The 121,896-nt window shown below is 50.7% G+C and overlaps 1 protein-coding gene and 2 long non-coding RNA genes across 7 annotated transcripts; 2 read left to right on the forward strand and 1 right to left on the reverse strand.

Moving 5' to 3' along the window:
• Positions 1–27,443: 27,443 nt before the first annotated feature.
• On the forward strand, positions 27,444–104,208 carry PAX2 (paired box 2). 4 transcript variants are annotated; one of them, XM_077125748.1, is made up of 11 exons: positions 27,444–27,549; positions 31,057–31,225; positions 31,990–32,187; positions 59,220–59,305; positions 60,866–60,985; positions 66,458–66,526; positions 84,854–85,029; positions 87,362–87,488; positions 101,166–101,267; positions 103,525–103,611; positions 104,087–104,208. In XM_077125748.1, exons 1-11 carry the CDS (start codon positions 27,507–27,509, stop codon positions 104,206–104,208), a joined length of 1,299 nt encoding a protein of 432 aa, XP_076981863.1. In that variant the 5' UTR covers positions 27,444–27,506. The 4 variants fall into 4 exon arrangements, with proteins under 4 accessions (XP_076981863.1, XP_076981864.1, XP_076981861.1 ...); XM_077125746.1 differs by having other exon boundaries at positions 27,507–27,549; positions 104,068–104,144; XM_077125749.1 differs by lacking the exon at positions 66,458–66,526 and having other exon boundaries at positions 104,068–104,144.
• On the reverse strand, positions 96,707–104,430 carry LOC143654158 (uncharacterized). Its single transcript, XR_013161692.1, has 3 exons — positions 104,310–104,430; positions 98,649–98,742; positions 96,707–97,725 (listed from the first exon to the last, which is right to left on the reverse strand). It is a non-coding gene; the product is annotated as an uncharacterized LOC143654158 (long non-coding RNA).
• Positions 104,431–106,873: 2,443 nt separating this feature from the next.
• On the forward strand, positions 106,874–119,374 carry LOC143654159 (uncharacterized). Of its 2 annotated transcripts, XR_013161693.1 has the most exons (4): positions 106,874–107,195; positions 108,679–112,506; positions 113,005–113,155; positions 113,358–113,985. It is a non-coding gene; the product is annotated as an uncharacterized LOC143654159 (long non-coding RNA). The 2 variants fall into 2 exon arrangements; XR_013161694.1 differs by lacking the exons at positions 113,005–113,155; positions 113,358–113,985 and adding an exon at positions 117,184–119,374.
• Positions 119,375–121,896: the final 2,522 nt, after the last annotated feature.

The raw sequence follows: 121,896 nt of genomic DNA on the forward strand, positions 1-121,896 counted from the left end.
GAAGGGCAGAGACAGGGACGGATGAAGGAAGCCTAAGAGACAGAGGCAGATACAGGGACAGAAGAGTGATTGGCAAAGGCCAAGGCCAGACACAAAGCAGAAGGGACAGAAGAGAGGGACGGTGCGCTGAAGGCTGAAGTCAGGTCAGGCTCCAGGCCAGGGGCTTGGCGGCCCGGAGACACACGGATTCCTGGAGCCGGGCGTGGGCGAAGGAGACCGCCAAGGGACGTGAGCCTGAGACGCGGGGCGACGCGGGCCGAGACAGGCGGGGAGCCCGGGGCTGCCCACGCGGCAGCCGGCGTCTGTCGAGAGCCTCCCCGGGCCTAGGCCGCAGGGCCCACAGGCGGCCCTGAGAGGCGGCGGTGAAGGGAGCCGAAGTGAGAGGCAGCGGAGCCGCGTGTGTGTTTTTATTATTATTATTTCTGATTAAAGAGGAATTCATCTCGTATCTGCCTCCTGCCAGGGGCCGAGGCGCCGCCATTGGGGTTAACGGTGCGGAAGAATACAAAAAAATTTCATTGAGGAGGATTATAAAAGTTACTAGCTGGAACATTAACAGAAGAGTAACTTGTAAAAAATGCAATATTACAATATTCACAAGGACGGCAGAGCGTGGTAAAGCTATAAAATTCAACATTAAAATCTTCCACAGCCTAGATAACCTAGTTAACAAACATAGTATTGGAACTACTTTTCTGTTGGAGCTGAGGGATACGAGCCGGGGGCTGATCACAGCTCAGCAGCGGCGGGCGGGGTGGAGGGGGGAGGCGGGAGGATAAGGCGACTGTGGGGGGAAGGGGGTACGCGGGGGGGGGGGGGGGGGAGAAGGGGGGCGGGTCTCGCTCCCCAGCCTCAGCGTCCTCCTCAGGAAAATGGGAAGAATTCCCTGCCAGTGTTAGGCAGTGCCCAGGGAATGGCCTCAAAATCTGGGATAGGGCAGTACACTAAAGAGGTTCTTTTCTATGCAAGGCTTTGTTTAAAGCAGAGAATCCAACATAGACTTAGTCCTTCTGATAGGATAGACATATCTGTAACTGCAAGATACACGCATAGAATGTTCTAATAAATGATTGGGTGTATGTGTGCATGAATGTATTCGGGGTGGAATGTGGCTTCTGTGTGCAGATTGTGTGCATCTAGGGTCTCTGTATGTATGTGCACAATACTTAAGGACATATGCATGGGATGTAAAATGGGTATATTGGTAGGGTATACAGGGCACAGCGTTTTTGGGTGCAGGGTGTATGTTCATAATATGTATGAATGCTGAGTAAGTCTGCACAGTTTTTGCATAGGGGATAAGCATGTATGCACAGACTGCATGTGTGGGTAAGCTGTGTCTTAGAGACTATATGTATTTACTCAGTGTATATGTGAGCATGGTATATTCATGTACAGGATATGCCTATCATTGCAGTCACATTATGTGACTTTGTGCAAGATGTGTTTACAGAGAGGACATGTTTGCATGGTTCCTTGTGTGTACAGGGTGTATATATCAAGGCACGTAGGTGGTTGTGAACACAAGATGTTTGTGTGTGCAAACAGTATAGAAAATATATGTGTGCTGTGTATGTGGCAAATGTATATTTATACATAGGGTTTGTATGAAATCGTGCACACAAATGTGTATGGATATGTGCAGAGCAGTGTACATGTGGGCATGAGTGTGTGTGAGCAGAGGGGAAGTTTGTGAATGTGTGTATCCCGGCATTTTGTGTAATTTGTGTCTCTGTCGTGGCATATGCATGTGAGTAGAAGACATATATGAAGGGTGCGTGCTATAGATATATGAAAAATGCATAGGGTGTATGTAAGATGTCTGTGCATGTAGGTTACCTTACCTGGCAAAAGGGACTCTGAAGATGTGATTAAGTTAATAAATTTTTTTTTTTTGTATATGGTCCGGGAATCGAACTCGGGTCTCCCGCATGGAAGGCAGGCATTCTAACCACTGAACTACTTATGTACCCCTAGGTTAAAGATTTTGAGATAAGAAGATTATGCTGGATTATCCAGGTGGGCTCAGTGTAATCACATGTTTCCATATCAGTATCAGACGGAGGTAGGAGAGTCAGATTCAGAGAAGATGTGATGACATCAGCAAAGAATGAATTGCTGTGACCATAAGCCAAGGAATGTGGGTAACCTCTAGAAGCTGGAAAAGGCAAGGAATTCTCCCGTAGAGCCTCCAGGAGGGTCCCAGTCCTGTCAACCCGTTTTAGAACTCCAGAACTGTGAGAAAATAAATTCACGTTGTTTTAAACCACTAATTTTATAGCAATTTGCTATAGCAGCAATAGGGAACTGATACACTTGTAAAGTGTTTAGAACAGTGCCAAATACATAGCAAGTTCCTTATAAGTGTCTGTTAAGTAAATTCCTTGGAGATGATGCCTGAGTTGACTGGTCAATTGCCAAAATGTGTCATCCCCATCTAAGGCTGCCTCTGATTATCCTAGGCCCTCCAAGAGTCTGCATCTCGCCAGAGCCTGAGTTTTACCAAGATAAGCATGGACAAACATTTACTGGGGAGGGAGCGGAAATATTCCCTCGGTATCTGGCCTGTCTGTTCTTCCTTAATCACTAAGAGGGATTGGGGCCAGGACCAGGGATCTAGGCTTGTGGCTGAGGGGCTTGGGGAACAGGGCAGGAATCTTTAGACCTCCTAGTTCCCTGGCTTTTGGCCCAGGCTTGGGAGGAAGACAAGGTTGTTGTGGGGAAGGGAAACCTGGGAACTTCGTTCTTTGAGGGGCAGTGGAGTGAGCACACATCCTTGCACAAAGAGAGCTACCTCAGACCACAGTCACATTCAGCCAAACAAATGTAGCACAGAATTCAGACCTCCAGTGGGGTAGGCGTTTGATCGAAGGCCAAGGATCTCACTTCACCTCTCTGCCTCTTTTACTACCCTCCTCCATCTCCAGCTTGGGGCCTCTGTGTTCTGCTCCCCTCATGGCTCCCAGAGTCCTTAGAGGCACCACTGTGAGCTAATGGAATGAGTGGCTTGGTTTACACCACTATATATATTTCATTCTCACAAGTATTTGCAAATGCGTATGTGTGCTTGGGTGGGTAGGAGTGTGAGTGACAGAAAGAGAGAGATGTGTATGAGGATGTGTGAGCCTTAGGTTCCCCATCCACAAAAGGGTAATAGGAATCTTTGCCTTCCTCTCAAGGTGTTTAAGAGAATCAAAGAATTGGCTCTGCAATTGCTTGGTACTGTTAATGCCTGTGGATCCTGGAGCCAATAACTCACATTTATTTGGAGAAAAGAAAGAACTCTGGTTACTCTCAGGCCTACTGGTTACTCTCAGGCATTTTGGACAGGGCAAGGGTGTAAATTGGAGAGGTGGGCCACAAGGATTCTGAAGGACCGTTGCTGGCAGGTAGATATCCATTTCTCCTCATCACAGAGAAGGACACAGGAAGTTTATCCCCCAAGGGCATCTGCTCTGGGGCTGTGCAGTTGTGGTCGGGCAAATACCCATGTATGCAGGTTCTCAACAGAGGGGTCAACATACACCCTTGGCAGGCCCCAGAGGGAGGTGATAGTGCATTCTTGTGATGAGACCACAGAGGGGCACAAAAAGAGGATACTGAGATTTCTATGTGATTGAAATGGTTAAGCACTGACTTGAATTAAAATATCTAGGTAAGGAGTTCAGCTCCACAGCTTCATGGTCAATGTAGCCCTAGGCCACTTAATTAGACTCTCTGCCTCAGTTTCCTCATCTGTAACATGGGAAAATAATGGTGTCTAGTTCCTCAGATTGCTGTGAGTATTAAATGGGACATGTAAAGTTATCACAGTACTTGATACATAATGAGTTCTCAATAAACATTGTTGTTGATAATGATGATGGTGATGACAACAATAAGGCTATCATCATCATTTATTCCTCCCTTCCTCTGGGGAGAGGCTATGTGCTACTGTGGCCTGTGAGCCACAAGGACCTAGGTTAGAACTGGAGCATTAGAACTGGACGTCTACCATTAACCATTTGTGTAGATATGAGCAGCTGTACAGCTTTGATCCAAATGAACCTCAGCTTCCTCATCTGTAAAAAGGAGTCAGTAATGCCTACCTTAAAAGGGTGCCTCTGTGAGGATCAGAGTTTATAAACCTGTGGCCCAAAAGCCATAGCTGGCATTTAGGCAGCTTTGCTTGGCCTTCACTATAAATGCAAAAATCACGCAGTTAGCCCAAAGGTAGAAACATACCAAAAAGCATGCAAGAAAAAATTATCCTTCTAGCCCCTCCCCCTTTCTTGAGGCAACCATCATTTCATTTCTTATATATCCTTCTAGAACCCATCTTCTTGTATATCTTTCCAGAACCCATCACATAAATGGTACTTCACACATTGTTCTGTGCCTTGCTTTTCTCCCTTAATTTATCTTGGGAGTCTTTCCATATGTACATATGAAGTTGCACTTCATTCTTTGTAAAAGCTGATTAGCTTCTATTGAATAGAAATAACCCAAAATTGTTTAACCAGGCTTCTAATTGCGGACATTAGGATTCTTTTGTTTCTGCAAACAAAGCAGCAGTGACTATCCTTGCCCATCCATCATTTGATCATCTGCTCTGTCATTGTTGTTTTTAATTTTTGAAATAGTTTCTAAGAATTTCACCAAAAAAATCAAGATTTCTGGCTGCTCTCTAAAAGTCAGACAACTTGGCCATCATTAACCCCCACTTTTGCACAACCACAGTTTTCAGAGTTGAAGGCACCACACCCCTTTGAGGGGCTCACCATTTCCATTTGCCCCAGAAACTTTTCCTGTCCCCACAGGCATCTGTGTGAGCCCCTAGTAAGGCCGATGACAGAGCATATGTAAATCATGTCTGATACCCAATAAATATTCATTAAAAGCCACTATCAATTTGTCATGAACACTCACTCTTCTACAGTTTTTAGAATAGGTCTGTTTTAGGGGCAAAGGTTCTTATTTGTCCATGCACAGATGGGTGGGTGGTATTCTTATAGAGTATTGGAAACTGGTGGTTCAAGCACCAAGAGGAGTCAGTGCTTAGAGGGCCCTCCCTTACACTCCCAAGCCTGCCGCAGCTCAGTGGCAAGTCTTTCACATAGATCCTACTCCATTTAACAAAACAAAGACTAACCTGCTGGCTAGACCAATACAGCAGCCATTAGGCACACGTAGTTATTTAACTTAATTAAAATAAAAAATTCAGTTCCTCAATTGCACTAGCCACATTGCAAGTGCTCAGTGGCCAAAAGTGGCTAGTGGTCACGCTATTGAACAGAGCAGATGTAGAACATTTCCATCATCCCAGAAAGTTCTATTGAATATTGCTGCAGTCTCCAAGAAAGCAGGGATTGGGTATCGATTGTCAACCACTGTAATTCCCATGCCGAGCACAGAGCTGGCACAGAGAAGGCATTCAAGTAATGTTTGTTGAATTAATGATTGAGGAATGAATGAATCAACCAACCAACAGTTCACAGAAGATACAGCCACAGGGTCCTCCTCAGCAGCACACTGAGACTGATTTTTTGAGGGAACGGAAGATGGGGTGGGGCAGAGAGCAGTTCAGTATAGTGCTGGAGCCTCACTGTTTTGAGGGAGGCCAGCATGGTCACCCCAGGATTGAGGCCTGGAGAGAAAGCAGTTATCAAACCAGTGGTGGTTTGAGACAGAAACCTGAATGTTATCTGCTGACCCTCTTTGTGAGGTCTTCCCTACTTGAATCTGAATAAAAGCCCCTTCTGAAAAGTCCCATCCATGCCTTTGAGCCTGACCTAGGGGGCCTCATTAACCCCTGGGGTCAGCACAGAGCAAGTGGGGCCAATCTAGTAGCTGGGCGGAACAGCTGAGAACTTGGTGGTTAAAGGGAACACCCATCCATCCAAGCCAAAAGTTGCCCCAGGAGCTGTGGTGTTCCCACCTGCCGTGTGTGATTGTACGTTCCAGCAGACAGAGAGCATGCAGTGAGAAAGGGATGGGGCCAGGGGAATGAGAGCCTGGGTGAGAGGACACGGGGGGGACAGTATACACCTGCTAACACCTGTGTGTTTGGGATGCACCAGGGTGTCTGCATGTGCTGTATGTATTGGGAGACTGTGTGTGATATCTGGGGGACTGCATATCTAGAAGGATGGCTGCCTGAGTATGGTTGGGGGGCTGCGTGTAGCTGCATATGCACTGTGGGCTGTGCTTGTGTGTATGTGGTATGCAGTGGGCTGCTGTCGTGTGATGGGCATGAAGATGTCTCCTGTGTGTCCCTGCTTCTTTTCCTCAGACTCCTGGATGTGGGTCCAATTTGGAAGCCCCTCTGAGGGGCGCCTCCCTGATTCATGACAGGACATTCAAGCTGTTCTTTCTCAAATGACCCTTCTTGCTTCTGGATTCTGGCAAGGGGAGTGAGATAGGGAGAGAGCAAGACCCAAGAGACAGCAGGGAAGGAGGCAGGTAGAAAGACAGGGAAGGAGACCAAGTGGAGCAAGGAAAGTGAATCAAAGGTCAGAGGGAGAGAGGAAAGAAAGAGAGAGGGAGGAAAGTAAAAGTAACAAGGACAGAGATCAAAGGTCAGGAGAGATGAGAGAGAGAGAAGAGAGAGACAGAGAGATGAGAGAGTGATGGGGATGGGGAAGAAGAAAAGAGAGAGGGAAGGGGGAAAGCAGAGGCAGTGGATAAAAGGCCTGAGACTGGGCCTCCGACGGAGCGGGGGTGGAGAGGGGAGAGGGGAGGGAGCCGGCGGGGGAATTGGCGGGCGGGCGCTCTGGCGCTCAGAGCCGCGCGGCTCCCCGGGGAGACGGCAGACACTTTGCGGAGATGTTACTCCGGAGTTGGAGACGATGATAAATATGATAATTTGTATAAAATCTGAATGGGTCTTGTTTTCAGGGAGAATGCCTCGGATGATGAATGGGCCCGGCTCTCAGATAGATGGCTGATAAAAAGTGTATTGGATTGTTGAGAGCGATTTTAATTCTCATTCTGTACCTGCAGATGCCGCGGCCGCCGCGCCCGGCCTCCTCCTCCCTCCTGCCCACCGCGCGCGGCGGCCTGCGGCCCGGCCGGCCTCGGCGGCTCAGGAGGCTTCTGAAATGACTCTAATTACAGAGTTATTAATTTTAAGAGGAGGGTGAGCGGGGGGAGGGTTATGATTATTAATCGAGCACCGGCGCTCGGCGGGCGGGCTGGACGGGGTGGACGGCGGCCGAGCTGCGCTCGCAACTGGGAGGATGCGCCGGATCTTTGGGCACCTCCAAGCCAATTCCGCACCCCTCTCCCGCTCCCGGGGTCTGACCCCCCGCGGTCCCACCGCCAGGCCCACCCGCGCACCGGTGCAGCTGAGCGTCCGGACTCTGCCCCGCGAGGGGGACCAGCACGCCGCCCCTTCAGGCGTGGAGGCGCGACTCTGACGCTGGAAGCTCACCCCCTGGTCTCCCTGCTCCCACAGGTGTCGAGAAGTGCCCGGGCACCCCGAGCCTGTGGCTGACGCAGTGCGCGCTCCTTTGAAGGCCTATGAGAATGACAATTACTTATGGGAGGCCCTACTGGGTGCCGGCGGCGCGCTGGGCGCTTTAATCCTTCGCTTTCCCGATGCAGAGGGAATAAGCGCTCCCACGTCTCAGATAAGGAAACCAAGACTCAGAAGTAACTAATCCTTGGAAGGGAATACATTTACTTCAGAGATGTTGCAGGTAGCACCCTCACCCTACTCACACTTTTCCTTGACTCTCATAGCTGGGGGTGGGAGGTGGGAAGCAGTAAAAGCTCTCTAATTTACATCCATCCAGTCTTTTATTTATTTCAGCCCAGTCACCTTCTATCTGTGCCTGCTCTGTAGGGGTTGACAGGTTTCCTAATTTCCTGCCCCTGTTTCAGGACGATTTTCAAATGACTCCACTGCAAAGCTGGAAGGCAGATCCCATAAGAGTAGTCCATAAATGCTTTTGCTCCACGGTTTTTGCTGCCATTTTGGAATAAGAAGCCATCCCCATACACACACACACACACACACACACACACACACACACACACACACACACACATTCCTGACTCCCTCTACCTGAATGGATTAAATGAATGCAGGGAGGGTCTCCACATTCCTAGATCATTCCAGAACTTCAATTTCTGTCTTTCGGTATTGGCAACTCCTGCCCAAAGTGGAAGGGGGAGATGTCTACAGACCTAGAGAAGAGACTGGCTGCAGGACACTTACCTAAGGTGTTGGAGGGAGGACAGCTCTGCCTTCACACAGCAAGGTGAATTCTGAGGACAGCCAACAGACTCAGCAGAGAGGATGGGTTCCTGAGTGGAGCTGTCCTCTGTAGTCCCCATATCAGGCCTACAAGGGAGACATCAGATCTGTCCAGCAGTTCCTGTCTGTGGCTGAGGATCAGGAGCCACTGAGGTGTGATCAGAGACTAAGCCCAGCTAGGGTGACGTGAGCAAGGAGATTTGCCCCCAGGTTCAAGGCTACTCCACTGGGACCCAGGCCTGGAAGCTGGAAAAGACTTGAGGCACCGTGACAAGGGACGAGGCTCCTCAAAGAACAGTTTTTATGATGTGGACTCTTGGATTTCCTGTGCTAGGTGAGGCCTGGAAAGCACTGCAGCCTCACTTAGTCATTTTCAGAAGCCAGCTCTGAGTTCCGATTCAGAGGGCCTGGGCAGAGAAGAGAGAAGAGCATAGAGGTGGTGCAAGGGAGTTGGCATGAGGACCTGGAAGGGAGAGGGGAGGACTCCTGGGCTTTACCAAATTGATGCCCTTGAGGAGCCCTCTTAGATCCACTCAACCTCTCAGTCAGAGCCAGTATCTCTTCCTCTGACCATCCTCCCAGGAATTTCTAGTATAGCAGGTGCTTAAGAGTGGAGGCCGTGGAGGCAGTATTTGGGTACAGATCCTACCTTTGCCACCCATACTTTGTATGATTGTGGGCAAGTTACTGAAATTCTCTGTGCCTCAATGTCCTCATCTGTAAAATGGGCTTAATAATAGTAGGTGAGGATTAAAGAAATTAATGTGTGTAAGGTCCTCAGAACATGATGGATATTTAGTAAGCCCTCAGACATGTTTATTGTTTTTGTTATTATCAACTCTACTCCTTGGGGTACCTGGCCTTCCCTCTGGGTTGAGAACTTCTCTGGAACATCTCCCTTACTGTTCTTTGTACCCCTGACCCTTGTGCCTGCCAGAGAAGCCAATGCTTCATAAATGCACGCAGAAGTCCAGGGCTGGTCAAAAGTCTTCTATGTGATGAGTATAGAAATGTATTTAACCCACCCAACAATTTCATAAGGTAGATATTCTCGTCCTCATTTTACAGATGTGGACATTTAGGCACAGAAAATTCTGGGGATTTGCCCAAGGTCACACACTGGCATGTTTTAGATCAGAGAAAAGCAGATTACACCGCTGGATTTCCTGACTCCATGCTTTTCACTCTTGGGTGCAGCTTTCATTGTCTTGGGGTTGGCAAGAATTTATCCTCTTCCGCAGCACATTGTTCTGTAAGACTGTCTGGTAAGGGATGCATGAGGTGGGGACAGAAGTATTGCCTTCAATCATGAGGCTAAAGTTACCCAGAAACCTACAGAGGCCTTAATTTATCATCTCACCCCATGACACACACACATACACAGAGTCCATGACAGATTCCTGACCATCTAACTCCACCTCTCACATCCATCCTTTCCTCTCTAGCCCACTTGAACTTTATTGCTCCAAGACCTCACATCTTCTCCTGCTGATACCATTTTCCTAGTCTCTACTGCTCTTTCTACCCCTGGCCCATCATCCACACCTCTGGAGTGGGTCTTCTCTCCCTTGCTCAAAATCCTCCAAAGATACCTCAAGGCCTAGAGGAGAAAATCAAAACTTTTTTGCAAAGATGTTCCCTAGATCTGGCTCCTATCTATCTCCCAGACTTATTTCCCATGCCTCATCCCTAACTTCCATTTGGCCTTACAGAATCTTTTGGGGTTCCCCAACTAGGCAGGCTATTGTCCCCCTCCCCATGTCTGGGAAATCTTTCACCCACCTATCCTCTGCATATAATGTGTATCTAGTTATGTTGTAAGGCCTCATCCCTTTATGAAGCCTTCTTTTAACACCCCCCCCCATTGTGTTTCCCTGTATCCCCATCACTTTTTCATCCCAAGCCTTGACACTTTGGGGAGCTTCTTGGTTCATAGCTTTCTCTTTGCCACGAGGTCATGTGTCAGATTCACCTCTATAGCCCCAACGTCCAGCACAGAGCAGACATAGGGTTATACCAGTGCCTTGCCTTCCCAGCTGGCCCAGCTAAATGGATGCTTCCCTACTTTCCTCAGACCACAGGATTCTGGTCTAAGTAACAGCTGCATCCTCCCTCTGTGCAGAAGTAAGAACTGCCTGAGCTACCCATCTCCTCTCTGGAGATCTTTTTATTTTTCCTTTCCTTTTTTCCCCCCAATCCTCTAGCCCAGCTCTGTGGCTGACAGTGCTAGACAAGGCCGGAGAGGGTGAAAGAGGAGGGAAGTGGGTTAAACCAGATGACTCCAAGTCCCAAAGGTCGGAAAATTTCCTGGCACCTGTCATCCCAGGGAAGATTTCCTCATCCCCGGTACCAAGCGCAGACGTTTCCAGAGACCCTTTTGGGGTCTGTCTCCCGGTCGAGCATCCTGATGGGGGAGGCCCGGAGATGAAGCCCTCCCACCTCTGACTTACTCACCCTCCGTACCACGCGCAGAGGCCTGGCCAGGCCACAGAGGCGCTCCCTACCATTCTTACTTGCTCCTTTCCCTCTGGCCCGCATTCCCAGTTTTCTTTTCTCTCTCCGTCTTTTCTATGCCACGACCTCCCTCCTTACCCCCGCTTCTTTCTCCTCTTCTTTCTCTTTCCGCCTTCCTGTCTCTGGTCAGGGCAGCCCAGGGCCAAGCCGGCCCCGCGCGCGGGAGGAATCTGCGCGGCGCCTCTCGGTCGCCGCGGGGAGGCGGCTCAGGAAATGCGCCCTCCGCTGGCGCCGGGCCGCGGTTCTCGCCGCGTTGCTCCTTCACCGCGGCTGTGCCCGGCGCGCCGGCCTGGGCGCGGGGGATTCGCGAGGGGAGAGTTCTCCGGGCCCCGCTGGAAAGCTGCCGAGACACTGCGGGTCTGAGTTAAGCGGCCGCAGCCCACCCTTCCCCGGTCCCCAGCCTTCCGCGCCGGGCTCTTATTGGTCTCTGGCTACCGAAGCGCGCCGAAGAAAAAGTCTTGCGCCTTTTAACTACCCTTCCCCTCGGCGCCGCGGACCCGGGATGACACCCCCCACACAAATGCCACCCCCTTCCAGGGGCAGAGGCTCTTGGGCGCCCCGCGCCCGACCCCGCCTGGGGCCCCGATTGCCGGCAGGCAGCGCTCCCCGCCAGGGCCTCCGGGTCTGCGGCCGCTGCCCGGAACCCTGGCCGCCACGGGGCGCGCTTTCCCTGCCGCGCCTTGCGGAGGGGAGGGATATGGTTTTGGGAGATAAAAGCATTTACTCTTTTTGGTTTTATTATTTTTCTTTATTTTACCCCCCTCTTAATCTCCCTCCCTCTCTTCTTCCTAATTTTACCCCCTTCTTAATCTCTCTCCCTCTCTTCTTCCTTCTGTAACTCCTCTTTCTTTCCCCCCCTTCTTTTCGTTCTCTTTTTTTTTTCCTCCTTACTCTTTCTGCCTCTTTTCTGTCCGTCTCTGTATTTTTCTCTTCCATTTCCGTCCCTTCTCTGACTCAGGCTTCCTCTATTTCTTTCGGTCTTCCCGCGCCCCTCACTTGCTCTGGGCCGGGGCTGCTCCAGCTCCCGGCATCATTTTTCTTGGCTCCTCGGCCTTTTTCACTTTTTCGTTCTCCCGGCAGCCCCGGTCTGACGGGCTCGGGTCCCGCTCCCCCGCCGCCGCCGCCGCCGCCGCCGCGGTGATTTATTCGGCTCACCCGGCGGAATCAGGTGCTGAACCGAGCCCCGGAACGAGGGAACAGATTTCTCCCAGGAAGGGTTTGGTGAACTAAACGATGCTAATCACGGGGTAGGGGACGCGCCCGCCGGAGGAGGAGAGGCGCGCGGGCCGAGCGCGGCGGGCGAGGGGAGAAGCCCGGGCAGGTTCGGGGCCCTCCCCTGCGCCTCTCGCCGGGGCTTTCGCCTCTCCCTGGGAACTTTCCTGTCTGAGTTAACTATTAACCGCTGGCGAGAGGCAATTTTCTTCGGAATTTCAGCGATTTCCTTTTCGCGGTGGAGGCAGATTAACATGCAAATGGTGAGATGCTCGGCCTGTGTCCGTGCGCGGGCGAGGATGCCCCTGCCCCTCCAAATACTGTCCTTCGCGACGGCGGAAAACTACAGCCCCGCCCCGCCCGCGTGCCCGCGCACGAAGCCGTGACCAAACTGGTGCCCGCAGAGGAGGTGGAAAAAGCCCAGCGCTCGTGCTTGGGGGCGGGGGAGGGAGCCTCACCCCGGCAGGCCCCAGGGGACGTCAGACTCGCGGCCCGGTCAGGCCACCCGAGAAACCCACGACCCGCGCGACTTGGTCCCTATTCGGATGCCGCCACGCGGGACGCTCGCGGAGGCTGGCAAACTTGGGGAAGCCCTTTCCCATCTGCAGAACTCCCAGGCTTTTCCCCATTTCCCGAGGACCCCCGCACCCACACATGCACCCACGCACCCCTGCTCAAACTTAGAACCGCTGCAAACTTTATCAAACTTGGGCCGCTGGACACCAACTCCTCGCCTTTTTCTCCTTTCCTCTTTTACCCGGCCCCCCTCTTCCTGAAGCCGGGCGGGAAGGAGTTCTCGGCCTCCGGGCCTTGGAGGGGAAACTTTCCAAAAGTCGGGGCCTTGTCTTTCTGGGACATTAGCCTCTGGCCGCCTGCCAGGCCGCGGGATGCCCAAAGCGCTCTGCGGCCGCAGGCTGGGGTGGTTGCAGCAGCGAAGTTTAGCAGAGCCGGAGCCAGACCGCGGGCTGCTGCTCGGGCCGGGCCTTGCCCCCCGCCGGCCCCAAGCCCTCATTATTACGTCGGGGGCTGCCCTGGGCTTGGGCCTGGGTTCAGGGTTGCCAGCCTCTCGTTCGAGCTGTCCTCTCCGCGCTCTGTCTTTCCAGTCTGTTTCCCCCAGTCTTCTACCTGGGGTAGCGCTCTCCCCGCCTGCCTCGCGGTCTCCGCCTGTGGCGGGCTGCTTCTGTCTCTGTCTCTCCCTGTCTCTCCGTCTCTGTCTCTCTTGTTTGTTTCAACGTGCGGACACTGATTGCGCCTTATGAAGTTCTAACTGGTTTTGTGTCAGGAAGATCTTTCTCGCTGCTACCCAGCCTGGCGTGACGGATTAAACATCAACTAGTTAAATAAAAATTAATATCAACTGCCTCCTAACTTCTAATGTCATGTTGTTTATAACTAATGAACTGATTAGGGGATAAACACATCACGGAGACATTCCACTCTCCTGCCTCGGCTCTGCCGTCTCCCGATGCCCACTCCCTGGGTGGACTGAGGGCTGCCAGGCAGGGGTAGAGGGAGGCTGGGGGCTGCGGGGGTGGGGGTGGGGGCTGGGAGCTCCCGTAGGCTTGCTGCTCTGAGGGCCATGGTCTCTTTCCCTCCCTTTCTCTCTGTCCTTCCCTCCCTTTTTTTTTTTTTTTTTTTTGTCTTTCCTCTTCCTTCTTCCTTTCCTTCCTTCCTTGTTTCATTCTTCTATGCTCTCCTCTCCTCTTCTGTCCTTTGCTTCTTAGCTCTGTCCATCAGGCCATCTCTGGTTCTCTCTCTCTCTGTCTGTCTCTCCTTTCCTTTTTGTGTCTCTGTGGTTCACTTAGGGCCCTGACCCCTCCCTCTTTGGGTGTCTCCTCTTCCTTTCTTTACCAGAGTCTGCCTCTCTCTTCCATCTTCTTTCTCCTCATTTGGATTCATTCCTCCCTGGCCAGCACAGGGGGTGACTCCCAGGCTCTGTGCCGCTGTGCTTCCGCCCCTGTTTCAAATCAGGGGGCTGTGGCGGCTCCCTCAGCACCCTATGAAAGACTGACAACCCCCTGCCCAGCTATTTGAGGGAGAGGGGGCAGCTAGAATAAGGGGGTTGGTGTTTTCTGTCTCACCCTTATTTGGTCTGGAATGGGAGCAAGGAAATAAAAATGATTTTTAAAATTTTCTCCTTTCCTCTAGCCCCAGAAGCAATTAATACAGATTCAAGTGCTAAGTTTAATTCTCAAGGAAAGGAGATTGTTCTGGTGCTTTTCCTCGAGGGACGTCAGACTCTCCATCCCACCGCCTACCTCATTGCCCCCCTTCCCAGCCCAGACTGACCTGAGTTGCCTCCTGCAGGACCCTTTTCCTAAAGATACTTAAACCAAATCACAATTGTCATCATGACAACAATAAGGCAGGAAGGAAAGTAATCTCAGACGAGGCTCCAGTGATTTTTTTTTCCTAAGAAGCCACAACATTTAAACTTGGTTTGCCCTGGACCACAGGGTCTGACAAGACAATAACAACAGAAAAAGCTTTTAAAACCAATTTAGTACACGTGAAAATGTAATTCTAATGAAGAATCAATAGGCTGGCTGATCATTTTTCCTGGGACTCCTTGGAGAACCTGAGAGGGATTTTCAATCAATGGGATGGGCAATGAGCAAAAGGACCCGAGAGACAGTGCGGGACAGGAGGTGAGGGCTGGGAGACAAAGAGAGGCAGAGCCTGAGGGAAGAGGCTGGAGGGAGTCTGAGGCACAGGGTTGGGCCCTTTGGCATCACTTCATGGGCTTCTGGAGTCCCCAAGCCTCTGAGACTATCAGAGCCAAGAGCTAAGGAGGCTCCTTCCTCCTCATGGCCCCTCTGGTATGCGACAGGCTGCTTAGCACAATGGCCTCGGCTGCCTTCCCTCGAGCCAAGGCCCCAGCCCTGGCACTGCCCCAACCCTGGGCCCTGTGGTCAGGTAACTGTGACGAACTGGCTCAGGAGCAGGCAGGGGGCACTGAGCCGAGTGTGCGCATCCCCCAGTGGGTGCCTCCTTGTGTGTGTGTGTGCCTAGGATGTTCATATCTCTGATGATACAGGAGCAAGGATGACTAATGTGTGTGTGCGTGTGGTCACACTTCACAATTTACAAATCACTTCCACACACTATCGCATGATGAGAAAAGAAATCTGTAAGAAGGTTATTACCACCACTTTAGAGAAGAGGAAACAAAGACACAAAGAACTGTGCAGTGAAGGTGTGACTCAGAGGGTCACAGCTCTTGTGCATGACAGGGCATGGTTCTGAGGAGGTGGCAGGAACAGACTAACTCTATGTGTGAACACCTCACGTGTGTGCAGTGGAGTGACCACATGATAGTGTGTGATCTGTATGTGTGTGACCAGGGTTTCATTTATGCATGCCACGCCCCCAGCTCTGTCCTTGGAATGTCTAACCTTTTTTTTTCTTTTTCTTTTCAAGCTTTTGTGCTCTCGTTTAGGAAAATCCCTGTTGGGTGGACAAAAAAAAAAAAAAAAAAAAAAAAAGATGAGAAAAAGAAAAGAATCATCAGCAAGTTCTGATGTTTTCCATCACAAATATTGCCATGATTTGCCTGAAAGCATAGAATTTCATGTTCCTGTAGGAAGATTTAAAAAATTTAAGTTGGGCAACCATAATATAGATTTGGGCTCTGGGCTCCTGGGCCCCTCCAGCTTCCTGTCTCTTGATGTACAATCTTCCAGAGGAAGTTCAACTTCAGAGAATCCAAATCCTGGGAAACAACTTTTAGAGTCTGACTGAAGTGGGCCCAATGGAAGTGGGCCCCTGCCCCTACCTTGATGCCTTTCAGCCTAGGCATCTGTGTGAGAGATGGGGCCTACCACAGCCCCCCACTCCCACCCCCACCCCTGGCTGCACTCTGGAGCTTACCCACTGCTTTCCTTGATGGTCTCTCAGTGCTACTGGGGGTGTGTGTGAACAAGTGGTCTGTGACAGTGGGGGAGCAAGTAGGTATGGGCAGAAGTAGGGGCAGGTGTGTATGCGTTCATGTGAGAAGTAGGGTGTAAGAGGGTGTATGTGAGAAAAGTGTGGTGTGAGAAGTTTGAGGAAGAATTTGCGAGAAAGGCATCCAGGAGAGGTGTGAACCCCAGGTTGGGGGGCCCAGTAAAAGTGGGTCTTTGATCAGAGGATGTGAGCCTATGTGTGCTCTGAAAGTGTGAGTCTGAGGGTCCGGGGGAACTGGGGTGAGGGGACCAGAATGCTGTGGAAGAGTGTGGCTCACACGTGGCTGTTTGGGGGTGGCAGGAGCTTGAGAGAGGTCCTAAATTCACCCCTATCTCTGGCGCGCTTGCCATCTCCCTCAGGGCAAGGAAGCCAAGATTCTCCGTTTTAATGCGAGTTTAAGAAAAAGAGAAAAGAAAACGATACCGTAATTCTTGGAGCAGGAGAGATTGTGAGAGATTTAGTGAGCAGCTCCACAATGTTTTGGTGACAGGGACTTCCAGGGAGCGTCGTGCGTGGCCCGAGAAAGTTGGGGCTGGAAAGTTGGGGTGTATTGGTGGGGGTCTTGGGGACTGAGGCTGGGACCCCGGAGCCTGATGGCCTGCAGACGGGTAGGGGCGAGCGCTGAGAGTAGCGGTGAAGGGGAAAGGCCTAAAGTTGGGGAGCGCGTGAGAGAGAGGACGCCCCTGCGTGCGACTGGCGGGAGCGTGTGACAGTGAAGAAGAGGGGGTGGGGTTGGAGGGTGTGCCGGCGTCTAGGCTGGGGATTCGGTCTTTGGGTGCCTCCGGCAGCGAGGGTGTCGGCTTGCCTGCGGCTGGCTGAGGGCCTCGGCGCGTGTGCGCGCGTGTGCGCGGGGCGGAGAGCCCGGCGTGGCTGTGCCTCGGCGTGGCCGGGTGTGCGAGCGCGGGCGCACAGCCGCGGTGGCCGCAGCCTGGGTTATCTGAGCCGCTCGGTCTTGGGTGGCTGCGCTCAGATCTCCGGCCGCCGGCGGCCAAGGCGAGACGCGCTGTCGGGCCGCGGAGGAGCGGGGAAGGCAGACTCAGGCCCAGCCGGGGGCGGCGGCGGCGGCGGGGAGCAGAGCATGGAAAGGGGCGCGGGCCGGGCAGGTAAGAGCCAGCAGCGACCCGTCAGCGCAGTAGGCAAGGGGGCGGGGGGTGCACCTTGAGTGGGCTAGGGGGCGGCCAAGCCGAGGGCCGACCCCACTTCTCTTTCTTTCCTGGGCTTGAAAAGCGGTAGGGCTCTATGTAACCTCTGGGGACTCGGACTCGCGCCTCTCCCCACCGCTGGGATCTCCTGGGCCTTTCTTCCCATGTCCTCTAAATCTTCTGCTAAAAACTTTCCACCCACAAAATATGAGTTTTACGCCTTCTGGTCTCTTTGCCGAAGCTGGCTTTTCCTTTCGGTTGTGTGCTTAGGACTTTATCTTTCCACTTTCTCTCCATACATAAATATTTTGTGCAACTTCCTTTGAGTTGGGAGTCCTTCCTTTCTAGTCAGAAGGAAGTGTGTGCATGTGTGCTAGTGGGTGGGAAACATTGTGTGCACATGTTTGTGTGTGTTATAGGGTCTGTGTGCATTTGAGTATGAAGTATGAGCACCGGGGTAGATGTGTCCAGAAAAAGTACAACTCTAGGGAGCCGTGGGGAAGAAAGGGTGCAGGTCCCAGTGGAGGAGAGGATCTGAACTGCTTGCCCACAGGCTAAGGGAATGGAAGGTTGCTCTCTTTTTTTCTTCCTTTCTTCCTCTCTCCATCAAACCTGCCAATTCAGCTCTGACTGCCCACCAGGAGCCCTGGTGCTGTGCAGAAGTGGGAAGCCAAGTGCCCAAGTTTTGGATTGGTGGGGAGGGAGAAGGTTGGATCAGGTTTCCAGAGTTTTCCAAATAATTCCACAGAGGTCAAGGCCTAGGCCCCCCTCCTCCTTTTTTTCTGCCTCACTCCTCACCTTCCTAACTTCTCATTCCTCTTCTCCCCTGCCACCTCCAGCAGCTGAGATTCCAATTCTTTCAGCCTATAACCTAGGACTCACCCCCAGCACTTTCCCTGCCTCTGTACTTAGCCCATTCCCCGGAATGCCTCCATTCCCCTCCCCAAGCTTTGTTCCCACTGGGGACCTGGGCCCCCAGGAGTATTAACTGTGGCCTCCTGAGCTTTTAGGGCTCTGGGCCACCCCTCCGCACCAGAGGTTTAAGTAGGGAGATCAATAGCAAACAGTTGTAATGATCTAATTAATTATGGCAAAATTAAAAGCGAGTACAAAATCAATCTCTGATGGTGTTGAAGATGGAATTCAATTGAGAGCCCATCTGTGCACCCCCTCGACCGTATAAATATGCAGCCCAAGGACAGACCTAATGGCTGGGCCTTCCTGGGAACCTCTCTTGCCAGCCTTCCTCCCCTGCATAGGGCTTCTCTCTCACTCACTCTCTCTGAATCTATTTTGCCTCCTAATGCCGCTGCCCCCGCCCCTCTCTCTCTCCCTGTCCCTTTTGCTCAGGCTCTCATACTCCCACTTTTCTTTTTTCCTTCCTGGCAGGTGGCTCCCCCTGCCTTGCAGGCAGAGGGTGTGTGGACCAGGTTCCCAGTTTCACTAACTCTCCCAGCAGATGCACCCAGGTCCTCTCCCCGCCTCCTTGAGAAGGAGGTGGTAGATCTGGGGGGTGGGGACGGCAATCCTGGAGCACCTGTCAGGGCCCTTACCACCAATCGCCTGGCAATCAGCTATTCCAGAAGGAATTCGAGTGGTCCCCACGTCCCCAGCGGCACCTGCCTACCTGTGCCCGGCCTGGTAGCCTCTCCCCAGAGCGCGCATGACAGAGTGGGGGAAAGCCGGGCTACACACGGATCTTCCTTTCCCTTTTCTCCATTTCCCGCCTTTACCTGTAGGGAACAAGCACTCCTGGCGGCCGGGGCTTGGGGAAGGGTGGGAAGGAACAGCGGAGCTGGACAGAAAGCAGGGTTGGATCTGAGAGAAGGAAATTGCGGTTCCCTTCCACGTGGCCCCACGGGGCCGCAGAGGCTTCCATACCCCAGACACATTCTCTCTCTTTTCACCGCCCCTACGGAGCCTCTGCCCCCATCTCGTCCGTAGCCATGTCTGGTCGGGGCACTGCCTCCCCGGGGCTCGCATACCCCAGACAGCCCCCACCCCTTCTGGCCCCATTCGGCTAGTTCGATGTGACAGTGACATTCGCGCGAGAGCTAGCGCGCCTGACCGACGCCCGGGCGCAATCGCCGCAGCCGGGTTTGCGAAGGATGCGGGTTTTATTTATTCTCGCTGAGCCTGTTCTGGAACAACGAAAACCATCAGGAAAAGGAGAGGGGAAGGCATGGGGAGAAAAGCCGCAGCTGGGGCAGTTATGGTCTTCAACCATCGAGGCCTATCCCCCCAGAACCAAAAAACAAGATGTTTATTTGTTGTCCTTTTTTTCTCCCTTTTTCTCTGCTGACCCCCCAGCTGGCTTTCCAGCCTCTGTCGCTGGCCACTGCCTCTCCCTCCTGGGGCTGTGGGCCCCACTCTCTGGCCCACCCTGGGTCGTCAGGTCTCATGACACCCTCAGAGAATCCTCCCTCTCCCTGGTCTGGCAGCCGGGCGCTCAGAGCCCGGGGGAGACACCGCCTGACGCCTCCTGGCCCTCTGATGCCAGGCCTCCTCACTCGGTTATTAATTGTGGTGTTGACCTGCAGGATTGATTGGCGGCCCCGCTGGAAGAGGCTGGGAGGCCTTGGCCTCGGAGCAGCCCCGGCTGAGGGCAAAGGGAGGAGGGGGAGGCACTGGATGTGGGTCCTGGGCTTCCATCTCAGCCTCTCCTGGAAAACAGCTGTTTGCCTAGATAGTTCTTTGTAAACACCCCCCCCCACACACACACACCCTCACAGCACTTGACTCTCACAGCTCCCCTCACCCAAAGAGGCTCAGCCCCCAAGGAGACACATCAGCGATTCTCCCGAATTGATTTAGAAATTAAGAGAGGTTTCCTCCTCCCCCCATGAGTTAGTTTCTTCAATGTATTTGTTAGCTGCGGGTCTAGAACTCACCGCTGGTCTAGCCATGGCCAACTGAACTCCTGGTACTCAGACCTTTCTCTTTCTTAGATTTACTTTGCACCTTCTCTTTTGTAGGAACAGTTACAGAAAGTTAAGAAATAATCCTGGACGTAGGTGACCCTTAGGTGTCAAACCAAAGAACTTTGACCAGAAGAAGATCTTGCACTGGCTTCTAAGGGATTCTGTTCAGCCCTTTTATTTCAAAGTTCAGGGAATGGACAGCTCTGGACCGCAGAGGGTGGAGGGCAGGAGATCGCAGAGTCTGGGGCAGCGGTCTAACCCTTTAGAGGGGCCCTTCCCTCCCTAGCCCCCATCCCGCTGGCCTGAACCACCACAAGTGTCAGCACACACACACACACACACACACTTGGTGCCCACAGCCATGGCCACTCCCAGCAACACCCCCTGCCCGCTCCAGGGCCACAGCAGACTAGGAACCCAAACGGGAGTGAGCCATCCCGGCTCCAGGCTGAGGAAGGGGGAGGAGGCAGGAGTATACAAATCTCCACGGTTCCCCGAGAAACCCCTTCCCTTTGGTCTCCCCCTGTCTCAGCCAGCCCCACTCCCCCATTTTCCCCTTTCCCCTCCGCTCCGCTCCTTTGTCTCCAGCCACTTCTGGGCGCGGGGCGGCCCGTGCCCTGCTTTGGCGGCCCTGCCGTCTGGCTTCCCTGTCTCTCGCTGGCGGGTCTCCCCCTGTCTTACCCGCTCCCGACTCTGGCGCGATCTCCTCCTGCTCCTCGCATCCACACAGCTGCTGGGAGAGCAGGAAGGGAGGGCGGGCGCGCCGCGGATGGATCCGTGAGAGTCGAGTTGGTATCTGCTCGCAACTCCGGGGAAACTCGGCCCCGCTTCTCCCGCCCCTCCCCAGCTACTCCTCAGCGCCGCCGCGCGCCCCGCACGGGGTCTGGCCTCTTCCTTTCCCCGCACACCGGCTGGGCCTACTTCTCTTCCCCTGCTCTGCCCGGAGTCTGGAGTCGCGCTGCCCCCGTGCACTCTGTTGCCTTTCGGTCGTCCCTTGCCGCCTGCCCCCTCCCTCCGCAGCCCCCTTCGTGGTGGCGTTGGCGGGGGGCGCCGGGGGAGTCTGGGGGGCGCCCGCACTCTCTCCCCGGACCACAGCCGGGCCAGGCCCCGGGCTCAGGGTCCGGCTGAGAGGAGGGTTAATCATTACTTCCCCACCGAGACCCAGCCTCACTGGGACTTTCTCACCCTGGCTCGGGGGTGGGAGGTGGGGGGCGGGGGCGGGGGCGGGCAGCTGGCCGGGTGGGAACCGCGGCTTCGCCCAAACCAGCCTCTTCAGGCCTTCCAGAGATAACTGCCTTTTCTTCTTCCTCAGCACCCCTTTCATGTTCCTCTCTTCTCTCTCTCCTCTTCCACTCTCCCCAAACCCTAACCCCACCCCCACCCCCACCCTGGCAAGAAACTCCCCGTCTGATCTCGGCTCCGGCTTCGGCAGGTTGACTGCAGGTCCTGGGAGGACCAACTTTCTTTGTTTGGAACCCGACCGGACGGGATTTCCTTTCCTAAGTCTCCGCCAACCGGCCGGCTCCTCCCCACGGTTTTGGCGGACTGGCCTGAAGGGGATCGCACCTGAGGCCACAATTAACCCGGCTGTTGGGGAGGGGGACGATGAATTTAAGTGATCCTTTAGCAGCTGCGTTGGTGCTGTGGGAAGGGGGAGCAGTGGGGAGGGGACGCAGGAAGAAGTGGAAATGGAGTGGCAGGAGAGATAGAGAGCAGTGATTGATGAACCTGGACGGATTGGGGTACAGTCAAAGGAAAGAAAAAAAATCTTGAAAGGAGGAACACAGGACGGGGGTGGGGGGGGTGAGAGGGGGGATTCTGCGGTTGCCTTTAAAGGATATAAGTTGGGTGGAAAACACCACAACCCTGCACTGACTAAGCTCTCAGCTTCTTCCCCTCCCTCTGTGTGGAGGGTGAAGGGTTCAGCAAGCTGGGCATTTACTCCTTAATCCACTATGAAAATGTTTGGTTTGCAAAATAGCTCCATGGAGGAGGTAAGACAGGTGGCAATTATTCCCATTTTACAAGTGAGAAAACTGAGGCTTAGAGAGGCAAAGGGACTGTGCCTTGGTGGCTCCCTTTCTTCCCAGGGAGCTATGGGCTGAGTGACCCCTCTAGGGGATGTGGAGACAGGCTCTGACCAGGTCTGACCCGGGAGTACCAGGTCCTCGCTGGGCCCCTTGGCCCCCATTAGCCCAGGTCCTCCTGACTTGACAATTTTTTCAGCCTCCTAGTCGGGTGGGTGGGGGCACCAGGCCGCAGCCACCTGGCAGGCCCGTGCGGCTAAGAGGCCGCTTTGGTGGCAAGTGGCTTGCATTGTCGTCGCCCCTCAAAGGGGCTGCGAAGGGCCCAGCAGGTCGCAGGGACCTCTTGTGAGGAGAAACCGGGTTAAAGGGGGAGGGACGGGAGAGGATAAAGGCCCAGCACGTGCGCGAGACCTCCTCAGGACCAACAGACCGAGCGGGCGGGGCAAGGGGGAGCCAGGCTCCCCCGGGCTTCACGCAGGGATCCCAAATATTAGGAACAAAAGCGGGAAAAGAAGAGTGAGAGTAGGAGCGAGGGAGGGAGCAAGGGAGGGAGCAAGGGAGGGAGTGAGGAAGCAGAAATTAGGGGGTCTTAGATAAAAAAAAAAAAGAAAGTAGCTTTAGGGGGAATGTGCTGTGGAGTGTGAAATTGCAGCCCATGGTGCTCCATATTGTACCAGAAGCTCTTCCAAAAAAAAAAAAAAAAAAAGCCACCATCCTCCAACGTGACCAGAGGGCTAGCAGGGGGGAGGGGCGGGAGAGGGAATAGGGAGGGGGAGAGGAAAGGGCCCGGCGGGAGCCGGTCAGGCCGAGCTGGGGAGGGGGCCGGGGTGCATGCGCCGCTGCCTGGGATCTGAGCGCCGAGGGTGTGCGCTCCGGTCTCCGCGGGGTGGGGAGGTCGAGTGGGCGGCGGGCGTCAGCCGCGGATCTTGATGTCGGACAAACAAACTTTTTTTTTTATGGGGGGGTGATTGAGGCGGGGACTCCCAAACGGGGAAAAATCTAGAAAAGGAACTCGGCTACAGAGTTGCTCCTCTGCTCTAACCCTCCTCTCCTCCCTCCTCTGTTTCTGCTCCTCTTCCCTTCGGACTAGTTTTTTCCCCATTGGTTCTAAACAGCTTCCCCGCCCCCCCCCCCGCCCGAACTTTAATGCATTTAATTTGGTCCGCGCTGTGGGGAGCATTTCCTGGGGAGATACATTTAATTTCGGAATTTCTAATCCCCTCCCTCAGAGCCCCGGCCATGGCTCCTCTTGCTGCTTCCCCGGGAGGTGGAAGGAGGAAGGCAGGCCCAGGCCACGGGGGAGGGGCCCCTCTGGTTTGCTCGGGCAGCGGCCCGACAGCCTTCCCCAATTGCTCGAGGCCAGGCGTATGGGCCTCAGGTCAGAGCCCTGCAGGCGGAGGGGAGGCAGCCACACCTCTGCCTTTCCCTCCGGGCAGAAGGAACTGGGTCGAGAGGGTGGGGTGGGGGTTACCCACAGAGTTAACGAGTGCGAACTGCGGCGAGCAGACGTGGGTCTACACTGGAGATTCACTGGGTGCGCAATCTACCAGGAGACACGTTTGGAAGCTCGGGGTGCGAGACGCCCCTGCTTTGACTTGGGGTGTCTGTGTATGTATACATACGTGGTGCATGGGAGGAGGGGGTGCTCAGCGCCGACATCCACCCGGGCAGAGCCGGCGCGGCCCAGCCACAGACCCAGGCTGGCCACAGCTTGGCCGCGAGGGAGGAGACCAGGGCGCCGGGCGCCGGTCGAGCCTGGGAGGAAAGGGAGTGGAGAAGGCGAAGGAGCATGATCCACAAGGAAGATTTATTGGGCAGATCAGATGCACAGAGGCGGCTAATGAAGCAAATCCCGAGATGGGTATCAGAGCAACTCCCCAAAAGTTTATTTGCCTTTAAATTTCCGCAGGGAGGCGGGCGCCTTGTTTGAAGTGTAAATGCCCCTAGGGTGGGGGGTGGAAGGGCCCGCTTTGAAAACACCAGAGAGAAAAGGTTCATTTAGAGGCAGACGGGAAAAGCAACCAACCCTGACAGGTCGGAGCCCGGGTTGTATTTGGGGTTGGGTTGTTTTCTTTTTTTCTCTTTCTTTTCCTCTTTCCTCTTCTTTCCTTTCTTCTTCTTTTTTTTCTCTCCCTCCACCCCCTTCTGCCTATTTTTCCCTCTACTAAAAGAAAGGGGAAAACAGGAAAGGAGGTTGGTGGCCGCCTAGGGGAAGGCAGAGGCTCAGTTAAAAGAGGCTCCTAATAGGGCCGATTGCTCTGTAACTTTCTAGACCTGGGAACCAGCTGGAGCTTAAGGAAGGAACTACCCGGAGCTGGCCTAGGGGCAGGGTGAATGTTCAGCTACGGGAGTCCTGGGGAGAGGGTTCCAGGAGCAGGGGGATGCCATCTCAGTGGCTATCAGAGGCTGCCTGGGAGTTGGACAATTCCAGAAGGGTCTTCACTCCTGGGTGGGGAAGGGAACATGTGAAGGACAGGTGTGTGAGGAGAACTTCCAGCACACTTGGGCCCTTGAGTCTCCTTTACAAAATATGAAAATTCCAGGTCCAATATGTTACAACCTGTTTCCCGGCCCACACTGCTTCACGGTATATATAACAAAGATATGCCTAGCTGATTCCAAAAAGGTCTGTGATTCTATGTGTGGAGGGGTGTTCTGCCCGGTCTTTTCCTCCAGTAATTCAGCCTCCCCAAGACTTAACTTCCTGGGCACCAACATAGGGAAAACGGAAGGAAGGGCTCCTTCAGCTCTGAACTGGTCTCAGTAAGGACCCTACTTCAATGGCCCTCCACTCTCCCCCAAGCAGGCCGGAGAGTGTACAAGCCAATATTATTTTAAGAGCCCCTTGCTCCCAGGCCGGGCAGCGGCTACCTTTAGGCTCCGCGAACTCTTGTTTTCCTTTTTTCTTCCCCACACGAACTTACTGAGTGTTCGTGGGGTTGTGAGACCAAAGCAAACCCAGGAGCGCCACCTGCAGGCCTGCAGAGGAAGAGACTGACCTTCCGGACGGGACCCTGCGCCTTCAACCTCCCGCCCGAGGGAACCCACTCGGCCACCCAAGGGAAGTGGAGGTGGGGACTGGGAAGGAGGGGGCAGGTAGGGAGGGGCTATTCCTCACAGAAGGTACCTCTCCTGTGGCTGAGTGGGTCGGTCTCTGGAAGATACAAGAGGGAAGGCAAATGCTAGGGCCCCTCGCTCCTTGTGCTCTAGGAGCGAAAGGCTCAGAGCCCAGCCCCAGGAGAAAGGGTGCCCGGCAAACTGAGGTCTGGGAGGTCCGGCAAGAATCTCTTCCCGGTTCAGCCTGGAGGGTGAGGCCTCCGTCGGACCCGAGGTACCACCCCGGGTCTCGGCCAGAGGCACAGCGGCGCTTCCCCGGACGCCTGGGGCTGCAGACAGGGGCCGGAGAAGCGTCGGGTCCAGGCGGCAAGAGCACTGCGCAGCGCAGGCTTCGCCAAGCCGCCCTTTCTCAGACCTAGGAAGCGGGGGGAGGGAGCGAAGGAGGCAGAGAGAGTTAAAACATCAGCTGAAGTGCCAAGATGATTTATGAGACGAGGGAAAATATATCATAAAGATCTCCAGGATATTCTGTACTTAACCAGTTAGGAGACAAAGGGCCTCTCCTGCCTGGTGCGTGCAAGCGGACCCAAGCGAGCGAGCCAGTGCTGGCGAGAACTGCGGAGGCTAGACCAGCGGCTCCTGCAGGAGCGGGGCCGGGCCAGGCTCGCTGCGCCTTCTGCGCTCGTTTCGGATCCACCGAGCTGGCAGCGGGCGGTGCTTAGCCGTGTTAGCAGCCTCCTCTTCTCCTCAGCCGGGGAGAGTGAGCCTTGGTCTTTCGCGTCCTCTACTACCAGCGACCAGCACCGTTTCCCTCCCCAAGGCCCCTTTCCGTCTGCTCGAGGGTCCAGGAGCCAAGTCCCTGTGCTCTCCCACTGTCGGTTGTGTCCCACCGAGGCAGGTGGGTCCTCACCAGAGGTCTCCAGCTCGTTTCCAAACACAGCGTTCTGGGCTGCCCAGATTCCCTTGCTCAAGGGGACGAGGGAGGCCCCGGGCGCCGCCGCGGTGGGACGCAAGAGGACAAACTGCCGGGCACTTTGCTCAGGAATGAGAATTGGGGGTGCGTAGGTGGGGCGGTACCTCAGGAGGGAAAGGGGAGGACCGGAGAGAGAGGAAGAGGGAAAAAGAGCCAAGAAGGACGGAGGAGAACTCTGCTAGGTAGAGGGGTTAGGACTAGGGATGCAGACCGGACCCGGGACCGCGCGGACCATGCAGGCGCTGGCCGGTGGATGGCAGGGCTGGGCGAGTTGGGACTGCAAGCCCGGCTTCAGAGCGCAGGGCGCGCTCCGCGGCCCTCTGTCATTGCCTGAATATTCATTAGACTGGCCGCTCTTTATCCTTATCTAACGTTTATCTTATCGGCGAGTTTCGTTTCTCAGCGTAGTTTTACCCGGGGCTCCCCTTCCCCCTCCCCATGGCCCGCTCCCCTCCCCTCCCCTCCGTTCCCCTTCCCTCCCCTCCCTCCCTCCCTCCCTCTTCCTTTGCTCACTGCTCCCTACCTCCCTCCCAACCGCCCTCCCGCTTCCCCCTCCCCTTCCCTCCCCTACCCACCCCTACCCTCCCCTAACCTCCCCTCCTCGGCACCGGAGTGACAGGCGCCGGGCCCTCCTCGCCGGAGCTCGGGGCTCCGGCGCTGGCGAATCACAGAGTGGTGGAATCTATTGCCTTTGTCTGACAAGTCATCCATCTCCCGGCGCGGGGAGGGGGAGGGGGTCTGGAGGGGGCTTTGCAGCTTTTAGAGAGACACACACCGGGAGCCGAGGCTCCAGTCTCCGGCCGAGCCTCCTCGCAGCCGCAACCCACCTGGGGCCAGCCTAGCGCTGCCGGCGCCGCTCGGCTCCCTCCCTCCCTCCCTGCCTCCCGGCCCTTCGGCCGCGGCAGCGTGCGCCTGCTTTTTCCCCGGGCGGGGGCCCGGCTCGCGCGCTCCCCTCCCGCAGGCGCCCGCTCGGACATCCCGGGGATTGCTACTTCTCTGCCAACTTCGCCAACTCGCCTGCACTTGGAGCGGCCCCGCTCCCCGCCCGGCGCCCTCGGGCCGCCCCCGCCCCGCGCCCTCTCCGACCGCAGCCTCTGGGATGACGGGGTTCCAGGGTAGCTGAGCGAGCCGCCTCCCCCGCCCAGCCTCAACCCTGGCCGCAACAGCCTCGCGCGCCATGCGCCCCCAGTGCCCCCCAGCCCGGCCTCCCGCGCTGGGGCCGTTCTGCTGACTGCCGAGCCCATACCCCGACCGTGGGAAATTGCGGCCGCTGCGGTTACAAGCCCCAGCCAGTCCCGAGGAATCCCCGCGCGGAGCGCAGCGCGGCAGCCCCCGACCTGCGCGCCCCGCCGCAGCCCGGCGCCCGCTCACCAGCCCCCTCCCATCGTCCCTCCCTTTTCTCCTCAAGTCTTGAAGTTGAGTTTGCGAGGCGACACGGCGGCGGCGGCCGCGCTGCTCCCGCTCCTCTGCCTCCCCATGGATATGCACTGCAAAGCAGACCCCTTCTCCGCGATGCACCGTGAGTACCGGCGCCCGGCTCCTGCGGTGGCTCGGGGATCCCTGTCCCAAACCTGTTCCGTCCCGCCCCGGTCCCGGTCCCCTGCGCTCAGCTCCCATCTAGGAGACCAACCTGGCTTCTTCCACCCCCCCCCCCCTTTATTTTCCTTCTTTCCCTCACACCGGTGTTTCTCGTGCCTCCAGCTCCTCTTCCCTCTGCTGTCTGTCATCTATACTTCTCCCTCGGTTTCCTTCCAGCTTCCCCCATTCTTCCTTACTTCCATCCATTCTGCCTTACTTCCGTCCTTTCCACCACCTGCCTTCCCTCCTTCCACCTGCTCCTTTCAGATCCTCATGTCCTCCGGAGGCCGGCAGCCTGGCCCCAGCCACCCCACTCCCTGGCCACCCTCTTGCCCTGAGTTGGGGGACCAATGGGCAGACAGTTTTCAGGGTTTTGTGTTGTGTTTTCTCTGTCTTTTTTGCCTCCCTCTCCAATAGCTCCCTTCCTCGCCTCCCTTCTACCTTTCTCGAACTTAGAGTTATGGGTGTCCAGTAAGACACACCTAGCATGGAAAGCCTCAGTGTCAGGACGATCCTTCCTAGAGTGTGGGGGTGGGGTGCCCCCTTCTGACCCTCAGCTCCCAGCAGCTCCTCGCCTTCCAAGCCCAACCAAGGCCGAGCTTCTAGTGGGCTGGATTGAAATAATTCCTTCGCCTCCCTTTCTTTTCCACCTCCCTTCCCTCTCCTTCCCCTTTCTCCTCTCCTTGAGTAGGGAGTCTGAGGTTGGCAGGACAATCATGGTCATCTTTTCTCTGCCTTTCCCCTGGAGATGCTCTAAAAACAAAGGGGGGTTCTGAGAAATTGAAGTCAGTGAAAAGGAGCCTCCCAGGGACACCCTGGCACAGCTCTACTCCCAGTTCTGGAGGGTCCTTGCGATCCTCTCACTCCTGTTAAGGATGGACAGTGCAGCAGTGACATGGCCAGGGGGTCGGCAAAGAGGGAGAAAGTGGGGGTGGGTGGGGGTGGAGAACAAAAGGAAGGCAAATGCCAAAGCTGGGGAAAAGGGAAAGAGAACTCAAAAGAAGAGGAAGGAAAACAAAGAAATAAAATTGAAAGGATGTTGTAGAAAAAGAAGAGGAGAAGGGGAGACAAGAAATCGAAAAATAGGAAAGAGGGAATTATGTTCATAAAATTCCAATTTATCTAATTCATATAATTTGTCTTTAGCTTGGAAAAAATTCTGAAATTTTGTAAACAGGCATTTTTAGATAAATAAGATTGTAAATAGAAAACTACTCCTCTGTCTGTAGATTAATAAAGATAATTTATAACTCTTCACAGGGAAACTTTTTAGACCTGGCTTGGGTGTGAGCTTCCGACAAGAAAGCCGAGGAGAGAGAGCTGTTTTTCTCTAAGCATATATTTAGCGTTACAGGGGAACTTTTAAAAACATCCTTCGTATGAAATCTATTTCCTAAGTAATTTCCAAGCGCAGGGTACCGGAGTGGGGCCTCGGGCTGCCGCGGCATTCGGCGAGCAAGCGGGAAAGCCTCGCTCCTCTTCGCAGGGAGTGGACCTGGGTCCGCACGCCGTCTTCGCCCAGCCAGTCTGCCTCCTGGCCGGGCCACCCCGCTCGCGTTCTCCTCTCCTTCCGATTCCGGGGGGAATCTACCGAGCCAGGGCCACCCACAGGGTGCCACATTGAAACCCAAAGGGGAGCAAGCAAGCTGAAGGTGGCAGGGGGAAGAATGGAGAGCGCTGTGGCGCGGGGTGGTGGACCCGCGGGCTGCCTGGCGAGCAGCCGCCGCTGGAGTGGGCCCTGCGGCAGTGGCGCATTCCAGGCAGGCCTCAGCGCCCACTCCCGGCCCCCAGCCCTGGACTCTCGCGGTGCCCCCTTTCCATCCTCAGCCCTTAGATTGGGGCGAGGGGCCAGGCCCGCAGCCCGGGGAGGCTGAATTATTCATCTTTAATCTGCCCGCAGCTGCAGCCTTTTCATACCGGTAACGCGAGTTCTCCCGGGGCCTAAATTATTGATGGTCGGGATTTGGAGGGCGGGGAGGGGGGCGAGAGGTAGGGAGACAAGCCTGGGAGGGCATAAAATAAAAGGTTCAGCCGACTCCTGGCCTCCCCATCAGAGGCCGTCTCCTCAACGGTGTCACCCACCCTTGTTCTTGGTCCTCCAGAGGGGACGGGAGGGAGATGAGGAGGCCGCAGATGTCCCCGCTTTCTCCGAAAGTCGTCTGCGACTGACAGGGCAGAGGCTGCAGGTTGTCGGCTGGGTCTGGCCAGACTCCGCCGCTAGAAGTCTCTGGGCTTGGATTGCGCAGTAACTGCGGCTGCGGGTTGATCGCTCTGGGTGCAGGATTTCTAGAGAAGCTGAAGGCCAGGGAGAACAGGGCACGGGGCAGCGCCCGCGGGCCTGGCACCCGGTGGCTGCCTCTGGCACCCGGTGGCTGCCTCGGCTCCGAGATCGGAAGCTCGCGCTGGAATCTGGTTGGGAACCCGGCGCTCTCCTCTTGGGCAGGGGAGCAGATGCCCTTGCTGCTGGGTTTTCCGCGCGGCTACCAAGCCTGAAAGGTCAGAAGGATTCGAGATGGTTCGTGCCGGCTGCACAGGTGCTCCGCGAGCCCTCAGCGCGCCGGGGCGGCCTGGACCTTGCGCCCAGGGAGGCGGTAGGCCCGCAGCTCCGCGCAGCGCGGCGGGCGAATGAGCTGTCCCGAGGCTGCCGGGCGCCGCTGCGCTCTCCGCCGCCTCCCTCTTTTTGAATGCAGGAGACCCTGGGCCTCATCCGTCTTCTCCCTCCATCTAATTTTCTTAGAACTTTAGACATCTGTAAAACGAGCGGGAAATATAGTCCCCTAAAATAAAGATGGAAAAAAAAAAGACTCCCGATTAAAAAAAGAAAAAGAAAAAAGCCCAACACAGAGAGAGGTAGGAAAACTGCCATTAAAAATAAATAGAATGAAATAGGTAGGGGATGGGAAGGCGCTTGGGGCTTAGCCCCTCTCTGTTCCGGCCCCTTAGGGACAGAGTCAATGGGTCCTCGATCCCCCAAATTCACCCGCCTCCAAGGCCTCCGACACGGAGGAACTCCCCACTGCCTGCGGCGCAGGCGGGCTTCCATCCAGCGCTGTCCCTGTTCTGCCCTTCCTCTCCTCGCTTTCCTACCTTCCTTGCTGCTGGCACTAATTTTCCCTTTAATGTTTTCCTCTCCCTACACTCTTCCCTTCTTTTCTTTCGCTTGGCTTCTCTATTCCTTCCCTCACTTTCTCCTTTGCGCGCGGTGGTCTGAGCGTCCTTCCTTCCCAGCTCTCCGCGCAGCGTCTGCGCTCCCGCGTCTTTCCGGCCCCTGGAGTCCCAGTGCCCAGCCCTCCGCGTTGTGGGGGGTCCGCCACCTCTCTCCGCGAGTCCGGAAACGTGCCCCTCCGCCCTGCCTGCTCCCTTCGCACGTCCCGGGCTCGTGGATCCTGACTAATGGCCGGTCCCTGCTGTGTGTGGGGTGTTGTGTTTTTTTCTTGTCTCTCCCCAGCAGGGCACGGGGGTGTGAACCAGCTCGGGGGGGTGTTTGTGAACGGCCGGCCCCTGCCCGACGTGGTGAGGCAGCGCATCGTGGAGCTCGCCCACCAGGGTGTGCGGCCCTGCGACATCTCCCGGCAGCTGCGGGTCAGCCACGGCTGTGTCAGCAAAATCCTGGGCAGGTGAGGACCTCGGAGTTGCTCTGGTTGACGCTCTACCGCCTTTTCCTGCCCGCCCTTGGTCTCCGACCCAAGACTCGGCTAAAAGCTGAGGACGCCAAGAGAGAGAAAGAAAGCCCCGCTACCAGGGGATCCGGAGAGCTCCTCCTGGAGAGGACGCTCAGGTGGTGGCCGCGGCCCCCGGAGCGAGGGTGGAGCAGGGTCACCCAGCGCCTGCCCTGTTCCAGGGCCTTCGCGTGGAGGCGGCCTAAGTCCTGGCCTCTGAAAGGGAAGGATGTCTCTTCTAACCCAGTTAATGCGGACCGAAGGGGTAGAGGAATGGGGTGGGGAGGGAAACAGGGTCCCCGGGGTCCCCAAGGGGAGAAAAAAAGCAGCATTCGAGAGGCGGAAGGTGGGTCTCGGTTCCCGTAGGCGCTTCGCGCTGGTTGCAAAAGGCGCTTCAGCCCGGGAGGTCCCCGAGGCCGCGCAGCGCTGTTGCTCGCGAATGAAAGGCCGGGCTTTCAGTCTCCGGGTCGCCTCTGCCCGCTGGCGTGCCGGCATCCCACGGCATTATGGCCTCTTCGGGCAGAGCGTCGCTGTCGTACTCCACCGCGTCCCTTGCCCTAGACAAGCGCCCTCTGCAAGCCCGCTCCGCCGATCCGGGCCTTCTCACTCGCCGCCGCTGGCTCAGGCGGGACAGCAGCTCGGCCGCCCCGGAGCCTGCAGCCCCTCCCCACGCCGCGGCTGCCGCCCGCCTCTCGCTGACCCCGCCGGCCTTTCCGGCGCAGGTACTACGAGACCGGCAGTATCAAGCCTGGCGTGATCGGCGGCTCCAAGCCTAAGGTGGCGACGCCCAAAGTGGTGGACAAGATAGCTGAATACAAGCGACAGAACCCGACAATGTTCGCCTGGGAGATCCGCGACCGGCTCTTGGCTGAGGGCATCTGCGACAACGACACGGTGCCCAGCGTCTCTTCCATCAACAGGTGAGTAAGCTGCCGGGGCTTGCAGGGCGGGGCTCTAGCTCCCACTCCTGCCGCAGGGGCGTCTCCGGGCACCGGGCCTCCCCTCTTCCTCCAGCCTCTGCCCTTCCGCTGCGCCCCAGGCCCAAAGTCCCTTGGGCAGAGACAGGGGACCAGGCAGAGAGAGAGAAGGAAAGAGATACACAGGGCTGTCTCGGGCTCAGGACTAGGTATTCCCTGCCAGGCTTCTCCTGCCGGTGTCCTGGAAATGAATCCAAGTGTTTGTGGTAATTAAGACTCCAAGATTACCTGCCTCCGTATCTAGAGACAATCACAGCCCACAGCCCAAGCCTTTAAAATGACCAGTGTCTATTCATCACCTCCAAACAGAGTTCCCTTTCTAAAGGTGTGCTCCCTTCCCCAGGGGCAGCTGCCTGTCCCGGCTCCCCAGCCCCCCAGCCCTCCTGCCAACTCCCACAAAGCCGACCTCCTGGGAGCCCAGGCCTTGCTACCCAACTCCCGCACAAGTTTCCAGCCTACAGGCACTGGCCTCCAAGCCTGCGGAACAAACACCAACCACCAATGAGGGATTGTCAGGGAGCTGAGGAGCTGGGCAGGGAGTGGGACAGCAGGCAGGGAGGGAGAACTCTGGATCCTGAGGCTCAACCTTGGGAGGTGTCTCCAACCACCCAGGGTGCACATCTCCAGGCTGAACTCTCTGTGCTGATGATAGGCATGTGGGGACAACACAGGTCAGAATCAGCTGGGTACATAGTTATAGGGGATGGTTAGGGCTCCCAGTCCCCAACCCACTCCAGTGTGCTTTTTGGGAGAACACATGCACACTCTATGCATGTTCACCTCCAGCCAGTGTGCAAATATATTTGTCTGTTGTGGGTACGGAACACACAGTTGGGACTAGGAATCCAGGCAGCCTTCATGGTGGCAGAACTGACATCTGACATCCGTAGAGATTTTGCACGAGTCACACACCAGCCAGAAGCAAGTACCAGGCAACCTTTCAACCCCTGTCCCCCTTCTAAGACAAACTGCCACATCGGCGAAGGGCTTCGTATCATTGTTATTCTTTGCACTCTTCATAGGCTCATTAACAGAGCAACTAATAATTCAGATGGTCCCTTTTTCTGAAACTGGCATCACGTATCAAGGGTTTTTAATATTTTGCAAATGGTATGGAATTATCCCAAATCATCCTGAAAACAGCAGGTAAAATTAGCTGGTAGAATGTACCTTGGCTAAAGAAGATTCCCTCTGCCACACGCGTGCTGTAACGTACTGCGAGGCGACCCCAGAAATTATCCCGGTGTGTGCCATCTGTATTAAAATGGTTATTCAGTTATGAACAGGGTAACATAATACTGATCAGCTAATTATACACCCTCCGCAAACCCTCCAGCTCCCTGGACCTGGCTCAGCTAGGTATTGAAAGCATAGTGGTTGGATATTCAAACACTTTTGGAGGGAACTGGAGAAAGATGCTGTGTGGTTTGGGAAAGGAATGAGCCTTTTAAAAGCCAGAGAGGAGGCTGGGGGAAGCTTTGGGGCTGAGGCAGGAGTGGCAATTAGGGAGGCGAAGAAGAATTGTTTTCTGAGCCATCGGACACCAGCCATTCAGTTGGCTGCTTGTCTTGGAAGTGAGTTGGAACTGAGATTTTGGGAGGAGCGCATCAGGGACCAATGGCCCTGTTGAGGAGCAATGTGGCTGTGTTTCTGGAGAATATTTGAGAGAAATGCTTGTAAGCGATAGGATTTGCAAGTCTTTGAAGGAACCAACGGCATTTGTGGTTCTCCCTGTTCTCTTGCTGGAGCAGAGGAGCCGAGCAACCAAGGCAGGTGTGGTGCCAGCCCTGCCTAGCACCCCTCCGCCTCCCCTCCCCCCAGCATACACCGTCACTGGTTGAGAGGCTTTTTGGAAGCTGGGTTAGGATGCCCTCACCCTGAAAAGCCCTGGAGAGCAGAGCCCAGGGGACCCCAGAATCCAGCTCGAGAGGTCTTAAGGCGCTCCCACCAGAACTGGGAGAAAGTAGAGGAGTAAGCCACAAGTGAGGTGAAAGTGGGAGAAAGAACTATTTCCCCTGGACAATTCAGGTGGCTGCAGTATCTCTGGCTTCCTTTGGGCCAGAGAAATCCCCATCTGTGGGCAGATGTGGCTGGAGATGGAGAGGGAGTGGGAGAGGTGGAACAGGAATGCCACAGGGCGTGGGCTGCTGCCTGGGTCCCTCAGTGGGGCTGGCCAGCTTGCGTGGTCAACGAGGAGCAGTCGGGCTATTCTTGTTTTCACTTTGGGACAGACTCCTCCCATGTTCCATATTTTGGAAAGAATTTGGGGGGCTTCCCAGTATGCTGCTGAATCGAGGCTGGTTGGATGCATGTGTATTTGGCGCCCTTAATTTCATTCCTGTAGGTGCTTTGCTCTGATGTGGGTGGGGGTGGGGGGAGAGGCTTTTCTAAAATATGTTGTTTCACCCTAATGCCTGATATAGATAGGGTATTTCTGCTGGTGCTGGTGATGTCAGGAGTTTGTCCTTTCTCGGTTTTGAGAATTCTTGCTCATTGTAGGAAGAGCCTGGTGATTTTTCTCTGTGCAGAAAGCACACATTGGGGAAACGGGTGGTTCTTGAGTTTAGAGGTTTACTATCAGAGAGATGCCTGCTTGTGTTGGGAATTTTGTAAACCATGAGGAGCAAGGATGTGCGTGTACCGGTGGTTGGCCAAAAAGGAAGTTCCACACATGCTCCCCCACCTAAACCAAATCGTCAAACTTTCATCTTCCCCTTCCCCAAAACAGATGCCGTCACTGCATTTGAAATATGCTGTTATGGTTAGAAATGAAATTGCTTTTCTTGCTTTAAAAATGGTTTTGGCATTCTTTGATCCTGTCACGATAAAGGCTCAGCCATCCAACCTGCCTTCTCCATTAGCAAATCCTCATAGACATGCCTCCGGCGAGAGACCGCTGTCAGGAATCCAGGGGGTGGCCTGGGTTGCATAGCATGTGGAATTGATCTGAATCATTCTAAATATTAGATCATGTACTCGTTGCTGAGCGTGGAGTTGTTGGCTCCTCGGCTCATACCCCAGCGCTGTGGAGGGGAGGGGGTTTGTAAACAGGTGACTTTACACTGAAACCTGGTGTGGGAAATGGCCTGGAGGGGAGAGAGATGGAGGGAGAGCCAGGCTACTGAAAGGGGAGAAAAAGTCACCTGCATGCGTCAGGAGCATTCGACTAGGTGGGGAGGATTTTCCTGATTGTATGCCAAAGTCCTCTGGTTTGGCTGTTGTTTCAGGCAGGGAATACACCTCCCTTGAAAGGACAGAAACAAATTCCTGATATAATCTAGGGTTACTGACTAGCCCCTGAGAGTGCCTCTTGGAATGAGCTGACAGTAAGGCCGTGGCTATTTAACTTTTTCAGTCTGCCCTACCCTCTTTGGGGACAGGGTACTCTCTGCCCTTAGATCTTTGGAGTGAACTCTTCCAGTTCATGGGCTGCCCACATACTCCCTTAGCCTATTTGGCTCTAGGTGAGCACATCCGTTCTCCCAGCAGTGACAATACTTGGCTTTAAAAAGGCTGGGCCCAGGCACTATGTTAGAGAATTCCATCCTGTGTCATTCAGGTGCCCCAGCGTCATCCTCTGGTCTTATTCAGAGACCTGGCAGTGGGGTGACAGTGGTCTACCAGCTGTTTAATCAAAGACCTTTCCAAATAAGCTGGGAGCCACTCATCCTAGCTAAGGGAATGTTGAAAGCCAGGCCAGAGCTGATTTTGAGTCTCCTTCTCTGAAATTCTAGTTCCAGACCATCACATATTTGACTCTTGGACCTGGTTCAGGGTGAAGGTAAGCCAGAGGGTGGCATTGCCCACCACATATCTATACCCTGAAAGCTTTTAATGACTAACGTTATTGGTCTCATGGAAGAGTCAAGACAGGTTGGTGGGTTAAGAAGATTTCTCCCTACAGAGGAATGGGAGAAACAAGAGCAGAGAACTTACTTTACCTGGGCCTAACAGACAGGGCCACAGAGAGCAAACATGCCAGTTTCTGTCTGAGCAACTTGCTCACCTGTCCTCCCTCAGGAAGGGTCTCCTGCTGTTGAGGTCTCCCATCGTTAAAATAAGATGTAAAATAGCCAGGGCTGTTGGTTTCTTTGCCCATAAAATAAGCTGGTAGTATCCTTCTGGAAAGTCCATTGGCCCACTTTGCAGTTGTTTTAGATGGGGCTTCTTGGTAAGCAGCCATTTGGCCTGACCATCTCCTGTTGGATGGCCCAGGACAGGCTTTCAGGCAACACAATGGCTTTTGGGTAAGAGCAAGGCTGGTCACTCTGAGTTCTTACCTCAGCTGGTCACTCCTGCAAAGGGAAAGCCCCTAATGAAAGTACCAGGTAGACTCTAGAGGGTGATGCCAAGAAGAAAAAAGAAAGGAAGCTCTAAATAAATAAATAAGTAAATTGCACCCCAACTGTTCTGAGAACTCAATAAAACAATCCCATCAAATATGAAGAGGTATAAATCTTGTGTCTGCCCAGGTAACCTACTCAATTGCTTTCATTATTGCTCAGACTGCCTCCATTTATTACCGTCCATAGCTCAGGCAAAGGAGGCTGCATGGAGGGTGGTCTCCAGTGCAATCCTACACCCCTGAGAGGCAACAATCCACCCACACAGCCAGGGATTTCCATGGGAGCCCGGGAAGGGCCCATCTGTCTGCATGAAAACCAATCAATAACTGTGTAACCAGAGCCCTTGTCACAGGGAAATGGACAACACAACAGTTCAATACAGGGGCCACAGGGGGAATTAGCCAAGTGGAGATGGAACCAGGAAGGAGCAGCTCCAGAAAAGGGAAAAAGGGGTTCCTGGAGAAGGAAACAATGGGGAGGGAGAGGGGAGAAGGCAGAGGCAAGCAAGAACATATTGGCACAAGGGAAGATTCTGGTGCAAGGCAAATCCAGGGACTGAGAGGTAGCATTGAAAGTTGGGGTGGTATTCTTGAGGGCATTTGGGGAATGGGCTTGCTCTAGTACACATGGCATAGTGTGACTGTGTATGTGGTAGTTTGTGCTTATTGAGTAGGATAGTATAGCTGCTAGTAAAAGAGTGGCAATAATAGTAACTGGTGAACAAGAGTCCCCTACCCTAAGCCTGCACTCTGAAGAGGGGGCTCTCTATGAGCCCACATGGGATGGAGTTCTGCTTCCCAACTTCTTAGCAGAACTGACAAAAGACACCTTAGACTGTCGGCTCCCAGCTTCTTAAATCTGCAGCTCTAGCTACTCTGCAACTTTGCCTCTTAATGTTCAGGTCTGTCCGCGGCCTCTCTTTGTTTGCTGCTTGTGGTTGGAGGTCTTACATTGAGGAAAATGTGTGTGCTAGAAAGAATTCCTTCTTCACTTCCTGCTCCTTGAAAGAATGCGGCAACCCTGCCTGCCAATTCTTGAAATACCTGCTATTGCTTCTCACATCTCTTCCTCCCTCCAAGCCAGGAGGATTGGATTCTTACAGGAGAAACAGCTACAACTGCCGGGTGCCCAGGGCGGCTTAGCCGGCCATGAGGGTGAGTCTAGGGAAGGAGGGAGGGCTCCTGACAGATCTGAGGTGCAAGAAACAGCGTCTCACATCCGGCGTTCCAGTAACAAGTGAACTATTAAACAGGGGAAAAATCACCATAGGTTCATCTGTCTGCCACTAAACTGCTAGGTTGAGATGCTTTTTTCTTGTTGAACAGATTATTTATTTTGGTGCAAAAAGGTGCAACTTGAATATATTCATGATGGTTTATAGGCCTGTGGGTTGCAATCTTCTGTGTAAATGGATTTATGTGTGCATGTGCATAAAGCTCTTGGGTGAAAAGGCTTTCTGAGGCCAGAGGGAATGGAAGAAAGGCCCATAGGACAGGGCTAACCATCACAGATAGGTGCTGGATATCTCACTTGGGTCCATCAGGTCAAGCAGTGAGGCAGGCCATGGGCCACTGGGCAAGGCGAGATCAGTAAATAGGGCTGGGTGGGGGATTCCCTATTTCATAATTTAGGCAAAAGGAGGTCAAATTTCATTCAATTATTATCTGTACTGTAACACTGCAGAGTCCAGTGAACCCCCACTGAGAGAAGCTCTGCTACAGTGATGCCCCCGTGTGACAGAGCTGTGTAATAAGCTGTCCATCCTTGCTTTGTCGCTTGAGTCCCAGTCCAGTTGGCAGGATGAATTAGGGACCAACTGCACAATCAGCACAGAAGACACTCTGCCAGGTTTGTCCTCTTCCTTTCAGAGTTGTAGTGCAGTGACCCACCAAGCCGGGGGCCCCTGCAGGAAACACAGCAGCAGCACGGGACACAGTTAGCAGAGCTCTCCCAAGGCCAGGCCCCAGGCCCGGCCTCCAAATCCTTCCCCCAAATCATCCAGGTGCCAGGGAAGTAAGGAAGAAGCTACGTGGAGAGACACACAGTGAACTGGAGTTCAGGCAGGGCACGAGGGAGAAGGCAGGTGCCCTGGGATTGCCTGAGGAGGGTTGTTGAGGGTTGTGGGAAACAGGAAGAACTGTCTGGCACTGGAGGAGAAGGGGCCAGTCCCTGTGTGGGTCCAGGACTCCCAGGGAAAAGAGGAAGGAGTCTGGGGCAATGATAGGCTCTATCTAGAGTTCCCTTTGACAGCTCATCCTCATCAACCACAGAAAAACTAGCCCCCTTCTTTTGAGAGATAATATGGGGAGAAGCTGTTTTGCACTTTCTGAAGGAGGCTGAGAGACAGACACTGAGAGTTTGATGACATTATGGAGAAGCTCAGGGTGGTAGGGATGTGGGAGGATGGAAAATAGTTTCCAAAAGTCCAGACTGGTGAGAAATGTGTGTGCAAAGGGCAGTGGTGGGGCTGCTACATGGCTGCAGGGTCACCAGGGCAAATGCCTTCGGGGCCACGGCAAGGAAGGTAGATGGGGGAGGCTGTGGGAGGCTGAGCCACAGGACCTGGTGAGAACTGGGCAGATGGAGCTGCAGCACATAGGCCCTGCTTAGAGACACAAAGATGCAATTTAGAAAACTCTGCTGACCACATAAAACACATCTCTGCACCTGATTCAGCTCATGGGCCAGCATTGTGCAGCCCCTGGTAAGTGTAGTTGGACACAACTTCTCTCTTAGCTTTAGACCAGATCTGCAAGTACAGGGGGACATGGCATTTCCTGAGCCCTTTTGTCCAGAAGCTACTGGGAAAGGGAGGTGGAGATGAGTGGATCATCCCTTATAGGAGGAGAGGGTGATATGAGGATGGAAAGGGAGGCGACAAAAGTGAGAAAGAGGGTTAGAAGAGTGAGGAAGAAGATGACGAAGCTAAGAGGTGCAGGGGAGAGTGCTGGAGTGGGCATAGCCTGGACAGGTTTGTTTGGGAACAGAGCATATGACGGGAGTGCCATGCAGGGAATTGCAGAGTGGGTGGAAGTTTGAAAAGGGGAGATTGGAGCCTGCTTATCTGAGGAAAGGGGCTTTGATAGCCCTACAAGATCTTGGAGGTGGTTGGAGGGAGCCAGAGCTCCAGAATGGCCAGTAGTCCAGGCTGATGGGGGCCTGAGGAAAGAATCTGGAGGTGGTAAAGGAAAAAGGCAGAGGGCCAGCCAGAGAGGAGAAAGGTGGGCAAGTTTCTGAGAAGAGGCCTGAGCACAGGCAGTGGCATGAGAAGGTAAAATCCCAGGGCCAGGAGATGTGCTTTGCTTTTTGAGGGTGGAGCTGCAGAAGCAGGTGGCACGGGCAATGACTGCCTGCACCGGTCAGCTCGCCGCAAGACAGGCCAGCAGAGGCTGTGGGGCTGCTGCAGTGCAGTTGCTCCAGCCTGGTCCTTGGAGAGTGGGAGAGAAGCCAAGAGAAAGGCAGGAAGGCTCCTGCTTCCTGGGGTTCCAGATTAGAGCTCCCTCCATTCGGGAGCCTTTAGCCACTTTTCTATGGACTTCCTCCTCTGCCTGCCTTCAGCCCTGCCTGAACTTGTCTGCAATGCTCTTCTGCAGCGACTCAGGACCAGAGAAAGCTGAGGACATGATGGGAAGCTCTTGGCAGGAAGAAGAGGAAGGGCTGGGTGACAGGGCAGCAGACTGGAAGGGAAACTGGATCCACCTGGTAGGCAGAAATCAGAGAGAGAAAAGATTGGAGAGGAATTGGAGAGAGGAGAGAAGGGTGGAAAGGGAAAAAAAAGTGGCCCCTGGACTTGGTCAAAAGGGAGTGAGTGCTGGGAGCACGGTCTTCCTTGGTCCTGATGCTCCTCTCTCTGGAGCCCTTTGAACTTTGCCAGGTGAAGGAAGTTCAAGGAGAACAGGGACCTTGTAGGCAGCATCCAGCCTGATCAGCACAGAGGAGGCCAGGGAGCAAGCCCTCATTCTGTCCCTTACCCTGGTACCTCCTTCTTCCCAATTCTGGAGACAAAGACGCACACGCACGTGCCCGCCTTAGCGCGGTGTACCAAGAGAAGTTGGTAACTGTGTTGAGAGCCTCTGTGTGGAAAGGGTGTGTGTGTGTGTGCTGATGGCATCCAGCAAAGCCTGGCATTTGTGCCCCAGGCAGCTGTCTAAATGGCCCTGACATTCCAGGAAGCTCTCAAAAGGAGCCAATCTTGTTGAACTGGGAGCTGGTGGTTTGCTATTCAAAGGGTTTCCAGCCTCAGAGATTGTTCGGTGCCAGAATGAGAGTTCCTGCCATCACTTGGAAAGCCTGCCTGTTTGGGTGTTAGAGAATGTTATTAGGAGAGCACAGTGCTGAGTGGACAGTAGATTTCCTGGTGGGTCAATGAGTGCAGGTCGTGTTAGGTAGACACAGGGTAGTGATGCATTCAGCCTGTGCACGTGCACATATCTGGGGGTGGGAGCACTTGTGGGCAGTGTGCATTGGCTCTGTTGGTGGGGCTAGGGAGAGCTGGGTGTGATGGCTGAGGTGCTGGATGTACAATATGGTCCTATAAGAACCAGGAGCAACTGCTCGGTTTGCGTCTGCCGAGATCCTCAGATGGAGTGCGTGTTAGGTCTGGACAAAGGTCAAGATATTTATATCCTTTCATCATCTGCAGAGTGGATACCTCCCCTCCTTACCTTTCTTCCTCTTTCTCTTCCTCCTCATTACTCAGACAGGTTAGCTGGTTTGGGTTAGGAGGCCAATCTCAGTGGACTCTAATTGAAGAGTGAAGAGAATTTGATAAGATAAGGGAGGCCATCCTTCCTCTAGGGACCGATAGAGGTTTCATGTTCCCCTACTCCCCTCCGCTTCCCTGCGGAGCTGCCACCAGAGCAGGCGGCCTTCACACTGCCTGTGACAGCCAGGACTCTGGGAGGGCCAGAGGAAGAGACAGAACTGGAGGTGGGACTTGGGTTCTTTTCTCTAGTCGCCGGGGGCCCAGGAGGGAACACCTGAGAGAGGACAGACGGGCAGAAGAAGAGAGATGGCAGAAGCCAGGAGGAGAGAAGTGGGAGCCAGCTGTGGGTGACACTGATCAGCCTCAGCCAAACCTGGTTTTTTAAAAATTTTTTTTGGTTTTAGCTACAGAAATGGACTGGACTGGGTGGGAAAACTTTTTATTAGGGAAGAGGCTCTGGGGTCCTTTTCGGCAGCTTGCTGGGTAGAGCCCTCAGCTCTTTGCAGAGGGTATGGCCCTGGCTAAGGTCCAGCTCCTCCTAGAAACAAACATTCTCACCCTCACTCTCAACCCCTTGTCCCCACACCCTAGCAATATACATCAGCCTCTTCTCACCTCACCCCGCTCACTTCCCCTGAACTTGGCTCTGAGGACCAGATAACTCCTGGCCCCAGGGAGGCAGCCTTGCAGACTCCTTAGGAGATGACCTCCCAGCGCGGGTACAAAAAAAAGTTGAGAGAAATTCATTTCATGGCCAGTGGCTGCTGAGAAAAGGCGATTCCAGCATACGAATGTGATAAATGTTAACTGAGCATTAATCGCATTAAAGAGGGCCCTATAAACTTTTCATTTCTAATTAAATTCATCCAGTGATGCTGCCCAAGCGAGCACTCTGGGCCTTTGTTTATGTGGAAGATTAAAATGCAAATACAATGGGATTTATCTCCAGGAGTGGAGTGATGGGCTGGCCCCTTTGGTTACCGGTCTCCAGGCCTCTCAGGCCAACTAGCTGCCTCTTGGGAGGTGCTGTCTCCCTTGGGACAGGTTCTGGTATGAAGGGAGAGGCCAGAGTTCAAGGTCAAATAGAGTTAGAAAAGGGGAGAAGATGTGGAAAGAGTTGAACGGGGAGAAAAAGGCAACAGATGGTCCAGGAACCCAGGGAGGCATCGTCCCAGTTTCCCACCACCCCCTCCTTGCACCCTCCGGGAGAATAGACCCCCAAATCCTTGCTTGGGAATACTATCACCCCAAGCTTTCTCTGCCACTTTGGGTTGAAGGCTTTGCGTGGGAAGGCAGATTTGGCGGCAGCAGCCCTGGCAGGCCTATGTGGGCCTGCTCGTGAATGGACTGTGTGATCAGCAGGAGGGAGGGCCCAGGGCCTGGATCTCTCTCCAGCATTGTGAGGGTCAGCTGCTGCCCACATCACAGTTTCTCTAGGCTGTTCCTGCCAGTGCCAAGCGGCATTGACACGGGGCAGTGGAGCACAGAGGCACAAGCCGAGGAGGACGTCGTGCATGGCCGCACGCACGCACACAGCCTTCCTGCATGGAGGGAGAGCCGGGTGCTCATAAGAATAAACACATGTACCTTGCAAGGAGCCCTTTAGTGCCATGATCTTTTTGATAAACGTTGTCACCCTAAATGCTATTGAATGGAACGATCTGAAGTTCCTATTTACTAAAACATAAATAAAGTCGAGGGCAGAGAAAACCTGGGCAAGAAAAATCATTTGGGTATATCAGGTAGAGACACTGAAAGATGGCCATGCTGTTCTATGGATAAGGAAGTTGTAAATAGCATTAAAAAGTAGAGAGAAAAAAGAAAATGGAGTTAGGAGAGACGATAAAAGGCAGAGTACTAAATCACAAATAGAGGTACGTATACAAAGTCACAAACCAGATTTATACCAAGCTTTGAAAAATCTACAGCTTGGACTGAAAAACACATAGAGATACTAAGTGCACAGGCTTGCAGGCATCCGAAGAGTGGATGAGGTCACGTCAGTATGAAGAGGTTGGATTGGCCACGACGTGGGCAAGCTGTTTTCTATACTGGACACTGGGATTGATCCATCAGCGACAGCGAGCAGGGATCTGATTGGGCAGGGTTCTGCAGACAGTCAGGGATATAGCCTTATGAGGTGTTTAAAGGTCTTTAAGCACACGAGTCTCTTGTGAGCTGGATCCATATCCTAATGGATCTCCAAGGTAGCAACACAATCCCAGCACGGAATCTGCTTGACTGGTTTTGTCAAATGGCTGCTACTTCTGTCCTCTTTTGTCTGTTTTATTCTGGGCTATTATTTTCCTCTTTAGTGCTCACTTACGTCTCTCGTCTCTCGTCTCTCGGAAAGGCATGAGCACTTGCTGACAAACAGGTTAATGACTGTGACCACTCCCAAACATCTGGATGAAAAACCAAAAAGGTGGTTGTATCCATATCCGTATCTGGTGATTTAGAAGCATCCATGTGATTGATTGGATTTCTTGTTGTTGTTGTTTTATCCAGGCACAGAATTGACCCATTGGGAAACACCTATTTTCAGAAAAAAATATTTAAGGAAACAGAGTGTTGTGGTTAGCAAGCATCTTTGATGCATTAGGATCTGACCTCTGGCCTGAAGGAAGGCCGGGCCTGGCCCTGGTGTCAGGTGGAGAAGCAGTGGTCAGAGCATTTGATGTGAGCACTCATCAGGAGGGCGAATCACTTAGTCCAACTAAGCTGAAGCCATCTGTTAGGCCTGGCTTTGATAAGGGAATCCACTCTGCCAACTTAAGTTAAAAGTATCAGTGTTCTTAATAGATGTGGTCTTTCATTCATTTGTTCTTTCATTCATTCATCAAAAAAACCTTTGCTAAACCCTGCTACGTGTTAGGCAAGTTGCATAAAGCCCTGTGGCCTGGTGTAAGAAAGCAGACTCTGGGGAGAGATTGCCAGAGCTTGAATCCTGGCTTTGCTACTGACTGGCTACGTGGGGCTGGGTAAATTTCTTATGCTCTCTGAACCTCAGTTTCCCTACCTATAACACAGGGATCATCATGTCACTACCACATAGATCCTTATGAGGGTTGAAGGAACGATTCCACATAGACTTGCCCAGAATTGTGCCTGGCAGTTATCAAGTGCCCTTTGAATGTTATTTATTATTATTGAAGCAATAAGTGTCGAGTGTATGGTTTTTGTTATATACTCGTGTCGGTGTGTAAGTTCTGGTTTGCATGTGCAAAAGTATTGAAGTCTTTTCTATAAAAATGCTGGAGGAGCCAAAAGAATATTCTGTGAACAGGATGGTCTGTCATGAATGCCAATGAGAGTTGTGGTCCTCTGTGAGCCCAGGTGGTTTTAGGAAGGGGCCTGCTCTGTATACTTCCAGAAGAAAATGGCAAGGACTTAGTTATTTGACCATTGCACAGCATTAGTCAGATTACTGCCCCCTTTGTCTACTTGTGTTAGAGAGCACAGCCTCTGTGGACACGTGCATGTTTATGTGTGTGTGTGTGTGTTTGAACTTTGTATAACCATACCTTCCTTCTCTGAGATGATCCTGCTACTGCTTGAGGAGTGGAAGGTTGGCATTTTCAGGGCATCATGGCATTTTCATGGGTTGTGGTACTTTGCATTTTGTAGTTTCTGTTTTTTTTTTTTTTAAGATAAAATGAAATGGTAGTGGGAAAAATCCTTATTTGATGGGTTTGAAGGGTTCCTCTGATTCTTAAATGTCATAGAGAGAAGAGGAAAGGGAGGTAAACAGAAAGAGGATGGGAAAAGTGGAGAACAAAAGAGAGTAAGAGAGGATGAAGAAAGAGGAGAAGCAGAGATGAGCAAATACTTAATAAATTCATATCAAATCTGTCTGCCATTGTCCCAAATACGTGGATATTCCAGGAAAAGGTGGTAGTTTGATAATTACTTCAGTTATTCCCATTGCTGAGTGATGAAAGACTTTAAAAAAATAATTCAGAAGAAAAGATTTCTTTGGGGCTTCATGTGTTAATGGTTCAAAAATAACCAGAAAACTGTTTCCTTTGTGCCCAGTAAGAGCAAAAGTGAAAACCAAAGTTTCCCAAACCCACAATGATGCATTTCTGGTTTGCCATCTTTATGGGAAATCCCAGGAAATGAGGCTGAGGTCCAATTCCATTCTTGCCTTGTGTTCTCCCTGGCCCTTTGGCCTAGTAGAGACCCAAGTTCAACTCAGTGGGCTTACGTAAGAGCCACCCCCAAATGCCTTCTTTATCTGATACTTTTCCTACCATCTTCCTTAGCTCCTAAATTTGATATCTAGATTCCATTTTTCCTCACACACACTTATTAGCCAGTAAGGATCTTGACTTTTAAAATAAAAGAGAACATTTTGAGGGGCTTTAAAAAATTTTTAAAAATTTTTGTTAATGTATATATATATATACAACATGAAATTGTGAAATTTCTCATTTTAACCACTTTCAGGTGTACAACTCAGTGGTATTAATTGAATGCACAATGTTGTTTTCCCATCAACCCATACATCACCAAGATTTTTCCATCCTCCCCAATAGAAAGTCTGGACCCATTAACCATTACCTCCCCATTCCTTACCTCACCCACCCCATCCCTGATAACCTGTAATCTACTTTCTGTCTTTATGAATTTGCATATTCTAGTTTTCTTGTGCAAGTGAAGTCATATTATATTTATCTTCTTGTTGGTGTGGCTTATTTCATTCAAAATGATGTCTTTAGGGTTCATCCCTGTTGTAGCAAATATCAGAACTTTATTCCTTTTTACTCCCAACAAACATCCATTGGATGTATATACTACATTTTGTTTATTCATTTATCCATTGATGGACACTTCAGTTTCTTGCACTTTTTGGCTATTGTGAATAATGCTGCCGTGACTATAGGTGTACAAATATCTTTTTGAGTCCCTGCTTTCAATTCTTTGTATATACCTAGAAGTGGGAGTGCTAGGGCCTACGGTAATTCTATAAATAGCTTTCTGAAGAAAGAAAATACATCTTTTAAATGAGTTGCATTTTAGTCTTGAGAGCTCCATCATGGTTTTAAATTTTTTTGTAAGTATAAAGCACATATGAGAGCCACCGTCTTTGTTTTCTGCCTATTCCTCGTGGCAGGGCTGGATGCAGCCCTCCGTATGGACATGAGCAGTGAGGAGCTCCACCAACCCCCAGCTCCTGCAGCTGTCAGAATGCACCAGGAGGCCAGGGAGAGAACAGACCCTGCCCCTGTGCTGCCCAGCTGCAACTTTTTTATTCTCTACTTAAAACACACACACACAGATGCCTACCCCCTTGATTTGTCTTAGGGTTTGATGAGTGTTAGTCACACAATCACATGTTTTTACATATGCATGGGCCAATCTTATGGTGGTTTTACTCAGCAAGTCCTTTACTAATATTATTATTAATAATAACATCCAGCAAATGCTTACTGAACTAGAAACTGTCCTAGGCATATTATGTCTATTAACAGATTTAAGCCTCATAAACAAGCCCATAGGGTTTTATAGGATTGCTTATAGGTGAGATAACTGGAGTACAGAAAGGTTAAATGACTTGCCCAGGGTCACAGGCTAAGTAACAGAACGAGGAATTGGACTCATGCAGTGTTGACTCTAAAATCCACATTATCTACTAAGCCACACTCCATAGTAAGTTCGTGTCAAAGGAAGTGCAGTTATGTATAGTATCTTGAAGAGTTTTGAATGTTTTGCAATTGCATGTCTGGCTATGTATTCACACATATATATACTTACAAGTCCAGAGCAAGAACCCTGACCCCAAGCAGAAAGTCCAGCCCAGTCCATATGTTCCTGCACTCTTCCATGTCCTGTGGCCTTGTGAGTACAGGCTACTGCTAGGCTACATTCTGGGGTTACTGGAAAGGAAGAAGATGCCAATAGGCAAAGCAGTGGAGAAGACTGGAGATCCTTGAAACTAGAGTTCATGTTGTTTTTCCCATTGAGACTGGGGAGCTCATTCCCATCTCCCCTCTTCTAGCCCCAGCAGGGATTCAGACTCTCAACAGGTATAGGGTTTGACCTAGGAGCTTAACTTTCCAGGACCACCCTAAGGTGGTGAGATCAGAGCTATTAGGTGCAGCAGGGGCAACCTCCGTGTCCAAAGCAGGCTCTAGATTTTCTTCCAGGAATAGAACTGTGCATTTGGGCATCAAGAAGATATTTGTCCTTTCTTGAGTCTTACTTCTGAAAAGAAGCAATGCAAATGACCAGACCAGAGTAAAATAGACAGCTGAAGGATGGGCCCTTGCCTCCACAACCACACTGAGAAGGCAATTCAAGCAATTGCTGAATCATATATCACCATTCAAATCCAACACCATTACTCAACCCACATCACCAAGGAGACACCTATTAACCTAATCTCTGAGACATACACTATGGAAAAAAAAAAGATGCTGATATGATCAACGAACACAATAATTCAAAGCAAAAACACAGACACTGCCACTGAACAATACTCAAATTCTTCCAACTCAGTGTTACACAAAGTGCAGGCACCTCAGTACAATACCACAAAACATCAAGTAACAAACCTCAGGCAGGTGGCTGGAATGCGCCGGCACAATGCAGTACGTGGGAACTCACAGCACAATTCAGACTTGCCATCCCACACACACAGAGGCTGAGCTCATGTGGCCACCTGAGCGACAGATAGCGCTTTGGTCAAACATGTACAAAGATAGAGCCAGCCATCTAGCCCCCAGCGGCGCATACACTTCTGCCTGCCCAGCAGAAAATGGTTGCAGTCGCAGCTGCAGCCTCTGGATCCCCAAGCCCAGCGCAGCCTGCCAGAAAGCAGCAGCGCCTCCCGTTTCTTCAGCAGGTAGATGTGTCCAGACGGTCACCTCCAATATGGCCTCTGGGCTCACGTTGCTAGTCAGAGAATAAACTGTCCCCTGAGCCTGCTTCCGAGACAGGACAAATCAACTCTATCCTGGTTGGGGCTTTAATAAGACTTTGCTGTTACTGAAAATGACAGAGCTCCAGGGAGCCAGGGAAAGGTTGGGGGGCGGGAGGGAGCCCTTGCCAAGCTGGGTGCAGGAAATCCCTGTCCTCCACCGAGCTCTGCCTTCTGTGGCCATTCCAGAGCCGAAGCCCTCTTGCTGGGTGTTCACTGAGTATCGATTCAGTCTGCAAGCAATTTTAATATTTCTTCAGGGACTTTCCAGCAACAGCACAAGTCATTAATTCACCCTCCCAAATTGCTTATTCAATAGCAGGAACATGGCTCCTGAATAAAGTCCCAGAATTTATGTGACTCGCACGAGTCAGGAGGTCAAACAACTGTTATGGAGCGAAGTTAAAAATCCAAATAAAATATTGACACTTTTTTGGAGGGGGTGGGGTGGGGAGGCAAAGGTATTTAAAACAGGTTTTTGTTGCATTGCCCCCAGGATAAAGAATGGAAGGAGACTGAAGACAAGTTGGAGTTTATAAAATCAATGGAATTTATCGCACATCTACTTGGCATTTAATAATTCTCTCATTTCCACATTCCCCCACCCCCACCCCATCCTGGCCGCAGACAGAGGGATAACACAGGTGTACAAATGCGCATTTCTGCACATCAATACTGGTGTGTGAGCCAACGTAAAAACACGGTTGTGAGGTGTCCCAAATACCCTGAGAGGGGAACAGTGAATGGTGGGGAGTCAGCTATGATAGTGGCTCACATATTTGACAGAAATAGGCATAGCCAGGGAGCTGTTCATGAAGTAGGTTTTGATAAATATACCCAGTATTATAAATCCTGGATCAATGCACTCGGACAGACATGAGTCTAAAGAAACACTAATCATAGAAACAGTCTCTAGCAACATAGAAAACTGAGAAACACATCTGTCTGCAGTAGCCCCATGCAATCACATACATGCACAACTACATAATTTGGAAAACCTACTCCCCAGACCTACTAGTGCCTATGAAAGACACCAAATTCTATAGCTGTTTAACTGAAAACTGAGGCTTGTTAGTGACACAGACATGATGCTTATCAAACGCAACCACAGCACATGCCTGAGAGAGGGCAAGGATGTTTAAATCACAGCTACGTGCATCTCTGTTAATTGTCTGCATATACATTTGCTCAGTGGTCCAGATCATGGACATGAAAAGATGGAAGGGAAAATGTGTTTATGCCCAAATAGTTAAAAAACACAAAGAAATATTAATATAGAACTTTCCGGAAGAAGCGATATGACTCAGTGTACATTGGAGTCTCGGGCCTGGATCCAAAGTGTGACTCAGTGCTATTAAGCACATTACCTTGGGCAAGTTGCTTAGCCTCTCTGTTGTCTCTTTGGTAAAATAGAGAATATGCCGGTTTATTTTATAGAGTTGTGTTCAGGATTTGAATGAGAAAATACATTTATTACCATGCCTGTCAATATAGTGAATATGAAATAAATGACAGTAATAACCATCTATCCTATGCAGCTCTTCTATTCAAATGTAAAGAGGCCCACCCTATCACAGATTCTGCCATCTGTTCCCGATCTCACTGACTTATTCTGTACAGTGGTTGGCACCATGAGTTCTTCTGGAGTCAGGCACCTGGGTTTAAAACTTGGCATCACTCTCACAGCTGTGTGACCTTGGGCAAGTTCCTTAACCTCTCTGAACTTCTGCTTCCACATCTGTAGAATATAAAGTAATAAGAGTACCTACTTCATAAGTGGTTGTGAGAACTAAATTAAGTGATCGATGTAAAGTGCTTAGCACAGTGTCTGGCACATGGTGAGCAAATGTTAGCTCAATACGTCCCTTAGGATTTCATTATTTCTATTGTTTTTATTAATAATAATTAATCTCATAATACTAATAATATTTATAATATTCATTCAGCTCTCTGTTATTTGACAGATAGTTATTAAGTACTTATATCACGCCAGTCACTGTTTCTAGGTACAGGATATACAACGGCGAGGAAAATAGATGTGACATCTACCCCTTGCAGAGCTCAGAGTCCAGGGGAAGAGTCAGCATGAATTGAATAAGCAGGAAAACAAGGTTTCAGCTCTGTGCTAGACCCTGAAGGAAAGAGGGGAACAGAGAGAAATAGACTGGAAAGCCAGGTTGGAGCCAGATAGGGAAAGACTGTGAAGGTCAGGCTAAGGGATTTTGAGTCCATCCTGTAGGTAACAGGAAGCAATTGTAGGATTTAGCAATAGCACATTCTTTCAGGACGAAGCAGAGAGATTGATGGGTTGCTTTTGAATCCTGGCGTAAGGAAGCGAGAGGTGGGATTGGCGGAGGCCTGACGGCTTCAGAGGTGCACTTTCCCTCAGGCTACCCCCTGCTCGAGACTTCGAGAGAACCCGAAGGAAGGACGGGAGCAGGAGGGAGACTTTGGCCCAGCAGAGTCCACAGCAGCAACCCTTTCCCCACCCTCTCGGACAGTCTCACGGCCTAGCCTCCCAAGCAGGGCTGAGGGGTGGACAGCTGGTGTACCCCAGCTCTAGCCCTGAAGCCCTGACAGATGAGGGCAGGGTCGGTGGTGAGAGGAGCTAGTCTGGTCACGCTTTGGCCTTGGCATCCATTGCAGACTGGTTTCCAAATGGTTAGTTAAACACATTGCCACTTAATTTTTAAACCTATGCATATCTTAAAGTTAAATCAATCCGTACGCTTACTATCCGTCATAGAACCGTCACTATTGCCCCCTTGGGCCAGCCCCAGGGCCCATTTAGCTGAGTAAATTTTCTCTGGCCTGGGCTCCCAGGGACACACGTCAGGGGGTGATGGCCCTCGTTGCCAGTCTTGGGCCACTAAGTTGATGCAGGAAATGTGCCTGGTAATGAAGGAATCCTGGGAATTAGTTATCAGGTGGAATGTACCAGAAATTATTTTGAAATCATTTTTTTTTTAACCTCTAGTTTAATTTCCACAGAGGAACTCATTAGCTTCTTAACTTTGGTGGCTGTGTCACTTGGAGTCAAGAACAGCAGATAAAGAGAAATGTGGAGTGATAGAGTATATCTAAGGAATTTTATGAACCCACTGGAACTTTCTTCCAACTCTCTCAGGGCTTCCCTGTGTAACCAGAGGGAGGTTTCTTCTCCCCCTGGCTTAAGCCAGTCATTCCCAAACATTAGCGAGTTTAAGAACAATCTAGAGAGTTTGCTTAGGAACAGGTCCCTGGGCCCCACCACCATCAGAAACTCTAATTCAGGAGGTCTGAGGTGGGACGCCGGGTTTCCATTTTACCAAACACCCCAGGAGATTCTTATGCAGGTAATTCAAAAACAATACTGGGCTTCTATTACTTGAAGTTTGGTTATTAACTTCTGAAATGCAGTAAAAGATGTCTTGACATCTTTGGAGAGACCCAGGTAAGCTGAGAATCTGTGTTCTGGCTATGTCCCACTACAGCCAGAATGGAAGGTCCTGGCCAAAGTTTGAGAAATGGCCTCCTCCTCATCTGTCTGTTCTCATGCACAGGATCCTGCCTGGCTTGTATATGGTCAGTTGTCCAAACTGAAACCGGCAGAGCATTGTATGGGTGTGGGAAAAACAGCTCTGAACTCTGCACATCGTACAAACTGGAGCTCTAGAGACAAGGTTAAGAGCTTCAGGACTGTCTGGCTGTGGGGAAGGCAATTTCCAGGGGCAGGGGTGTGTGGATGTGTTTTTCCTTTGAGTTCCTGTGGAGAAGAGGAAGTAAATTTCAGTTTTCAGATCCTGGCACGTGTAGAGGGAGATTCTAGTTCCTTCGAGTTCCCAAGAGTAGGGAGAGGTACGAACCATTTTCTGGAGGGGTAAAATTTTCCTAAATGATTTATGATAGCTCACTTGAGGTTCTGCAATGAAAAGTCTCCAGCTGTTTTGTTGCTCCGACTTCCCTTGGGGCTGAGTCAGGGACACGTGCCTGGTGCAGGCAGCTCTCAAAGGCCCAAGTTGCAGCAATTACCTGCATTAGTTGGTCAAAATACCCTTTGCTAAATACAGTTTTGTTCTCTGGAATGATCCAGCTTATAGTGCCCAGGCAGCCTGGAGTCACTGGCAAAAGCCCCACCTAGCACCTGCCTGGTTCCAGTGGTGGACAGCGGGGCCAGCTTATCTGAAACATTGATTTCTAAATCAGAAAAGACTTTCCCAAGATCAGGGATTAAATAATTTCTGCAGAGATTCTAAACTGGGCAATCTACCCTTTGAGTATTTAAACTGATTTACATGTATATAGCACACACAGGTAGACACTTGACATTTTGCCTCCAAGACCCTTTGAGCAAACCCGTGATATCATCAGGCCTGAGGCCAGCCTTTCCTCTAGGATATAATTCCAAAGCAGAGTAGGCAGTGTGTTCTGGGCAGCTGGATAGGATGGGACATGTTTGACCCATGTGTCTACCACACTGCCACCAGCTCATTCCAGCAGGTGCTATTACTCCCATTTTCCAGTAGGCAACACTGAGGGTCAGGGGAAACCCCCCCCCCCCCCCCCGCCCCATGCCCTTTAAGAGACTGAGATTGAGTTTGGATCCCAAGCTTTTGGGTGTCTCACCACTGGAGGCAGTATAGCCTAGCCATTTAAGGACCTTGGGGTCAGTCCCTGAATTCAATCTCTGGCTTTGCCATTTATTAAATGGGTGACCTTGGGCAAGTTAAAACTCTGCCTTAACTGTAAAATGGGTTGTTGTAAGGAATAAGTGAGCTATTTGTTCGGAACACTTAGAATACTGCCACGCACGTGGTACGTACTCAATAGACAGTTGTTTTATTACTGGAGGCTCTGCTAGGGAAGCAATGCTCCCAGATATCCTAACCTGCCTGGAAATGCTGCTGCCTGACTCTCTCCAAGGTGAGCTGTCTGAGGTCACCTCGGCGCTAATAGGACCTCTTCTCGTCTCCACCTCAGGGGGAGTTTTTGCACATCATTTATTATCATATAATATAATGCAGTATAATATCATACATAACATAATATGATGGGTAGGTTAACTTGGAAACCCTGAGGCGGACCGTGGATGGATGGATAGATGAATAGATACATTTGTACTAAGTATACATACATTATATCATTCTATTGATTTGTAAAAAGTTCCCGGTCTGCCTGGCTGTAATGAGATTTTTGAACTTTGCGTGGCGATCAATGAGAGGAATATTATTGGCCTGGAGAATTGATATACCTGCTCTCGGTGGCTTGTTCTGCTCCCAGGCTGCCCCGGCCCCCCAGGTGTACGATTCCAGCAGACACTTAACCTTTTTTACAGTGTCATCAGGCTAAAAGGAATCTAATAGTGACACAGGACTTGTGCTCAGCACTCTGCCACTATTGCTTTCCTGTCACAAATAATTTATAGCCTTCTATTTCCATCTCTGAGCCTGTACCCCAGCCCTGCCTCCTGCTTTCCCCCAGCTCTTAGGAATCAATAAACTCACACAGCCACAGTGGGACTTCAGGGTGCAAAGAGACAGACAGACAGACAGACAAAGAGGGGGCGATAGAGAGAGGGGCAGAGTAGGGCAGAGAGGGGAGAGAGACAGAGGATGAAACCCAGAGGAAGGAAAGAGATGAGGAAGAGGAAGAGAGGAAGAAGAGGAAATGAACTAGTGCTTTCTTAGGCAGTAGCGGGCTTTTCTGTTTCTTCGTGAGTTTAGCAGACTGTTAACAGGAGACCGATTACATGGCTTTCGTTCAAACTCAACAGAGACTGTTTTGATCTCCAATTTGGTGGGAGGTGACATCCTCCTGAGAATTTAACCAAAGCCGGGGTGACCTCACCAGCTGCCTCATCATCCTTTACTCTAAAGTTCTGCTGGAAGCCCCTGGCATCTCTTGGGTCATGAATATGCTTCAGTTTGTCCCCTCTGTGGACAGGGTTGTCCCCAGGCAGGGTTGGTCTGGTCCCTAGTCTGTCTTCCTGAGAGTCTTTCTGATGCATTGAGGGCTGTGACATGTGCTGTGGCTGTCTCCTGACTCCTCAGTGTTCTTCTCAGGGTCTCTGTAGCCTCAGCATTGGCCAGGCTGGGGCCTATTGGCTGTGAGCCCTCCTGCTTGCACCTGGCTCAGTCTGTAACTAGAAAGTAGCCAGGCCTAGGGGTCACCCATGGGAATCATAATACTCCTAGCACTTATTACTATAGCTGGCATTTACCGAGCCAACATGAACCTAATCACTTTCATGAATTATCCTATTTGCTCCTCACAATAGTACTATGCAGTGGATAGTAGTATTATCTTACTTTAGAGATAGCCACCAAGGGTTTCACAGGCAATAAGTAGCAGAGCTGGGATTCAGATTCCAGCAGACTGAACCCAAAGCCCATACCTCTACTCTCTTTGCTATATTCACGCTCTTGTGAGTATGGGAGACTGAATGCTTGAAAGTTCCGATCCTGGGCCCAGGCCATAGACCTGGAGGTTCTCACAGAAGGCAAAATGGTGGAGGAGAAAGAGCTTCCCTGGGAAGGAAAAGAGAAGTGGGGAGCAGAGACTCAGGCAGGGCAGAGCCTCTGTGCAAACAGGAAATGGCACCTCCCAGCTCCTGAGTGGAGATGTGCCCTTCAGTGCTTCTGATTGCACCCTTCAAGGAACCATATCTGAGGACTTGAGCTCCCAGGCCAAACCCAACTGAGGCCATGGAGGACATGATGGGTATGACTATCCTATGGCCAAGAATGGAAAAGAATTGGAGAAGAAGGAGAAGGAAATAGTATAGGCAGTTGTCCAGAGCAGTTTCTTTACTTCATCCTTTTAACCCTTTGAATTTCCCATGAGTTGTTGGGTTGAGGCTCAGAATGCAAGATACAAGGATGATTATTGGATGTTCATGATCCTAGTTCTTAAGGTGCCTGAGATCAGCTTTGGACACTGGCAAATGCCCACTGCCTGAGGGGCAGGGAGGGACAGCAAGAGCACTACAGACTCACAGCAGGCACCCTTACCCTGCCCAGCTCCTTTCCCATGCACCACCAAACTGCTGTCAGGAAACAGTGATTTTCTATCACTTGTTGCTTCAGCTCAATCTACACCAGTGCCCCAGAGGTGAGAGGTGCTGGGTAACAAAGACAGAAACTCTGCAGGGCTATCCAGTTCTCTGTCTCCCCCCAGCCCCAGCCCTGGGGGTCCATCAGCCCAGGGCTCATGAGCCTTCGTGCCAGGGCTACCCACAGTGACCAGTGAGACTCCAGAAGCTTTGCTGCAATGTATTAGGCAGAGCTGCACTCAGCTGCTCCCCCTCATTCTAGACTTCTTGTAGACCAGTCTACTACCCTTAGCTATTGGTCTGCTCTTTCCAATTGTGAGCATGTGAGCCAAACCTTCCTCCCAGCTCTTGGGCGGTGATCACACCTCCTGGGCTCTGCTGAGAGATAAAAGTTGTAAAGGCTCACTTTCAAACTTTTGGGCCACCTCAAAATATACCGTCTCTGGCCTAGTCCTCCCTCTGTGCCCTCCACTCTACTCCCACCTCACTCTCTCAGTCATCCATATTCTCTTGGGCAATGTGTGTAAGCTGCTCTTCACTGATTCCTTCTCTCCAGCCAGGTCTTTCCCACCCTAAAAATAACTTTTCCTCTACCCAGATGCCTGCTCCATCCTCTAGGTTTACTACACTGTTCTCTCCTTTCCTCCCCTGACAGACTTCTGAAGGTGACAGCCTACTTTTACTGCCTCCCTTTTCTCATCCCCACCCATTCCCTAAACTCTCTCTGTCTGGTTCCTGCTCTAGTCGCTGTGCTGAGACTGACCCCTCCTAGACCACTGAAGGTCACCAACATTCCCAGTTCTGTGACTCTTCTCACTCTCCCCTCTCTTCAGTCTTTATGTCATCATTGACATAGTGGATTGTGTTTTTCTCCTTGAAACACTTTTCTCTATGGTCCTATGTGAAGCAGTCCTGTCCTGGTTTTCCCATTTCCGGTGTGAACGATTTCTCTGACTCTATTGCAAAGACAGGCTCTACCCCTCCACCCTGTACAGCCCTCTCTCTGGTATCCACTCCTGGGGCCTCTCATCCGTGTCAACACTCCTTTCCTTGACAATCTCCTAAATCTGCATCTGCTGTGCCAGCTGGCACCTGGGCACATCCGCCTGGATGTGCCTCTGCCACCACAAACACTACACCTCTAAGACTCATCAGCCCTTCCCTGCAAAATGAGCCACCTCCCTGCACCACCGTTCCACCAGTGCTACATATTACCTTCCAGTTACACAGAATCGGGTCCTTAGAGCCATGTGAGTTTCAGTTAGTTCCCAAATCCTAGCCGTTCTGCCTTCACAGTCTTCCAAAGTCTTCCCTTTCTTTCTTGAAGTCAGCTCTTTACTGCCTCATGCCTGCATATTGCTTTACTGGGGTCGGTTTGTATGTGTTGCCTCTAGTTTAGCACTTGCTCATGCCTTGTGAACCTCTAAACCTGGTTTCTCTATGTTGGGAGAAATATGACTAAGGAAAAGAAAAAAAAAAGGAGCATAGATTTAGGAGATTGAATTCTAACTCTGCCTTAACTAGTAATGTGATGTTAAGTAAGCTATTTAATCTGAGTCAGCTTTGGTTTTCAATTTGCAAAATGGTGATAATAGTATCTACTTTGGAGGTGGTTGTGAGAATTAGCAATAGTGTATGTAATTTGCATATAATATCAGCACATAGTAGGTGCTCACTAAATGGAAAATGGCTATTATCATCCTCATCATCCAACTTTTCAGTCTTATTTCCTCTTTCTCCACTTTTCCCGGCTGGGTAGTCTAAGCATTAACCCCTGAAAACATTGTTCCATTCCAGTTTCCATGTCTTTGCTTCTACCTTCCTCTAGCATCTGTTTATAATGCCCTCCCCTCTGCTTCTTTGTTCATTTTGGAGTCATATTATTTTTTACTGAAGAAAGAGATTGTTCTAGTTTGCTAGCTGCTGGAATGCAATATACCAGAAATAGAATGGCTTTTAAAAAGAGGAATTTAATAAGTTGCTAGTTTACAGTTCTAAGGCCGAGAAAATGTCCCAATTAAAACAAGTCTATAGAAATGTCCAATCAAAGGCATCCAGGAAAAGATACTTTGGTTCAAGAAGGCCGATGAAGTTCAGGATTTCTCTCTCAAGTGGAATGGCACATGGCGAACACAGTCGGGGTTCCTCTCTCATCTGGAAGGGCACATGGTGAACACGGCCTCATCTGCTAGCTTTCTCTCTTGGCTTCCTGTTTCATGAAGCTCCCCGGGAGGCGTTTTCCTTCTTCATCTCCAAATGTCGCTGGCTGGTGGACTCTGCTTCTCGTGGCTATGTCATTCTGCTCTCTCTGAATCTCTCATTCTCCAAAATATTTCCTCTTTTATAGGACTCCAATAAACCAATCAAGACCCACCCAAATGGGTGGAGACATGTCGTCCCCTAATCCAGTTTAACAACCACTCCTGACTAAATCACATTATCCAGGGAAATGATCTGATTACAGTTTCAAACATACAGTATGGAATAGAGATTATTCTACCTTTATGAAATGATATTTTGATTAAAACATGACTTTTCTAGGGGACATACTTCCTTTCAAACCAGCACAGAGACCTCAGAGATCCTGTAATCCAACCCCTTTTTAGAAATAGCAGAAGAACCTGAGGCCCAGAAAAGCTGAGTGACAAGTCCATGGATAATGGCAGTCAAAACTGTGACTCAAGGTCCTGGACGTGCAGCCCAGTGCTCTTTGCACTCTCCTGCAGCCTCTAATTTCAGACCTACTCTGCTTTGAAGATCTACATTAAGTTCCAACTCTCAGTAACTTCTTCCCAATTCGCCTGCCTGCAAGGACTTTGTCTTCTTCTGAATTCTTTTGGCACTTCCTGTCTGCCCCACTGCCCCCACGCCATAGTTCCTTAGCTTTTGGGAGGGTGTGTGTTTGCTTTCCTCAACTTTTTTTGTTTCCAGCAATGACGTAGGGACCTCATTGCTGTTGCCTGCATATGCGTAGTAAAAGCTGCTTAGAGCCAAGGAATCTAGGACTGTGACACACCTGGCTGGCTGCGGTGACCATGGTTCATGCCTCCCTGGGGGAGGAGCAACACCATTAGAAAAGTTGCTTCCAAGGTCTGATTTGACCAGTGGGGAGAGGGGAGAGTTCCTCAGTCCTGGTGCCAGTGTAGGCCTTTTGGTTCACTGAAAAGCAGGTTCCTCCGCAGACCTGAGGTGTTTGAGTCCACCCCTCAATCCCAGGGTCTGCAGAGAGGGCACCAGGGACCACAAGAGAGAAGCTGTGGGATCCGAGTAAGAACCTCAAACAGGAAAGGAAGCCACTGATCCAGCCATCAGGTTAGGGACGGGTTTTGGCTAGTTTGAGAGCAATAAGTGGGCTCAAGAAGACGTTGCTTGAGCCACACAGCTGTCGAAGGAACCATGTGCTGTGCTGGAATCCTGGCAGCAAAAGGGTCGCCTGTGACACAGCCCTTCCCTGGTTACTTCTCCATAGCTCAGGGAATGGGGATATCCCACCCCACCCGTCCCCGACTCTGGAGGACTATGATTCAGTTCCAATAGGAAATGCGGCTCCAAAATGATCTCCAGACCCAGGAAGTTCAATTGCCAGGAGGAGACATGCACATGGTTGAGGAGAGAAAGGTGGACAGCAAGCCACCAGGCGGTGCCTCCCCACCACAACACACACACACGGTGTGTGTGCTCTGCTCAGTCTGCTGCCCTGATCCAGGCTACCAAGCCCCACGCTGCAATTCGGACGATGCGCACAACAGAACAGAAAGCAGATTGCCTCCACCCCCAGCCGCTGGCTGGGGTCTGCAGCACCAGCGGGAGATAAACCTTGTGCCTTGTAGCCGTCAGCCAGGGCAGGGGCACAGGGAGCAGATGGATGAGGAGGGTGTGAGGATCGTGGGGAGCTCCTTGGCAGGGCTGGGCTGGAGTGGGCCGGGCTGGAGAGGGCATGTCGTGTGTGATGCTGTTGTGATGCTGTGGCAGGATCATCCGGACCAAAGTCCAGCAGCCTTTCCACCCAACGCCGGACGGGGCTGGGACAGGAGTGACTGCCCCTGGCCACACCATCGGTAAGAGGGCTCAGGGAAGGGGGAAGGCTGGGCCCTGCTCGGGGAAAGCTAGGAAGCACTGCTCCACCCCGGGAACTGCCCAGCCAGGCTGAGGCCCACAGCCCAGCCTGCGTCCCGATCCCGGCTCTCCCTGAGTGCAGGAGAGCAGCGCCTGCAGCCGTGCATCCCTGCACCCACCTGCAACACTTCGCCTCTGCCTTGCCTCGGTCAGTCTGTGTCTTCTCTGCTCCCTCTGTCTCCCTTTAAATCAATCAGGATTTTTACTTTAGAATTTATTCTCTTTTTTTCCTTCCCCCTCTCCATCCTCCTTCTTTATCTTTTATTTTTATCCTATTCTGTCTCTTTATCTGTCCCTCTTTTTTTTCATACTTTCACTCCAGCTCTCTGCTTTTTACATTTTTTTTAAGTTATCCTTCTCTCCTCTCCCTTCTCTTCCCTTTCTTCCTTCTTCTTCCCTCTCTCTGCCTTTCCCTCTATGCTCTCTTCCCACCCTATTTGTGGCTTTGGGTTGGTTCCTCTTCCTATCTCCTTCCGTCCCTGTGACCTGTCTCCTCTTGGCCTACCCCTCTTGACCTCTCTTTCTATCATTGTGTGGCCTCTGCCTCTCACCGTCCTCCGTGGTCACCACCTCACTCAGGGCCTCTATAGAGCGACCAGGTCCAGCAAAATGCCTGCTCACGGCCCTCCCCTGCCCCACGTTCTAGCTTTTCTTGGGCCCAAGGGCACGTGGTGCCGCTGCAGCCATGGAGAAAGTCTAAGGTTTGAGGGGCTGGGTTGTGGGTAAACTCTTCCTGCTGCCTCTCCTGGCAGCAGTCTCCTTCTCTCTTGACCAACAGGAGGTAGAAATGGCTGGTCCCAATCCTCCTGGATTTGGCAGGAGCTGTTGTTGTGCTGGGAAGGGGGGCTGGGCCAGGCCGTGCCCCAGTCGATCACCAGCTGAGTGGATGGGTTCGCTAGTCTGTGCCCTGAGGGGGGAATTAGGAACTTCTCAAGTGAATTCAAGACCAGAGCAACTGGGGGAGAGGAGCAGCGCACTCCTGGTGGTATTTCAGGACCATCCTTGTGTTTCTTGGAGAATCAAAGACAGCCTTAGAAAGGCACAGACGCTAACTCAGGACTGGGGAATTCTCAGCCCAGAAGCCTGAGAGCCTGTGAGCTGGGGCTTGTTTGGAGGGATTGGCCCAGGCCCAGGGACTGGGCAGGCTGTGCAAGGAGGTGCCCTAGGAGCTCTGCTCTCTTCGAGGCCCACCAAAGCCCTTTCTAGATGGAGTCAGTTTTGTGTTTCCTGGACCTGCACTTTATTCATCTTCAATTGTATGAGTTCTGGGCCCGAGTGGAATCTGTGGGTCTACAGGGGTCACCACTTACCTTAGGGCTGGGCAGAACTGAATAGCCTGAACCGTTGGTAGCAGCACACCCCCCCTTAAGCCTCAGAGGAGGAAAGGGAGAATAGGGCCCCTCGTCACCCCTTATTGTCTCTGTTCTCTCTGCTCCGGGCCCTGGGCTCTGCTGTAAGCACAACTGCGGTCCTGACGGCGTTTCCTCCTTACTCTCTTCCAGTTCCCAGCACCGCCTCCCCTCCTGTTTCCAGCGCCTCCAATGATCCAGTGGGATCCTACTCCATCAATGGGATCCTGGGGATTCCTCGCTCCAATGGTGAGAAGAGGAAACGTGATGAAGGTAGGGAGGAGGGAAGAGGTTTGGCTTCCCCTTTGCATGCTTTGTCCTTGGACTGAGAGCTCCGGTTTCGGCCTGGCCTCGCAGCTGCTCTGCTGTGGGATCAGTTTTAGTAGCAAAGCCCAGGCACCCCCACTGCCCTGCTGGCTCATGGAGCGAGGGAGAGAGGCTGCTGGTGGGGCCATCAGCTTCGCCATCTGCTCAGCAGCCTCGGCAGCCTCACCTTCCACTGGGACTCACCCCACCTATTCCTGCGGGAGGCCAGGAGGAGAAGCATGAGACATTTACCTTGGGAAGGTGTTGGAGGATGGGGGACAGCTGGTCTGTGACCGAAGGATGAAAAGCCAACTGCCTTGTCCTTACCTGATCCCAACCTATCAGGAGGTAGGGGAGCAATGTCATTTGCAGTTGATCCAGGTGTCCTTTCTCTGTAATACATGGACAGTCGCCCCCATTAAAACCATCCAGGGAACTGGACATGGGGCCCCTCTCTACTCTTCTCCTCCTTTGGAGGAGACACCACTCAGGCTTCTTTCCCATTCCCCTGGAAACCTCAAGATGCAGCCAGGGCGTTGGGCAGGGTGTTAAAGGGAGTGGAGAATGAAGAAGAGGGGAGGGTAAAGGAAATAAGGGTAGCATCGAGATGAAGAAAGACAACGGATTGAGATACTGGGTCTTTCCTCCGTTGAGAGTGGTGGGGATAAGTTTGGAGGAAAGTGTTTTACAAATGTCGTGTCATTAGGGGCCTCTTGGCGGAGGCAGATCTGGTTCTCTTCCGAGACATGAGGTAGGCACCGGGCTAGCAGGCAGCAGAGATCCCAGTGTCTGGGGTCTGCTTCCTGTCCCAGCTCTCTCCTGGTCCCCACAGGAAAGCTGTAACTGATTTAGGCTGGTTATGTGATTTTAGGGTCTCTCTCCTGAAATGGGTAGGGTCAGAATCCTCTAAGGATGAGCATAAAGAGGGTTTTCTTTTGTCCCATTAGCCCGGGACCGTCCCAGTTTATGCCTGTTGTCTCTGTATCTTGGCCAGTCAACATCTCCTTTTACTCTCAAAAATGTCCTGTTTGAACAATAAATTATATGGTCATCCCAACATAGAGAAGCCCTTGATGCCCTCTAAAGGCAGCTTTAGAGGGTAAGGAATAGAGAAAAGGAGCACGGCTGTGGTTTCCCGGGCCTGGCAGAGGGATGGGACATGGGAGAGGCCTAGGTCTGGCAAGACAGTGGCGACCTGGTGCTGGCCTCCTTCCAGAAGCCCTAATGGGCTTGTTTCACAGGGAAACAGCTTGTCTGGCTCGATTTCTCCTTCTTCCAAAATATCCAAACCCATTTGGCTGCCACGGCCTTTGCCACTCACTAAATTTCATTGTGGTTGTTTTTGGCGGCAGCCCCTGATGGGCAGGGGGAGGCTGAGTGAAAGGCCTTAAGTCCCAATTCTCCCTGGGGGCTTCCCACACTTGGGCCTTAGCCAAGCTCTCTGGCACCCTGAGTGGTTTAGAAGGGTTTCTCCTTTAGCCACCAGCCACTGCCTTTTTAAAAAAAACATAGTGTGAGGTGTGAGATGCCCGGGGAGCTGGGGAAGGCCACAGAAGCCCCTCTGTAATGGCCTTTACTCTCCCCGTTGGCCTGGGGTTAGGGTCCAAGCATACCCTGTGCTCCTTGGGCTCCTATGGACCATGAAGGAAGGCCCGGGGTAGGGAGGCACTGGCGTGAGGCCGTGGCCACCCTGACTCCAAACAGAGCCCTGTCTGAGCAGTTGATTGCGTACATTGTTTCTTGAACATCAGTTGTAAGAAAGGCCTGGTCTTATAGAATACCAAAGCAGATCCAGATATGATCCTCGTCCGTAAGGAGCTTACAGTCTAGTGGGGCGTGTAAAGCACGTGAGACCAGAGAGCAGAAAGGCCCATGAGGTCTCTGTGCTGTGATGTTCTCTGGGCTGCGGGCCATGGCAGCTGGGGGGGTGGGGAGGGGCACGCCACCAGGGAGAGCTGCTGCTTGAGGAGAGGCTGGACTGTACCCATGGGTGGGGAGGACATCCAAAGACAATGGTAGCGTGAAATTCTGATAAATGGAGCCTCCCTCGTGACCAGAAGGTACTGTGGTGAGAAAATGCAGGGAGCTTTGGCTGGGATGAAAGAGCGGGAGGTGAGGCCGAGTAGGTGGGTTAAGGTCACAGGACAGCAGGACAAGACGGGACCATATAAGGGATTCTGTCTGAAGGCAGGAGTAGTCACTGAAGGTGTGATGACAGGAGCAGGGCTGGGTTTGGTGAAGATCACCCTCCAGGGCTGTGATGGTGATACAAGCAGGGACACAGCTCAGGAAGCGGTTGAAATCTTCTAGGTGAGAGATTATGGGGGCCTCTAAGTTTCCTCTTACTGCTTAATAGTTGTACCTGGAAGGAAGGATCAAATGCCCTGCTTCTTTTTGGTGGGGGACGGGAGGAATTTCTCTGGCCCTGATCCCCTCCTCCTCTTGACCAACCCTAGGCCAGACCAAGCTGCCTTTCCCTGGTGAAGACCAGAGCCCATGAGGAAGACTAACTCTCCCTGATCTTCCTTCAACCTGATCCATTGGGCCCAGGTGGGAGGGAGAGGAGGGGAAAGGAGAGAGCAAATGTAGATTTTTCACAGCCCTTTCTCCCCCTTCCCCTACCCTGGGTGCCTCCAAGCAGCCAGGCCCCAGTTTGCATTAGGGAGCAGCTCAGATGATTAAGAATAGGGGAGATAATTATGTGTCAAGATGATGTAGCCCAACTCTGCAGTCAGGCCAAGGTAGCAAAGCCACTGGCAGGCCCCTGCAGGAAGCAGCCTCGGGTAGGAGCTGCCCAGACACCCAGGTGTCCTTCAGTGATTGGGCCAGGACTGCAGGCAAAAGGGGAACTGACTTGGGGGACTGAGGGGTGTTGGAGTGGGCATGAGATTATACATCAAGGGGACCAGACAGTAGAGGGAGGGGAGGGGTACCTCTCCCTCCAGGAGGACCCCTGATGCTCCTGCCAGGCTGACCCTCCAAGCACTGCGACATCCCCCTAGAAATGCCATGCCCCGAGGGCACGCTGTGAGCCTCTCTGTCCCCAAGGAAGCCACTCCTGCCCCTGCCGCTGGGTACAGCTTGGCCTATTCTTCAGCTCTAACAATGTCCCAGTGGTGGGCATTAGCGAGGACAATCACTGCAGCGTGTGCCGGCGTTACTGGAGCTGATCTCAGCAGCAGTGATTGGTGCTCACAGTGATAATACCCAGAGCGCTGTCCGCACTCAACTATGGACAGTGTTATCAGAATCAGCGACAGTCATATTTGTGGGATATTAGTAAAGGGCCGATCCACTGAGGCTCTGGGGCAAAAGGAGACTTACAGCAACTGTGAGCCTGCTTGGGATTCCTTCTCATTCCTTGGCCTTTGAAAGTTTGGAGAAATCTCCCAGATTTTCCTTTGAAATATGTGCTGGTCAAGAAGCATCAACTCTTCTCCCAAAAGTCCAGGAGCTCCCAGAATGAGATAGAAAAGGAAGTGATGTCATGAAGCACTCAAAAGGCAGGCTGTCCTGCAGTCTGAGAGGGCTGAACCCCCACTCAGCTCCACGGTAAAATGCTCCCCTCTTCTTAGCTATTGTTGTGAGCGGGTAAACACGGCCTCCCTGAACCGCGATGCTTGGTTTCTGTGGCTAGAGGGTAGAGACTCTTGTGCTTCTTTATCTACACTCAGGCTGAAAACCCAAAGTCCTCTGTCTACACCCAGTTGCCCTGGGCTGGGGCCCAGAGCAGCGCTGTTCTCTAGTGTTGTTGCCGAAGCCCAGAGCAGTCACATAACTTGTCCAAAAATCCAAACGGAGTCACATGGTGTGCATCTGTTGATCTGTGTGAGGGGAGGCGTGTTGTTATCATCCTTCAATGTGTGGGATTGCAGGGGGCTGTGATTCTGCATTCCATTAATTAGGTGCACAATGAATTGTGCAGTTGAGTGGTGCCAAGTTGGTGCAGTTGTGCGTTTGCTGGGAAGGCATGTTGCACGGCTGGAAACAGCCAAGTCCTGCCACTGCCTTCATTGGCTCCCTTCTACTTTGGATGGAGCCATAACTGGAAGAAGCAGTTTATTTCCTCAGTTTCCCTCTGAGAAGGCCCTGAGGGTATTGCTCAGATTAGACAAGGAGCAAATGAGGGGATTAGGTGGTAGAAATGAGCAGCACCTGCCCTGTCTAAGAGCCCTGGACTCGAGTAAGAGAAGGCTTGCAAAGGCTCCCACCAGGAAGGCGGGTAGGGGGTCGAGGCCAGCTGTGCAATTCCTGGAGCCCATGGGCCATGTGCTCCATGGGGAAGAGAATCGGCTCTGGAACAAAGCACCACTGGCTTTGAATCTTTGTGTGACTCATTAGCCACATGGCCTTGAACAAGTAAGTCACTTATCCTCCTTTAGCTCAGTTTTCTCCTCTGTGAAATGGAGCTGGACAGAGCACTTACTTCACGGAGATCCCATGAGATGATGGACTGAAAGTGTTGGGCCAACCTCCTCTTGGAAGATGGGGAGGAAAGCCTTATTGGCAGGTTTATGTTTTTAGGGGAAATGAAATTGTGTCAGAAAGAAACTTATTTGGGCACAGGCTCCCTAATCTTGATGCAGCGCCTCATAAATGGAGCAGCCTGGGGAAGCTGAGGCTGGAACAAGATACCTGGATGGGGTCAGTAAGGTGGGAAGCAGACATCAGCCTCCCTGGGTGATTTGGAGGACCTTTGTCTGACTGTACCTACTCATTTGCATTGTGGTCTTCGCATGGGGCCACCTGTGCTGTCTTAGCCTCCAGGGGCATTTTGGATGTGTGTAAATAAATACGTTTCCCCTTGCTTTTTAAACAAGGGGACATCCTGCACATTTCTGCTCCCACATGCGAGGCTACTTATTTTCTTTGGAAAATTAATGTTTGTCTTATGGACCCATATGTCACTTTTTAGTCTATTTACGCAAGTGTAAGTGTGTGTGTGTTTTCCACCATTCTGAGATCTTTGGCTGAAAGGGGGTGTGGACTGCCATGTGTTGGGAAGGACTGCCGTTTTCTGAGTGGTGTATGTGCTTGAAGAGATTATCAGGTGTGCGCAGGGGCCTGTCCCCCAGGGCCAGTGAGCATGGAGGGCTGGAAGCCAGGTCTGAGTGTGCTTAGAGTCCCTGATCCTGAAGCACACACAGGTGTGTGCGTGTGTAGATTTGCCCAAAGGACCCCATAGGCATTACCCTGCATTCTATTGGCAAATGAATGGGGCTGTCCCAAGCCTAACTCCAGGGGTGACTGGGGCCCATGGCTAGGGAGACTGAGGCTGGGAACCCTTACCCCCTCAGGATGCATGGCACTTGCTGCTCTGAACTCTTGCAATCCTTTGAAGAAGTGCCTGGTCTCCCAGTCTTGGGTCTTACCCCCTACTCTTCTACCTGCCTGTCCTTCCAGATCTCTCAGTGTCTGTCTGTCTCTTATTTGCTCTAGTTGAGGTATACACTGATCCTGCCCACATTAGAGGAGGTGGAGGTTTGCATCTGGTCTGGACTTTAAGAGGTATGGGGGCCAGGGGGAACATGGTGTGGGGGTCAGGGGAAATAGCCTGGGGGTGGCCATTAGAGAGCATTCAGAGAGTGGTTTCCTAAGGTCCAGAGATCAGAAAAGGAAGAGGTGGCTCAGGCTTCCACTGGGAAACTAAGAAGCTAATGGAGCCTGGAGGCCTAGATCCCTTCCGCCATGGGCCACTGGTGGGGTTTGCGGGGCTGAGGCCCCCGTGGCCTGGAGGGTCAGGTGCTCCGTGGATGGGGGCACTTTTTCCAGCCTTTGGAAAAACAAAGCAGATCGGGTAGTAAAACAAAAGCAAAGGAGACCTGGAAGCACCTGACAGCCCTAATTCATCACGGCCCAAGTTTTTTCCTGTGTTCCCATTATATTTGTTTGTAAAAGTGGAAATCAATTTTGAAGGTAATTTTCTGGAAAGAATGGAAGGGAGGTGGGAGGGCCGGATAAGGCAGAGATGGTAAAAGGAAAAATTTAGGCCAGGCACAGCCCAGGGGCAGCTCTTGGCAAGGTGAAAGAAAATTGCATATTCAATCTCCATCCATGAATCTCCCTCACTGCTGCCCGCCTCCTGCTTGAAAACAATGAAGGCTTTTTCCCAGCGCTGGGCTGGGCCTCCGTATCAGCCTCACTTTAACTTCAGGGTCATTAATTCCCTGATTATTGAAGGAGAAGCGAGGGTTGCAGCATCGTCAATTCCAAAGACACCCCCCCCCCATGTGATCAGGAACTGGCTGGGGTAGGGTGGGGGGCCGCCGGGGTGAGGTGAGATGTTGTTGCAGAAGATCAAGGGGTTAGGGAGGGAGGAAATGGGGGAGCCAACTGGACTGGGGGGGAAGGAAGCCAGGAGGAGGGTGGAAGGAGGCAGTCATTACTGCATACCTCTGTTGTGTTGTTATTGCAAATTAAAAGTAGCATGTTCCACTCCACAGCTATCTTTGGGGAGGGAGGGGCACTGAGGGAGGTGGGGGATCTTATCACTGCTTCTTCAGCAGACCAGCCGTGGTGTCACCGTGTGAGGTGACATTTGAATTTACAATTCCGCTGAGAAAAGCCATTAATTCACAAATTAACATTTCTCCCTCTCCCTCTCTCTTTAACACTCTCTCCCTCTCTCACATGGATGTGCAAGCAATTGAAAAGACAAAGGAAATAGCCTTAAGGAAGAGACTTTACTGCTAGTCTGTCTGTGCTGAGATTGCTCCCCCTGCTTCCAGATAGATAAACCAATTACCTGAGCAGCTCAGCTCCTGGCCGCCTGCGATCGCCTCCTTTTGTGGCTGCCTCCGTGGCGGGATCACACTCCGAGTAGCTCATTAATGTAAACCAGGCACGCCCTGGTCACCGGCCTCTCCTACTCATTCTCTATCTGGCGAGGCAGCGGCGGGGGTGGGGGGGGGGAGTGCTGGGGTCAGAAGAGGGGTCAAGAAGGACGCGCCCCCCGGGGAAGAGGAGAGGGGGCCATGGCAGAGCTGCCCAGGCCCTGGGTCTTTGGGGTGCACTTGCTCTCTGGGGGGAAGTGAGTGGGTAAGTGCTGCGTGGTAGGCTCACTCTGAACTGTGTACGGGGCTGGGCATTGACAGACATACAGGGGCCGGGGCCTGCCTCCCTCAGGCCCAGGGGGGACTGTTCCCTGTGGCCCTTTGGTCCAGAAGCAGGGAGCTGGCCAAAGCACAGGGGAAGCTGAGCTCCCCCTGCGTGGGAGGAGCGTGGGGAAGTCTTGCTGAGCACACGCCACTTTAGTGGGACAGGATTCTGCCTGAAGGAGCTAGAAGAGGTGGTGAGGGGAGCCCAGAGGGCCTGTTGAGGTTACACCATATAGGGGAAACAAAACGAGGCTGCACCGACCCTTCAACCTGAATGCAGCCCTTGGGCACGGCTGTGTTTGTTTACCAAGGAATCCTCACACACAATCACTTCCAGCAGCCATCCCATGCCTATCCCTGAAAATACCCTCCTAGGTTATTTAACTCAAGTTGAACTCATGGGCAGGGAATTGCAGATCCCTTTGCTAGGCACTGCGGGAAGGCATCAGATGGGTAGAGGGAAGCCAAGGCAAGTAAGGAGAAGCACTCTGGGGATTACTGCTGCTAGGTCTTCATCTCAGGCACACCTGGCACATTCCACAGACCCTGCCCAGAAGCCAAATCTACATGAACACCATCATCTGTCTACACAGTGCTGGGGTTTCACTGCCTTAGCAAAGTTCAACCCATGTTTATTTTCCAACTAATATTCAAAACCTGGCTAAAGTCCACTCTGGTCCAAGAAAAGGCCGAGTTTCAAAGGTCAGCATTCGCTAAGACACACACACAAATCTGCTCAGCAACACACATTCATTGGTATGATTATATCTTTCTAGTAGCCCGGGAATTTAGACCGTTCATACCTGAGGGGGAAATTTTTCTATCTTAGTTTGATCACATATTTTCACCAGACTCTCTGGGTGATGTTGGCCATGAGCCTGTTGAACACTGACATTGTCTCTTATACAGAGGCAGGTGTAGGTTATGTTGATGCTTCCATTAGAACTTGTGCACGTTTGGACTTGCGATTTCTGGGGGAAGGGCCGGGGTTTAGCCATGGTGGTGTGTTGCTGACACAGGCACTTGAATTCATACACAAGACTCTACAGCTGAGTCATTAACCACCTTAGTTTCCCCACCAGCTCATGCTGTTGTGGATAAAGAGCCATATCTGATTGTTTGGGGACTTATTTTGAGATTTAGCACAAGAGAGTATTTTTTCAGTTAGTCCTCAGAAGTCAGAGTAGATGGGTCCCCTATCTCCCAGGAGGGAATGAACAGACTTGATGTAGAGGTCAAGGAAATCGGGGTTGGTGTAGCTCAGGTGTTATAACTTTTCACCAAAGGTCATCAGGCACTCCCCACTCCCCATCCATGTTTGCACACTTGGGTGCACTTGTATGCACACCCATCTTGTCAGGATATGTCTGTGACTCCTGGTCCCCCACTTGGCAGCCACCTTCCAGCCCCGCAGGTAGGCACCGCTCCTTCCCCTACTGGCAAGGGCACCAAGCAAGAAATCCGCTGCCTCAGCTCTGCCCTTCTCCCCCAAGCGCAGGCTGTGGATGCAGAGGGCGGAGCCAGCGCCCAGGCTGTCCCCCAGGCCCTGCTGCTCGCAGCTCCCTGGGCGCCCTGTCCTCTGCAGGCCAGCGGACAGCTGAGAAGGGCAGGCAGCTGGCACGGGGGACCCCTTGGAAAGAGGATTTGGAGAGAAGGAAGCTGGGCAGACCCAGGATTGCTGTCTGCCAGAGGAAGGGGTCCTGGCAACCTCCCCCCACCATCACTGCCTGTACAAAAGTGGGGTCCTGAGACCAGAGAAGGACCCTCCCCAGCCTGCCTTCCTCAGGGCTTTGAAGCTTAGGGTTCTCGGGGACCCTCGTGCTCTGTTCTGCCCCGTGGGGGTGGAAAGGCAGGGAAGGAAAGGGGAGGGCTGGGCCTGGCTCAGGGGCTGGGAGACAGATCACCAGCCTCAGAGCCGAGATGCAGCAGAGCCAGTAATTCAAACCATCCTGACCCTTCGGTGAACCCGAACCTGCTGACCTTGACAGCACCAGACAAGGGAGGCCTCACAAACCTCAACCTGCTGGCAAGCCCCACCTCCTCTCCCTCCCCTCCTGGGAGCCCTGTGGCCCCAGCCTCCAGGTGACTCCTAATTTTGCCATCCTCATGAAATGTCAGCAACCCCTCCCTCACAGAGGCAGCCGCCTGCCTGCGTGCCTCAAAGCACCCTGTGTGCTCATCTCCCCTGGAGACGGTGCTTGGGCCTCTCATGGGGGGGATGGGTCCTTTCAGGTCTGGGGCCAGGGGTCCTGGGGCCCTGCGTTGGCTTTCTGTGCGAAGGAGAGCTTTTACACCTTTCACTTTTCCCTCCTGCCCCAGCCTTCATCTTTTTCAGAAGTACTGCCTGTAATGTGTGTGTGTGTGTGTGTGTGTGTGTGTGTGTGTGTGTGCGCGCATGCATGTGTGATCTGAGTACACACAGGGGCGGGGATAAGATGGGATCGAGACTGAGCAGGCAAGAGGAGGGAAGAAAAGCCTGAGGAAAGCAGTCCCAGGAACCTGCATTAAAGGAAATGCAGTTTATGAAGTTTAGGCTTTCCTCCTAGGGAGAGCTGGATGCCATCCAACAGCCTCTCAGAGCCTGCCAAATAGTTCCTGAAGCAGAAAGTGTAGGCAGGAGAGTGAGCAAGCCAGTGACAGGGAAAGATACACACACTTACCCCCCCCCCCCCCCCACACACACACACACACACGGGAGCGTGCACTCAGCTCACTCCCCTAGGCCCTGGCAGACTGCAAAGTCAGGGATGGAGGAATGCAAATGGGTATGTTTGGTAGGCATGACTCATTCCTCCCCTCTCCTCTCCCAGACCCCCACCTCCATCTGCATTGGCAGTGTGGCCCACACAGACACGGGCAAAGTGGGTGCCTGGGTGGGCCGCTGGGGCAGCCAGCTGGGCTGGGTCAGTAGGGACTTCCTGTGCCAGTGAGCATGTGGAAGCCGACTTAGGTGCAGGGCACTGTGGGTGGTCTTGGGGCAGTGGGTCTGAGGCCAGCTAGGTGGTAAAAGGGGCCAAAATGTGGTAGCATTGGATGTCCTAGGAACCCACCTTTTCTTTTGGTGCTTGGGATCTATTTTTATCTGACACCTTGGCCTACTGAAGACTGCTACTGAGGTCCCTTAAGGAGAAACCATTAGAGACTGAACTTTTTTTTCTTGGAATTCATAGGAAATAAATGGGTCACAAGGTGAACTGGGAGCTATCAGAGGGACCTATAAGCTGCTGGCAGTATCTGCCTTTCTAGACTCTTCTTCATGTGCACAAGCCCATGGGTTCACATGGAGGAGGGGTGTGCATGGGCACTACTAATATGTAAGAGGGCCAGGGTCCTTGACCTTACAGGAAAGTGTGTTTTGGAGGAGGAAATGGAAAGAGAAGCATGTAGCAAAGGCCTCACTCCAGCCTGCAGGCTGGGCAGCACCCACTCCCTGTCCCCTGGGACTCTTGGAGTGAGTCTCAGCTGGGCTCGTGCAGTGGGGAGAAGCCTACCTCCCACTTCTTCCTGGGAACTCCATGTCCCTATTCAAGTTCTGCCAGGAACTAGGACCAATGGGGATGAAGGAGCCTGAGTCATCCAAAGACAGTGAATCGAAGGGAGAAGATGGTAGAAGGAAAACGGAAGGATGATTGCGGAGGGTACTCTGGGAAGCCAGGAGAGGCTGGGCGCAGAGGAAAGCAGAAACTGGCCTAGGATGGTTTCGCCCTTTCTCTCCCCTTCTCTCTCCTTTCCCCTCCCCCCTTCACCCCTCCCCTTTTCCCTCCACACATCTTTATTGGTTCCGGTAATAGCGTTGATTTGCATGTCAGGCAAAGCCTTGCTACACACACAAAAAGAAAACCCCAGCCGTGGCGGTGTGGCAGTGTCAGCTCTCGCTGTTGTTCGACAGTGTAAAATTAAATTAATAAAGCCCCCAACACAGGAAAACATAACAGGAAATTAATGGCCTTTACTGTCGCTCTGATGCAGTCATTTGCAACCCTGCTTTCCGCACCAAAGACTTCATAAATGCAAGCAGTTTCTCTAAACAAGCATACTTAGGGAGGCCTGGTATGTAATTTTTCGCCTTGCTTGTGTCCTTTGAGCTAACAAAGTCCCCTCCCCTTGCGGCTCCAGTGAGGTTTCTAACTGGTTCTGGCTCTGGATTGAGCCCGAGGAGGCAGCCCCAGGGCGGAAGACCCCACTCCCTCCCTATAGCCCAGAGACGGCTGAGGAGGAGGGCCCAGCTCCCAGTAGACAGACACTCAGCCAGCCCTACTTCCCCACCAGCCCAGGAGCTGGGAGCCTCCGCCCCTGCCGGCAGACCAGCAGGGAGGCGCAGTGAACGTTCCGCGGTGAGAAAACTGATCACTCCCGGGAATTCCCCCAAACCCACTGGCCCCTCCCCTTTCTCTCGGGCTGGCCCCTCCCCTTCCTCCCTGGGTCTGTCTTCCCTTTCCCTCCTCCCCCACCTGTACCACTTACTGTCCTTCCACTTCTTCCTCACACTCTTGGTCAAACGGCTCAGGCTAACCAGGCTACCCTTTCCCAAAGGTAACCTGGGAGCCCTTGTTTTGCAGGGGCTAATTTATTCATTAAATGAGGAAAGTAACTGTGCTGGTACAATTCCTGCAGACTCCCTCTTCCCTACACGTTGGTTAGGAAATATGAGAGCCCTAAATGATTGCTCAGGCCATCCTCTGTCCCCAGGCTGGTTTCCCCTAAAGCATTTCAGAGAGCTAGAGTCTGTGACTTCAACTTTGCTTTGGTATGTAAATGGTTGAGATATTCAAAAGATGTACTTTGTCTTGGAAAGTGTTGTGTCAGTGTGAGCCAAGTGCCAGCTGCGTTTAGGATGTACAAGGGTAACCAATGGCCATGACTGGATCTCAACGAGCTTACAATCTATAAGGGGAAGCAAGACTGTTATGCATCCAACAATTATTAATTAATTAAATGGTGACATAGCTATATGTTCAATCAGAATTGAGGGAAGTGGGCTAGAAGATCAGACAAGAAAGACTTGGCTGAGGGTGGTAACCAGGCCGAGTCTCACCTTCTTAAGGGTTAATGGTCTTCTATGCTACTCATAGCAGAACTCTCCTCTCGAGCAGTTCTGCCTGAGAGGCCACAGACCCACCTGGACATAGGACATAGATGGGCAGCCACATTCCTTTAGCCTGAGTCAATATGGTATTGAGGAAAGAGCACAGGATTTAGAGTCTGAATATTTGGGTGAGAGGTTGACGTCCATCCCTCACTTGGTCTGAGACCTTTGACTAATTACATAATCTGTCTGAATCTTAGTTTCCTTATCTGTAAAAATGAGATAGACGCTTACCACAAAGTGGGGTAGTTCAGATCTCCATTTGATGCTCTCATTTTTCTCCCTACCACCTTCCTTCCCTTCCATTCATTCCACCCTATTTGTTGAGCACCTGGCAAGACTCTGAGCGGAGCACTGGGTAAATTTAAGAATTGATGTCCCTGCCCTTGATGGAGGTTCCTCCCCATCCTGGTTGTCCATTTCTGGTTTCATTCTTGAATGTTAAAGTCCCTCTTAAATGAACACTGAAGTCTAGAGATAGTCTAGCCAATGTTAAGTACAGTAGAACCATTGCCCGTCTCCACCTGGAGACTCTACATCTATAAAAAATGTAGCCTAAGATTACATTCAATTTTTTAGCAGCCGTGTCAGACTCAAGCTCATATTGAGTTAGTGGTCAACTAAAACCTCGAAATCTTTTTCACATCAATCGCTATCCAGCCAGGTCTACCCATTCTGCACTTGTGTAATTGATTTTTTTTAACCTAAACGTAGGGCATTCCATTTATCCCTGTTGAATTTCATCTTGTTGGGTTGGGCTCAAAATTCTACCTGATTAAGAGCATAAGAATGTCTTCTGTGCCTTCATCCAAGGAGTTTTGTTCTATTTTTTGTTTTTTTGTTTGTTTGTTTTAAGAGTTAAGTAGAGAAAATAAAGGCAAGCCACACGGTCAACCACTGGAAACCTCCCTCCAGGTTTCAGTAAATGAATGCTTTAGGTACCACTGAACCCAAAAGCTACCAATCATTTCACTTTTCTTCGTCTTGTTCATAAAACAAGGAAGCAGATTCTTTGTCAAATGTTAACATTCACTATATCCATAATCAATAAATCAACCTATAAAAATCCAATTTAAGTTGATGAGCTAGTTGAATGCCTGCTATGTATAAAGCACAGCAGGGACTAATTTACACAATCCTTGACCTCAAGAAACTTATAATCTAGTCCAGAAATGGACGTGCACGCTATTTACCGTTATACAAGCAGAATGCAATCGCGGCAGTGATCCGCGTAGTAAGTTCTGTGATGTACGTTAGAACAGGGAGCAGTTGCTTCCAACCAAGACAACTGGGGAGGTCTTCGTGGGGGTGGAATTTAATATGAGCATTGATACTGAGTTCGTGTGCCACAGTTTATTCTTGGGGAGTCCGTAAAGGCTCGGGGTATCACTATTTTCTTTTTAAGCGCCCAGAAATTAACTGTATAATCAGTTCTTTTAAAAGACATCCAGAGTTTTGCTATTAAATTTCCTAGAGTGTTGTTTGTAAAAGTCTTCCTTCCCTTTCTTTCACAAGCCATGATGGCATCGGGCTTGCAATTGCTTCCCCCCCCCGCCCCGCCCTTTTTTGGTGATCTCTCAAGGATTATCTATAGCAATTTTGGGATCCTATCTACTTTGTTCTCCAGGGCCCTAATAAATGAGGTATCTGGGCTTGAAAAAGTTAATGCAATTGAAATGATGAGGGGTTACCTGCCCGGCTCCCTGACCTAGGCCCAGTACCCCTATAGGAGCCTGTTATGCAGCTTCCAGTTTGAAGACCCTTTTCTCTGGTGGAGAAACTCTTGCTCTCTTTCAATATTATCTCCTTTTTCCAAATCCTTAGCCTACACCTGCCTTCTTTTGTTTTTTCTCCAAACATAGCAACCCGGCCCTTTTTCCTTGTCTCAGTTTGTTTAGAGTTTTTGTCTTCCTGATAGACTCACGCTACTCTCATATCCATCCTTGGTTATGGTTCCCTCCATCCATCTGTTGTGTGTCCTATATAAGAGCAAAAAGAGGGTGCCTGGGTAGCTCAGTGGTGGAATTCTCACCTGCCATGTGGGAGATCCGGGTTGGAGTCCCAGCCCAAGTAGCATACCCCTCAGCCCTTCCCCTCAAATGTGACCAACATTTCCTATGCCTGTGTGTGTGTCTGTATATATAGATGCATATGTGTGTAGGAAGACACATATTTAAACAAAGAGGAAAAAGATAACTTTTGTCTGATAATAAGTGCACTACCTGCTCAGTGCAAAATATCTGAAAGATATTACTTCATTTTGAGCAAATTAAAAAAAAAAAACCCACCCATAATCTCATCACTAAGACAAAAACCACTGCTGCTGTTTGGCACATTCTTTCCCGTCTTTTTTTTCTGTGCATGTATAATTTATATATATAATTGTTCATCAAAATCGGAGTGATAATGTATAAACAGCTTGGTATCTGTCTATTTTCACTTAACGTTATATCAGAACCATTTTAACATATCATTAATATTCTTTGAAAACATGACTTTTTAAATGGCTGCATAAACTTCCACTGTATTTGGTGTTCATGTCCTTTTAAAATCTTGGCTCATCATATTTTAAAGCTCACCCTTGTGTAACGACAATACTCCTTAAATGTCCTTGTCTTTCTACCCCTCCCCCAATTCCATTCCCTGTATTTTGTCAGGCTGAGTTTTTGAGCTTCATTTTGAGCTTTATTGAGAGTCAGAATTTCATTTCTCGAGCATCCTACTTGATGAAAGTGTGTTCCCTTCCAGTATCTCTTGCCACAATCACATGCCCACCCTTTTACTTCAACACGTAGCGGTTTGCTTTCCTCCAGTCGGATTCTGTCCAATGCCCCTCCTTTGCTAGTCAACTATCAGACATGGTTGCTTTCTCCCCAGATCCTCTAACACTTACCTTTTATCAGTTTTTCTTTTGGTCAGAATTAAGCAGCCTAGAATAGTGGAAAGAGCTGGGAACCTCAGTTCCAATTCCAGCATTGACTGGCTGTGTGACATGGGAAAATTACCTAGCCCTTCTGAGCCTGTTTTTTTTTTAATCTCTAACAATCAGATTAAATTATCTCCATGAGCCTTTCCAGCTATAAACTGTGACAACTGTGACAAGCCTTTGTTGCTTCTTTTTCCTTCTAAAAGGTAAAATGTTGTGTGAGACAAGTAAAGAATTTATCAACATTTGCTTGTAGAATTCTGTTCAACAAATTAACCAACTTTTTATTCACCTACATATTCCAGGCCCTGGTAGCTTTACAAAGATGAAAAGGGTGGAGGCCCTGCCTTCAAAATATTCGTAGTTTAATGGAGAACATTAGAAACAAACAAAAAATAACTCTGATGCAAACAGATTCTAAATTTGACTCTGCCGCTCACTGGCCTTAAGTAATTTGGGAAAAGTTACCAAACCCACTAGCCCTCGGTTTCCCAAGGTTGGGAGCTGAGCTGCCAGAGGCATATTGCCCGGCTTGGGTCTGGCTCCTCCATTGCTTGTTAGCTGTGTAACCTTAGGAAAGTTCCTTACCCTCTGCACTTTCATTTCCTCATCAACAAAATCAGGATAATAAAAAAAGCTTCCTGCTTAAGTTCTTGTGAAAATTAAATGGATCAGTATATGTAAAAATCTTAAATGAGTGCTGAATATATACTAAGCACTTAGTAAATGTTTGTTGCTGTTATTATTTATTTATTTATTTTTGCATGGGCAGGCACCGGGAATCGAACCCGGGCCTCCGGCTTGGCAAGCGAGAATTCTGCCACTACGCCACCTTCACACCACCCTGTTGCTATTATTTTAAGGATTAAATCAGTGTCTGTATGTTAAACGCAATGTCTGCTACTATAGTAGGAACTCAATCGATTTTAGCTATTATTATGATTATTTTATTACTATTTCTACTGTAAAGATCTGAAATAAATGGCTCCTGGAACACAGGGAAAGGAGAGACTGCTACAGGAGGAGGTTGGCAACCCTCTTGGGTACATTCAAGGAAACTCAGTCCAGAAAAGCTCAAGAGACTTTTCCAAGGTCACGTAACTAGTGAGCAGCTAAGCTAGGATTTTAACCCAGGAGACGTAACTCCTCATAATTGTTGATGTTAAAATCATTGATGCAGTTAGTGTCCCTAGAGGCAAGTGGGTATAAATGGGTACAGCATGACTGAGGCCAGGCTGGCCCAGCGGCTACCGCCAGCCTCTCGCTCTACCATGAATTCACTGGGTGTTGGTGTTGAGAAGCTGTGCTTGGTCAAAGATAGCAGGTGGTTTACCTGGGCTGGAAGGCTGGGCAGAGCCTGCTTTTGCCCAGAGCCAAGCTTTGGGCAGATTTTCAAGGGCTTCTTCATGGCTTCCCCTTGAGCTTTCCCTTGGACAGAGAGAAGACTGCCTGGGAAGTTTGCTGTCCCCAGCCTTGCCTCTGAAGCCCCTTCCTGGCACATTGCAGGAACCCCTCCCCTCCTCTCTCCTCCTTTTCCTTTTTTTTTTCTCCCTTACTCTGCATCCTCCCTCACCCTCTCTTCCTCCTTTCTTTCCTCCTCTCCCTTTTCCTGCCCTCCCTCCCTTCTCTCCTCATTCTTTCACACTCTTCCCCTTTCCTTTCTCCTCCCCCTTCTCTCTGCCCGTCCTCCTCCCCACTCCATGATCCTCACTCTTCTTACCTCGGGGGAGCAGCCCCCTTCCTCAGCATCCCAACGTCGCCCCCAGTTCCCAGTCAGATGGGAGGGCCCCACGGCAGCCCAGACCTCCTCGCGCGCCATGGGGGTGGGGCTGGGGCTGCCTAGACGGGCTGCCCTGAATGACAAGCGGGGATATTGATCGCCTTCTGAACTCAGCCCAGCCGATAGAAGGTAATTAATGACTCCATTTGCCTCAGTACCGAGGAGAACAATTGAGTTTGAAACAGCAACAACTGGCAGCTGGGGGAGACGGTGGTGTTGGGGGAGGAAAAAGGCCTGGGGGTTGAACCCCTCAGAGGGGAAAAATGGTATGTGGAGGAGGGAAGGCAGAAAGAGAGAGGGGATCCAGAGGACCAGTCAGGAGGGTATGGAACAAATGTTTGCATGGAGCCCCCACCCCCAACTAGAGCCCATCCTGCCCCCAGCCCCAACCCTCTGAGGCCCGAGGCCCATCAGACACTTCTCCTACTTCCTCCATGCTTCTCTCTTTTCTTCCCACTCCACTTTTTCAGGTCATTTCCTCTGACAGATAAACTAAGGCTGACTTTCTCCAAGATTGCTTTTTGCCAGCTGTGTGATCTTGCACATGTTTTTAACTCTCCCTGAGCTTGTTTACTCATTGTAATATTGAAATAATGGCACCTTTTTGGCAAGTACTTTGTGAGACAGAGAAAATGTATACAAAGCACTTTAAGCATGTCTAGTGCATAGTAAGTGCTCAAAAATGACAGTTGTTATAACGGCGATGGCCTTGGACATGGTAAGCTTGATAGAGTGGAGAGAGCTTTAGAGGCAGAGATGCCTGAATTCAAATCCAGTCTTTGTTACTTACTAAATGGAACGTGTTGAACAAGTAACTTTGTCTCTTAAGACTATTTCCTTAGGTGAAAAGGGAGAATAATAATAATGATAATCAGTACATCATAAAGTTGAACGGATTTAATGAGTGTGAAAACCCTAATATTGTTAGTTTCCCCATGACAGGTACATATTTGTATTTGGGCTTAGAAAACTGAAGTTAGTATAGTTCTTTACTATACTTTAAAAAATTCCTCTGAAATGCCTAATTCCTAGGATTTGTGGGCAACCCCCATTTAGTCCATCCCGGTTAGTAGACTTTGATGAGCCTGGACATTTTCTGACCAAGGAAATGGCATTACTTTATTCTGTCTATTACTACTACTCCCACTCAACTATTGGAAAGGGGGGTAGTCATGACCTTGTCATGATCACCTGGGAATCCAGGAAGATTGTATGCACACGAGATGAGGACAGAGTACTTCGGTTTTGTCCCTTGTCCCCAGCCTCAAGACATAGTTTGCAGTGACAGCCTCCCTCCCCAAGATACTGAGACCTTATTGGACAATGCATTCCTGATTGGCCAAGGAGTTGAATCTGGCCTGGTGTTAGAGAGGTGGGAAGTCCAACGCTGCTCCTGGATAGCCCAGGAATAGATGGAGAGTGACAGGGCTAAGTGAATGAGATCAGATCCTTTCAGTGAGGATTAAAAGACATTAAATGACAAGTTGTTATAGAAGTAGTATATGCATGCTGCACAGAGCCTAAACAATATAGAAAACCTTGGACAAGAAGAAAATAAAAATTTCTCATGATCAGGAAGTAACCCCTGTTACCATGACACTGAGTCTCCTTCCAGTTGAGCTGATCTTTGGTTTTGCGTGGGGTCAGGAGCCCTCCTGCTAGGACACCTATAACCTGGACCTTTTTTGGGCAAGTGGTCACCACTGTTCATTGCTGCAGTCCCCAAATGTGCATGGAGCATCTTCCCTGTGCCAGGCTCCCTAGAGCATATGCCCTTGAGCTAGTCACTCTCCAGCATCTCATTTACTCTCAGTCTCAGCTTCCTCACCGGTGAAGAGGAGATAATAGTCCCTACCTACCTAGGAGAGTGGTTGGGAAACCCAAGCAACATAATGTCTGTGAAAGCTTTTCGTTAACTGCTAAGCAAATATGCAGTGGTCAGAGGAGAAGACAATGTGAGCCTTTGTTCCCCTTGAAAGAATAATGTACGTCACTGTTTTAACCCAGCAGTTTGTTTAATTAACTTATTTATAAGGTCCTGTCTCATTCCAAAAAGGATTGGTGGTGGCGCACACTCCCTGAGAGAGCTCGTGTGTGACAGACAGAGCAGCTAGAATGGGTTCTAGACCTCAGAGTCCTCCTTCTCAGCAGTGTGACCTTGGATAAGTCACCCCACCTTGCTGCCCACCCTGCTAGTTTTTCTTATGATACAATGAGGAATTTTTACCAGGTGTCCCCTATAATCATTCTGGGCACAGTCTGGGTCCCCTGGGTTTGGCATCCTGGTAGCAGAGCGAAAGGATTTAGGGCACAGGCTCTGGAATCAGACAGACCAGAATTCAAATCCTGACTGTCATTCACTAGCTGCACGGCCTTGGGCAAGCTTCTTAGCCTCTCTTTGCCTCAGTTTCCTTATCTTTAGCCTCATAGTGTTATTGAGGGATTAAGTGAGATGTGTAAAGTACCACAATGGCGCATAATAAATTCTCGGTACTTGTGAGCTGCTAATGAATGGTAATCAGACAGGGGACTATTTGACTAGCTCATGGTACCTTCTTTGCTTCCCAATCTAAAATCGTGGTTGGAGAGTGGGAAGGAATATTTGAAATCAGAATTGGTTCAGGAAGCCCAGGATATATGGCCTCCATACCCTCCTGGAACCCTAACAATGGGTCAGTTTACTCTTCAGAGGAGAGAGGGCTAAGGGCCTCCTGTCATTTGGGAAAGTCTCTCCCTAGGAATGTCTCCCCACTACAAGGCAGGCAGGCCCATTTTATCCTGACCCAGCTCTCTGGGACCAGGGCCGTGATACAGGAGTCCCAGTGTAGAAGCTGACCCTAGGCCCTGTTCCCAAGTACCCTCTGCTTTGGGTAGAAGTTCTTCATCCCCAAGGGTCAACTTCTGCACTTAACTGGGAACATGGTGTTCTCTGTCCTTTGTACCGTAGGTAGGGAGGATGGCGTTGCTGAGAGAGGCAAGGACCTCCTGTGGAGCAGAACTGATGCTGTCAGAAGCTAGCTAGCAGTGAGGGTGAGGGAAGAAAGGGTATAAGTCTACCAAAGGTCTGCTGCAGGTCCTTCCCACATCTTCTGTAGCCAGGCATGCATGCCTGGGACTTTCCTTAAAAGTGACTGGATATCCTGGAGTGCCAAGCCAGTCAGGTGACCAGGTTAGAGAGCTGCTGCCAGGGAGCTGGCTTTGAATGCCACCCGGGAGAACCTATTCATTCATTCCTTCATTCATTTGCTCGTTTATTCCTTAATATTCATTTATTACAGGCCTAGCTCCATATCTGGCTCTGGAGCCACAGAAATGCATCAGCCATGGTCCCTGCCCACAAGAAGTTCATAGCCTGGCTCCTTGGCGCAAGGGGACTGTAAGGTGGGGAGTCTTAATTGTGATGGGTGGTATCTCATTACTCACACACTTTTCTTTCATGCTTACTCTGAAATCTGGATCAAGACTTGCTTCTGCTCCTTCCTGTATTTCAGATCAGCTCTGCCAGAGAGCCTTTCAATACCAGGTCCTAGCAGTCATCTCACAGTCCAGTTCGAATCCTCTTCCTTCTTTCACTCTGGGGCTCTGCCTTCTACCCTTGGGAAGTCCCACCTGGGGATAGCCTTCCAGATGGTCAGCACTGACAACCATTTCATTTTCTCTTCCTTTTCTTTTCTCCTCTTCCTTGTTCTCTTTTCTTTTCTCCTCTTCCTTGTTCTCTTTTCTTTTCTACTCTTCCTCCTCTACTCTCTTTTCTTTCTCCTCCTCTCCTGTCCCCTCCAAATCCACCCCCATCCAGGCCCTGTGCTGCCCTTCTTAGCTGGAAGTCCAGGCTTCAGGGAAAACAGAACCAGCAGATTTCATTCCTGTAGCAAGTGTCCTCACTCCAGCCAGCACTTCCCCGGTGCTGTGTGGCTCCTTCCCTTGTTCCCTCTCCTGCATTCTTCCCTTCCTCTACCTCAGGACTTCCTTCTTCTCTGAGCTTCTCCTCCTTGGACTGAGCTTCTGACCTCAGGGCTTCTCCTAACTCCTTTCCCCACTTTCCTCTTTCCTGCCCTTTCTCCTTGCTTAGTTTTCCCCTTCCTTCCCTGGCCGACCTCCTCTGGGCGCTACCCCACCACCTCTGAAGAGAGCCTGTGAGAGCCTTGGGACCCTTTAACGGTTTGGGAGGCTGTCTCCCTGTCCCCCCACTGCCGGTAATGCCATGGCCCTCTCCCTGCCCCTGGAGCTCACCTCCCTGTCCCGCCCCCCCACCCCCCCACCCCCACCCCCCGCCTCCTCACTGCCTTCCTTCTCCTGCGGGGAGTTTCCTCAAGCCTCCTGCAGCCCCTCTCTGGACCCTCTGCATGCTTCCAGCACACCCCTTGTTTCCCTGCTTCTCCAGCACATTCCTTCTCCTCCTCTCCCTTACCCCCTTCCTTCTTCTCTTCCTTCTCCCCGCCGCCCTCCCATGGCCACCTCTTCCATGATCAGACTTCCTTTCGCCCTCCCTCCCCCCTCCTTCCCTCCCCCCCACTCCATTGCTGCTCTGTAACCTGTCTACCACCAGGGCCTGAGTACACACAAAAATAAATAAATAAAAAGGTCAGTGAGTGGAGGGAGCAGCAATAACCCCTAAAACAGTACTATCAGTGGAACATGATTGATCAATTGAATTCCATAGCGGCTGAAAAATGTGGGATTAAGTAGTGTATTATACGCACAATGAGTTGAGGCATGATGTTCATTTCAAGTTCATTTCGCCGGCCTCTGCCACCAGATCAGGCAATCAATAGGGGCAGCAGATATCATATATCACCTCTCTGCGGGCTGGGGAGAGAGCACCATAATCTCTCACAAATTTAGAGTGACAGATTTGTCAAGATCTGAAGGGCCCCTGAATAAATGAAGGAAAAGAGACTCCTCCAGCCAGTGACCTGAGGACAAAGCTTCAGTGCAGCCCCTACGTATGCACACACACACACACACACACACACGTGCATGCACACATACACAGGCACAGGGTGAGTCAAGCCAAATACAGGCATATGCACAAATATACACAGAGGCATGGCGTGAGTCTTACTTAGCACACATCCACACACCCGTATAATATGTGAGCACGCGCTCTCAGACAAATGTGTACTTTACTCACCAGAACCCATCTGGTGACACTGCGGTGCCCACACACAAAGACACTCACTGCCTCCTGTGACCCTGATAGCAGGGCTTTGCAGAAAGGTAGCAGGCTCCAGGAAGGGAGAATTAGACACAATGGAACATGCAAATAGCTACAAGGAGTGAAATGAGGATGCTGGCACATCCTTGGAAAAGAAGCAGGTGCAGGAGAAACACAGGAGACGTGGGTGCACCCCACCCTGAGTGATCACACACACATGCACACACGTTCTTTCAGTAAAGGTTCTCACTGTCACTTATACACAGACTTATTTATCTGGATATTCATGTATGCACAAATGCATGCACATGGAGAGTATGGGAAAAACATTTATGCCACACCCCAACTCCCATGCAGGACACAGCCCTCTCTAAGGCTGAAAATCAATTCAGAGGCTTACACAGAAAAAAAAAATACAGCCACCAAGTTTTGTGTCCACAGGACAACCATCGTGGCTGCCCCTTTGCCTGTCTGTCTGCCTCAGACTTGATCCTAGTCTTTGGTTTCTGTCTGTGTCTCCGCATGTGTGTGTCTCTTTCCTTGATGCGCACATGCACACACTTTGCTTTCCCACCCCCTCCAAAGGAAAGAGGGGAGGCCCCATTAGGAAAGCAAGCCCCGGGCTTCATCTGGAAGGCCAGCGAGGGAGGGTGGCTTGACTGCAGGTTGAGGTTAGTCAATATGTAATATTTTCTATGGTCTCCCGAATGATACTGTACGGTGTTACTGTATATAATGCAATATTGATTATATCATATCGTATAATCACCTATAAACTGATATATATAACAGTCCCAGAGGAGCACCCCGGGGCCTGCAGCATGGGCTGGCCCCAGGCCCACGCCTCCCCAGCTGGTCTTGGGCTGAGGGAAGCCAAGAAGGGGCTGAGCTGGGGCTGGGGAGGACCCGGCTTTGGGCCAGGATAGTTGCATGGTGAGGTCCAGGGAGGGACAGCAGAGCCGGCACTTTGCCCATGGCATGCAGGAGGCAGGGACGGGGGTGACAGAGCATGACACAGGAGAGGGCACTATTGTGGCTCATATGTGGCCCTTCCTTAGTAGAGCAAGTCTCAGCTTCCTCTGGAGGCCTGGAGAGGGAACTGGGCAGCGCCTACGAAGAGGCCAGAGCCAGAGGCCAGGTCAGGAATGATGGCCAGAACACAAGCTGCCTTCACAAAATCCTTGTCTCCAGTCTGGCCGAGAAGGTGTTTTAATGCTCCCACAACACCAGCTTTCCTCCTGCCTCAGGCTCAATTCTGGGCCAATCCGAGCGAATGCCCAAGTTTTGCTCTCAGAGGCCCTCCTCCCTCCATGGCGAAGTTAATTACTTCACCCCGTCCCCATGTTACACTCAGCTTCACAGATTTGATGATTTTCAACCCTCTGAATCAGTGGAACTGAAGTGCATCTTGGGAGCCAAGTTCAATTCTTCACAGGTTCCATAGCGCCGGTCCGAGACCCCCAGCTCTTCCCCCCAGCTGCCCACCCCCTGGGAGATGGCCCCTGGGAACCCGCTCTGGCTCCACCTCTGCTGAGTCCTTCCCTAAATCCCATGCTTTGACAACTTCCCTTTGCTTTCTCTTCCCAGGCCCTTCAGAGGTCTGGCTTCTGCAGCTGGCTCTCTGGGGCAGTTCTCTGAGCCTCCTGGGCCAGCTCTTCCAGCCGCGGAACTGGGAGCCGGGGACCTGAGCAAGGGTGCAAAGCCCTGGGGTCAGAGCCAGGTGTCCAGCCCCTCGGCCCACTGCCTCTGCTGGCCCGTCACTGATGCCCTAAGTATCTATGTATTCTCCAGATGTGTCCGAGGGCTCAGTCCCCAACGGAGACTCCCAGAGTGGCGTGGACAGTTTGCGGAAGCACTTGCGAGCTGACACCTTCACCCAGCAGCAGCTGGAAGCTTTGGATCGTGTCTTTGAGCGTCCTTCCTATCCTGACGTTTTCCAGGCATCGGAGCACATTAAATCGGAACAGGTGAGGAAGGGGCTTTCTGATCGCAGAGGTGAAGAAGATGGGAAGCTAAGTGGACGTGGGCAGAACGAGGCCGCTCGAGAACTTGCACACGAGTCACCCAGGTGCAGACCCAGCTTCGTATGCGTTGCATATGGGTGTGCCGTGTGTGTGCTGTGTGGACACCCTCTCACAAGGACATCCTGGTATAGTCAAGAAAAATCACTGTGGCATATATAGTTAGGAATGATGAGATTTAAATGTGTGAGAGAATATGTGAGTAAACCTTCTCCTCTTTCGGGGCTTCCATTTCCCCATCCGCAGAGTGAGGGGCTTGGGTATAGTGGTCTCTAAGTCCCTTCCATCTCTGCCATGCTATGAATCTGGCATGGATCAGTACTCAGGAATGCCGCCTTGCTGTGTCTCTTCTCCACGCCCTCCCAGGATCCCATGCGAGTCTGTGCAGGCTTGTGGAACATTTCTTGCCCAGCATAGGAAGAGACCCCACCTGTGGCTACCTCCTGCCCCCCCAATCCAGTCATCCTGTGTGACCCTGGGCAGGCTGACAGTCCCCCCTGTAGGGCCCACAGCTCCTGCAGACACAGAACAGCCCAGGACACAACACCAGCATAATACACAATGTACCGAAGCACGTCTCCTGACTCCTCACATAAACCTGTGTAATCCCCCACCAGGTGCTTGCTGCTCCAATGCCCCCAGCACACACTCTACCTACAGAACTCCCAAGGAGAACCTGGCAGGTGGAGCCAGGAGGGGTGTGTCTCTCCAGATCACCAGCTCAACGCATAGCCCAGCACACACCTCACACACACAGCACAACCCCCAGTCCCCGCTGTCCAACACAAGGCCACACACCCATTCCTCTCCTATACAAGGCCCAGGCCAGGTCCACAACCACAGCACTACACGGTCTGCTGTGCTCGCTCATGCACTCACATGAACACACACACGCGCATGCGCACGCACACGCACACACACACACACACACACACACCAGCACAGTTTCACAGGCTCCTCACAGCACAGCCCCACTCTAAGACGCCTACAGCTCCCAGCCACTCGCCTTTCTCCCCGCCCGTCCTTTTATCCCATAAGCTGTTTGTCTTCATAAAACAAAAATCAAAAGTCTTTTTAAGGTGCCCTGAGCCATAAACCAACAAAGGAGGAGCCGGCCGAGGCGGGCGGCTCGGTGCACCCTCCCTGAGTCCCCGGCTGTATTACAATGAATAACCTTTATTTACTTTCATTAGACTATTAAACACCAGCACAGTCATTTTTCCCCCTGAAACTCGGAGCAGGGCCCATAAAGCAAATCCGAAGCCTAATTGAGTTCATTTTAATTTCTCTCCGATCACAGCGAATTACTCTGGTGATAAATCAGGGGGCAGCTTCACCCCCAGTAGAAGGCCTAATTTGCAGCTAATTACAAAACTGATTTCTACAGGAAGATCAATATGAGAAGGAATTGGAAATGACGAGGCAATCCCGTCCAGCTAAAGAGGGGAGGGGGCTTTCTGGGGGGAGGGGGCCAGGAAGTGGAAGGGGGAAAAAAATCGGACCCGAAAGAGCAGAAAATCAGTTTTAATTTAACGTAATATTAATCAGAGCAACTTTTCCTGCTTTGTGTAAGGCTCCTGGTCTGCCCAGCTCTGGGGTCTGGCTTGGTGCTGGCTGCAATAAAAAGGCAATTACCCGAGTGTTTCGGGCAGGACATCCTTTCAGAGTCAATGACTGGCCCCCTCCCACCCTTCTGTTAGCCATGTGGACTCTCCCCCTCCCCGATTTCATACCCCAGTGCACAGGCAGAGAGCAAGGGGCCCATGGGACTGTCTTTGTTTGTTTTCAAAAAAAAAAGGGGGCACCCCCACACCCGATCAGCCAGCTCAGCAGTGTCAGGCTGGAGGTCCTGCTAGCCCCTTCCTCCAGCTACTACCTCTGCCATCGAGTCACGGTTTGCTCTCCTCCCCAAGACGCGCTGGCCCAGGAGACCCTTAAAACACCCTTCACCTCTCAACAGGGGGATCCCCACTGCTACACTTTGCCCTGGAGGCCGCTTAGGCAGGAGATGCTACAGAAATTTAAAGGTGCTGGTCTAACCACAAATGATATAAAGGCAACACCTCTAGCTCCACAAAGTCAGGTCTCCCTCTACCCCCACAAGACAGACTGTCCAGCACATGCTAAGCCCGCCCCTCTTGTGCTCCCCTCCCTCTGCCTGGCCATCTCCTCCACCCCATCTGGGAGGGCTCCCCTGTTCCTCCTTCCCATCTGTATACCGAGCCCTTTCTCTGTGTATGCATCAATAGAGAGCTGTCGCTTTCCTCTCTCTTCCCAGGGGAATGAGTACTCCCTCCCAGCCCTGACCCCTGGGCTTGATGAAGTCAAGTCAAGTCTATCTGCATCCACCAACCCCGAACTGGGCAGCAACGTGTCGGGCACCCAGACATACCCCGTTGTGACTGGTAAGGGGGCTTCCAGGAGGGTGGAGGCATTGTTTTCAGTGGGGGCCACCTCATCCCAGTGATAAGTGCGCATCCCCACCATAATGTCTGAAGGGAGAGCAAGACTTGGAAAACCAGGGTGCTTTGCAAAGAGATGTGTGCAGATGTGTGTGGGGGGGTGTCCATGGGGAAAGGTGTCTCAGGGCCAGGAGAAGCTGTTGTTGGTTCTTTCTTTCTGTCCTCTTGCTTATTTCTTTACCCTTTTCCTTGCCTCCCCTGAGGTGCCCAGAATTTTGAGCCTCTTGCTAGGACTTGTATAGAAGAAGGCAGAGGGCAAAGGGGCCAGGCTGGCAAAAGTGGAGCATGGGGTGCCTGCGCAGCCTACAGGCTCCCACATCCCCGAGACTCCTCTGGGATCTGTTTTCCTCTCCCTCTGGGCAGATGGGTGGACTTGACTTGATGAAGCATTGGGTTTCAGGATAGGGCACCCAGTTCTGTGGAACTGTCAATAAGCACAATTGTTCGGGCCCTTCTCTTGCTTCCCACAGAAATCATGGAGACCAAGGCTTGCTTTCCAAGCCAGGCAGGGTCAGGTGGTGGGTATAGGAGGGACATGGCCTGAGACCCCAGGGGCTCTGAGCGGCAGAGGCAGATAGAGTGAAAGGAAGAGCCGTGGGGTGGCTCAGAGAAAGGCCCTGTTGATGGAGCTTCAGGCCACCAAGCTGCAGGCTGCAGAAGGCACCTGGCACTGCAGAAGGGTTTCCGGGCCAGGGAAGTACCCAAGTGGGAGAGACACACATTGAGGTGTTATTAAAATTCACCTAATTATTCTGGAGACACTAAAGCCAATGTGCCGTTTGTTCCTTGGGAGACAGGATGATTGAGAAGGGTCTCGGTGGGGATTGGGAGACACTGAGGCGTTACCTGCCTGAGTGGGGAGAGCGGAGGCGGCCTGGGGACCTGGGCTGCAGCAGCCCGCAGCACAGCCAGTGGCAGACAGGGAGCAGGCACAGCCCGGGCTGTCCGACAGGGCCCCGGCTCTGACTTTGGACCTGAGCTGGGCTGTGAGTGGCCACCCAGACTCCACCGAAGTGGTGTGGGCAAGTCCTGTGATTCGCTTCCCGACATTGTCCTTAAGAGGATGGACAACTGTTTCCTGCCTAGAGGGAGTTGAGCTCTTTGACTGGGCATTAGAGGCTGAGTCCTGGCATTGCTGGAGAGCTAGACTGGGCTTTGGGCAGTAATCACCTTGGCAGGGGTTAACGACCAGGACACAGCCTATTATCAAATGGCTCTTGTCATGGGCCCTCCTTAGTACAAATAAGAAGCTCTCTATCCTGCTGGGTACTCTGGCCCCAGGCCAGGCACCTTCCTCTGTCCTGCTATGAGGTAGAGTGGTCATTTCCCAAAGGTGGCCCACTCCAGGCAGCTGGCTGGAGAGAACCCGGCAGGCTTTTCTCTAACCTTGAGCTTCCCAGTGCTCAAGACCTCAGTCCAGGGGGCAAGGGCTTTCCCAGGCGGGGCTTCAGATCTGCTGAGCAGGGCTCCTGCCGCAGGAGAGAAACTCGGGCTGGTACAGAAAAGTGGCTCCACCTTCGGCCTCCCCCACCCGCCTCCCTCCCCCACCATGGCCCTGGAATGGTCCCAGCTCAGCCTGGGAACATCTCCGGCTGATCCATCTGGATCTAAGTGTGAGAAAAGTTCATTTCAGACCCAGCTTGACATTCCCAGGTGGCAAGTTAGCACTAACATCTCAATCTGTATGCGACATTTCAATCAAGCGAGGAGTAACAAAAGCAGAACCATTAACATTCGGAGCTGTTCACCAGTGGTAATGACGGGGAAACTCGCTCAGAAACTGGAAATTACCAAAAAGAGAGAAGTGTGTGGAGAAGTGGGGGAGGGGAGGTGGGAGGGGGCGGGGGTGGGGGTAGGGAATGATTTTTCTACACTTAGGCCAAGATCCAATGTTTGGATTAATGGCGCCATTACCCGAGAAAGGGCTGCAGATTATGCTCATTCTTAAAATGTTTTTGCTGGCAATTAAACGGATGCAGTTATTGATCTTTGTTGATTTTATGTCCTCCTAATTTGCATAATCTATTAAAGATGAATGATTCATGATGTGTTTATTATGGGGACAAACAGAATTCTCTGGAGCTACTGTCAAGGTGAGAAACGGGGCATTGCCCAGAGACTTCATGGGCCGCCTCAGGCCCCAGTCCAGTGCGTTGGACTCTGTGGGTGGCAGAGAGCAGTGCTGCAAAGAGAGCGCACACAGGAGAGGTGGACTTTAGGTAGGTTCTAGAAAGATATTGGCCTCTGTGAGTCTTGGGCTCCAAGGAGGGCCGGAGTATGGTTGAAGCTCTTGATATATCTGTAGACATTCCACCCAAGGATTCGTAAACAGCTCATTTTGTTGGAGAATAGTACAGGCTGTAGTGGAGGAAGAAGGGAGGTCCTTTTTGGGGGTAGGTGATTCTGACCAGGGGTGTGCTCAAGGTGAATGAACAGGGAGGTTATCCCTGTGCTCACAGCCTGGCATGGGGGTACCAAGGCATTCAGGATCCCTTTTCACTCCCCAAGTCCCTGGTACCCAGCTCATCTTCTTCCCCGAGGGCAGGCAGCTTAGGCTGCAAACCTAAAGGGATGCATCCGGACGAAATGAGCCTGGGAAGGGCGCGAGCCCAACCTGAGGAGCCAGACCTTATTGATATTCCTGCTGCCTCCTGGTATTGGAGGCTGATTTCAAACTTCACCAGCTACTTGATGCAGCTGTTCCACAAGGTCAGGACTGAGCGGAGAGAGGAGCCTGGACTATTGTGTGGAGGGGAGACTGGGGCCCAGTGGGCCAGGACACAGCTAATCATATTGCAAGCAAGGGTGGCTGCCAGAGGCTGGGGGCTCAGCCCACGAGCCTCCCCTCCCCACTTCCCATCGTGAAACCAAAGAGAGAGCCTGATTTTTCTGGGTGGAGTCTGCAAGTTCGGCCGAGATTTTAATTTCACTGCATCACAACTCAGCAAGCTGCCAAGTCAAGCTGGTTATTTAAATTTATCACCCACTTTCCCTTCCGCCGCTGGGCTGCTCTAGCTCAGCGGCGTCTCTTCTCTCCAGCCCACTGCTCTAGGCTGCTGGTCTGGAACGGAGCCGAGTCTCCTAAGCGATAAGGAAAAGGGGATCAGCTAGATGAGAGAGTAGGTCAGGGACACTCTGGCCCCAGGCTACTTCAGGTTGGCCAGCTGTGGCTGGTACTGTCCACCACCTTCTTACCTACCCCTCCGAAGGACCCCGCAGGGAGCCATCATCAGCCATCATCAACACCACTGAAGAGGTCAGGGCCTCTTCAGTGAGGTCTCTGGCCCCAACTGTGTGCTGGGGCCTTCATCCCTTAAAGGCCATCATAACTGGTAGAAAAGACAGCACCTCTTCACCATGACCTCCTTACTTCGATGCTCCTTTCCTGTGCCTAGCCAGCTCTGCAGTGGTAGAGGAGCCTGCGGAGACACTGGCAGTGCTGTTGATTAGGGAAGAGGTGATGAGAACTAGTTGCAGGCTTCCCAAAGTCACTTGGGGTTGCTTCTGATCATTCTGAAGGTGAAAGCAGGATCCCTACCCTGGAGCCCAAATGCAGCTGGAGGAAGTCAATGATTGCTCAGGGGTTCTCCGTGCTCACGCAGGAAGCTGAGGCCAGCGCCAGTCCCCGGAGCTGCTGCACCAGGCGGGCTTCACTGGCCTCTAGTGGGCATCACTGCCAAGCACTGGGCTAGCCTGGTGCAAGAATAGTTCCTGGCACCCTTGCTTTTGTTCCAGAGAAATTATGGAGGAATGAGGTTGGTGTCCAGAAACATGGCAGGCTAAACTTACTCAAAGAGGTATCCTTGTCACTAAAACACAGCTGGATAAAATATAACAGAAAGTGTTAATACACAGCCAAGCTTCATTCTTCAGGTGCCAGAAATAGAAGGAACTCAAAATCAGAGCAGTAAGCAGGAGGCTATGAGAGTACTGCGCTGGTGGGGGTCAACCCCAGTGGGTGGGGATTGAGGTTGTTACACAGCAGACAGGAGACATGGCTGTGGGCTGGAGAGAATCAGGAAGCTAAAACTGAGTATTACCCGGACTAAAGCCAGGAGCCAGAACAGGGCAACATGAAAAAATGGACAAACTTATCCCAGTGGCCCAGGGGAGCACGTGAGGAAAACAAAATGCCACCATGAGAAATGGAACCCTAAGTCTGAGTTCAGAGTCCAAATTTATACCATGAGTATGTTGCAGGAACCCCAAGCCAAGAACTTACATACAAATTTGTCCAGGATACTAACCCTTTCAGAAATTCTAGCAGGAACAAAGGCAAACCTTGGTGGAGACATTCTACAAACTGAGGCACATGGGATTCCCACAGAAAAAAACATCCACCGCTAAAGATGCCCTCACTATCAAAAATTACATATCTCATGTGAATACAAACAACCATGAAGGAGAGTCGGCAGAAGCAATAAATGGGACAATTGACACCCCCCAAGAACTGAAGATAATAGAACAGTCCAGAAACAACTATAAAATAAGCATGCTTAGTAGTATTAAAAAGATAAAAGGGAGCTCTCTGTTTTGTCTTTATCATAGATCCAGTTCCTAAATTCCCTTCCCCACCACTGTGCAGCAAATTGTCAAACAATGGAGATCAAAGTAACAGACAAGAAGTTTTAAACCTGCCTCTGAAAACCACACCTATGGCATACTGTTTTAGGGTCAGGAGCCATGGACAGCCTGAGGCAGTTCTAGTAGCAGAGCCTGGCCCCTGATTATCCAAGTCCCCGGACTGCTAGGTCTCAGTACGGAATCTTATCTTTCCGTGGAAAATTGTCTGAACATTGGAAAAGGTAGGAACAAGGACAATGCTTTCCTCGCTAGTGTAAACAAGCCCTGTTAGCTGCCCCCCACCTCCACCGAGAGGGAGGGAAAGTGGTTTTATTCAAGAACTTGGGAGAAGCATCTCTTAATGAGAAGAGCCTGCTGCTCTCTAACCAAGATCCAGCAGGACATGGGGAAGCTGCCCAAGAGGAAGGTCCCCACAGCAGGGAGAGGGAGCAGAAGATACTGGTCTGCAGGTGATGCTGGTCTTCTGGAAGCTGGCCAGGCTGAGCAGAGGTGGGAGAGGCCAATGAGCCAAAGGTCAAAGCTGAGAAGTAAAGGCTGACCCCAGAGTCCTGGAGGCTGGTGAGACCAGTGTGGGCTTAGCTTCTGAGAAAAGACTGTGGAACTCTCAGAAGCTCTGATTCCCCACCTGGGGTGGTCAGTCAGCAAGGTAGCCTTTTAGCTGTTAGAGGTGTAGACTCTGGGAAACCTAGGGTCTCCCCCCTCCATTCAGAGAATCCTGAGGACCTTCAGGAACTGCCTCTTCCTGTAGTTAACAGCCCCCTTCCAATGCAACTACATTTCCCTCCATAAAACAAACAGCTTAGACCTTGCTCCCCCCCCCCCCCCCCCCCCCCCGCCACGCATTCCCCCAATCCTCCTGGAGAGGAGAGGGCAATAAAGGCCGAGAAATGTTTCTGAAAGAGGCTGGGAGTCTCCTAGTTCTGTCTGTTGGCTCAAAGCCTCTGATTAGCCAGAGGAATTTAGGGTGCAGACACTAGAGTTCCTCTCCAGCCCTGAAAGGAGAGAGCTGGGGCAACTTCAGAGATCCCATCCATTACTGTGGAGGCAAATTGGAGCCAGGGGCTCCACAGCACCCTAGGGCCCTAGACCCTTCATTTGGATCAAGAAGGCCCAAAGAAAAGAGGCTAGCCTCCTCTCAACATCCCTGAGGACCTCCAGTCCCCAGACCTCAGCTCTGATTTAATTATGGGGGCATTTCCATAGCAATGAGACATTGACAAATAATGCGGGCGCCCTGGGTCTGCAGCCTGGGGAGTCAATGGATCAGGGCTCTTTCTCTTCCTCTTTTATCTAGTCCACCTCTAGAGAAAAAGAATATTGAGAAGAATAGGCACTAATCCCGAGGGCTTAGAGAGCAGGGCTAAAACGGAGCAGAATAAAAGTGGTAGCACCCCAACCTCCAGTCCCAGCCCCAAGTCCTTGTCCAGACTCATCAGCCATCCCAGCAGTGACGGGCTACCTTCCTTACGAGAGTGCCCTGGAGATTATCGGGTGGCTGATAATGGAGCTGCAGGAGCAAGGAGAGTGGTGGGGAGGATGAGGAAGGTTTGAGGGTTTTCAGGCATACACTTCTGTGCTTATCCAAGCTGAGCTCAGGTTTGGCCAGTTACTTCGGTCCGGGGCCTCCTTTCTTCTAACCTCTTCCCTTCAACTCTTGCCTCCATCAAGGAAACCCCAAGACTGAGCCCTGCCAGAGGGACAACGCCTGGTTCCTCCATAGCATGTTCTCACTAATTCAATCAGTAGGGAGAGAGGCCAGTCTGGATTTGAAGCAAAAATATTTTCAAGAAATCAATGATCTTTATTTTGAGTGCATATAGGAGCCAATTCAGGCTCACAAAGCATTGCCTAGTAGGGAACACTGGGGAACTGCTTTCAGGATTAGCTAGGTTATAGGTAGCCTTTCAGCTGTGCGGATAGTGTTTGTGATGTCTGGGGACCCCAAGAGGGGGTTCTTCAAAAGGGGGACTCCCCAAGCACTACACCTATTTACTTTATTATTTAGCACTTTCTAAGAAGAAAAGGTTGTCTAAGTAAAAGTTGTGTCAGTCAACTCAACCTTTTCTGAATGACCAGAAATCCTAAAAAGAGGGGTCCTAAGTATGTACTGGGACCAAGTGTTCAGAAATGACTCAATGGCCTCAAAGCTGCCTAGGCAAGACCTGAAAAGCCTCCTTCCCCCAGAGAACCAGCCCTCCCCAAGGTGACAGGAAGAGGTGATCAGGACCCACCACCACCACCACCCATTAGCTGTACCCTCAGGGCAAACAAGCCAGCACTTTTTCTTGTCTTTTAACCCTGAGCTTTGAGAGGCAGGCTCTGCCACTATTGTCACTTGAGAGGGCTTTGCACGCCTTCAGCCTGGAATCCTCCCCAGTGGTGGCTGGGCTGGCCGGCAGGGAGGGAGGAAATCCTGCAGCAGGCTTGGAGAGCGGTCTAAGGCTCCAGCAGCTTAAGTGGCCGTTTTCCTTGGGATTAGGGTTTCACTTACACAGAGCGCCTGAGAAACGCTGCACTTTCGGAAGGATTAGAGCTGACAATTCAGTGCTCTCAGGGAACAAAATAAAGCCAGAGAGGAACTGAGAGACCTGCAGTATCAGGAGACTGTGCAAACAGGCTTAACCTTGCCCACCCAGCTCGAGGGTCTCTTGCTGAGCCCATCATCCAGCCTGCACAGCGTGCACACCTGACTGACTCAGCGCTTCATTGGAGACTTGCCAGTGGAGCCACAGAAGGCAGCATGGGGAAGTGAAAAGAGAGGGCTGGCGATGTTCCCTCTTTCTGAGACTCAGTTTCCTCCTCTGGGGCACTGGACTAGTAGATAGCCAAGTTCCCTTTGAACTCATTGAAAATGCGATTCTCCCCAACAGTCCCTAGCCTCATCCCAAGACCCTGAGCCTGCAGCTCCTTCCATAGTCTAGCAGAGTAGAAGGAAACAGTCCCCCAAGAGGTCCTGAGCCAGCTGGCTATACAGTCCAGTGCTTAGAAGGGGCAGGGGTGAGGTCAGTGTGATTGGTCGTGTCCAACTGGTTGGCCATCAAGGTGCAAAGCTCACCAAGCACACGCAGGTGTGGGCAGCATCCCTGCCCAGGACACATCAGGATTTAAATAAGTGGGAAGTAAGACAGGCTATGGACAGCAGGCACCCTGAGCTGCGGGCACAGCCCCCCCTGCTGGAACCAGAGCAGGCGAGCTTCAGGTTGAGCTATGGGGCCAAGACAGTGCCCCAGGCTCAGGGTCCTCGCACAGACACCTCTGCCCCAGAGGAAAACTTTTGGAAGGATTTGGAAACCTGGGAAATAAGAATGAAAAAAAGAAATATGTAGAAAATGCCTTCCCTCTCCTTTTAAAGCATCTACAGATTGAAAGTTTGTTATTTAGTGTATTATGTATAACTTGGATTGGCTATAAAGCAATCATAATTGGTACAGTAAATGTAAATGTGTAATATATTTAGGTAGTTATTAAAAAATTAGTAACTGAGTATTCTTGTATTATAAATTTCTGTCTCAAGTGGAGGCACAGACTGCCAACCTTGAAGGAATCTAATGTCTTCATTTTCAGTGCCTTATGAGAAGCAGGCAAAACTTGAGGATAGGGTAGTAAAACAAGAGTTATGTTTTCTGGCCTTAGGGTCCTCCACAATGTCAAGTAGATGGCAAAAGTGCTCATTTTCAGAGAAAGATGCTGAGGGAAAGCATCTCTAAACTCATTGAATATAACTTTTGCCATATAAATCTATGTCTAATAAGTCTCATTGTCTGAGCCATCACTATCAGCAATTCCTGCTTCTTTGGGGGCTTCCTTTTCCATTATTTCCTTGGTCTTCTGAATGCTGTTATGTTTTCCTTGACTTGAGATAAGCCTCCCTATTCCTTTCCATGTTATTATTGTTGTTCTTTGTATGGTCTTGTTTATTTGTATGATCCAAGCAGTTATAAACAAATCAATGTCTTATACCGAAGAACAGAGGTTCTTTTTTTATACAAACAATGCTCATTAATCTCTTTTACTTACAAACATTTAGAGTCTGATAAAAGCCATATACTTCTTCCTCTGAAAGATGCACATATATAATATTCATAACATTTTACGGATAATTTTATATGGACCCCTTGTCATGCATCTGTGATGTCCTAACGAACCAGCAAACCCTGTATTTAAAACCCATGCTATAGAAAGTGGAAGAATCTGAAGCCGGCAAGAAACAAGAAACAACAAGGTGTTCTGTAATTGGAAAGATTAGCTTAGCATGATCCCAGTTACTTTCCTGAACCAAATACTTATCTATTTTCTATGTGCACAATATTTGAGAATCTCATTCTAGAATCAACTGCCAAGAGTGCTGCTTGTTCTAGACTCTAGGTTCTGTCATATACCAGCTGTGAAATGCTGGATGTAATATCTAGTCTTAATTTCCTCATCTAAAAGATGGGTACTAAAAACAGAACTCATCATAGAGTTGATGTATGATTAAATGTGACAATGGATACAAAATATTTAGAACAGTGCCTGGCACATAGTAGATCCTCAGTGACTGCTGGCTGGCTATTGCAAGTGCATTTAGAAAAACAGTTCTTAAACCTGACAGTTAAAGTAGTATGAATTATCTGATGACTGAAAATTACCAATTTCTTAATAAAGTCTTTCGCTTTGCTTTTCTCTGTACTTGTAAGAGGAACTGCACTTAGATTCTCCAAAACAGTTTATTTGATCTGGCCCATTTGGTAAGGAATGTCTGACAAAAGTGCACTGTCTCTGAATCAGATGTAGTGATTGCTGCAGAAATTGGCTTTCGAATCTTCGGGGATTTCTGCAGTTGAACTGCGAAGACATCCTCATCAAGTACAGTCTTCCAACACTTCTGGGTATTTTAAGATTCTCAACTACTACTGTTTCTTGAAGAGCCTCTTTGTTTTTAGAAAAACTCTCAAAGGAGATTAATACTCCACCCCATGGAGTTTTATTACGGAGTTTCAGTGTCCATATTTTACTCTTTGTGTCCTTTTTCTCCTGCCTTATCTTAATGACAGCAGTGATAATATGAGATTTTGCTTGTTGGGTGACTTCTTTTCATTTCTTTTGGATCTTCTGGGGAGTGTCTAGCTTTATATTATCATTAAAACAAGTTTGGCTTTATCATTTACTAGCTATGTAGTCTCAGAAAAGCCATTACACCTGGCTGTGTCTACATTTTCTTACTTTTAAAACAAAGGAAGTTGTCTCATGATTGCGAATGCTCGTCCTTCTATAAAACTTTGTAACTTTAGGAACCAAGGATCCAATATGAAATACCCATCTTCTTCTCAAAATATGTGAGCAAAGACAATAGTTTAGTGCTTCCTGTCTTCTGTTAGATGGCACACATTTTATAACTGATGTATTCTGCGGTATAGCTGTTTTCACTTGTTTCCTTGCTTTTGCTTGTTGTTTTAACAAAGTGGCTGTGCTATCTTACAGTTTTAGGGTCCATCTCCGTTCCCGTTTGTCCATCCATCTGTAGCCCTGCACGGCCCAGCACTTTGTCGATTTTTCCTTGCACAGAGTCCATTACCCATTCATATTCTGCCTCTAAAAGAAGCTTGCTCAAAGAATGCTGCTGGGCAAATGGTACGATGGTCTTAGTAATTTGAAAACTTCCTGCAGTATGTGTTTTCCATTATTGACAATGGTGTTCCAGAAGAATATATGGCTCTGGCAAGAGTTTGGTCAATTTTTCCTGCTATTTAGGTGTCACCTGTGTACTAATGAAGCCATTGAGAGTGCTTTGTATGCGGTGGCTTGCACCTTTGTTGGCTCAGGGGTCCTGACCAGGCACCTCTTTGTGGTGATGCTGATTATACGGAAACTACAGCATGCTAGGAGCCTTACAGAAAATATTAGGAAGCTTGTTTTTTCCTTATCATGGACCTCTTTCTCCATATTTTAAAAATGCTTGCATGACACTTTACAAATTCAGTTTTTAAAACAGAATTTCAAAATGTACCTTTCAACCAACAGCTCTGTGGGTGACTTGCAGTGTGCAAAAGTTTCTAAAATTGTACTTAGCATTTTCCAAGCAGAAAGCCAGTGGAAACAAACATTGTAATAGGTATGACTCCAAGTTAGCTGGAAAAACCTTTCCCTTAATACTCTCTCCTGAAGCTAGGTAAGGGACTTTGTCACTAAAAGTTAAATTACAAGGAATCCATGTGTGAGAGATTGTGGAAACTATGCAACTAAAAATCAGAATTCAGATGCTTTTAAATTCCCATTTATTAAGAAAGAAGCATACCACTTTTTCTGGTTTCTTTGTAGATATTAAGATCACAGGGCCAGGAGGAATTGAGCTTCTACATCTTTCTTCACTCTCTTCAGTCCTGGGCCTTTTTTGACCAATAAATGCCTTACTATTAAACTGTCTAGGAATTCATAGATATTGCTGTCATTAACCATTTCAGGTCTACTCTACTGAGAGACGATCAAGAAGAGTATATCTTTTATTGACACTAGAATTCAATTAAAAAAAAAAAAACTCACCCCAAAGCAAACACAGATTCTTTCTTCTCTTTGGGAGTTGGAAGTGATCTCTTATCTGACAGTTGCACTGTGTTGTTTGTTCTAGTTTTAGGAACTGTAATACATTGGGTAAATATAGAGGAAAATCATTCTATTGCATAGTAAAGTCAAGTCACGATATGAATCCCTCACTGCAAATCTTCTGTCATTTTATAAGAATTAATAATCCATGGCTTAAACAGTTTTTAGAAAAAAAGCAAATTAAAATATTTATATTTTATCCCAGTTTTTACCTTTTTAGAAGAGATCAACACGTATGAAATAATTAGAAAACAATTATGAGCTAACTCATTTGGAATTGGCTGTAAGTACAATAGGGTGACAGAGAATTAATTAATCACTGATTATTCATTGAACATCAACTGTGTTCTGAACTATGCAAGACAGAGCAGAGACAGGGCTCTGTCCTCAGGTTGCTTATAATGTGCTTGAGGAAGCAAGCCATGACATGAAACAGCAGGGCTGGTGCACTATGAATATAATATAATGGGGCACAGATGCTACAGAAGTTTATGAGAGAAACTTCCCTGATGGGTAGAACGGGTGGGCTTGGGGGCCTGAGCTAAAAGAAGAAAACTGTGAGTAAGGGAAAAAGAAAACAGCAGGTGCAAAAGTACAGAGGGAACCAGTAAAAACAACTAAAGTAGGGAGAGTTGGGTGGGGAGAATGCCTGGAAGACTTTGAAAGCCTGGCAGAGTTTAAATTCAAACTGCAGGCTACAGAATCGATGATAGTGGGATGAAAACAATGTTACTCGAGAACTGGCAAAGCAGCCACATTCTGGATAGACTAGATAGGCAAGAATCAGAAGGCAGAGAATACAAATCATAATAGTCAACAACGGTTGTGGCTATGGAGCTGGTGGAGATGGGACAGATAGAACAGACATTGCGAAGGGGAACTGACAACACTTGGTGACTGATTTCATGTTAGAGGCAAGGAGAAAGGCTATGTCAAGGACTCCACAGTTTTTGTTCTGATGGTCTACAAGAGGGTCAGGAGAACTGATGGGGGTGGGATGAATCAACTTTTATTCTTACTTGATTTGCGGGGACAATGGGACAGCTGGTAAAAAGATTCAGCAAGCAGCTGGAAAAGCGAAAGCCTGAGCTGTGGCTCCCAATACTTAGGGAAGGATGAATCACTCTGATGGGTTAAGGTAGGAGTGAGGAAACTCATACATCTCAGGAAAGTAGGTGGTGAGGTCATTTTCAAGGGGAGAATGGCAAGGGGAGAGGGGGTGCTTTGGAATAGCCATTGGGAGGATGAAGACAAGGGGCCAGTTGAACAGAAAATGAACTGGGCCAGATATGCATAGTTTTGTGACTTCCTCTAGCCATTCTTTGCCTTCCTGGGGACTGAACTATGGGGGGGGGAGGGCAGCCCAGGGTTGTACACAGAAGCACTAGAGTGTTAGAGTGGCACTGGCTGGAGAGGAAGCTAAGGGGAACCTGGAGAGGATAAATGGACCCAGGAGAGGCAGGAGAGGACAAAAAATTAGTCTCTAGGATGTGGAAGTGTGAGAGGGGAGAAGGCACATCATTGTCATTAGAATTTGGAGCCTGCTAAATTGCAAAAGGAGGTGGTGACTTTCATAGCTGAGGAAGGCGCAGGCAAAGAAGGTAGGCCAGTCAGGTGCAGCTGTATTCCAGAATTGTCTATGGATTATGAGTGTCTCTGGTCAGCATCCCTGATACTGACTCACTTTGCTTCCACTCCAGGACACTGCTAAGGGAAGCCCTGCCACCCACCCTCCAGGTTTTAGCTAAAAGAGGCCTCCAGAGACAGTAGCCCAGCAGCTGGTGGGGAGACTTGGAACTTGATCTGATCCACTTGCACTGTTGGCTCAAAGCTCCTGATTAGCTTCAGGGATAGTTTGCTATCATTTAAATGCCATAAACACCAACAGCAAAATAGCACACTGGTTGGCCCCCTGCTCTCCACCCCTGCCAGGCCCAGCACCTGCAGCTCCACTTGGAGAGGACAAGGAATACCCATCAGCCCCTGCAGGGTTGGTGGTGGGGTGTTCTCAAAGCCTGAAGAAAAGATGGGATGTTAGGGAGGGGTGAGGTAAGCAAAATGATAATGGTCCATTTGGCTACTGGAGAGACCACAGCCGACTGTCTTGCTGGGAAGGAGGAATAAAACCAGGTCGTCTCTCTCCCATCTCCATCTGGGTTTGGGATGTAAAGAAATACAGGCAAAGGCAGACACATACAAAAATGTACACAAAGAGACACAAAAAGCTACACAGCACAGAGGTGCATACAACCAGCTGACCACAGGGACAGGCATTTAGGTAACAAGCTTAGACACATGCAAAGGCACATCTGGACCTGCTGGTTCAGATGCAGGGCTGCACATGCACCCCACATGTCTGCATACCGCCAAGTTTCCTTTCCATGGAGTAGCCCTGGTGTGAGCAGAGGCAGGCCCCTTGCTTCCAGGCCTCATCCCTTCCCCTTTGTGTTTTTCCAGGTCGTGACATGGCGAGCACCACTCTGCCTGGTTACCCCCCTCACGTGCCCCCCACTGGCCAGGGAAGCTATCCCACCTCCACCCTGGCAGGAATGGTGCCTGGTAGGTGACAATGCTGCAGCTGCCTAATCTAGGTGGGGGTAACTAAATCGTGAATGAGCTGCTGAGTGGTCTGTAGTCTGAGGCTGGGGGTGGGGGGACAGCAAACATCCCCTCTCCCCTAGCCACTGCTATTCTGTCCCTTTCTCCCTAAAGGCTGTAGTTGGTCCCTCATACACCCTCATGAGCAATTAGGGAGGGAGCCTATGGAAGTGCACACCTTTATGTGTATTTTCCCCCCACTGTATGTAATGGCCCCTCCACAGTGACCACCCACCCAAGCCTGTGCCCCGGGTCCACTCAGCCTCAGCTCTGTCCTCAGTGCCCCAGGCCACCCTAGCCAGCTGACACTGCTTGGAAGAGCCTGTCCTGGTTTCCATGGAAACTTGGAGCCAGGAACCATTTCCAAGGGCATGTCAGTCACTCAGATAAAGAGACCCTGGACCACACCAACCTACAAGGGAAGACCTGTGTTGAAAAATGACTGTACCCTGGAGAGAGGAAGGAAAGAGGAACAGAGGATAGATAGGCTATGGCAGGAGCCAGAGAGACTGGGGCTTCCGAGAGACAAGCTATGGCACCCACACCTCCTCTGAGGGACCCTGGTCCTCACTGCCCTTCTGGGCTCCAGCCCATGAGGAGATGGAGATGCCTTGTGGAGCAGAGAGGCAGAGGTGGTATTTAAGGTCTGGTGGCTGCAGCTGGAGCTTCTGCTAGCTCTGACCCCTCATCCTGGATTGAGAGCTGAGCTTGAAGCTAAAAAGAGTTGAAGCTCTTATTTGCATAGACACCAAAAAAACTCTTGTCTTAAAGAGAGTGAGATTTGCTGGGCCTGTGACCCACTCCCTTTAGCCATGCTCCAAGTACCCTTTCCCTGAAGCTCAACTCTCCTGGGGGGAGAGAGGAAAGGACACTAGAGACATAGCCAAGGTTGACTGGCCCCCTCCCTGACCCATTCATCCAGGGTCAGCCCCGGGGTAAGCAAAGCTTAGGTGCAGGGTGTGGGGTATGACAAAGAGCGAGTTTGGGTGTGGTGTGGTAGAAGAGGGACTGAATCAGAAGAACTGGGCAAGGAGAGCTGGGAGGTTTGGGTGAGGAGATTCCTGTCCAGATTTGGAGGAAGGGGAGTAGAAGTGGAGGGGAGGGGGAGGGTAGAAGCAGGGAGATTCTTCCAGGAAGGTCCCAGCAGTGAGTGCCCAGAGCAAGCAGAGGCTGGAGAACGTCTTGGAGAAATGGGGGTGAGGGAAATGTGGGGAGGTGGGGGTGGGGAGTCTGCAGGGAGGTGGGTCTGAGGGGAGCCGCAGAGAGCTCATGGTGGCAAGGGGGGAGTCGTTAAACAGAATCTAGTGCTGATGAGGAAATTACACTTGTTTCATTAGCGATGGGGAAGGAGATAGCTCAGTTCCTCTTGGTCACAGTTGAGCTCAGAAGCTCATTATCCTGCTGCACGCATGCTTTCCCTCCTCGTCAATAAACAGGCTTTCCAGTGGCTGCATCCCCCACCCCCACCTCAGCTCCCTCTCAGAGAGGGGCCCCTTCTCCTCTACTTAACCCGCGGTTAGGGATCACTGTAAACAGTCTGGGGTCATCACACAGGAGAAAGGGCGAGGGGGAAACCCGGAGGTCTGGCCTTTCTCCCGCGGTGGGAGGGAGGCGGCTTACGACGTCTCCCAGCCCACGGGGCGCTGCGCTCACCGCTCGCGGATCCGCGGGCAGTCCGCCGGCTTCCCGCCGCCTCCTTCCCCTGCCGCGTGGCCCACGTATCCGGCCTCTCGAGGAAAAGGCGGGAGGGAGGTGTTTCCCAACAGAGCTCCCACCCCCTGCCTTGGCACTAAGCTGAGATGCCACTTTGAGGACTTCCTAGGACAAAGTGGCCCGAGGGCTTTTCTTCGCTATCGTCCCCCGCTTCTGTCCCGTCGGGCAGTGGCTCCTAGCCGGAGTTTCTAGGCTAAACAGGCTCTTGCCCCCCACTCGGCGGGGTGAGCGCGCCCCGCCTCGGAACGAACCCTCCCTGGGAGTCCCCGAGCGCCTTCGCGGGGAAGCAGCGGGCGCATCCTGGCGCTCGGACGGCCCAGACCCGCAGGTCGACGTCACGCGGGTATGCGAGGCGCCTGGGGGCTTCTGGCTTCCTTCAGGGTCTCCCGCCTCCGCCCAGCCCGCACGTCCGCAGCACCTGCGCCTTAGGCCGGGGGAGGTCGCTCGCCGGCTCGTCCTGTGGGTCCCGGCTTGCGTGTCTGATCCCCACCCCTGTCCCCTGCAGGGAGCGAATTCTCCGGCAACCCGTACAGCCACCCCCAGTACACGGCCTACAACGAGGCTTGGAGATTCAGCAACCCCGCCTTACTAAGTGAGTACGCCACCTGGCTGGCCGGCGGCCCAGCGATTCGCCCGCGCGCTCTGCCCTGCGGCTTCCGGATGCGGGTCCGCCGTGCCACGATCCGACCTCCCGGGAGCCGGCGGGGCAGGCTCGGTAGTGCAGCACTGAGGCCCCGGGATCCCACGAGGACGCCCGCGCCTCCTGCCCCCTCCTCCCCCTCCGGGCCGCTGGAAAGCCCTGTGTCTTCCTCGCCCTCGGCCCCCCTGGGGTGTCCGTGACTGGGCGACGGAGCGCACGGCGCAGGTTCCTCCCCAGCCGGGTGGACGCAGCTATCCTTGGGGACAAACCCGCTCCGCAGCCAAGGTCTCCCCGCCCAGATCCCGCTAGACCCCAGCCCGGGGAGGTCTTTTCGTTGCTTTTCTTTCCTTTTTTGTTCTCCTGTTTGTCCTCTCACCCAGCCCATTCTTCTCCTGTGTTAACTTCCAGGTTCCCCTTATTATTATAGTGCCGCCCCCCGGGGCTCCGCCCCTGCCGCTGCTGCCGCTGCCTATGACCGCCACTAGTTACCGCGGGGACCACATCAAGCTTCAGGCCGACAGCTTCGGCCTCCACATCGTCCCCGTCTGACCACCCACCCCGGAGGGAGGGAGGACCGACGCGACGCGATGCCTCCCGGCCACCGCCCCAGCCCCACCCCCATCCAAGGACCCCGCAGCCCTTCACGTCACCCCGTCGAAAGCCGGACAGGACGACAGAACGCGCAGAGCCGCCGGCGGGACCCTCAGGCTCAGGCCCGCAGGCCCCACCCCCATCTGCCGCCCCTCCCCGCCTGCCGGGACTGCGCGGCGCTGCGAGGGGGGCCCCGGTCTCTCTCGAGTCGACCCCAGAGCGGGCCCACCGCTGCGCGCACCGAACACGTTTCTGTGACACACAATCAGCGCGGCTTGCAGCGCGGCCCAGCCCGGGCGGAGCCCGGCTCGGACGCTCGGGCGCCGGGAGGCTTCGCTGCAGGGACTGGGCAAAGAAAAGTAAGGACAAAACGACTTTCTGCAGAAGGAAGAACAGCCCCCTGCCGAACCCTCGGGAAAAAAGTCCTCTCCCCGTGAGCCGACCAGACTGTCTTGGCCTTCAGGGTGTGCCTGCCCTGGAAGGTGGAATGAGGGCGTAGGGGTCGGGCTCTAGGGAAGGGGCCTGGGGACGTCAGGTTTTTCCAAGGTTGGGAAGCAAGGAACGCAGGCCCCAGCAGCCCGCACGGACCGAGCCCGACTCTTGACTCTTCCCACTTCGCCTGGCCTGCCTAGTTCCCCTGGGCGCGGGTCCCTCCTGCAAGGGGGATCCGATTCTCAGCCCCGCCTTGCCCCTACCTCAGCGTCTCTTTAATCTGCTGGCCTCTCAGCTTCCCCTCCGGCCCGTGCATTTCCCACCCCTCGACGACCTGCATTCCTCCTTCCTAACCCGCCGCCTCACTGGAGGCGGTACGGGGCCAGCCGCGGGGCCAGTCCGTAGGCCGTGAGCACGGGTCTTCCGAGCAGTTACTTGATGCCCGCCCCACCCCCACGGACTCTCAGTCTGCGGGTGGTAGGAGCCACTTCTGAACTGCCGCGGGGTGGAAGTGGGAAGGGAGGGGCGCCCACCCCCACTACCAGCCTCCTCCTCCAGCAGGAACTGAACAGAACCGCAAAAAGTCTGTTTATTTAATATGATGGTCTTTGCAAAAAGGAAAAAAACAAACAAACGAAAACCCAACCGGCTGCTGCTTTGTAGAAAGACGGTGTGTGTCGCGTGAAGGCGAACCCTCGTGTATATAGCCCCGCCCCCGCCCCGCCCCGCCCCGCCCGGTAGAGTCCCTGCCGCCCTGCCTGTAGATTCGCCCCGCTGTCTGTGCTGTGAGAGTCGCCGCTCGCTGGGGGGGGGAGGGGGGGACATAGCTACACGCCCACTAAAGCACAGCACGTCCTGGGGGAGGGGGGCATTTTTTATGTTACAAAAAAAAAATTACGAAAGAAAAGAATTCTCTATGCAAAATAACGAACATGGTCCTGTGGACTCCTCTCGCCTCTGCTTTGTTGGCTATTTCTCTGGAATTCCGTGTTTTCGCTCTCTCCTCTGCATCTCTCTTCTCCCTGCATCTCCCCTTTCTTCATCTCTCCTATGCATCTCTCCCCCCTCCATCTCCGTGTTTCTCCGTCCGTCTCTCTTGTCTCTCTGTCTCTGTCCCTCCCTTGGCTCGCTTTCCCGGCCCTGCCCCGGCCGCCCTGCCCTGGCAGACTAGATAGAGGTGGCGGCCCCCGCCCCCGGGCTCGCCCCCTTCGCGGCCGGGCGGGGACGCTCTGGGCGGCCGGCGGCCGGGACGCCCCGCCCCGTAGTTGCTCTCTCGGTAGCGGCGATGCGCCTTGCATGTCTCCTCACCCGTGGATCGTGACGACTCGAAATAACAGAAACAAAGTCAATAAAAGTGAAAATAAATAAATAAATAAATAAATAAATAAAAATCCTTGAACAAATCCGAAAAGGCTTGGAGTCCTCGCCCAGATCTCTCTCCCCTTCGAGCCTTTTTATTTGAAAAGAATCGAGAGTAGTTTAAGGGAACTGCCCGCGCCCAGCGCGGGTCCCGGGGCCAGAACAGGGCTGAACCCTAGAAAGGTCCCCCGTCGGTTCCGGTCTCCTCGACCACTTTCAGCGTGTTAGTTCGTTTTGATTCTTCTTCTTTCTTTCCTTCTTTCTTTTTCTTTCCTCCCTTCCTTCTTTCTTTTTTGTGCACACGAGAAATAAATGATAACTAATAATAATAATAATAATAATAATAAAATTTTGTATGGCACTCCCCGTGGTTCCACGTTTGTCTATCCCTGTCTTTGGGACGAGCCTCCCGCCCCGTCCTTCCCCCCACCCGCACTAACCCCTAATAACTCCCTCAATGATCCTCTCAGTTGCACCCCCCCCCCCCACCGTGACCCTCCTGAACCGCTCTGCCAAGACACCCTCAGCAGCAGCTGAGCTCATGCAGGAGCCCGAGGAGCCTGTCCCCGCAGTAGCCACCCTTCCCAACCCCATCCTTGGGGCAACGAGTTTTCGCTTTCCGAATGCTCAGAATATCTTGGAGGTATGCATCCATACCAGGCTAACTGTGCAGTGCGTGCCACTCCACCCACACCCGGACTTAGGGTGCAAGCTCTCAGAGCGCGAGGCCTTCCGCTCGCGAGGGCGTGTGCTGTGAGCTGTCCTGACCCCTCCCGCCACGCCCCCACGGGCGCACTTGCGCGTCGGCGCAGCCGCAACTTCATCCCGCGAGACTGCATCCAGTGGAGACGGCCGACGGCGCCCGCGGCGTACCTCGCCGCGCGTTTGCTTCCCGGCGCAGTTACTTCCCCTACCGGGTGGAGACCATAATTGCTCACGAGTCGTCGCTGCCGTGTCTGCTGTGCCCTGAGAATTCCCGGGCCCAGCGAGCAGTAGCTGGGACTGGTGAGTCCCGTGGTGTGGTTCAAGTGTAGCCCCGAGAGGGCGCGCGGGCTGTCAACGTCGGTCAGTCGGTCGGTCCGTCTGTGGTTTCTTGTATATGTATCGACTGTTGTACATCTGTGTGGGCCTATATGTCCCTGGCTGGGTCTCAGGTAGGATGGTAGGAGAACTGTTTGTCTTTTCGGTCGTACTTAATCTTCCTGTGCCCCAGTGTCCAGTGTGAATGAGAGGATCTGTGAGTATAGTCCTGTGTCTCTGTCCCTATTTGGGGAGATGGGGTTACTGTCCAGGATTGTCCCCTCTGAACTGGAGCTATCTGGAAGGGGTCCCCTCTCCTTCTCTTCAGCCACTTTCCAGCCCTAGCCCTTCCACACTGTTGCCAACACGGAGGCCACAGCCTCCGCCTGGTTTCTACACCCAGAAACCTCCACCGGCGGGAAGCCTTCCCAGCTTTGCTTCCATCCCGGCTCCTCCCATTTGAAAGGTTCTTGAAGCTTTGAACCTCCAAGGTTGTTTGGAAGGCTGCAAGCAGAATCTGGAGACAGAATGAAGAGTGATTTCCTCCCCTGACTGGGGGCAGTGTCCCTCCAACACTTTTCCACCAGGATCCGAGAGGCCTTTCTTTCCCCAAGCCTCACCCACATCGTGACACCTCAAGGGATTTGCAGGGCCCCTAACAAATGAGCATGACCCCAATCAGGCTCAGCCCTTCTCTCTCCTATCCCCACCTGTGCCTCCTTGTTGCTCCTCAGCTCTGTAAATGGCAGCACTGTGGGTCAATGGGTCTTTCTTCACCCTGGCCTCTGTGGCTCCTCCTGACCAACAGTGTCCTAGAAGAGTAGTCTTCAAATTTCTTTGCTTGTACACCCTATCAAAAGTAAAAAGACTTTTGAACTATTCCTAATAGTTCAAAAGTATTCCTAATGTATGTATATTTACCTTCTTACAAATTCTTTAAACCTACTAGTGGACCAAGATATTGTGAACCTGATGAAACATAAAATAGAAAAAAGTATCATATTGGAATATATAGAAAAAGTTCTAAGTCTTTTCCCACACCCAAATGGGTTACCTTGCGCTCCCTGGAAAATATGCATTCCAATCTAGAGATCCCATAAAAATCCAGCATGACAGAACTCCTGACTATTGCCTCATGCCCTGTAGGTACATTCCTGGAAGTTGCCAGGGCATTGGGTTGGGGCAGGGCAGCCCAGTGAATGTCCCCCCTTCCATATATAGCAGGCTGCCTTGCCCCCAGTGCCCACCTTTACCTTCAGGTCACCCCACTCTGAGAAGCCCACCCTGCCCAGTCCATCAAATTGGGAACCAGGGCCTTTTTTAATTGAGTCCCACCAGGAACTCACTTTCTATTCTATTTCTGGTCTCCTTTATATGGAACTGAACTGCTTATATGCTGTAAGTTTACATGCTTCATGCTGTGTCCCTCCTGGGATGCTGTTTTCTGCTTGGAATCATCCTGAGGGCCCAAGAATGTCCCTAAAGTCCTCAGTCAGTTATCTGTCATAAGCACCCTCACCAGTTCGCCCAAGCACAAGTAGGACCTACCCCTTGCTTCAGTTGCTTCTCCCAGACCTTACCTATTCTGACTTTCCTAGTCCTGTTTCCACCCCACAGAGTTCCCAGCTGAGGTACAGCACGAATGGCGGAACAGATGAAGGAAGGTGGCCTGGGTTGAGTGAACAATGGCAGCAAAGACATGAAAGCACAGAAATATACCAGATAAAATGGGGCTGGATTTTCAGGGCTGGAGGGGTGGGCGAGGTAGCAAGAGATGAAGCTGAAAAAGAGTTGGTAGCCAAGATACTGTGCTGGGGATTGTACCTTTTACTCAACTCCTTTATGGAAGCTGCCTCACCCCCAACCCCTCTTGTTCACCTAGACGTAGACAGCCATATTTGTACCAATGACTTTATTCCTGGTACAGAGTTGGACTGTTGCACAAATCCTAGCCGAGCCAACAAATTCCTCTCTTTCAGGAAAAGGAACTAGGAAGCATGGAGAGACTGAGCTATAAACCATCACCTCCATTCTACCCATTGCTCAAGTTAAAAACCTGGAGTTTTCCTGACTTCTGTTTTTCTCTCACATCCCGCATCTGATCTGTCACCAAAAGCTGATAGCTTTACCTTTAAAATAGAGCCAGAGTATGACTACTTCTGATTACCTACTTGTATATACCCATCCAAGCAACCCCGATCTTTCTTCTATACTGGCAAATGAAGTTCTAGTTGGTCTCTCTGCTTCCATCTTTGCCCCAGCCCAGTCTCTTCTTCTGCAGCAGCCAGAGTGACCATCCAAAATGAAAAGCAGATCACTCCCGTTCTCTACTCAGAACCCTCCAGTGGCTTCCCATCTCCCTCATAGTCAAAGTCAAAAGTCATAAAACTGACCCCCAAGATCCTGCATGTTCTAACTTGTCATCTCTCCCCTGTGACCATCTCTGTTAGCTCATTCTCATTATCCTCCCCAGCTCACTGTGCCCCCAGCCCGAAGGCCTCTGTGCTGTGCTTCAGCGACACCTTTGTGTTTGCTGCACCTTTTGCATGGAAAACCCTTTCCCCAGGCATCCCAATGGCTGGCCCCCTCATATCCTTGCTATCTCTGCTCCAGAGTTGACCTTATCATAGAGGCCTTCCCTAACGAACTTAAATAACAGCACACAGCCCACCATCGCTCTCTGTTCCTTTCCCCTGCTACCACCACCTGACAGATTTTATTTTCTCTGCTGATGTCCTTTCTCCTCCCATAAGAACGTGAGTGCCATGAGGGCAGGTTTTACTGCTATGTCCCTAGTGCCAGGGGCAGGTGTTCAATAATATATATTATGGACAAATAAATGAATAGAGTGATGAGGAATAAGAAACCACAAGTAAGCAGAAGCCTTGAGGCAAGAAAAGAGACTGAGAAATGGTAGAGTCCTAGTCACGTGGAGAGGGAGGCTGACCCGTAGAGAGTACTGAGTTGCTGATGAGGAGCTCAGAGGTTTGGCTCCTCCTGAACTCACAAGCACTCAACTCATATAACTCCCATCATTGCCAGTAGTACTGGGGTGACTCTTGTTCTTTACAACCCTAAAGCACCTACCACTGTCTCCATGGCGGGCGGGGGCATTAAGGAAGCAGTCTCCCTTCCATTGGGAAAATGTCCTCCACCATTCTGTGCAGTTCTTATGTGACTGTCAGAGTACCCTATCATCTCCTGACCACAAATGTGGGTCCGTGACCCGATCTGGATCCCAGGCATCTGGCCACAATGCATAGAACTCAAGTTAGAGATGGTTGGAGTCTTCGCAGAGGATTATATTGGGTCCTGAAAGAGAAAGGGTTTCTTTTTCTTTTGGACTGTGAGCTACAATGATGAGGCTTAGAACTCCCAAATACTTCCCTACTACATGGAGAGTGCTTGCCTGAGAGTGAAACCAAGCAGAGTCCAGCAGAGCTGACAGGTAGAGAGAAAAAGAGCTCTGGTGTATCATTTGAGCCCCTGGAGCCAGCTAAAGGAAGTTCTGAAGGAAGACCCACGTTTGGACTTCCAGGGTCATAAACCAACACTCTTGTGCTCTGTCTCTTTTTTTTTTCCTGAGCTAATTTGCTGGGGCCAAAAAAGTTATGATTGCAACAGATCTGGAGGGCGTGAGTGCTTTGCTAAAGACTAGTTTTTTTTCTATAGGCAATGAGAACCATGGGAAAGTTTTTGAGCAAGAGAATATGGCTTGATAGATCTGCAATTTTGCAAGAGTTCTGTTTTACTTTCCCAGCTGCTAAAACAAATGCCATATGATGGGTTGACATAACAACAGGAATTTATTGACTCACAGTTTCAGAGGCTAGAGGCTTGCTTTCTCTTAGGGGCAGTATCTTCTGTCTGGTTGGCAGTCTTTGGGGTTTCATGGCTTTTCTGTCACATGGCAATATACATGGCGGTGTCTTCTCTTCCATGTTCCACTGGCTTCCAGTTTCTTGCTATTCCTGTGGTTTCTCTCTCTTTGTGCATTTTCCTTTGCTTCTAAGGACTTCAGTAATATTGAATTAAGGTTCACCCTCATTCCACTAGCACACACCTTAACTAATAACATCTTCAAAGATGTTATTTATAAATAGGTTCACATCCATGGGACTAGATGGGACATGAACATGCCTTTTGTGGGGAACATGATTCAATCCCCCAATAGACTCTTTGTCCATAATGTGTGGTGTGGGATACGGGAGAGACTGTGTTACTTTGCTAAGATGCCAGAATGCAGTATACCAGAAATGGAACAGCTTTTAAAAAGGGAATTTAATAAGTAACAAGTTTACAGTTCTACTGCTGAGAAATTGTCCAAACTAAGGTATCCAGAGAAAGATACCTCGGCTCAAGGAAGGGTAATCTGGGAAGGCACGTGACTGGCATCTGCTGGTCCTTGTTCCTGGTTCTGTTTCTTCCAACTTCTGTTGCTAGTGATTTCCTCTCTAAGTGTCTGTGGGCCTTCACTTAGCTGCTCCGGGACAAAACTGGATTTTGTCTCTTAGCTTAGTATCTGCTGGGTCCAGAGATTTCTTCTCTTCAGGTTCTGACTATTTCTGCGAGTCCTTGCTTAGCACCCAGGCTATTTCTGTCTCCATCTCCAAACGTCTACATCCCCTCTTTTCTCCAGGCGTCAGCATCTGTGTCAGCTCTGACCTCTCTCCAAAATGTATTCTCTTTTAAAGGACTCCATTAAAATAATTAAGACCTGGGTGGGCCACGGTGGCTCAGCAGGCAGAGTTCTCACCTGCCATGCCAGAGAGCCGGGTGCTGGGTTCGCTTCCCAGTGCCTCCCCATGCAAACAAAAAAACAAACAAACAAAAAATCACCCCCCCCCCAAATGGGTAGAGTCACACCTCCATCTAATCAAAAGGTCACAGCCATGATGGGCATGCCACATCTCCTTGGAGATAATCTATAATCAAAAGTTTCTGCCCTACAATATTGAATTAGGATTAAAAGAAATGGCTGTCCCCACAAGATGGGATCAGAATTAACGTATGGCTTTTCTGGAGTATATAATAATTTCAAACCGGCACAGAGATAATGGATACAGAGAGACCTATGTGAGACCACAACAATGGCCCAGGCAAGAGATGAGGGGGCCTATAGTAAGGATTAGATCAGGGAAGAGGTTGACATTTTTTGAGCACAGTTTAATTTTGTCATCTAATTCAGTCTTCGCAGCAACCTATGAGATGGGTAGTATTTTTTCACAGTTTATAAATGAGAGAACACGTTCAAAGAGGTTAAGCCCCTTGCCCTTGACCACACTGCCTGCAGGTAGCAAGGCTGAGAGGTGTCCTTGGAGCTTTCTGACATCAAAGCTTGTGCCTTACAGGAGGAAAAGTCAGCTAGTTCATCTTCCCCAAGATGGCAGGGATGGAGTCTGTGCTGTGGAAGCTCTGTGCCAGATACAGAGACGCAAAGAAGAGGTATCCACTAAAGGTTCACAAGTTAATACATGAATAAAAGAAAAGGAGAGAGTGAAAGAGAAATTATGACAATTTGGGGAGAAGACTGGAAACATCCCAAGTGCCATCAACAGAGTAGTGGTTAAATAAACCATGGAATTGCCTCATAATGGAGTATTAGTCAAAGGTGATGAAGAGTGAGGAAGTGCAGAATAGGGGCCACATTGTGTAAAAAAGAGGGAAAATAAGAATTTATCCACATTACTTGTATATACATAAATGTTGGAAAGAGAAATCCAACCTAAAAAAAGAGGGGGGGTTATCTTTGAGAGGGGAGAAGTATTGGCAGGACAAGGATAAGAGTGAGATTTCTGTGGACCTATTTTAAATACAATTTTGACTTTGAAACATAAAATGTAAATAAGACTAAAGAGCCATCCAGATCCTTAACACATATAAGGACAATTATTTGATCAATAAGTCAACATTTTGCCTTTTTTTTTTTGTCTGTGACCAAAGGAAAGGCCATTGGAATTGGTGAATAAGGGGTACCTGGTGCCCTCCCAGCTGGTGCTTTCTGAAGGTGGAAGAAGGGCCTTTGGGAGTCAGCTGGGCTTGGCCAAGGCTTGGAGAGAGGGAAAAGGCAGAGTGAGAACAATTCATTTAAAAGGTTTGGAAGGGGGGCGGGCCGCGGTGGCTCAGCGGGCAAAGTGTTTGCCTGCTATGCCGGAGGACCTCCGTTCGATTCCCGGCCCCAGCCCATGTAACAAAAACGGAGAAACAGAATACAATAAAACAAGAAAATGTTTAAAAATGTTTCCCTTTCTTCCTTCCTTCCTTCCTTCTCTCTGTCTTTCCTTTAAAAAAAAAAGGTTTGGAAGGGGAAGATGAGAAGAGCCAGGATGTAGTCAGGAAGCTCAAGGGAGCTCAAACGAGTTTCAGGCTAAGGGCTATATTGACATGCCTGCTGGCTGGGAGGGGTGGAGGAGTGAAGGGAAGCTGTTCAGCAATGGACATGAGGGCCTTGTGGAAGGAGGCCTGAAAGGATGGGGAGGCCCAGGTGAAGGGTGAGGAGGAAGGGGAGTCAGAAGCAGGAGGCCTCAGCTCTGCTGGGGAGACGAATGGTGTGGTGGGATGGGGGTGGATCCTTAGGGATGCTAAGAAAGATGGCAAGGGATGCAGTTACTGTTTGCTGAGAGTAGGGGAGCAGGGCAGGACCCAGCCTTGAGGAGGGTAGAGAATTTCAGAAGACTCTTTCTCGGGCGCTCAGAAGGAAGTCTGTGAGAGCCAAAGGAGCGTGTTGCCAGTCAGCGGCACAGGAAGGCTGTCCCTTGCCCTGATCCTTCCCAAAATGGCCCACCCCCCACTCCCCACCCTCACACACCATATCCACCTGCCCCTCCATGTGGCCTTCCTAGTTGACTGAGCCCATTCTCTCAGTCTGACCTCTGTGACAGTAAACTCAAATGCCACAACTGCCTTGTGGGAGAAGCATACGGGACAGCCTCACTGCTCCAGGGAATTCCCAGCCCCCACAGACAACCCAGAGGCAGAAAAGAAAAAGGAAAAAAGAAAAAGCATGTGTATACTGGAGGCATCTCCAAGCCAGGAGTGGAAGGGATCCAGGAATTGGCTCACAGGTCACTGTGTGCCCTTCAATAAGCCCGTCCTTCTCTTTCCTCAGTTTCTTCATGTGCAAATCCTGGTGGTCTCTAGGGTCCCTTTCCACTTTGACATTCTAGGCGTCTGTAGCTGCTCAGGTGATCTCTGTGGCCAAGAGAAGTTGAAAAAAGCTCTGTGGAGATAAGGTGGGGTGCATTCAGGTGGGAAAGGGAATGGGGCTTTTTAAACTAGAGAAGGAGGGACCGTAGCTTTATTTATTTGTTGTCCTCTCTCCCATCTGGGAGTCAGTCCTACTTTTTTCTATCTCTCCTCCCAATGTTTGCCCAAATGTCTCTGGGAACCAGGGCTGCAAGACTGAGGCAGCTGACTGGTGGTCTGAGGGGACTACTGTGGGAGCAGGGTAGGGTAATAGGGGAGGGAGACAAAGGAAGCAGCTACTTGGGGCCAACTACATTTCCTGCCTCCCCTCACACTACTGCCTTTCCAAACTCTCCCAATATCCTAATTAGTCAGTCCCTTAGGCTCCTGTTAGTTGGGCCGGCTGAGCGCCCAACTCCCTTGGGACCGGCCCCCGTACCCCCCCAGACTAATCAGTCCTTCACTCCTTGAGTGCATGAGTGTACACACACACACACACACACACAATCTCTCTCTCTCTCTCTCTCTCTCTCTCTCTCTCTCTCTCTCTCTCTCTTTCCCTGCCAGAGCCCCAGGCCCCATTCCAGCCTTCAGAGGGTAATTCCCCCAATGAAGACACTCCCATTGGGTTGACTGAAGAGTTGGGAAGAGGCCAGGCAAAGTTTGAGGGGGGGGCTCCAATTTGGGGTTTTCCTCAAACTTGTGGAATCAGGGATGTGTAACAAAGGGTAAGGTTATGATTAGGGTGCACTATGGCACCCCAAGCCCTCAGGCTGGTTCCTCTCAGGCCCCCATCTATGGTCAATATTCACCCGAACCCAGGCCCCTCCTTTCCCTCATCTCGGCCCACCCCAGCCCTGGTCATGTCTCCACCCCCTCCCCACATCCCCCCCCAGCCCACACCCGCACTGTCAGCCCAAACACATGATAAATTGCCCTGTCAACAGAATTCATTCAGGGACCAATTAATTCCACAGAAATGAACCAGGAGCCATCAGTTGCTGAAAAACTCAGAGTGCAGGGAGCGGAAGGAGGGGGTGCAGGCAGGGGGTAGGCAGCAAGGGAGGGGATGGGGAGGCTGGGGAAGTTAGTCTGACAGAAATTGGTCATTTAATGCTTAAGTGCACGCTAGACAGCCCTGTCATCGCCCGCGGCCCCCGTGCGGGATTAATTATCAGAGGAGGAGAGGGCAGCCCAGTCCAGCCCAGCTGTCTGTCACCAACCAAGCCTGAAGTCACCCAGGCTTTGGGCCACCCTGGGTCCACTTTCAAGTCTCCAGGCCTCCTGCTCCCTCATCATCCAGGTCCCCAGATCCCAGCCCAAGCCCAACCCCATATCTTGGAATCTCTACCCCATTTAGTCATGGTGTTGCCATCAGATAGACCAATATGGAAGCCTTCCTTGACCACTTAACTGGGTTAGATCCCATAACTCCCTGTACTCCTCTGTACTCCTCTATTATTACCATCAACCATTTGGGGGTGACTATTTGTGTGTTTTTGTGTCTACCACTCTGATCCTATCTGAAGAAATGAGCCATCATCCACTCAACTGCTCAAATTAGAATCCTGCCAGTCATCTTCCCTATTCTTCCCTCTCATCCAATCACTATCCAATTCCTGTCAGTTCTACCTCCTATAAATATGTCAATCCTGGTCCACTTGCTTCTAAGATACTCACCATCACCCAAAGAGCCATCATCAGCTCCTCCAGCTCTTCTGATTTAGGCTTTGCCTAATGTTGACAAGTGCTAGCCTTAAAAACGCAAATACCATCCTGTCAACACCCAGCTTAATATCCTGTCTTAGTTTTCAGGTTACTATGATGAATACCACACAATGAGTTTGCTCAAACAACAGGAATTTATTTGTCTCGGTTTAGGAGGCTGGAAAGCTTGCTTCCTCCTGGTGCTGTTATGCTGTTATGTTCTGGCTGGCTGGCAGTCCTTGGGTTCCTTGGCTTTCCCATCATATCCAGTATCCTCCCCTTTCTCTTCTGGGTTCTGTTGACTTCCAGCTTCTGGTTCCTCCCCAAATTTTTTAAAAATAAGACCTCCAGTAATAGGAATAAAACCCATCTTAATTTAGTTGGCCACACCTTGACTCAAAGTAACATCTTCAAAAGGTCCTATTTATGATGGGTTGACATCTACAGGAATGGGATTAGTATTAAGAAAATGTTTTTTTTTTCTGGGGTGCATAATTCAAACTACCACAAACTCTTTAATGGCCCACCATGGGCCTGCAGAAGATCAAGTTCAATCTCCTTAACTTGGCTTACAAGCCACAAAACCCTAGCCTCTGCCACCAGCCCAGCCTCACAGCATACTACTTCCCCTGATCCTTCTGTTCCAACCCACTAACCTTCACTTCCAGCATTTGTACACACTGTTCTCTCAGCATAAAATGCTCCTTCCATCCTGAAACCCACACCATCCCCTTGACTAACTCTCATTCATCCTTCATATCTCAGATTAAATGTCACTCCCTCCAGGAAGCACTCCATGACCCCTTGATGTGCTTTTACACCTCTCCAAATATCTCCTTTTGTCAGCATGCCACCCTTGATAAGTACTTGTGCATTATCTATCTTTCAACAAAAATGTTTTATTTTTATTTATTTTTTTTTTTTAAAGGAAAGACAGAGAGAAGGAAGGAAGGATAGAAGGAAGAAAGGGAAACATCTTTAAACATTTTCTTGTTTTATTGTATTCTGTTTCTCCGTATTTGTTACATGGGCTGGGGCCGGGAATCGAACCGAGGTCCTCCGGCATAGCAGGCAAGCACTTTGCCCGCTGAGCCACCGCGGCCCGCCCAAAATGTTTTATTTTATGAGGGCAGGTACCTTGTCTTTATCTTCAGAATCTGATATTTAATGGATCCCCCAAAATATTTTTGAATAAATAAATGCCTACTTCTGTCTTGGCTCTTCCCCTAGCCCGACTCTGGGACCAGCTCTGCTTACAACCCAAGTCAGATCTCTCCTGGAAGGCCAAGACTGGCTGGGGTGCCTGGAGAGGAAGAAACCTTCAAGAACATTCAGCTTATAAGCCCATCAGACTGAACCAAAGCATCTGGGCTGGATAAGCTCAGATAAGAGGCTGCTGAGAGCTGAGAGTTAGAATGATGGAAAGAATAATTGGAAGGACTTCCTAAATGAGAAGCAAAGTACGGGGTCTGGAAGAAGCTTGCAGAGACTAACCTAGCTGGAGCACAAGATTGTTCAGAGGAGGGAGGGGAGGGAGAGCTGGACAGATAACTTGAGATCAGTTTGTGAAGGGCATTGAATGCCAGGCTGAGGAGCTTGGTCTTTTTTTCTGCCCTCGATGGGCGGGGGGCGGGGGGCAGTCATTGACTGCTTCTAAGGATGACCAGATGTAGTGTTCTTTGCAGAGTTAATTCTGACTACCAGCTAGAGTGCCTGAAGAGAAAGGTTGAAGCAGAGAGAACATAAATGGTACAATTATAAGAAACAGAAGTAGCATGTCTGCCCTTGGCTGCTGATTAGATATGAAGGTGAGGAAGAGACTCCCTCCAAGGGTTACGTGCCATAAGGCTGGTGGCTGGTGGGACCATTGGCAGAGGATGAAGAGAGCTGACTTGAGACCAAGAGTGATAAGCATGGTTTTGGAGATACTAAGTTTTCCATGACTAGGCATGATTTACAACAAGACAGAATTAACAGGAGGTAGCTCAGGGAAATGAATTGGGCTTGGGATGTGGGGTTGAGAGATCTCCCTTCTGAAACCCTACTATCCCCATCATTTGCATTTCCTTTTGGCCAATGTAATTTTTTTGACAAAGTAGCATAATACAGAAACAAAGTTATTCTTTAATGATATAACATGGTAAAGATGCACCACCATGGAGTTACCAGTGACAATGTAGGGCTGCAGTGATGTAAGCCAGAAACAGGACAGACATATGGCAGTTTACCAAATACCAACCAGGAAGTGATGGGTTAAGGTCCTGGTTAACAGTATGGTGCTATATTGTGGTAATGAGGTAACTATGAAATAAGTAATGCCATAGTACTGTAATGACTGTAACAAAGCATGCAACCCAGCAATGAAATGACAGCCTGACAGTGTGATCATGTTAACACTGTAATGAGGTACTGATAAAATGACGCAATGGTGGCACACTGTGGTTATGGTGTCATATGATAACAAAGTCTTAAAGGTGGCAGAGGATGAAGTAAGAGGGTAGAATTCTTAACCTAAGATCCAAGGCCCTGAGAATGGAGTGACAAAGTCCTTTACAGATAGAAAAGGAAGTTCCCTCAGAGCTCTAGGAGTAGCTTCTGGAAGGATGTTTCAATCTAGGGCGGGAAGGAGCTGAGCCAAGAAGGGAAATTGGGAAGGCAAGAAATAGTGGTAGCTTTGCAGGGCAGGACACAGCTCTGGGGGCCAGCCAGAAGGGAAGGACCTGGTCTTGGGATCAGAAGGAGGCAGCCCCTGACTGTGGAGTGGTAGCTAAGCAGCCTGACAGCATCTAGTGCTTGCAATGAGTGTGCACACAGCCCAAAAGTCTCCTCCAGGAGCTCAGTGGTATGGCAAATCCCATTCAGTACTTGTAAGATTCTTGGAATCATCAAATTGACGAGATCATCAAAGAAAACCCAGGGCTATCAGTAACACAATTGAAAGCAGCTCACATTTATCCAACTTTTACCATGTGTCAGACATTTTGCCAAGAGCTCTTCACATTATCTCATTTCATATTCGCAATAACGCTGTGAAGAAGATTTTACATATATTTTACAGATGAATATGATGAGACCCAGAGAAGTTAACATATTTGCCCAAAGTCACATAGCAAGCAAGGGGCAGGGCTAGAATTCAAACCCAGATCCATTTACCTTTAAATTATATCCACACCCCTGCTATTGGCCATCTTCTTTAAAGACTTATATACCCTTCGGTAAGAGGCAAGCCAAGGGGCAGGCTGAGCCACAAGATTAACATGTAACATATTCCTAGGACATAACTTTTATTAAAAGTTCATTGATATTGTAGATAAAAATGTGTATAATAGGCAACCATTCATCTAAGAAAGAAAAAAGAAATATAAATACGTATATTTATTTGCGTAGATTTATGGAAAGGTCAAGCAAAAACATTTTTTAAATGGTCATCTATTAGAGAAAGCAGGAAATAAAGTTGAAAGCAGACATCACTTATTTTGTAGATTTCACTTTAGAACCATCTAAATATTTACATATTAACTCAACAGAATTAGGTAAGTAAATAAGCAATCCCTAAAAAAAAAAAAAAAGAAAATGAAACAAATGAACCTATCTATTGAGTTGTTGTCATAACCACATAGAAACTATTTCAAGTAATTTAAAATCCAGTAATTGACTGTAAATACATCCCAATGGGATATACTCTAATGAAGCAAACAAGTAATGATTTTGATATTGTTGGAGGTTTTTGGAGTGGGAGAAACAAACAAAAAAAACAAAACAGATGGACGATCAATGAAGAAAGTAAAATCCCTGTCACTCTCAATTTGAATTGGAAGTATCAGTAATAACTCTTGATGCATTTTATTTAATATATATATATATTTCTTGTTTCAGTCCACTGAGAAGGACAAGAAACAATGACCAACTCAGTACAACAAGCACCTCTAGCCCATATTGTGATCTTTAAATACCATTTTGCACTAAAAGGAACCAGGGCTCTTTGGGGAAATGAAAGATTCCAGGTCTGAAATAAGACATGTACAAGAGAAGCCGGGAAATCTTGTTATGTCATAAACAAGGAAACTATCAGAGACAACTAGGACAATGTCAAAAAGACTTCTAGAGCCAAGTGGGTGGTTCAGTGGTAGAATGCTCACCTTGCATGTGGGAGTCCCGGGTTCAATTCCTGGACCATGCACCCCTCAAAATAAATACATTAATTAATTAATAAACAAAGACTTAGGAGCCAATTAGAGATTCCCACTAGCCAAAAATGAGACAATTTAACAGCAATGAATATAATAACTGCAGTTGGTTGAAACTAACCAAAAATTTAAATCCATGAGTACAAAATTATATGTTTTTAAAAACACCCTCTCTTTTGGAGGATGTTAGGGATCCAATTCAACATTTGAAAAAATGATAAATGAAGAATCAAGCATTTCTCCCACCTTTTTATATGAACTGTACCTCAGAGGAACCCAATAGTGGGTGAGGGGAAGATTTTCTTTATAGAAGTCTCCCAGCTAATAAATGAGAAAGGAATGAATAGAATTAAAATATAACCACTTTGTAACCACTAATGAAATAATGGATCTAGGCAATGATCATCAATGGTTTTTAATTTCACAAAAAGAGACAACAGAACATTATGTGCCTCCCAATGAAAATACACACACACACTTATTTATTTATTTATTTATTTTTCAAAAAAATCAAACCAGAATCTGGCCAAGTCTCTAGATATAACTACCAATTTACAGAAAATACTATGGATAGAGGGAACACAAATATGCAATCTGCAAATTCCAGACTGTGGGAAACTTTGTAGGGCAAATAATGTGGCATATCAGCCAGGTTTCTCCAAAGAAATAGAACCATTAGAATATGTGTATGTACGTGCATGTGTGTGTGTGTGTGTCCTATTGGTTCTTTCTCTGGAGAACCCTGACTAATATGCTGCGTTATTTGCCCTATGCGTATTTGCCCTACAGCTATATATATACAGAGAGGTCAGGGGACATCTTAAGGGATTGACTTATGTGATTATGGGGACTGGCAAGTTTGAAATTTGTATGGCAGACTGGCATTTTGGAAACACAAGCAGGAGTTGATATTGTAATCTTGAAGAATTTCTTCTACAGGAAACCTCAGTTTCTGCTCGTAAGGCCTTCGGCTGATTGAGTAAGGCCCACCCACATTATCAAGGGTAATATCTTTTACTTAGTCAACTGGTTGTAAATGTTCATCACATCTACAAAACACCTTCTCAACAACATCTAGAATAGTGTTTAATTGAACAGCTGTGCACCATCGCCTAGCCAAGTTGACACATAGAATTAACCATCATGCCTCGTTTTTCAATAAAGAAATTATAGGGAGTGGAAACAAATAGACTGAGAGATTTAAGAGACATACCGACGAATTTCAATATATTTGAATCCTACAAGCAGTTAAACGGAGGAGCAGAAAATAAAAAAGGAGCAGGTGCAGGAGCAAGAGGAGGAAGAGGACAAGTTGTGAGGGCATCAGGAAAATGTAAATACTGCACTGATTGGACATTATGAAATTTTCTAGATGTGATCGTGATATTAAGGTTTTATTTTAAACATTTTATTGTGAAAATAAAACATATTCATAAAAGCAATAAATTTGAAAACATATTGTAACAATTAGTTATAGAATAGATTCCACAGTTTGGCATGGATTGCAATTCCACAATTTCAGGTTTTTCCTCCTAGTGCTCCAAGATATTGGAGACTAAAATAAATATCAGTATAATGATTCAACAGTCATACTCAATTGTTAAATCTATCTTCTCTGTATAACCCCTCCTCCTTTATCTCTCTCCCACTATTTAGGAGTATTTGGACTATGCCCATTTTCATGTTGGGAGGGACTGTTGATACATGGGATGGGGGGGTAGAACTAGTTGATGTTCTGGAGAGGTACCTCTGCATT

Source organism: Tamandua tetradactyla, chromosome 13 (genome assembly GCF_023851605.1).
Source record: "Tamandua tetradactyla isolate mTamTet1 chromosome 13, mTamTet1.pri, whole genome shotgun sequence".
NCBI classification, from domain to species: domain Eukaryota; kingdom Metazoa; phylum Chordata; class Mammalia; order Pilosa; family Myrmecophagidae; genus Tamandua; species Tamandua tetradactyla.

Excerpts from the sequence above, each read along its gene's own strand:
- PAX2 (XM_077125748.1), top strand. The coding sequence starts at position 27,507 with ATGGATATGCACTGCAAAGCAGACCCCTTCTCCGCGATGCACC. Across the intron at positions 59,306-60,865 it reads TGCCCCTGGCCACACCATCG|TTCCCAGCACCGCCTCCCCT; the intron begins GTAAGAGGGCTC and ends ACTCTCTTCCAG. Across the intron at positions 101,268-103,524 it reads CCTGGCAGGAATGGTGCCTG|GGAGCGAATTCTCCGGCAAC; the intron begins GTAGGTGACAAT and ends TGTCCCCTGCAG.